The sequence below is a fragment of the Urocitellus parryii genome, chromosome 9 (genome assembly GCF_045843805.1).
Source record: "Urocitellus parryii isolate mUroPar1 chromosome 9, mUroPar1.hap1, whole genome shotgun sequence".
NCBI lineage: Eukaryota > Metazoa > Chordata > Mammalia > Rodentia > Sciuridae > Urocitellus > Urocitellus parryii.
The window spans coordinates 131,872,572-131,986,455 of NC_135539.1; the positions used below are offsets into that span (position 1 = coordinate 131,872,572).

General features: G+C 41.2%; 1 protein-coding gene and 1 pseudogene across 1 annotated transcript; one reads left to right on the top strand and one right to left on the bottom strand.

Annotated features, from left to right (window-relative positions):
* Positions 1 to 735: 735 nt before the first annotated feature.
* Positions 736 to 111,556, bottom strand: Lamc1 (laminin subunit gamma 1). Its single transcript, XM_026392892.2, has 28 exons — positions 110,657 to 111,556; positions 43,437 to 43,741; positions 39,543 to 39,673; positions 36,431 to 36,597; positions 33,307 to 33,495; positions 32,450 to 32,567; positions 31,836 to 31,934; positions 31,604 to 31,740; positions 30,740 to 30,862; positions 30,459 to 30,648; positions 30,046 to 30,158; positions 27,822 to 28,043; positions 27,515 to 27,703; positions 22,833 to 23,078; positions 22,037 to 22,190; positions 21,345 to 21,487; positions 20,154 to 20,332; positions 18,959 to 19,115; positions 13,028 to 13,233; positions 12,561 to 12,640; positions 11,772 to 11,909; positions 10,757 to 10,901; positions 9,762 to 9,911; positions 9,394 to 9,508; positions 8,239 to 8,438; positions 7,054 to 7,212; positions 4,734 to 4,833; positions 736 to 3,022 (listed from the first exon to the last, which is right to left on the bottom strand). The coding sequence occupies exons 1-28, from the start codon at positions 111,069 to 111,071 to the stop codon at positions 2,766 to 2,768; spliced, it is 4,827 nt and encodes a 1,608-aa protein (XP_026248677.2). The 5' UTR covers positions 111,072 to 111,556; the 3' UTR covers positions 736 to 2,765.
* Positions 88,004 to 89,420, top strand: LOC144256886 (large ribosomal subunit protein eL19 pseudogene; annotated as a pseudogene).
* Positions 111,557 to 113,884: the final 2,328 nt, after the last annotated feature.

The following is a 113,884-nucleotide window of genomic DNA, read 5'->3' on the forward strand; positions in this document are numbered from 1 at the left end:
AGGTATATACAAAAAAAAAGTCTTAGATTGTTCTCAAGAAAAGAGTTCACCCAAAGACACAACGAATAGTTTTTCATTCATCATATCTTTAAGAACATCTATATATCCCCAGTACCACACTCAGGCCACACCAAATTGAGGGTTACAAATATTCAGATTTTATTATAAATAAAATACTGTTCTTTTTTTTTTTAAACATAAAAAATGCCAAGTGTTGCGTTTTTATTAACCACCCTGGAGAGCATGACTGTAGAGATTAAGGCAAACAGCTAAAGTGAAGGCACATACAAAAGGCCACAGTTGGAATCAAAAGGGAAAATTCCAGGGAAAAATAACAGTTTCTATCCCCTGTGACACCCAGCAATCTGCAGCAGCCATCTGTCTGTTTCATAAGACAAAGACAACTGCAGCGATACAATAAAATAATGGCTATATTGCAGGAGTGGAATTAAGGTATTGTCTTGTAAAGAACTTTCATTTTAAAAATAAAATTCTGTTTAAAAATATACCACACAGATGGAGGAGAAAACCTCTCAAACAAACCAAAACAACAACAACAAAACCCCACCATGGCCTAAGACTTGCTGGAGTGAACCTGTCCCAATTGTCCTTTCAGTCCTTTCCCTGCAACTGTGACCAAGATGCACAGGTGAAGTTGTGGCCACTTAATAAGAGGAACCAGCCGGGAACCACTGATAGGAAAACCTGGCAAGAAGGGGCCATCCCTCTGTGGTAACAGAACGGGCAGAGGAGAGCAAGAGTGAAAGCGTGGGCAGGCCCAGTCAGGACCTTATGGGGGAGTCTGGTACACCCCAAGGAGACGGAAACAGGAAATGGGACCAAGAAGTGTGCACACTACCCCTCCCGCCTCCCCATCAGCAGCACGGCCCCAGATGCCCTCCAAAGCCCGTCATAACGCACTCCCTTATCAATGCCTTCTAGCTCATCCCTGGCTACCTAGATCCCCCTTGGCAAACTTTCCTGATCCCATGCATACTGGAACGGGCATTAAGAACAGTGCGGGGTCCTGGGGATGCCGTGGAGGAGGCCCGACTCCCTCTATGGAGGAAAGCGTGCTGATGTCGATGTTAGACAACGGACAAGCTGCAAACACGAGGAGGAGAGCAGCGTCTGGGACACAAATACAACCCAAGGAAGTCTAGATGGAAGGAGAGGCGGCAAGGCAGGAATGACAGGCCGGTGAAGAGGAAAACTGAGCCAAGATGTGAACAGACAGTGCTGTTCTAGAAACAGGACCAAGCATATTTACATAAACTCCTTACTCTATAATCATGATAAACGAAAAAAATTCACACAAAAATATAAATTTGAAATAATTAATAGCACCAGTGTGTCAGATAATAGTTTCTTTCCCCCCGCTACACAAAGTACAAAGTTGCATAGTGTTAAAGGCTATATGTGAATCTCAAAGGCAGGTTGGTAGGAGGGAGGGGGGGCGTGGTAGGGAACTGTCACACTGTGGTCTTAGAAAACCACAAAGCTGAGGACCGAAGGCTGAGAAGCCCACTAGGAAACTCCACACAAGGTTCTTCCCTCTACACCCAGAGGGGAGGTCTACAGTGGGTGAATCACAAAGTGCAGGAACTAGGGTGTTGGCTGCTGCATGAAACAGTGCAAGCATTTGCCACCAGGATTTGGCAGACAACAATGTGTTCTGAGGAATTCCAGAAGGCGGAAAAAGAAGACTGGAGCTAAGGGTCAAATGTTCCATCTCTCTCCAAAAGAAGGAAAAACCATGCACACGTGAGGTCCTGACACTACAGGTTCCACCTACGTTTCATCCCTCTGCTAGAAAAGACTAGGACGAGGAGGTTGTTCTTGTGTTTGTCAAGATCTTAGGGACCAAGTGCTGTCTGACAGGTATTTTAACACTAGTTCCAAGAGTAACATACTAAAATAGCTCTGGGATGTTTGATTTTGAAAGAAACTTTAGTGGTTATCATCTCCCTGTTTCTTCAGAGTAAGGTCCATTTATAAGAATATCAGAAGAGGTCTACTGGTCTAGTGGTGAGTGCAAGCTGCCCATCCAGATTTAAATTATCAGCTGCCCAAAGATCTGAAAAAAAGCTTATCTTCCTAGTCAATTATTAACATAAGAGAAAATCTTCAGCCTTGTCAGCCACGTTCTCCTGGAGACTCTCATAAATAACTATACCCTGACCCATGGATGGCTCAGTTCCTAAACTTAAACAGTGAGCAGGACTGATGGATGGCTACCCACATTCTAAATGACCAGTCCCTTTGGCACAGGATATTTATTTCCTTTTGCTTACAAGGAGGAGGTCAGAAGATGCAGACGCACTTTCTTCATCCGTGGACTGGGTATACTGGCCATCACAATGCTACAACTAGTAGCCAGACTTCTCCTTCATAGAAACAAGAGTACTGAGACTGAGGAGCTCTGCTGGTGTCGATGCAAGAGGGGAGGGATGCTGCCCTGGCATTCGAGCATTCACAGGACACCAGTGCAGGATGTCACATCCTCCTGCAAACTGGAAGGGAAAATGTGGGTAAGGTAGCAACAGGAGTGGAAGAGAGACTTTATTAGATAGAACCCTTTGTTCCCAGTTCAGGATGTTTTAATTGCTTCTCTTTAAACTCTGTGACTTTTCCTGGTTCAAAAGGACAGTGATGAAGAGCAGCAGAGAAGTGGGGGTCTGAAAATGTAATCTTTGTGTCAAGGCACTCTGTGGCCTCACAAATGGTCCCCCAGCAGGGGATGCTGTCTTCTAGCCCTCTCGATGCTAGGGCTTCTCGATGGACGGGGTGTTGAAGCAGCCGGACGGTAAGGTCTTCTTGATATCCTCCAGGTTGTGGATGTCCTTCAAGATCTCCTCGATATCGCGGGTGTAGTCCATGATGGCAGCCTCCTGCTTCCTGGCTTCATTCTCCAGGTCGGACACTTTCCTGTCAAGGTCACTGGCCTTCATTTCGTCTTTGGCTTTGTTCAGGGTACCTTCAATCTCATTGAGCTTGTTCAGGTCCACTGTGTCCAGCTGACCTATAGGGCCAGAAAGCATAGAGAAGAGTACAGACACCTTCAGCAAGACCTAGAACCTCACTCAGGTACCTCCGGGAGCCTTTCTCAGCATTAACCCAGCAGCTGCCACCACACCATGGTGGCCCTGACCTGCGGGTCATCATTGTGTACAAGGGCACAGACACTGCAAGCCAAGCACAAACACTGACCCGGCCCAGCAGAGGTGGGTCAGAACTTATATAAGATATTGGGCCAGAAGCTTTTTTCTGAGAAGACAGTTCTTTGCAGAACATTTTCTCAATGCACAGCTACAGTGTTCTGTACCCTACACTCCAAGTGTGGTTCAGAAGGTCACCTGGTAACATTTAATGCCCTTTCCAGGTTTCTACAGGTAGTCTGTGTGTCATTTTAGTGCCATCTGAAGAATGCAAAAATTCCAAGGCAGGGAGAGCCTGAGCCCTCAAACTCCTAGATTCCAGGGAGGATGGGCTGGCTGGCTGGGGCACTGTCTGCTTCGGGGAACTGGACACTGTTGGGAACCTTCCTATGGAAAATGGCCAAGGCTGAAATGCTGACATAATTTCACCAAAGCCTCACTTTGAATGAAGCAAGAAAAAGAAGGCTCTGTAACAAATGAAAGCAGATACAAGTGACAGCACTTCAGGCATATTCCAGCCGATCAAGTTCTCATAAGACCATTTACCTCAGTGATTCTCAGATATTAAATAATTTGCCCAAGTATGTATAACCACAAAGATTCTGACCCAAGTCTGACTAATTTTAAAGTCCAGTTCTTTCTTCCACGAACATCTCTCTCTTCTAGCTAACTTTCATTTTAAACCCACCAGCTGGCACATTGTTTATTATTCTTGACATTTGAGACATTAAAAAAAAATTCCCCCTCAAAGGGGGAAAAAAAAAAAAAACCAAAACGAAACAAACAGCACCAAACAAAACACACCAATCTGTAAAGGCTAGCAAATTAAAATACAATGCCTCACTCTAAAGAGTCCAGGCTAGAGTACTGCCACCTTGTAATAGAATTTGGTGACAAAAGTACATCTGTCCAAAATGAAGGATGCTCCCTACCAAGATGGGAACAAGGTTTCCATATGCTTATCTTTCCTTAACAAATCAAGTTTTTTTCTCTCTTTCGGCATAAAATAATTGTGCTTTAGTCGGCAAATGAACAGAATTCCAGGCAATGAAGTCATGCCCAGTTTAAAGTATTCTTTTATTTTATCACTGAAATTCTTTTAAAATTCCTCAAAGACATTCTGCTAATGGAATGAGCTAAGAAAAAAAAAATATTGATTAATTGCCCCATGAACCTGGACCAAAAATGAACCCTATAAGCTGGCAGTGTCTCTTCAAAATTTAGACAGTCCCCAGACTGTACTGTTTTCTTTGGATTAGGGTCCACAGAATGCACCTGGTAAGCACTAGTGGATTAATACATCTGAGTCATAATTCATTTTGCTCTTTAAAGTTGATGAACATGTGAATATTATAATTAATAATTCAGGTTGCTCTTAAAGGTTCCCTTATGTAAGACACATACTTATTTTATATGGCACTTTTAAATAAGCAAGAACTAGAAGAAGTATTAATAATTCAATGGGTTATTTTAAAGGGATTCATATATTAGTCTGCCTTTGAGTGAATGATATCCAATCCCAGGTACAGTGTGACTTATTCACACAGAAGAAAAGGACTGCGCGTGGTCACTTACCCAGTTGCTCCAAGAGGTCGTTGATCATGTTGAGGAGGCTGTTCACTGAGTTTTTGGCCTTTCTGGCGTTGATCTCAGCTTCCTGAGCAGCCTGGGAAGCCTGCAGGGGAAAAGGATAAGCCATACAAACAGCTCTGACGCTATGTTTTCATCTTCTCTGGGTATATTCTGTTGGCCCAGTGAGCCAATAAATCGAATTTTCAGATGCTTTCCCCTTCTCTGATCATGAAATAATGACCTCTCACTGTAGGTTTTTGCTTTCCTGGGGCCACATCTTCAGGTTGAGGGTACTGCTAATTCTACCCCATGGAACCATCACCAAGAGGCAGTCAGCATGCCTACACTCGTATTTGTATTAAAAAACAACAACAACAAAAAAATCACTATTATCTTCTCTTCTCAGGTTCTCGCTTGAGAACACAGGAAGGTGTATTCATTATAAAACCCATCACACAGAACAAGTTATTTTTTTAAGGGTGAGTATAAAAACTCCATTTTAGAACCAAAACATGTCCTTCAGGGCACTCTTAGGGACTTGATTATTAGAAACTACCTATTCTTAGAACATTTTCATTAGCAACTGAAGCTTTTCTGTAAATTCCCCCTCAACCTGCAGCCACCCAGCCACAGCCACACACTCCCACGCTCATTTACTGGGACAATACAATTTACATCTTCAAAACCAACCAAACGTTGATATTTGGGAAAATTCCATGAAACCTGAACAAATACACTGAGCATGAGTCACAGGAAATAACAGTGGAAGAGGAAGTGTCTCAATATCAGAAAACAGATGCTCTCACAAATAAATCCAGTCAAGATAGAAATGAGTGGCTCAGAGCTCCCTGGTTCACTTTTCATAGTTTTCAGGGTCGAAGTATTAAAACACTTTGGGATCCATACATACAACGTAAAAATTTTAAACAGAAAAAGAAAGCAAGGCAAAAACCCTCCACAAACACATGATTAATCTCTGCTCCGAGGGCAGCTGTTCTCACTGAGCCGCACAGGCTTTTCTGAATGTGCTTGCAGGAGACAGGACCCTGCTGTGGCCGCCAAGAGCAATCGCACTGCATCTGTCCCATGGGCTGCAGCCTCCTCTCTCAGGAGCCACCCCAACCTTCAAGCTTCTGCTTTACAAAATATGGTTACAGACCCAAACAATACTGGCTAAGTGCTGGCCTTTCAGACTTGATAGGAACACAGCGGGATAGTGTATGTGAGGGTTGTTTATGTTACTCAGAAGTTATTTACCAAAAGTAACAAAAGATGGATCTTCTTTCTATTCTTTAAACTAAATCCATACCCTTTTCTGAAAATGTAGTGTCTCTACGACCAGATTAAAAATGAAATCACTGACTCTCAGCACATTATGAGAAATCCCTATTTTTACCACATGGGAATTTCCACTTGAGCCACTCTGTCTGTCTCACAGAAAATTAAAACAATCCAAACAAAAAAGGAAAAAGTACAATAAAATCAGGTGTTTTCACAGAGATGCTTCCTGTTATCAATTCTTCAGGCCTTGTGTTCCTCCTTCCTATCCCAAGGTGAAAATGACCCACAGTGAGAGGCCCTGTTTTTCTTTAGCATCAGTGAAAGAAAGAGTTCCTTCCTTACACTGAAAGTATATAAGTCAACAAGTTCCTGAATATCATTACTGTGACTGCTACAGTCAACTGGGCAGGAATATTCCCACTCTGTGTCTTAAAGTCTTCCTGAAGCAAAATACAGCACAGAACAGAAAAATGGACCCTAATTCTTCCTTGTTCCTTGGGCCATGTGTTCATAAATCAGTTTTGTTGCCAATGGTCTTATGTACACACGTCCTTACAAAAAATAAAAAAGTTAAACTGAACATGAAGCTGGTGTGTTTTGGTGGGGTGATGGTAAATGCTACCTTCAAATTTTCTTATACGAAAGAAATCGATCTTTGCCTCCAGGGAGCCAGCCATGGGAAGGACTAGGAAGGGAACTGACTTTTCATAGCATTCCCTTTTATCCCTTTTGATTTTATACCACTTATGCATTACTCAATCAAAAATATAGACATTTTAAATGTCCTAAAACCCCAAGTTGTAAAACAAAGTTTTGTTTTTAATTAAGAGCAGTTTTGGGACAGGACCATTGTGCAACAGAAGTCCTGGCAGAAGATCCAAATTCTTTGTCTTCTATGTAAGCTACTAACCCAATTCTTGACCAGCAGATGCAATGAAAAACAGACTCCGTATCAAAGACACTCTTCCCCTCGGGATGGGGATCTTTACTATTGAACACCCTTCAACTCTCTACCCACTCACAAGCGTGCCAAGCCTCTTACCATCCCTGCCATCATCATGTCCTGGTCGGCATCGTCTTGTTTTCTCTTCAGCTCTCTCTCTGCTTCCTGTAGCTGCCTCAACATACCGTTCACCTCGTTATCCAGATCTGTAACTTCTGCAAAAGTCCTTTCAGCTTCTGCCTTGGTGCTAGTAGCATTCTAGGCACAAGATAAGCAAATTGCTAATTTTTAAAAGCCTTCCCTTATCCGGAGTATGGCCCTACTCCTTTTATAATTTGTAAAATGTTTCAAAAATATAATTCAGAAAGAATAGCACAGTGATTTCTACCAAGGCTTCTACTGTATCACCTAATAACAGTTATTAAGAAAAACATGAATACCTAACAAAACAGCATTTTACATTTTATAAAGTGCCTTTCTTTGCATTCTCTTTTTCAGTTTCTGAAGTTCCCTGTTACTGCTATTTTTAGTGGAGGTCACAGAGCTAGCAAATGATAAACATTTTATAGAGTACATTTCCAACCACACCAGGTCAATTAGACTCTTTCCCTTGGATACATTTTAAATTCAAAGCTAGCCTGATTCTTCTGGGCAGTTGATCATAATGTACAAAAAGGCCTCCATCCTGAAATATGAGTATATTATAAACATACTTAATTAAAAATCTTCTAACTGTTCTAGAGAAACTAAGACATTTATGTGACCTGAGTTTTAGAACCAGCTCCAATCTTGCCTTTAGAGAGGATAAAGCCAGCAGAGAGAAATCACTGTTATGAATATAAAGGATCCCAGTGCAGCAGCTATGGAAAGTCTATACGGGGGGACTTGGGAATGGCGATGTGCTCGAAAGGGGCAGGAAAGCTGTGTTCATACAGCATTCTATGGAACAGTGAGAAAGATGTTACCTGTCCAGGTTCAGGAAGTATGTATGTCTGGGAAGTGCGGAATTTTTTGTAGAAGGGCTCCAAAGCCCTCAGCAGCTGTCCCACTTGGACAATTTGTATTCCACACTGATTTACTATAGAAATGTATAAAGGGACCTTTTTACTGATTCTTCCTTTTCAAACAACATGGTTACCTACTCTAAAGCCTAGTTAAAAAATAAAATAGGGATGGGTCAGGACAGATTTGCTGGAGCTGAGAAAAGACTCTGCACAGGCCTGAGGGCCTGGACAGTGGCTGGAGAAGGTGTGAGGGCTATTCTGGCAAGGAGGAGGTGCACACCTGCTGGACGGCGCTGGCGATCCTCTCAGCCTCGTGGGCCTTGTTCTTGGCCTCGGTGGCATCTGCTGCTGCATTGCCCAACGCCAGCTGTGCTTCCCTCGTCTTCTCATTGGCTTCCGCGATGGTCTGGTTGATGGCGGGAATCCTCCTCAGTGCCTCCTCTGCAGCTGTCTTGTTATCGTTCACGCGTCTATCAAAATCTAAAAGGAGTTCAGGGAAAACATCAAAACGCAACTCCCAACAAGCAAAAAGGAATTTTTCAGGGACCTGCAATTATTTCACAAACAATAAAAATCAGGAAAAAAAAATGAAAGAATGGCTTGAGTTGAAATCTTACAAAGCCAAGTACATGCACATCTCTACATAGGTTTCCCAAGAAAAGTTGTAAGGATGTGCACCTGTTTCTGGAAAGAGAATTCTCACTTGAAAATCTGTTTTGATGCAGAGTGTTTAGCATACCATTGCTACCACCCTGGTGATTTTACTATCAGGACAACTGAGCTAAGAGTTCTGAGTTCTGTGACGCAGGTGCACCACTTTTAAAAATAAGAAAAAAGGATGACTAAAGAGGTTAATGTGTGGAGCAGGACTCGAACCCAGGCCTTCAGATGCCACACCAAAGCCCATACTTACAACTATTATCCTATAAATCTTCCTTTTGGAACCTATAATTTTTATCAGTAGAGAATCCATTGCTATGCAGTAAATTGGGCATATTTCTTTTCTATCCAGGGTGAAGAATGAGATGTCAGAGAAAATGAAAGATGACAACCTTCATTTACCAACATGGGTCAGCTAAAAAGGTAGAACTTGGTTATCAAATGAGTCATTCTCATGAAAATGAGAATTTTCATTCTCAAGAAAATGCTTTTTGTTTGTTTGTTTGTTTCTGAAGTGTGCAGGGGTAAAATGACATGAGCATTGGGATTTTTCTTGGAAACACTTCAGCATAAAAAAGTAGTGTGTCAGTGATGAACTAAGTGTGGTGACAACTTTGGTGACTGCTGAATCTAGGTGATGAGTAGATGGGACTCACTATGCTACTGTCTTTCATTCTGCATGTTTCCAGAGATTATCATTCTAAGAACTGAAGGAATGAAATGGCCCAAGTGGAAGAAATGTCCCAAGAGCCCCATCATGCATGACCTCTCATACCTTTCAGGTTGTTGAGAATGTCATTGGCTTCTTGTAAGGTATTTCGTCCTTTTTTAGCAGCTTCTTCAGCAAGAGCCTTGGCAGCATCCGCTCGGGCCAGGAGTTGATCGGCAGTCTGCAAATGCAAGGCATATCAGAGGACAACCTGCCAAAGCCACCACTTCCCTCTACTAGCAGACAAGGCGCCTCAAAGCTTCTGTCCTGAGACGCTGCAGCATAGGGCATGCTAGCCGCCAGCTGGGACCAAGAAGGTGGTCCTGCACTGAACACTTTATGGTTTGCTACCTCTGCTGCTGTTGGACTCAGATGACACCTGGAATATTACAATGTTGCCTCCAGAAATGAAGCAACCTACAAATCAAACTGACCTGCTGTTCAATTTTTCCATTCTCCAGAAGGTTCTTTACTTCAAGCTCCTTCCCTCTCATGTCTTCTCTGAGGTCTTCATAATCCTTTAACTTCTGGTTAATCAGATGTTCCAGGTCCGCAGCTTCTTTCTTTATTTTATTTGCTTCACTCTGTGAAAAGCAAGGAAGATGACATAGTGATATTTTTAGAAGAACAGCCCAAGTCAAGATTTTGTCAACCTTTTTAAAATGAGACACACTTTTCACCTAGTGAAATTCACAGTGCTTACATAGTTTCATGAGTTTTGACAGATGTAGTTACCTGTGTAGCACCACCTCAATAAAGATACAAAATGTTTCCATCACCCAAAGAAGTTCCTTTGCACCCCTTCCCAGCCCCTCCACCTGTCCCTCCCTATTATGGCCACTGTTCCAATATCCTCACACATTCATCAAATTTTTGGGTGCACAGACAAGAGAGTACATGTATGGCTGCAGAGATCTAAACCTTCAGCTGTCAAGTCAACACCTCATATACAGAAAGAGAAACAGTGAATTTCAAGTTCAATGTAAAACACATGTTTATCTAGGACTTTGCATGAGAAAGCATGATTAGAACACAGATATAAAATAAATACTGTCAATTCCCAAATACCTTTCATGCCCAGAGCATCCTGACACAGTGCTTTCATTAAACCATTACCTTTTGTTGCTCCTCATATCTCCATTAGACAGTGCCTGGGAGGAAGGGTCTAGGCATATGATGCTTTAAGTAACTGAAATGTGCTATAATTTATATTTATATGAAAGATATAAGATGATTATTCATATCACTAAAGTAGTCTGCTATTAAACATTTATAATCAGAAGACTCTTCACCTTGATAAGATCTATTAGTGTACTTAAAATAGAACTTAGCTGTACTGGTGAGTCAGGGCTGAGAAGGGAGGAGTAGGGCAGTCACAGGCTCTTCTACAGACTAGAGGGGACAGCACTGGCAACCACGTCATGCGTACCTCCAGAGCCTCTGAGTCCACGGGAGCTAGCTGAGCCACACTGGCGTAGATCTCCACAGCTTTGTCTCCAGCTCGCTTGGCCTCCTCGTGGACTCGGGCTGCTTGCTTTTCTAGATCCTGTGAGATGTTCTTTGCTTGTTCATACCTAAGGAACAAATTATGAAATTTAATAAAAACAGCTCCTTTTAGCATTTTAATGTTAACCAGATTCAACCCAGTTTACACCACCAGGATATCATTCCCAAAACCTCAAAGGAAATGCTACATTAAAAATGCTCTCATTTTAATGCCAACGTTTAGCTAAAATTTAATTTTGTCATTACTTTCTATTTATAACATAGTTCCTATAAACAGTTTGAGTATTCCTAATCCCCAAATCCATAATTCTCCAAAATCAAACCTTCAGAGCACCAACATAACCTAATAACATAACAAATGAAAAGCTTCACACCTGACTTAATGTGATGGGTGACAGTCAAAATGCAGGCACACTGAAAATATGTATGACATTTCAGGCTATGTGTATGAAGTGTATATGAACATAAATGAATTCTGTGTTTAGGTTTGGGTCCCAGTCACAAGTATGTCATTATGTAACTGCAAATATTCCACAATATAAAATAATCCAAAATTCAAAACACTCTGGTCCCAAGCATTTCAGATGTGATTCTCAAACTTGTACTTTCTTATTTAAGACCCCTTTAAAGATCTACAAGTATACTCTGTTTGCTCTATTACATTTTCTCCCTTCTTTTTCCAGTTAGTATGTAGAATTTTAAGTATCATGACTAGTCTTATTATCATTCTGTACAGTTACAGTAATTGGATCAAACAAAATCTCTGTGGCTGCACATCCCCTGCTTTAATTACTCTGCCATTTCAAAAGCTCAATTAACAAAAGAAATCTTACTGCATGAATGCACATCCTGAATCCAAAGCATTTAATTCCTCATTGAATTGGTGTTATTTACAAGAATATTTGAGGGTCTGAAAGCCACTGTTAAATTATACTCACTTCCTATTAAGCTCTTCAATCTCGACTGCTGTCTGATTTTCTCCTGCCAGTGTTCTCAAAAGCAGATTATATGCCTCAGTTGATGTATCATTGGCTGTTTTTGCTACTCGTACAATGTCATCAGCTTCTTGTTTATGGCTAGACACATAAGAGAGAGAAAAAAAAATCAACCACAGAAGAGACCATCTGACAGGAAAAGAAGTAAAATTTGGGTAATGCTTATTTGATTATATATGCGTACACTAATGAGGGTTGAGATCTCCAAATATTGGAAAATCCCATTCATTTGGAATTTTACAATCATTTCAGTGGGGCTAAGTTTACAAAAAGTGTTCTATAAATTGAAAAAATGCAGGGGGGGAGAGTATTTCCCAAGATGAATTAATGATATAAAATTTATAGGGACAGTAAAGGGAGGTACGGGGAGCAAATATTTTCTACTGAGATATGAAAGTAAAGCATTTTTGTTGTAAAGTTAACATGAAAAGAATTTAAAAATTGAATTCTACTGAGCTGCTTAGACTCTATCAACTTTAAGACTCTGAAGTTAAAAATCTAAAAAAGTATGTTTTTTTTTGAGATATGCAAATATAATCTTGCTACAAACCGTTGTATTCTAACTCTTCAAGTGACCACTCTAATTTCAAAGTAGAAAGAAGAAGATGGTACACAGAGCTGCTGACATCTCAGAAGGGAAAGTAAGTCTTTCAGAGCGACCCATCTGAGGGGTGGTTCAGAACACCCAGCTACACCCTGGGAAGCTACACCTTAACCACTAAACAGAATTACCGTTCAGCCAGCTTTCGGGCCTCTTCTGCCAGAAGAGTCATGTTGTTTGGATCTCCTGTAGACTCCGGCTGAATGATTGACTGAAGAGGAAAAAAAGCATTTATTCTCAAAGGACTGAAGTGCTTAAATTTCAGAAAGCAAGTGTCAAAACTAAATTTTTGTTAGTGTTAGAGAGAAAAAAGACTACTTCTTATTTTCAGAGATCTTTATTAAATGATTTTACAAATGATTTCTATTTTCAGCAAAGGAAGATTAAACTGCCAGTTACAGAGAAAGAATAAAGTGAGAGGAAACACAGGTGTCCCTCGTTTTTACCCCATGGGTACTGTCTCACGACAAGGAGGGACATGGCTTTCTGGTTCGGGGGAGCAGCAGGGGAGGAGCTGAAGAACGCATCACCGCCCCTAACACACTTGCCACAGTTTTCCAAAGGGCTCCCCGCCACCCCTACCTTCCCACACACTCACCACATTGGCAGCTGCGATTTTTGCTTTCTCAAGTTCTCTGGAGGCAATTTCAATCAGCCGTTCTGTGCTCTCCACTCGGGCCCGTGCTTGTTCAGCCAAATTTCCAGTCTCCTGGATGGTGTTCCAGATGTTCTGCAAACGGCCGATTTGGCTATGCAGAGTGTTATTCACCCTCTGAAGGCGATCCATCAAGTTCTGGTCCACATCTGTAATGGTATTGCAGAAGAGACGCCATCAATGATCTGAAATGGGCATGATGTCTAGCGAGAAAACTGAGGCACTGTGTATATTGACCCTTCCAAATCCAGCCTCTTCCAGACAAGCTTCCCCACAGCAGAGCTGAGCAGTCTGTACCGCTGCCATCAATGGGTCTCCAACTGCCTGCCCCTGAGTCCCACCTGACTTCGAGGCCCTCTTTCCCACTCACCACTATATCCCCAGCCTTACAGAGAGGTTGGAAAAGAGAAAGCAACAAAGGATTTTTTTTTAATATTTATTTTTTAGTTATAGGTGGACACAATATCTTTATTTTATTTTTACGTGGTGCTGAGGATCGAACCCAGTGCCTCACGCATGGTAGGCAAGTGCTCTACTTCTGAGCCACAACCCCAGCCCACCAAGGATTGTTTGATGAAGGAAAGAAAAATTGATTTTGATATTCCAGCACAGGCCAAATTTAATCATAAATACACAATGTTGTTAAAAATGCTGCTAGTCTTGGAAGCTAAATGTACTTCAAAACTTGGGGAAAAAAACTGTGTTTAAAACCATATCGACATACGGCATATTCAACTCACTTTGTATTTTGAATTAAATAGACTGTTGCTGCAACCCTTTCCCCCTTGTACATATGTAATTCTTTTAATTGGTCTCTGCTTTTAAATAGCTCTTTAAGTTGCTCTTTATTAATAATACTCAACTTAATACCTGGATCCTAATAAACCAAAAGATATATATAAGCCCATGCAAACATAAGCCTGCCAGTATTTGAGGTTATATTAATACACAAAAACCATTGAGTAGCTGGGTGCAGTGGTGTATGCCTGTAATCCCAGCTGCAAGGGAGGCTGAGGCAAGAGGATTGTGAGTTCAAAATCAGCCTCAGCAATGGTGAGGCACTAAGCAACCCAGTAATACCTGACTCTAAATAAAATACAAAATAGGGCTGGGGATGGGGCTCAGTGATTGAGTGCCCCTGACTTTAATCCCTGGTACCCCCCTTAAAAAAATCATTAAGTCATACTCAAAACTGACCAGTGAGGGGAACAGAATAGAAAGCAAGAAATAAACTCCACAACTACAGCCAACTGCTTTTCGGTGAAGTTGCTAAGAACACATGTTGGAGAAGGGACAGTCTTTAATAATGGTGCTGGGGAAACTGAATATCCACATGCAGAAGAATGAAACTAGAACCCTACCTCTCATCAGTTACAAAAGCAACTCAAATGGATTAAAGACTTAGAGGTAAGACCTGAACAATGAGACTCCTAGAAGAAAACACAGGGGAAATGCTTCAGGACATTGGAATGGGGAAGAATTTTTTGGACAAGACCCCAAAAGCAGAGGAAACAAAAACAAAAATAAACCAATGGGATCAGAGCAAATTCAAAAAGCATGGCAAAGGAAACCATCAACAGATTGCACAGAAAACCTCCAGAATGGGAGGAAATATGTGCAAACTATCCATCTGACAATGGCTTGGTATCTACAGTATATAAAAACTCCAAAAATTCAACAGCAAAAAAAACCAAATAACCTGATTTAACAATGGGCACTTGACCTGAATAGACATTTTCAAAAGAGACATACAAATGACTAACAGGTATATGAGAAAAAATTTAACTTCACTAATCATGAGGGAAATGCAAATTAAAACCACAGTGAGGGGCTAGGGCTGTGGCTCAGCGGTAGAGCGCTTGTCTAGCATGTGCAAGGCCCTGGGTTCGATCCTCAGCACCACATAAAAATAAATAAATAAAATAAAGGTACTATGTCCAACTACAAATAAAAAATAAGATATTAAAAAAAACATAGTGAGACAGCATTTCATCCCAGTTAGAATGGTTATAACCAAAAGACCAAAGATAATAAATGCTGATGAGGATGTGGAGAAAAGGGATCCATTACACACTGTTGGTAAGAATGTAAATGAGTACAGTCATTATGGAAAACAGTATAGAGGTTCTCCCCCAAAATTAATAACAGGCCTAGCATGGTGGTGCATGCTGTAATCCCAGCTATTCAGGAAGGCTGAGGCAGGAGGATCTCAAGTTCAAGGCCAGCCTAGGAAACTTAGTGAGGCCCTAAGCAACTTAGCAAGACTCTATCTCAAAAGAAAAAAACAAAAAGGGCTGGGGATGTGACTCAGTAGTAAAGAGCCCCTGGGTTCAAAATATAAATAAATATAAATAAAACCAGATACATAGTGCAGCAATGTTTATCTCTCTAGCAAAATAGAAACCAGTATGTGTAAGAGCTGTCTGTGTTCACCATGAGTAAGAGATGGAAACAAGCAAAATGTCTGTCAACCAATGAATGGACAAGAAAATATGGTATGCATAATGGAATATTATTTGGCCATAAAAAGAATGAAATCTTGTCATTTCAACATGGATGGAGCTAGAGATAATTATGTGAAGTGAAGTAAGCCATGCACAGAAAAACAATTACCACGCAATCTCACTCATATGTGGAATGCAAAACAGTTGATCTTGCCAGGCATGCTGGTGCACACCTGTAATCCCAGCAACTCAGGAGGATGACAAGTTTGAGCATCTCAGTGAGACTCTGTCTCAAAATAAAATAAAAAGAGCTGGGGGTATAGCTCAGTCATGGAACACTTGCCTAGTATATGCAAGGCCCAGGGTACAGTCCCCCAGCACTACAAAAAACAAGAACAACGTTAATCTCATAGAATGGTAGTTATCAGAGGATGGAGAGAGTAGTGGGTGGGGGGAATAATGAAAAGTTGATAATGGGTACTAAGACATAGTTGCCTGGGAGCAGGAAGTTCTGGTGGGTATAACAAAACAGGGTGGCTATAGACAACACAGTAAGTACAGTTCAAAAAGCCAGAAGAAAGGATTTTGAAAGACTTTACCCTAAAAAATAACAACATGTTTGAGGAGACAGAGAAGTTTAACTTGATTTAAATACCACATCATCTACACATATATCAAATAACTACATTAACCCATAGTATGTACAATTTATATGGTTTTAATAAATAAATTTAACTTTAAAAAATGAACCAGTTCTTACTTCAGCATGATGCTCAATGTAAAAAAGAGGTCAAAGTTAAAAACAAATGAGATTAATAGTTTCAGAAAACAGCATTTGAAGCAGGGCCACCAAATACATGTGCAAAGGTGATCCATTGCACAACCTTGGCCTAACTACACACAGGGGTCCTGCCTGGAATGTCACTTAGGCAATTCCTGAATAATCTTAAGAAAATACTAAGAACACAAGCTTAGATCAGGGAAAATCATTTAGATTTAGGAGGGAGATGCAGCCAGTAACATCTGAGAAGCCCCCTCCCTTTAGACCTTCAAGAATGCAATAGTTCTTGATCTTTTTGTCCAGTTCTTTACAGAAACAATAATATCTGAAAAAGGAACAGATAACCTAACTGGTAGGTTTGCTTCAAATGCCTTCCAATTTCAAGTGTCTACTTGCCAGACTTAATGCATCGTATAATCTCCTTTTAAATTTGTACAATAAACACTAGTTTCAACTACAAATGAATACTAGGGGATAAAAAAGATAAATAATTACAAAGACACTTTCATTCTTGGCTAGTTTGAACCTCGGCAGGCAAGGGCAGCCAGGAACTCTGTTCATAACTGAGATCTTAGGGAAGGTGACACTAGCCCCACCTGACTAGGATGCTTCTAGAGCTTTCAGATGCAGCAGCCCACTGTACTCTGGCTCAAAGAGGTATGATGGCTCCCATCAGAGTTTCCATCCAACTTAATCCCCTTCCAGGGCAGAGGAAAAAAGGTAGCAATTGGAGCCAAAGAGAGTTATGGATAGCTGGGCTGCATCAAGATGCTTGGAATGTAGGTGCCCAAGCTGGGTCCCTTCCTTTCTTGCTCTTTGACCTACTCCCGTGGTTGCCAGTACTGCACCAGAGCTGAGTACTAGACCCCTGCTCTTTGCTGGACTGATCAGCACTTTGGATATAACCCCATATTCAATTTCTCATATATATGACAAGATAGATGTGAATCAGCTGTCCTATCTAAAACCAATACAAACATATAAACAATTTATGTTAAAATAAGCTATTGACCTCTCATTATATTTTCAATCTCTAAAAACTGACCTATGGAACAAAGTCTGGACTCTCATATTAAAATCAAACTGGCCCAAACGAGATACACTCAATTACTTCCTCCTCTTATCCAATAATCACATAAAGTAAAATTTCTATACATTTGAAATATTTAAAAGAAGAAAGGAGAAACGTATTGTTTGTGTTGACCTATGACAGGAAGGCCTCTTCATACAACTCCAAATGGACAGATTTATAAGCTCAATGGTGAAGTCAATCATTGCCGTCTCAAGTATACTTTTAATGTACATTTATTTTGTTCATCTGTGAACTCTTGCATATCAGCTATGGGAAGCCCCATAACATAGCTGGCCTGATGGAGCTGGGTCTTTCTATCTTTTCACTACTGGTGTGTTGAGCAAGTGCCTGGATTACTATGGTACTCAAAGAGTGCAAAAAGGACTTGCCTGAGTTTGAAAATGCTTAATTCAGGGCTGGAGTGGTGGCTCAGCGCTAGAGTGCTCATCTAGCATGCATGAGGCACTGGGTTCCATGCTCACCACCACATAAAAATAAAAAAGATACTGTGTTTACCTAAAACTAAAAAATAAATATTTAAAAAATGCTTAATTCACAGAGTCAGAAATAAGAACAAGACTTTGAAGTGATTTTTTTAAAGCCAACAATCAATTATTCAAAATACTTTAATGTTTAAAAACTAAGTTGTCTCTTAAAGTATATAAAATATTTTAAATTGTTTCCTACATCTTAAGCCCATCTCTTCTTTGTTATCAATCTCATCAGATAATGTGCAAATGACTAATTTAATTGCAAAGGACCTTAATGATAACATAAGATGAAAGCCTATGCTTTTCTATAATGTTACTAGTACATCTGTTTGCTAATCAAATGAAAAATTTCCTAAGTAGGCACTAGTTTGTAATGTTTACTAACTGTTGCATAGTCAGTAGCTAGATATTCAGTCAATGCTTAAAGATCATGATTTTTTTTTTTATGAGCGTCCTTACTAAGGAAGCAGTACATAAAAAAATAATTAATAATTAACTTACAGGAGTACTTTAAACATTGAGCTTCATCTCCAGTCCTTTTTTATTTTGTTTTGAGACAGGGTCTTGCTAAGTTGTTGAGGGTCTGGCTAAGATGCTGAGACTGGTGTCAAACTTGTGATCCTCCTGCTTCAGCCTCCCAAGCAGCTGGGATTACAAGTATGCACCACTGTATCCAATTCAAACTACATTTAAAGCCATGGTGTAATGGAACAAATCTATGAAACATTTAAATCTGAATAGCAAATATTTTTGATACATTGGAAAATTACCTTCTATTATATATTTTTTTAACATTTATTTTTTAATTGTAGATGGACACAATACCTTTATTTTATTTCTTATGTGGTGCTGAGTATGGAACTCAGTGCCTCAAACGTGCTAGGCGAGGGCTTTACAGCTGAGCCACAACCCCAGCCCCCTTCTATTATATCTTAAAGCATTAAATTGATGATTGTTTTTTGAAATACTATTCTGTAAAAATACATATTGTACAAGTAGTTTAAAAATTGAGAAAGAATTTTATAGAACCTTACTAATTAAATGAATTAGGAACTACATCACAAATTTACATTTAATTATGTGTACCTTTGACATCCTGGGCCTCACGAAGGAGGTCCATAACCTCTCTCTCTGCTTCCTTTAGCCTATCCTCAAAGGCTTGATCTGTCACCATCTCATCCCCAGTTCCAAGGTTTGCTATGAGACTCTCTAATTCCTGGAGTTTCACTCGATGATCAGCAACCTGAACATGATGGAAGAGAAAAGGGAATGAGCTCCACTGTACTTACTGCGGGAATTTCAGAGGCACTCTGTGAGTATGTGTTAAATAGATGTGATGGGTACTTTTCCTTTTGTTTCTCTGGCTTCAAAAAGAAGCCTTCCGGAGTGTCACTTCCTGACTTTAAACATCACCTGCAGACAGTTCTTCAGTTCTGTCCTTTCCCGAGTGGTAGATGATCTTCTTGCTTTTTCCACTTACCTCTGACAGTATCTCGAATTTAACATCCAAAACCAGACCTCTAAATTCTGTTCTCCCTGAGCATCTCAGTGTATAGCATATCTAGCTACCCTAAGCAGAAGACTCAGGATCCATCCTTGATTCTCCTCTCCCCCAGTCATGCCCTTAACGCAGGCATTTATGCAACAGGATGGTGGTTCCTATTCTGCCCCCCACCTATCACCATCCTAATCATAGTAGTCAGAGTGCTCCTCTTCAAATGCAAACTGGATTCCCAAGCTTGGAAGAGTTTTCCAGTGCCTTCCCACTTGATTTGGAATAAGGTGTGAACTCTATTCTAGGGTCACCATGGTCTTACATAACCTGTCCCTACCAAACACTCCAGGCTTGTCCCAAGCTACTCTCCCTTCAATCAGGAGGCGCCAGCCGCCCTGGCTTCCAGGCCCTCCCACGCCAGGTTCCTTTTGTTGGGAACAACCTGTGGTTACTTGGCTTATTCCTTTTCACTTATTCCTTCTTACTTGGCTCATTCCTTCTCATTCTGAAGCTCTCACTTCACAGGAATTTCCTGAAAGAGGTCTTATACAAAGTAGTTTCCAACAGTTATTCTGTTTATATTCTTTCTGGCACTTATCTCAATATGTCTTGCTTATTTTTTAATTTTTTATTATTTCCCTCCTGACTAGAACATAAGCATCTGAGAAGAGGGATTATGTCTATGTTGTTTACCACTTTTTCTCTGGAACTGTGTGTGTGCTAAGTTTTCATCCAACATCTGCTGAATGAATGAACGAACGAATGAACACACTATTGACAGCTTACCTTATCCTTTACCAGCCGGTAACAAGCTGGACATTCCTGGCAGCCAGGCCAGGAACGATTGTAGAAATAGTTCTCTTCGCACTGGTCACAGCGGTTTCCCACAAAGCCTTCTCTGCATTCACAGCGACCATCATCTTTGCACTGGAGTGAACGAGACCCCTCAGGATGACAGTCACAAGCTGCAGTAGGGGAAACAGTACATAATAAGCAAAAGGAGGACAGGAACATTTCCTTAACTCAGACTGGTAACAATAAGCTAATTCTATTACGATTATAAGTCGACTTTGTTTTACAGACCTATTTATGAGAAACTAAATGGTTAAGTCCACTTATCAGAGAAGACAGATAATTTTATTTTAAAGTAAAAATAAGCCTTAAAGTAAAAAAGAGGTCAAAGTTAAGAACAAATGAGATTAATTTGTAAACATGCATCCTTTAGGACATGCTTCATGTTATTTAATAGTTACAGAAATTATTAAACTAATAAGTGCACCTTTCATGCACTTCAAGAATTCATCTATCTTCACCTCTCCACTGCCTAACATTTCTCTGAAGAATGAGAAAACCCAAATGCTAATGCTTCTCTTGCATTATTTTATAGTTTGTTTACTCACTTTGTTCTCTGAACTTAGTCAGTGACTTATGCTACATTCCACAGGAGAAATGAAGGAATTCAGAAAGCAAAAACACCAAATTGTTCCAAGGCCTAATTCTAGGCAAGTGTTTATGCCAAAGAGAAGCAGATGTTTATATGCAACCGTCCCAGAAGGGGCCCCAGGATGGGAAGCAACCACGGCCAGTAAGTCAATGAGCACACTGCGAACAGGATCCTTCACTGTTTCATTGTCGGCACTAAGAATGGGACCAATAAAAAAAGCTCCACTAAACATAGTGAGCAAGCTCAGGAATCCAAGGGGGAGCTTTCTTTGGAAAAAAAAATAGAAGATTGAAAAGAATAAAAAACATTTAAAAAGAAATATGAATAAGGTAGTTGCAAAGAAATCAGGGACGTCCTTAATTTCTAGAGTTTTAGACAAGGAATATTCATGGAATAAAGCATCTATGATGCTTTAGGAATGGCCCTGACCATAAACCAGGGGGCTGAACAGAGGCTTGTCAAAGTCCTTTCTTCTCTCAGTTGCTACTGGAATCAGGGGAGACTTGGCATTACATGCCACCAACATGTCTTACGTTTACAGCCTTCAGGTCCAAACCCAAAGTGGTTGACCTCACAGCGCTCACAGTGCTGACCAGTGATGCCCGGCTGGCACTCACACTGGCCGGTGCGGATGTCACACTGCCCGTTGGTGGAACCCAAAGCATGGCAATTGCACCTGAAAATGAACACAGGACACTCCTAAGGTAGGAAAAGCAGACTTTAGACAAAACTTTGTGGCTTTGTTTCAGGATAATATTAATTCAATCTGTATGTTTAAAGGTTGTTAAGACAGAATGTTAAGGGTTACTAAGCCCCCAAGGTTCAAGTTATTTTTATGAGAGCTACTTAGAACCTCTTTTTCTAGCTTAACCAATACCAGTGTCTCTCCACACTGGTACTGCATCAGCCCTGCCCAGGAGCTTTGAAAATAGGAATTCCCAGGTTGCAACCCTGGAGGGTCAGATTCTAAGTTTCACAGAAAGAACCTGGTAATTTATAACTTTATTAAGACATTGCTCAGTTGATTCTGACACAGCTGGGGCCACTTCTTTGTCCCATTAGCCTATTGACAACTGTTCAGTATTACCCTTAAGGGTGATTTTCTGTATCAGGCACTCAAATCATTCCTGAACAAAATCAAGCCATTATTAATTATAACATAAAAATTCACTTCTTAAAATACAAAAATAGCAAAGATGACTTCCACCTATCACCAATGCCTCACCTCTCACAGCCTTGTCCACTCTGTAGGTTGTAGAAGCCAGGGTCACAAGTACCACAGTCCCGGCCGGACACATGAGGCAGACACTCACACTGACCGGTCACAGGATTACAGCTGCTCTGCTGCCTCACAGTGCCATATGGATTGCAACTGCAAGCTAGGGAAGGAAGAGAGAGAGCAAAGGATGGAAATCACCTGAGAGAAATACCAAATACAAAGCCACTCACCCGGCTTCCAATATGGAAGCTGCTGGGCACATGTGGCTGTTGAGCACCTGTAACGTGGGTGGCCAGTCTGAATGGAGAGGTGCTGTAAATGTGAAAACATGCTGGATTTTGAAGACTTAGTGTGAAAAAGAACATGTATCTCACTGATGATTTTTTATTAATTATTTGTTGAAATTATAATTGTTGGCTACATTAGTTTAAATAAAATATATTAAAACTGCTTTCTCCTGTTTTAGTTTTAAAAATTAAAAAAAAATGTGATGGCTAGGGGCTGGGGCTGTAGTCAGCAGCAGGGCACTTGCCTACCACATGTGAGGCACTGGGTTCGATTCTCGGCACCACATTTTAAAAAACAAAAACAAATAAAATAAAGGCATGTTGTCCATCTACAATTATAAATTTTTTAAAAAAAATATGGCAGAAATTTTTAAATTATGCAAGCGGTTTACACTGTATTTTTATTGGACATGGCTGCGTTAAACCAAACAACTATGTGTATTTAAAGAGACACACAACGAATCTGCAGAACAAAGGTGTATACCTGTGACAGGATTTGACCAATGGCTGATTACCTTTGCATTTGTCTGCTGGATTGGGAGCCAGGGGATTTCCAAAGAATCCATCTTTGCACCGGTCACAATAGAAGCCCGCAGTGTTATAGATGCATTTCAGGCACTCTCCTGTCGAGCGGTTGCAATTTCCCACAGCATTGGGATCAATGTTGTCATTACATTGGCAGAGGCGGCAAAGCCTCACAGGGCCATTTCTACCCAAGGGGTCTCCAAAGTAGCCATCATCACAGAGCTCACATCTCTTACCTGGGGATAAGACAATCTGATGTTATGATAGAAAGGTCTGGTGCTCAGTTACCTGGTCACAAACAGTGTAGTCTAGCTATCAGATGCAAGATGATATAGTTCAGTGGGGGGTAGGAGCCCTGGGTTGCAGCCCCAGCACTGGGCCAGATCAGTGGAGTGACCCTGTGCACATCTCCACTTCCCCATGAGAAACACAGGCTCTGGTTTGCCTGCCTCACTACAAATGTTCTGATAATTAACCAAAATCATGTATTAAAAAGTGCTCTGTAAATGAGTCAGGCCCAAGGATTATGAACCTCTCCAGTCCCAAGGGATGGCAATGCATATATGTCAGTCTTGGCTGACACTACTAAAAAAGATGGAGTGCCTCTCTCAATACCCTGGGTGTCCCAGATGACAGGTTGAGGAGGATCATCCTCTCAACATATAACAGGCCCTTGCTGTCTCTAGTTGAGCAGTGTCAACTAATAAAGAATCAGAGATTTCTTGAAGTGAACTTAGAAATCATACACTGCCACCTGTTCCTATCAGAGCTAAGGGCACACACGGGTTAAATAACTTGCCCACAACCAAATAAATGACAGAAAGAGAAGCAAAGCCAGAAATGGGCTCTTTCCCCTGATACTAAACTCCCAGCTCCTCATCCTTCCTTTTCTAGTTTCTGACCATCATTACTCAGGTATTAAAAGTGCAAAGGCTCTTTCTATCTTTGTATTCAAAAGGGCCTAAATGAGCCTAGAGGTTTTGGAGAACTGCATGTTCATTTATTCAACAAATATTTACAGAGCATCTGCTGTAGGCCAGCATTGTTCTAGGTTGTCAGGACGATGCGAATGAGGCGGTCCTTGCTCTCCTGAAACCTGCTGCAGCTGGGGGAACCAACACCCAGACATCCAAATAAACAAGACTATTTCAGATAGGGATAAGCATAAAAAAAGTTAAAAGAGCGCAAACAAGATAAGGTGATACAGTAAGAGTGACAGTGACTTTATATTGGATAAGAGAAAGTCTCTTTGTGAGGAAACACAGGGATGAAGATGGAAAGTCAGAGGGAATAGTGTTTCAGAAAAACCAGTCAAAGCAGAAGCAGTTAAGAACCAACCCATGCAGGAGACTCTGCAATCTGGATTTCAATTTAAGTGCAGGGAAAAGCTCCTGGGGTTTTAAAAGTGCTGTGATCTGATTTATACTTAAAAAGGATTATTTGGGCCTCCACATGGAGAATGGTTCTTAGGGGAGCAGGTGAAGCAGGGGAGGCAATTCCAGGTGAGAGATGACAGCAACTGGAACCAGGATGGTGGCAGGGGAGGTGGTGAAAGTGATCAGATCTGAGACAGTTAAGACCTGCGGGCTTTTTCTGGGAAATGAAAGACAAAGGATCAAGGACAAGCCCTAGGATTTTAACTTGAACAACTAGGTAGATGGTAGTATATTTAATGAAATGAAGAAGATTAGGAAAAGAACAGGGTTGGGATTGGAGGAAAAAAGAGACAAAGATTTACCTTTAATTTGTTTACTTTGGGGATTCCTTTAGCTATATGAATCAAGATCACAGCAGAAAATAGTTGGCACATTCAAATTAGCAAGACTTGGGCAGAGTATAATAAAGGTGCCATTACAGAGTCTGGGGAGTGTTGGAAGCCACAAGGATAGTGCAGCACCTCGAACAGGCTCCAGAACCTGCCTCTCAGGTGCAGATAGACCAACCAGGTACCAGAGCCTAAAGATAGAGCTGTTTGGAGAAGGCCAGCTGCCAAGAGCTAAAAAATTAAATTTTGAGTCACCAACACAGAGGACCCCACAGAAAGGGGGCTCAGAATGAATACCCTGCCCTCACTCTCCTCCTTCTCTTTGATTACCTGTATGTGCTTTCTGCCGTTTCTGAACGCTGGTGGAAACTGGCTCTGATGTAGCACATACAGGTCTCATCCATAGGGGACAGAGAGTGGATATGAAGGGACAAACAGATGCATCCACCCCATCAATCACCCAGGCAGGGATGGGCAACAGGTAGCTGGTGTTCAGGGCTAGAGATACAGAATTTGCAGTCATAGGCTTTTGAATCCCAAAGAGGAGCTCTGACCACCTCCAGGTCAAGCTAACATGAAAGCCCCTGTTGAGAAACAGGGGGGAAACAAAGGATACACAGAGGAAAGGAAGGAAGGAAAAAAAGCAGTGATGTGGCATGGAAGGCAGGAGGGGACAATGTCTGAAGCAGAGGGTGGTCAATGGTGTCCAGCACTGCTGGGAGACCAGGTAGGATGAGGACTGAAAACTGACCCCTGGATTTGACAAACACCAACTGATAAGCTGAACAAAAAAATGTGGGTGGAGGTGGGGCAAAAGGGGAAGCCATGTGGCCCTGAAGTAAACAGCCACCACACTCCTACCCAGATCCATCTCCAGATCAGCACCAGGCAGCAGGCATTCCAGTTATGCTTCTCATCAGATAATTTCGCTATTTCAGATATGACCCGTATTTTAAAAGTTTTGAAACTAGATTTGAATAAAACTTAAACTAAGATTATGTAGAAAAGCTAAAATAGAAATGTCTAGTAGTCTGTGAAAACTCCAAAATACTCTCTGGCAGCTACAACTAGACAACCTTTTTTTTAAAGTTAGCATCCAGGTTCAAGTTCTAACTGTATGACTTAAATCTGGGCAAGTGATTCACTTTTCTGAACCTTGATTTTCTTATCTTCCCTCCCCTAGAGAGGAGAGGTGTCCTTTCTTCCCCCACCACTCTGGTGTACGCTCTTTTATCTGAACTAACCGTGCTGTATTCAATTATCTGTTTTCCTCCATAAATTTAGCCTCTGAGGAATAGGAACCATCCTTTCCTCATCTTTGTATTTCTAAAGACATGTACTCAAGTTTGCAGGAAAAGAGATCATTGCCATTTCTTTACCTCCGAAAACCATGTTAAATACTAAGGCACATGTAGAAGGATGCCACGTGTGATTTTAGCAGCCAGCACACTTGAGGCACTAAAAGAAGCCCAAGGGGTCTGGGGCCTAGAGTGCAGGTTCAAGAGTGGGTGCTGGGGACTGAAGCTAAAGAAATCTGTTGGGTCATTCGCTTAAAAAAAAAAAAAAGTAAGACACTGATGCATGTGTGTGCACTCACACAAACACACTGAAACTCACATGGTACCCTATTAACATATACAATTTTAAGTGTGCATTATCAGTTTGAAATAAAATTATAAAGAAACACAAGAAAGTCAGAAATATGAAATTTGACACTCATTTCCCTCATTTGCTCAATTGCCTTAAGCAAATGAGTAATCATTCTGTGTGGCCGTTCCCATGGTGCAGAGTGAGTGTAGCACGGAAAGGTGCCGTGTTGTGATGTTTCCTGGTGATACAGTGGCAGTATTTTCTAGAGGAAAAGCCTTTAACAGGGTCAAAGGCTGTGCCAGAAGGCTGGCCAGAACCTCTCCATTACGGTGCTGGTGGAGTGGCAGGGCAAGGAGAAGGCCTGAAGTGAGCCTCAGTCTGCCCAGCTGGTCAGCATGGGCAGTTGTCTGAGTAGCTCTGTAAGATAAACTTTTATAATACTTTGAAAACAACAATAAAAACTAAACACATAGACCAGCAGAGGGACCTATTCAAAGTTATAAAATGCAAATGTATTTTCTACCAAACGTGGTGGCACACGCCTGTACTCCCAGCCACTTGGGAGGCTTGAGGAAAGGAAGATGAGAAGTTGGAGGTGAGCCTTGATGACTCAATGAGACCCTGTCTCAAAATAAAAAATAAAAAGAGCTGTGGATGTGGCTCAGTGGTAGAGTACCACAGGTTCCATCCCTAGTACAAAAAAACAAGCAAACAAACAAAAAAAACTAAAAAACTAAAAAAAAACTAAATGTAAAGGACTCTGATGTATTAATATAAACTATTTTAAGGAAGAATTTTAAAATCATCTCTTTATATCAAGAATTCCAGGACAATCAAGCAAACTAAAAGTCAAGTCTGACTTCTCATCTTATAAGAGCGAGTATGCTATAGTGATCGTTATCTCTGGAGCAGGACTGCCTGGGATGGAATCCCAGCTCAACCACAACTGGCCACGCAGCCATGGACATGGGACTCCATGCCTCCGTGCCTCAGTGCTCTTGTCATATCATGGGAGGAATGGTAAAGCAACCTTACAGTTATGGGGTTTAATGAGGAGGTGTGTGTACGGTGCTTAGAGCAGCTCTTGGCCACAAATACTCAGCAGATGTTAGCCGTAATTAGTAATCTGATGTGCATTTTATGAATCCACAATCAACCTGATTCCTACAAAACCTTTTCCTATGAGGAAAACTACAATCACCGAACTAAACAAAATACTCCAAAAACGGGGGGGGGGGCATCCCCCACCCCTCAGAAGCCCTTTCCCCCAAGTCTTCTAAGATGGAACACTGAACAAGACAAAAAGCACAGACTTACCAGTGGTACCAGTCGGACAGTTGGTGCACACTACCTCCTTTGTCTTGGGAACAACAGCACAACTTGAGCCCCCAGGACATGGACAAGGTTGGCAGTCAGAAGACGTGCCCACAGTCGAATCTCCGTAGTACCCATCACTACACTTCTCACAGTGGGGGCCAGCAGTATTGTCTCTGCAGTTACAGACACCTATTCAAACAGCAAGTGTGAGAGGACAGGCAAGAGTCCAAGAACATAAGACAATGAGCATTTCCTACCCAACCACCAAAGAAAAGTCAGGCCCAGCAACTGTCAATCATTCTCTCACCTGTCTCAGGGTCACAGGTCTCACTGTGTCCATTGCAGGTACAAAGCACACAGGGACTGTATGGTCCGAGACTCGGAGTTTCTCTTCTGTAACCCGGGAGACACATCTCACAGAACTGCCCTCCATAACCCACTGGACAGGTGCAGGTCTCCACCCAAGTTGCAGGGACCCCAGGCCCAGGACGAGCACTTGCCAGGGTGACATCATCCAGATATCCAGCACCTGTGTATACGGTGTGGAAGAGAGAATCACTGAAGTGCTTTCCATTTCCCAAAAGATTGTGAAAAGTCAGTCACTCAAGAGTAGCCAAATTCCAAAGAAAATTGGTCACTGGCTTAATTTATCTGCTGAAGAAGATAATTAGAAAATAGCATTCAGGACAACCATGTGGTACTGGGTGCTAAATTTAGTTCAACATTTTTTAAACACACACACACACACACACACACACCCACCCCACAAATTTGTCAGATTTTTGAGTTCTCCCAATTACCAATGTGAAAAATAAAAGCACTGAATAATCATTTGTGGCAAAAAGAGATTCAAGCAAGAGTGTAGAAGGAAAGAACAGTACAAGCCTATAGCAATTAAGTAGTGTTTTGCTCTTTTGCCATAAAAACAGGCAGAAACTACAAATTCAAGGATAAGAAAGAAGGGAAGCAACTGTACAGGTACACTTAGGTTGTATTTTTCGCCCTACACAGAATAGTAAAGATCAAGTAAATTAGGTCTAATGTGCACAATCATTCCAAAGCCAACATGCCATATGCTGCAATGCCTTCCCATTTTCAGAATGAAAACAGAAGAAGCCTTAAATCAACTGAGACCAATGTTCACGCCATCTGGCAGTGTCTCTGGCAGCAATGCTCTTTGGGCAAAGTGGGCCTTGGTGATCGCCACTCAGGTCACTCCACCTTAGCCTTCAGCAGTCTCTGCTCTAAGTAGGTTTTTTTATTTCCCCCATCCAAGTTACAAAAGGTGGCTTGCTATTTATATAATTCACTTGGAAACTGACCACCTAAGGTTAAAGCACACCTCTTATATTACTGGCTTAATTTAACCTTTCATACATTTATGGCTTTTTTGCCCAGTTAGATCATGAGATAAGCCTCCTCAGGCTAACATGCCTCCAACTCTAAACATTCTTAAGTCTCCCTATTCTAAAAATACTCTCTTCAGTCTTGTTCCTACTCCCAAGTTACAGTGCGGCTCTTTCCCTTCCCTTACAGCCAAACTTCTCTAAAGAATAGTCTTTATTTTTCTTCTTCCCTTCAGTTACTTTTCAAAGCACTGCAATCTAAATTTAGTTTCAACACTTCTGAAAAAAAAAATCAAAACTACAATCGACAAAAAGTCCCTTGCCAATGATTCCTTAATCAGCCAATCTAAAACCCAGTGGTGCTATCATCTAACCTGTTTATCCTCTGTAAAATTCCTTTCTCCTCTGGGTCTCAGAGCATGGACCTTAATTAACAGTGTTTCCAGGACTCCATCCTCTTTCTCTTTCTATATTTTGTATCACATTTCCAAATTTAAAAATTTAAATTTATGTTGACAGACTTCTAAATCTAGATCTATTGTTCTAACCTCTTCCTGGGGCCTAGGTTCATATTTCTAATTACTCCCAAGTGATTTTCATCTGGATATTCACACAAGCATCTCAAAAATCAATACGACTAAGCCACTGATGGCACTGTCAACGTCATCCCACCACACTGACTCAATCTCCTTCGAATAGCTTCACCTTCCTAGAGAAGTACCTCATTAAAAAAAAAAAAATTTAAAGGAAAATAATGTAAAACATTATTAAATTCTTATTTAAAATTACAGCAAATGATTACTGAATAATCTATAATTTTTCATAATTTAGCCAATGATTCAAAAGACTTGATAATTACAGAGCAGCAAAAAAAAGAAAATGAAGAGTAAGCATCTTGAACCAGTAGAATTATTAGGTTTTTAAAGAAAATCTATATTTACAATAACTTCAATTGACTTACTAGTGACAAAAGAATTGTACTTATTAATTTTAGTGAATTTTCTCTAGGTCCATGAAAGTAGGTTAAAACTATATTATTTTCTATATAATTCATGTGTAATAGGGTAGTTTATACTGTTTCTTTATAATCAGTGTTACAGTAGTAGAAGAGAGAAACTCTACATTATCAGGAATCCTTCTACCCAATTGTCTTAAACAATTCTTCTAAATGACATTACAACTCACTTCTCTCACTATATGTCCCACGAATCTTGATAGAAGTCAAGTTGTTTAGTAGCTTCTGAAATTCAAAAGGGGAAAGAGCAGGCCTCCAGGGGTAATCTGTTGCTTCATGGAGCCTGGGGAGATAGAAAGAGCTGCCTTAACCTTTGAAGGATAACCCTGGGTGCCGGGAAAGCATTTCTCATTCATCTTATCCTTTTATACCACCAACAATGCAATGCTCTGACAATCAGAAAGGAGATTTGTTGGTTTGACAATACAACTGGAGGAGGGAAAGATAAACAAAGGAAAGCTCCCTTCATCAAGGTCTCCTTGATCATCCAAAAGTTCTTTAACACACACTGGGGCGAGTATAGATAGAGAGACTGCTTTCACAATGCAGGTCACGCCCGACTTTACAAAGAAGGCAGCCTCACCTGAAGATGTACTTCACGGTGGTCTCGCTTGGGTAGGAATTGCCCTGTGCGATCAATGGCACGGACACTCTCAAGCCGGCTCCCTCCAGCACCAGGTCTTCTGCAGAGAGGCGAGTGTCTCGTCTGTCCACCCGGAAGGAGAAGGAGAGGTTCTGACCATAACTCAAGACCTGGTTGCCCAAGAACTTTGCTGGAAAGCAGACACAATGGTGGACAAGAACATGAGAATGAGGCGAAAGAGATGCACCCAGCAAGCCACACTGCTTCCCAGCCTCACTTACCAGGGGCAATGAAGTATCTAGGAAAGTAGCTATCTGAGATCACGGCGATATCTTGCCTCTCAGAGGACCACTCGAGAGATGCTTCAGAGCCATCCCTCTGCTCCACGCGCCACCCGTCCTCATCTGCAGACAGGATGAAAACACAAGCACTGTTACACGGCAAACATCCTGAACCAGTCATCAATAAAAATTTCCAATGAATGTTTCCTACAATAGTACCTATGTATGCTATGCCCCTTAAGCTATATACCACTATATTATTTATGTAACGTTTGAACTCACTGCTCACCACAGTAAACTCTACAACCATATATATATATATATATATTTTTTTTTTTTCTATTAAAGGACCAAAGAAGAAAAATCATGCATGTTAAGTAACATGGAATGTTTCCTCCATCAAAAACTCTCAAAGAGGAGGGTGAAGTGGCACATGCCTACAATCCCAAGCACCTGGGAGGCAAAGGCAAGAGTCTCTCAAGTTCAAGGTCAGCCTGGGTAACTTAGTGAGACCCTCTCTCAGAATCAAATATAAAAAGGGCTGGGGAGGGTCTGGGGCTATAGCTCAGTGGTAGAGTGCTTACCTAGCATATGCAAGGCCCTGGGTTCAAGCCTCAGCATCACATAAAAATAAATAAGTGGAATAAAGGTATTGTGTCCAACTACAACTCAAAAATAAATATTAAAAAAGGTGGGGGGGGCTGGGGATATAGCTCAGGAGTGGAATATTCCTGGGTTTAATCCCCAGTACTGCAAAACAAACAAATAAAAACCCTTAAAGACTTACTAATTCAAAAAACAAAAATATATTTTAAATTACAGTCTCAGAGTCCTAGGGGTACTGGGAGATAAAGTCTAAATTACCAATGTGAAAGGTAGAGGATATAGAATAAACACTGTAGCCGATTGCATTTGTACAGACAGAAGAGTGCCCAAAGCAGAAGCAGGGGGTGCAACCCTTAGGATTAGATGGTTCCAGATTAAAAAATCCAGGTTTGCATCTGAAAAAGATTAAAATGCAATCAGTTATTTTTTTTTTTACTTGAGATATGATAACACAATAAGAAAATGATACAGCTGGAGAAAGATGGGCTACCTCTCACAGTTGAAGCCTTCCACGTTGTCTTTGCAAACACACCTTCCTGTTTCCACGTTACATTCATCTATGCTGCCAGAAGGATTACAGGAGCACGGCCTATTCGATGGAAAATAGAATAAAATCATGAGAGAAGAGAAGGAAAGAGAGACTTCGCTCTTAAGTCAACCTTTGCTTTATATGTTAATCAATTCTACACATGGAACAATATAAACCTCTAAAGTCATCTTTCTGTTGGGTTTGGTTTCAGTCCAGGATTTTATCAACTTAGAATTGAAACTGCTCATTCTGTATGAACCAAACTCCGAGCAGCTAGCTCGTCACCACTTCTAGTCTTGAATCTTGTTGATGATTACCATGGGGAAAACGTTCACACTGCTGCCAACAAGTCACAGATCTACTGTTATGGACTGGCCATATATAGATTCTGCCCCGTCTCTGTTTTGTTTTGACATTTATTTTTTAGTCGTAGTTGGACACAATACCTTTGTTATTTATTTATTTTTTTATGTGATGCTGAGGATGGAACCCAGGGCCTCGCACACTCTAAGCAAGCACTCTACCACTGAGCCACTCACTCCGACTCCCCATCTCTACCTTTGAGAACATTTTACCTGCATCCTGCCTCCGTGAGAGAATGGAATCCAGGCTGGCATCGGTCACACTTGTCACCCATCACTCCTGGCTTACAGCTGCATCTGCCGTAACTATCACACTGTGTGCTGAGAGAACCTGAAGTTTAATGAGTTCACTGTCAACCACCAATCCAGATACGGAAGTAAAATCAATGTGTCAAAAGAAAGACAACTGGTAACTAAAAGAAATGCCTGACGACTGAAGTGTGATCTCCAGATGATCTCTCAAAATCCCACCCTTTTACTCCCTGACATTTAATCTTCCAGACATACCCGAAGTTGATTCTACTCAATTAAGAACCACTCTGCCTGCCACGGCACACCTGCGCAAGACCTGTCACTTCTCTGGAGGTGAGCACAGGCCCCTTAAGGCTGTGCCTAGAACTTAGATATGTACAGGAACATACAACAAAATGATTGTTAAACTCCTGAAAAGGTGCAGTGGACTGGATGCTGTGCACCTCTAGATACACACCAAATGCTGAAAACAGTCTGGCCCTTGAAGGAGATTAGACTAAAAAAAATCATTAACAAGAAAGATCCTTTTACAGTCAAAGTTCAAATGGTCTGCATGACCCTGTTGCTAATTATTTACAGAACCATTGCTTGGGCCACCATGCACTTTCCTACACATCACAAGAGCATGCGAAAGCTCAGCAAGGTTAACGACAGTGAAGGTAGGGGTAGAGGCAGATTCTGAGTTGTTACATGCTACAGTAATGTATGCACCTCCACTGATGTTCAAATGTGCAGGAAGCCAAGTTTTACTTCCTGGGCATTAGGGAACTCTTGTCTCTCAATCCATCAGGGTGAAATGGGTCCCTGCTGTCACCTACCAACAGGACTGCAGTGACATGGAGAGCAGGCTTCGTTGTTCCCCAGGCGGAAGAAGTTCTCCCGGCACCTCTCACAGTGGGCACCATCAGTGTTATCCCGGCAATTGGTACAATGGCCGCCATGGCCCGTGGAACGGTAGAGCTCAGGGTCAAAGTAGCATTCCTGCGATCGGCCACTGCAGTCACAGGCTGTCAAGCAAGACACATGAGTAGTGTCAGATCCATGTACTTTAAAGAATGGCATTTTAAAAGACGTCAATAAAATCAAAAGATAACTTCCCACATGTCTGTGAGAGATACGTGGTGACAGAATAAGAATGACCACCAGATGCATTGTTCCTTAGAAATAAAACAAAAAACCAGTATGTCAACAAAAAGTTTATATAGCCAGATTATCAGCTTATCAAGAAATATTCATCTTTATTTTTAAAAAATAGGGTTTCATAAAATATAAGGAATTCCCATGCTCAGAAAATAATTTGCCTCCAGGTAGCTATTCATATACAGGTAAAAGCCAACTCAAACTACAATTTTCCTGGCTCTTTATGCTTCATTTCCAATTCTAACTCCATGAACAAGGTGCCAATTTACATACAAGCACCAATTCTACCTTTTTATTTTTTTTTATTTATTTTTTTTTTTAGAGAGAGTGAGAGAGGAGAGAGAGAGTTTTTAATATTCATTTTCTAGTTCTCGGCGGACACAACATCTTTGTTGGTATGTGGTGCTGAGGATCGAACCCGGGCCGCATGCATGCCAGACGAGCGCGCTATGGCTTGAGCCACATCCCCAGCCCACCAATTCTACCTTTTTAGACCTCAGGCAATTTAAAGACATTGAGACATTAACTTTCCAAGTGCCAGATTACTTGCATATCCATTCTGGGAAACCTGAGGTGCATGGACCAAGATCATTTCCTCTGTGGATGGAGCAGAATTAAAGGGAATAGATGCTCCTGACACATCTACCTCCCAGGAGCCACAGTTCCAACAGGGTTGTCTGTTAAGCACAACCATATTTTAAGAATAAGTGTCTTTAGTCACAAAGTCTTTACGACATTTATGTTAAGGTGATTTTTCTCCCAATTATTGATTCTGCCCAGAGTATATAGTAGTATCTTGAGTGCTAAATAAAGTTTTGTTTGATTTCTAGATAGAGGAGGACCTGTTAACCTTTTAAAAATATTTTAATATTCTTTTTTCCTTCCCTTCCACATAATCAGTTCTTTTGTGAAAACATTTTTTTTTTCTTAAGAAACTTGAATCACGGCCCAAAACCTATAATTTGAGTTTTGTTGTTAGTCGTATAGTTCCCTTTCCATCTTCTATTGCTCCTTCTCTTCCCTCAAGCTGCCCAGTTACCCCTCAATCAGTCCACCCCACCTACGAAGTCTGCTGCTCTGAGACTATGAAGCAGAGCAATCTGTGTCCACACTGATCCAACCCAGAGCAAAAGCAGATTTGTGCCTCCCTCAACAATAGCTCATATGAGAGAAGGAAGCTATCATTTTCTCTTCCCTAGCCTCAGAATCCTGACAGGACTGAGTCCTATCCCAACTCCCCAAAACTTCACTCTTTGAAGCACCACGGTGTTGAAGAGACCAAGGAGGAAAGCAAATTGACTTATTTCTTCATTGAAAGTTCTTAACTAGAGCAGCCAGTTTGCTGGCTGTGGTAAGCTGGCTATATTTCATTTGCTTTTCTTATAATTTCCTGCGTGGACTAAAAATATAATACCATTAAGAAGAATACTTTCCAAAGCTATGAGGACTTCATTTTTGTCTTTTGCCAGCCTTTATTATATAGCTTCCAACACTGGGTACTTCAATACAGTGATGGAATTAAAGAAGCTCCACCAAGTGCACAGAAATGCTAGAGGAGGCTGTGAATTTTATCTGTAAGTCTGGAATTTGTTTGAGGGAAAGAAAAGATGAATAAGAAAATCTGCTCCAGGCACATCAATGAAAATACTCATGAGTCAAAATAAACCCTTCCCAAGGTTTCTGCCAATAATTTCTGCAAGTTCACAGTGTCTTCTTTCGTATTACATTTATTCCCAAGACAGTATGATGAAAAATATTTGTAAGGGCAAAAGAACATCATGGCTGTCTTAAAAGTTTGTTTGTGTTAATCCCTTGGCAAATGATGATTCCATGGTTTCTTTCCTGGGAGGTTTCTTTCTCTATCTGTTCAGAATAAATCATAACACTATAAAGAAATAAATAACATGTTATCTTTTTCATTTTGCCTTTTTCAAGACTACAGAACCTACTCTTCCTCCCAAAGCTACCAGTTCTCCACAGTGGCAACGGGAAAATTTTCCCCACTGTACTTGTTAGTGAGATAAAGGAAAAACAAGTTTTGAGAAATAACCTTTTGATTAGTCTAGAATTCACTGTACCTGACACATGCTAATCAAGTTGTCTTTTTTGAGTAAATTAAATTAGCATTGATAGGAAGAACAATGTAATAAGCCTTCTATATCTGTGGGTTCGAAACCCAGATATTCAAACAACTGCCAATCAAAAGTGTTTGGGGGAAAAAAAAAGTGTCTGTATTGAACACATACAGATCTTTTTCCTGTCATTATTACCTAAACGATCCATTATAAGAATTACCTATACAGCATTTACAATGTATGGGGTAACAGAAGTAATCTAGAGTTCATTTTAAAAGCATATGGGGGGTGTGCGTAGCTTACATGCAAATACTATGCCATTTTACACAAGGAAGTTAAGCATCTGCAGATTTCAGTATTTGAGGAGGGTTGTGGAACTGAATATTGAAGGAAGCTTGTATTTTAAAGGGCATTAAGGAAAAGAGTAGAATATTTTAGTGGGACTTGTATGTCTAGTATTTGAATCTAAGCAAATTTCCAAACCCTGATGCTGCTGCTTCTGTGCTGGTACTCATGAAGGAGACACAAATGAGCCCTGTTTATCTTCATAGCCAATTGCTTTTGTCTATGATTTTCCTCTGACACACATGCAATTTGCTACTCTCAGACTGCAAAAAGGATACGCCTTTCACAGTTTTCCTTTCTGGGAGGAATAAAGAACGGCTGGTTCCTCCTTCTACCTCTGGAAGTCCTTAAGACAACAGGCAGACAGCCCAGGGGCACTCACGCAGGCACTCGCTGGCACTTTCAGCAGTTGCCCTCCTCCACGGCCGGTCATTGAAGAAAGGCAGGCACTTTTCACAGTCCACTCCATACGTGTTATGTTTGCAGTTACACACCAGCTTGTCAAATTCATTCTTCACACACTCGCTGGCATGTCCGTTACATTTACACCTGGAAAGAGAGGAGATGTCCCCAAGAATGAACTCCTGCAAGTTCCCAGAAATGATGTAGAAAAACTATGTATACAGAGAACCAGAAACAACCAAAGAATGCTTTTGAATTTTACTGTTCAAAATGTAAACTAAGGAAATGAGCAAGACTAAGTTAAAAGAAAGAGCAGCTTTATTTAAAAGGGAAAAGGCCTTAACCAGGTGTGAGAGGAAAGCCCCTCACAGTTGCTGAGGACACCTGTAGGATCAATTCCTGAACTCAGGTGCGTGTTGAGAGGCAGCAGGGTACTGTGGTTAAGAAGGCTACAGTGGTTAAAAAGGGCAGGGAGCAATCCCAGCAACTGAGGAGGATTACAAGTTTCAGGCCAGCCTCAGCAACTTAGTCCCTAAATAAAAAATTTAAAAAGAACTGAGGATGTAGCTCATTGGTGAAGTGCCACTGGGTTTAATCCTAAGGACCACAGCAATGTTAAAAAAAAAAAAAAAAAAAAAAAAAAAAAGCTAGTGGAGTAGGAAGTCAGGCTGCCTAGGTCTGAAACCCCTGTCACTCACCAGAGTAACTGAACCTCACCTGTAAAGCAGGGATGACGACAATGTCTACCTTGCAGGATTATTGTGAGGATCAAGGAGTTGCCTCATTTATGTGCTCAGGATTGCACAGGCACATATATCATATATTGCCAATAATCTGGCATACTGATTTCAATGTGCAGGTGGTGAGACACCAAATTAGATATGTCGTCCTCCATGCGAGTATCTAGGAGTGAGAATATTCCCTCAGGCTGCATGGGACAAGACTCCTTGAAGGATTCCCGAGATGCAGGTATGGTCATAAACTAGCACCCAAGGACCCTCGTGAATACTAACTGCATGGTGGAGCAAGGACACTCCCTCACGAGTTTCCTTAAAGACTGTGGCCAGTTTCATAGCTCAACTATCATTTGAAAATACATGCAAACACTCTGGAATCATCTAAAGTGTGCCAGGATGAGTCCCAAATTCAGATTTCCTGCTCTCTTCCTTCCCCTGCGCTGTTCTCCTTGGCTGCTGCACAAGCTTAAATGTCTACTGTGACCTAAAGTTTTACTCGTCTACAGCTAAACTCATCATCTCCACCAAATTAGCCCATCTTCTTCACTCACTGTGTTAATGATAGTATTTTTCTCCTAGATCACTGAACCTTAAAATCATTTTAGACTAAGTCTTGACAATCAGTCCTACATAAGAAAATGGATCTGTATATTCTTTTCTATTCCATTGTCTCCAACACCTGATATCAGGTATGTGTCACCTAACACCTGACTATACAGCATCATAACAGAAATATGAATTCTCTAATTATATCCTACATTCACTCTGCTTGATACTAATCTCCATAATCCACTGTTTTGATATCACTGCCTATTCCAGAAAGTATGCCTGATATCTCATTGGTTACAGTCTTCATTACTTTCACTAAGCATCATTACCAGGAACACAATGTGCAAAAATGATGTTTCTGCTCTTGATATGTCATAGGCTCATACAAGGTAAAAAAGTACAAGATTCTTGACGTCCTATCTAAGGTCTTGGGCCACTAAATTATCATTCAGGTTAATAGTTCTACAAACTTATATAAGACATTGTTATGGTTTGGATGTGAGGTGGGTCCCAAAAGCTCATGATGAGCCTTAACATAGTTGATGAATTAATCCCCTGACCAGATTACTGAGTAGTAACTGAAGGCAGGTGGAGTGTGGCTGGAGGAAGTGGGTCCCCAGAGGCATGCTTTTGGAGTATATAATTTGTATTTGGCAAATGGATTCTCTCTCTGCTTCCTAATCCTCATATGAGCCGGTTCTCTCCATCATACTCTTCCACCATGATGTCCTGCCTCACCTCAAGCCCTGAGGAATGTCTATGGACTGAGACCTCTAAAACTATGAGCACCAAATAAATTTTTCCTCCTTAAAATTGTTCTTGACAGTTTTAGTCACAGCGGCAAAAGAGAGCTAAATGAACTAAAATGAACATTTTTCTTACTTCACGTAGGTTTATACTCTCCCATCTCGGTAACTTTTGCTCCTGGCCATGGCCATCCTCCTGCACCCAGTCCAGATGTCTTTCCTCCTTATCCAAATCCTACCCATTCTTCAAGGCCCAAATAAGATCCTCCTGCTCTTCTAGCCTGACAGTTCTGGGTCATTCTTGATATATGGAATTTTTCTATTGCTGCTTGATATTTTTATACTTAAAACATGTGACCATACTAGCACAGGTAGAACATTCTTATCCCTTGGGATGAGAAGAGTTTGGGATTTCAGGTTTCCACAGATTTCAGAATATCTGTATACACATAATGAGAAATCTTGAGGCTGGAACCCAAGTCTAAACATAAAATCCATTTAAGTTTCATATGCACCAGGGCTGAAGGTAGTTTTATGTCACATTTGAAGTGTGCCTGCATTTTGACAATGACCCATCACCTGGGATCAGGTGTAGAATTTTGCATCATGACAGCACTCAAACAGTTTTAGCTTTTGAAACATTTCTAATTTCTGGATTAGGGACTTTCAACCAGTATTTAAATTTCTATGCAATCATTCATGACCTGCCGCTTTTATTTGGAAACTTCTAGAAGGTGAGGCCTTCTCAGAAGGCCAGTCTTACTCTTCCTTAGCAGTCTTGCTTCCCTGTGCTGGGGCTCTGCATTTAAATGGTCAGTGTGTGCTAAGGTATTGGTTTGACAAGGTTTTGTTTTCTCTGGAAACTAATCATTTAGTTTCCAGAGAAATATTCTAGGTTGCTGCCTGTCCTTCCAGATATGTATTATCCCTAAGTCCTGACACTCTTGCTGTTAGTAAGGAAAAAAAAAATCTAGCAACAGCATGGATGCAGCTGTAAACAAGGCGCTACAGTCACTTCTACAGCAGAGCACGTCCAAGGCAGATTTAATAGTTTGCTTACCTGCCACCCACAGCGAAATCAGAGATTGCATAATAATAGGACTTGAGAACTTTGGGGTCATTAAACACTTCATCTCCAAAAGTGTTCAGGCGATTGAGAGTCACTCTGATGTCAGTAGCTGTTACCCACTCCTGTCAGGGAGCAAACACAGAAATATAAGAGAGTACAGGAACTCTGATGAGAGACATAAAAGTGATGACGTTTTCTAAGTAGTTCGTGTATAATCTAAGGTTTGTCCTTTTCTAGCACTAAATCTATTAAAATACTCAATGACTCCTTAATTTCCTGATGTTTTTCTCCTCCTAGATTCTTCCCTTCTTTGATTGACACTGTTACTTTAACATTCAGGCTAGAAGAAGCAAGACTAGTTTCTTCCACAAGACTGTTCAAAGGTTTAAGTGAAACACATATTTAAAAGACTGGTGTACGGGCTGGGGGTTGGCTCAGTGGGGAAGTACTTGCCTAGTGTGTACAAGGCCTTGAGTCCCACCCCTCGTACCACAAAAATAAATAAAAGGCTAGCATATATTAGGTGCTCAATACATGTGTCACTTCTCCCCATTCCACATCTACAACCCAAATGCAGAGACCAGCTCAGAGGTCACAGACCACCATACTGTTCTAGATATGCCTCCCTATTCCTGTTCTGTACCATCTATCCCTCCCCTCCTGGACCAATCCCTACTAACAGATCTGGGGGAAATACCCATGTGTGAACTTGGCATTGGTTTGGAACAATGAAATGTGGCCTTTTGTCTTGACCTTTCCCACAGCATCACCTTTTCCATGAGGTCTTCCCTGGCCACCCTATCCAAATGGCTATCCCTCCCCAGCTCCCTACTTTCCTTTCCTGTGCTATTTGTATCATCTGCTCCCACCATCTGACTATAAGCACCAGGTGGCAGGCAGTCAGTGTCTGTTTTGATTACTGTGTTCAGTGAACAGTAGGTATGCCAAACGAATAAATGAACCTGAAGAGCCCACGTCTGACCACGTTGGAACAAAGGTTCCACAGCTTTCCCCTAGGTTTCACCAGATCTGAGCCCTGACACCAAGTGCCCCTTCACTGAACTGACTTAATCAGACATTTATGTGTGTGGTAGACTGGTACAACAACGATCCCATGAATCCCACCTGCCAGAACCTCGCCCTGTGCTGACATTTTCCACACTGTGCTTGTGTGTCTGGCTGGTTTGGGGGAGGAGACATCAGCAAAGGTGACACCAACAGGCTTGTCTAGCAATTACACACAAGGACCTGCCCTCCCGGGACACTTCCTCCCCTGCATGGGAAGCCAGGTCCTGCCTTCTGAGGATGGAAAATGACCTGCTGTGTGAGTGAACCCAGGCCAACTAGAATCACGGAGAAAAATAAACCACAGATGTTCAGAAACATTAAGTTTTGGGATGGCAGATCATGTGTGACCACCCAAAGGTACCATTTCTGCTCTAAGTCCTGGGGACCTTCCTAGGCATTACAGGTTAGAGTCACCTTCAGAGGTGTAATGAGCAAGTGCAAAGGTGCAGGCATCTATGCTTCCAGAAGGCTCCACGAGAGTAGGGTGACACACCTCTGCTTAAGAACCACTGCCTTAAACTATGCCAAATTGGCACACAGAGCAACATGGAGAGCTCATAAAAGCTAATCTCTTTGACACTTTGAGTATAATTAGAAAGAAGAAGAGATGATGACTTCACTGCATCCAGTCTTGGAATTCCACAACAACTCCCACTTGTGGCCACAACCGTTGGAATTTGTTAGTTGTCTGTAATGTAAATAGCTAAACATACCCCTGCTTAATGCTTTTATAACTTCTACCACCTGCACCTTGATCACAGCTCTCCATGAAGGAGGGCTGACGCTTAGCCAGTGTTGTTTCATCATGAGCATCTTAAAAAGAGCAGACGCTAGAGCTGGACTTCACAGGGCCTGAATCTCAATTCTGCCACTTAAAACTGTGATCTAGGGCAAGTTATAAGCTTTCTCAGCCTCTGATTCCTCATCTATAAAATGGAAATAATGAAAGTAACTTACGGAGCTATTATGAGTTAAAAGAATCACTATCTCTTAAGAGCTTGGATTAGCACTTACCACATTGTAGCACAGGTGAGTAATAAATGCTGTTATTACAACGATGTATGCTTAGAAATGCTCCTATACAGTGAAAGCAGGAAGGGCTGCCTCCTCCATCTGGGAGCCTGCAGCTTCTGGAAGGAGAGGACATCTGTCTCTCTCCTCATTCAGACCAGCTGACAATCCAGCCCACTCTCCTTGGCCATGGGACATGCGGACCACAGCTCTTACATCCAGAAACACATAATTAAATGAAATGACCAAATTATGCAGATGCCTATAGCATTTTTACCACATGCATTCTCACTAGTTTCTATGGGCATAAATAGCAGCAGATGAATTTCCACAGCAGGGGAAGCTGCTCAAGACACGTGACACTAAGACACATAGTTAGCACAGGCACCAAGAACCACAGCCACAACTTCATTACACAGCTCTTGCCTGCTGACCATACTGTTGCCTGTCCAGGACAGGAAAACACAGCAATCTGCTGCAGGAGGAAATGAGGCTGGCAAATGCTTCCTGGTAAGGCCTCCCCCCAGCGTTTGATCTTCTGCTTTTCCATCTATCCGAATCAACTGTTCTTTCTGCCATTCATTTTGAACATGGCCTACTCCCATTCCAAGAAACATTTTTCTGAAAGGCCTCTGCAAACATATTCACTGTTCACCATAACTTCAGAATTTACCAAGTACTTTCACATTCGCCATCTCCCAGCAACCATCAAAGGAAGGAGGGAACTAACTGGACCCACCGAGACACATACTCTTTGATTTGGCACTGTTCAAAACCATACAACCAAATTAGTGAGAGACCTTGAACATAATAAATTTCAGAGAGGAAATAATGAGAGAACACTACAGTTTTCAGAAGACTCAGAAAAACAGCAGGATTTCCTATTTAGAAATCATAACAGGTTTTCATAAAATGTACACAGCATTTGCAAATCCACATCCAGTCTTCCTTGTCTCAGTCGATGAACACAGGCCACCCCAGCTAGATGATAACCTCAGCCACATGACAGTAGTGTCTCCAACTCTGTTTGTATGCTGAGACAGGCACAGGGCTCAGAACTCTTTCCCATTATCCAGCTAGATCATACAACAAGTTTACAGAAATCTAAGTAATAGAAGATTCCAAATCAGGGTACACAAGGAAAGCACATATAGAATTGGTTAAAAAAAAAAATCTTTAATTTCTTCTGCCATTAGACAGGGAAAGGTTTCTATCACAACACTTAAGTGCAATACCATGGATACCTAACTGGTACCTCCACTAACACCCATCCTTTTAGATGATGAAAAATTCTTATAGTGATTGGCAGAAGAGTTAGACAAGCCCAACCAAAATCTCCCTATGTAATAATGGAGGAAGGTGGCATTCTTAAGTATCTTGCTTCAACTGTTCCCCTTTGCTAACTTAAAAAAAAAAATACTTTTTATTTTTGTCAAATCAAAGAGGTAAGAAAAGATGCAAGAGTACTTGGATAGATTAGGTCCCATTATCTTCTTCCAAAGGTCAGAGGCAGAATATTTCTGCCTCAAGTGCACAGACTAAAATCAGACTTGTTCAACTTGTTAAAAACTTGTAGTGTCCATGCCAGGGTATCTTTGCAAGTACATAAGGACGTGAGAACAAACCAGGTGGTAGTAAGAAAATAATTTCCCTGGCACAAACAGCAGAAAACTCAGCTGTCCATCAGAAGTAGGTTCCACTCTGATCCCCTCCCTAGCAGTGGGGCTCCAGGCCCGCTGCCTGACCTTCTAGCACCTGGTACGTGGAAGAGCTACCTGGTCCCCCCGCCACGCTGAGGCTACCTACCTGCAGCACAGGACTATTGTCAAAGTTGTAGGCACTGGGCCTGCCCTCCAGGGTTGAGAAGGCCACGTTGCCTCCGGTGAGGGGAGAAATGTCACTGAACTCATCGGTACACAAGGCCTGCTGCTCATCCCCTCCTGTCCTGATAAAGCCACGGCTGGCCTTCAGGTAGGTGTTCTCGCAGGAGCCACTGTAGTACTGGTAGGGGATCCAGGGCCCATCCTCCCGCGTGCGCTTGTAGATGGCGAAACTCTCGGGGCGGCTGGTATGGAACTTGAGGCGCACGTAGGTGATATCAAAAGCTTTCCCTGTGGGACAAACACACGAGAGTTCATGAGCCCTAGGAGTGAAGGCCAGGAAACCCCTCCATTCCTAGTTTGGTCTGGAGGATACAAGTCTCCTGTGCACATTAGACCAAGACAACCCCAGAACACACCACATGCTGGCTATGTCAAGTAGGACATCCTAAAACTGCAAGCAGTGTACATTTTCCCACAGAATGACAAAGTACAGATAGGTTCAAACATCAGCTCGTAAAGACCTGTTCATGACATACATTGCTGAAACTCTGTCTGCAATGAAAACTGGTTGCATCAGTACTTTAAAAAAAAAAAAAAAAACTAAAACTAAATTAAAAACATTTATTCTTAAATCTGGTGCTTCAACAAAAGCTTAATTAACAGATACAAAAATATTTGCTGACTTTCTAAATGGTCTACTTGTAAGACTTTTAAAATCTCATTCTTTATTAAACATTAATGTCATTCTTGATGCAATACTATTTACTTATCCAAATTAAGAAACAGAGATTTTAGGAAGGGAGGTAGTGTCTGGGAGATGGAGCAGGAAGTAGAACAGGAAAGAAGAAAAAAAAAGTTTTCCTTCAGAAGTTCAACAAAGAGATGGGAAGAAAAGAGGCTTAAAGATTGTACTTGGATGTGTTCAAAAGAGAATACATGAATCGGAAACTCTGAGAAGGGCAGGAAAAGGGAGGAGTCGATGGGCTGCCACCCCTCTAGAAGAAGAGTCACTAGGTCAGACAGTTCCCTGCAATAACTAGTGCACAGTCTTATGGTCAGGATGGCTTGGCTGCCAGCCAACGTGTTCAGATGGGTAAAAGAAAGAATGTGCAACTGTGTTTAGTCACTATTCATTCACACACTGGGTCTTTTTGTTTGTATCAATTTTTTCTATCTATTTTGTTACTTTTATGTTATAGTACAGATCCCAATTTGGTCAATAAGTATAGTTGGGCAAAACTAACACATTCGGACCTGAGCCATATACTGGGGGACAGGAGAAGCTTATTAAACTTGGGACAGTCTTCTCACAAGTGAATTAGCTCCTCAGGAATAACCATCCCGACCTCTCTGGCAATGCCCTCTTATTGGTGATAAGGAGATTCATGGTGTCTGTTCAGGCCACACTCTAAAACTCAGCTTTATCCACAGCAAAACTGATATGATAAGCTAAATCTATTTTTCAACTGGATCATATTTCTGCTCTTGCCATTTTCTCTTCTGTAAAAATGAGGATGATGGTACTGGCCAAATTCTATTGTTATATTGTGTGCATGTGTGATAAGTAACAACAAATTCCTCCATCATGTACACCAGTTAAAAAAAAAAAAACAGGTAGGAAAAAAAATTAGGATGATATTCCCTGCTCCACCCACCTCAAAGGGTTGTAGGAAGGTCAAACTAAGACCTTGCATGTGCCTGATGAACTGAAAAACTTGATACAGATATAAAGCATTATTATGGTAAGATATATGGAAAAAATTATTAGACTAGGCCCTTGGATATGTTCACACATAAAGATTTTGCTGTAGCATGGACTACCAGGGTACAGGTGCCAAAGGATATATATGAATAAGGATCTGGCACTTAGGATGTAAGACAAGGCTTTGCCTGGACACAGACCACCTACACACAGTTAATGCACCTCATGTTAAAAGAATGCAAGTTTAACCTTTATTGTATCTATTGTGTCAAAAATGTCAAGCCCTCACCTCTGAATGAGACTCATTATCTCAGACATTCAAGAATGGTAAAACAGTCTAATTATATGCAGGAGCAGTTAGCTCAGGATGTTCAAAGGCTTCCTCACTAATCTGTGGATTACAGATTACCTTGCTTTTCTATTCTCTCTCTTCCTTGTGGACATCCTATTGTTCTTTAGCAAGCTGACTGCAGCTGACTGGGCCAAAGGAGAGAAGGTAGAAAGGACCAGGGGATCTGTGTTCCAGATCAACTTCTGCCTCTTCAGGGAGGGGCCAGCAGCCCAGCTGAAGTCCCCCTCCACTGCACCATTAAAAAGCCATATTCTGAAGTAAATGGGCACATGTGGCCACTCTCACCAAGACCACATCACACACCCAGGGATGGCAAAACATCCAGAAAGTAATTCCGCCTGCATCAAACTCTGGGGCGGCCTAGCTCACGGGCACTGGCCTGGCCTGGCCATCTCTGAGCATGTTTTGGAGCTGCAGTTTCCATTTTACCCTCTTGCACACGCTCTGTGGTGACCTCAGTGGAGGCTGCTTCCTCACTTCCCCCCAAGACAGCCACAGGCACTGCCCTCAGAGTCGCAGTCAATCCAGAGTGGACACAGACAAGTTCAATTCTGTGGTGATTCTAGAATAGGGGAAGGGAAGCACGCAGGGGGACCATGGAGGAAGGTCACCCAACCCAGTGCATGAGGTCAAGAAATGTTTCCTAGAGGAAGTGGCACCTAAATCCAAGACCTGAGGAATGCTTAGAGTTAGCTAAGCAAACAGGGGTCAGCTGTCCAGACAGATAAAATGCCCGTATGAAAGTCTAAAGAACACGAGGCGTGATCCGGGAAGAATAAGGGCTGCTCAACACATCAGAACAAGAGAGAGGCCGGAGGGAGTCAACAAGAAGCAGAGCACGGAACAAACTCGACGTAAGGGTAATGGCCAGCTTCTGAAGGGCAGACACCAGGACACAAGGCCACATTTCATGCTGTGGGCCCAGCGTGGAGATTAGAAGGGATGGAGCTGAAGACAGAGGTTAAGACAATGTGGTGGGGGGGCAGGGGCTCAGGGGTAGAGCGCTTGCCCACTATGTGTGAGGCACTGGGTTCCATCCTGAGCAGCACACAAATACATAAATAAATAAAATAAAGGTACTGTGTCCATCTATAATTTATTTATATATATATATATTTTTTTTTTTTTAAAAAGATGATGATGTGCTGGTACTCCAGGGGAGATGGCAGAGGCTAAATTTAAGGCAGGGACAGTGGAATGAAGAGAAGCAAAAGGATCTCAGGAGGGGTAGGAGGAAAGCCCAGCTGAAGGCGCCCTCCACTGCACCGTTATCTCTCTGCTTCCCTCAGCCACTCTATCCCAGTCCATGAGGTGGAAAGATTAAGAACAACATTCAGTTGTCTAGTTTTAAAACAACCAAATGGAGAGTAGCAGCATTCACTAAAACAGAGAACAGGGCAAGGTAAGCAGGCAGGGATGACGATTTGGGGTGACTTCAAGTCACCTAGACAAGAGGAGATGAGTAGAAGGGAACTGGTTGTGGGTGGTCTGAAGGCCCAAGAGACTTCTGAAACACACAGCTTTGGGGGCCATTAGCATGTCAATGGATACTAAAGATCTGGGCAAAGGGATGAACAGTGAGCCACCTCAGAGCTGATTTTCCCCATCACCCAAGAGCCAACAGAGCAAGCTACAGGAGCAACCGCGGGTAAGAGAAGCCAAGGAAACTGACCAAGGAGCATCCATTGGCTGAGCCAGAGAGGCCAGTGCTGCACCTGAAGCAGTTCCAAGCGCAGGAATCACAGACCCTGGAACGGAGGATGGACAACAGGAAGGTGCAAGATGCGTGGTCAGCCTGCTCTGGCACTGGGCCAAAGGGCAGCATCAAGAAGGGATGAAAATGGGGGGAGTCCAGAGCCAAGGCAAGTTTCCTTTTCCCTTTTTCAGTGCGCTTACTGCTGCTGTGCTGGGGTCCGCAGAGAAGGAAGTGCTGAAATACAGGCTGAGAAACAAGAATGGGATTCTTTGCTAGTTGAAGGATGGTACTCACAGAGTAAATGTGCCTCTTCACTTTCTGGGTCCAAATGCAAGCAACTTTGTAAGTTTTAATGGACAGAAGTTGAAAGAGTTCTGATAACTTTCTTTTTTTTTGGGGGGGGGGGGTAACTGGGGATTCCCAGGGGCACTTAACCACTGAGCTAGATCCCCAGCCCTTTTTTATATTTTATTTAGAAACAGTCTCACTACATTGTGTAGGGCCTTGCTAAGTTACAGAGGCTGGCTTCAAAACCTGTAATCCTCCTGCCTCAGCCTCTGGAGCCACTGAGATTACAGGTGTGCACCACCACACCAAGCTAACTTTTTCTTTTCTTGAAGTAAAAACAAAGGGCACCTGTACTAAGGGTTGAGGAAAATCTGGGGGGAGGGGAGGAATATTTAGAGAGTGTAAACTTTCTAATAGTCAGTAGAGATCAGCAAAGAAAACTCACTAGAGAAGAGGAGCCTTGTTGTGCAGGTAGACAACCAAGAAGAGGCCATCCCTGGGGCGGTGTGGTCCTCACAAGAGCATTTAGCACCCCTTGCCAGTGACACGGAAAGACAATAAGACAAGGGGGCTGAAGTCATGTCGAGGGACTTAGAATCTAATCTGAATTAATAAGACTACAGAAAAACAGGATGAGTTATCTGTGTTATCTGAGATGACCTGTAATGTAACCATGGATCATCAAGAACTGGAAAACTAACAGGTGCCACTGAGAGCTGCATGTCCTCTTTCTCTCCCACCCTACGTCCCTACTCTTCAAATGTCCCTCCTACTCTTTCCACGTGACAAAATAAAGAAGATCTGGTGTGAATCAGGTGAACAGAAAACAGGTCCCATCTTCCGAGAGTGACTCTAATTCTATCACTACACTTTGGGAACAAGTAGTCGACAGTGTGACTTTGAGGTAAAGCAACCAAGCCCAACAATGAAGGAAATCAGCAAGTACAATCCTGGGAGGAATTCCAGCAACTCTACGAGCAGAACATCTTCCACTCCTCACCTCATGTTCACGCACTTGAAGACTAACATGGATGTGTACAACTTGAGAAAATACTTAGCTTCTGAATGTTCTACTGTTCTCCCCTGTCCTGCCTCATTGCTTCCATAAATTAAGAAAAAAAAAAAAAACATCTCAAGTGCAGCTGTTTAGAATGAAACACACAAAATTAACTAATATCTTTTGCTCAGCGTCCCACTGTTCATGCTGGCTGAGGGAATGAGAAGGGCCTGACTGAACAATGAGAATCTAGCCATTGTTCAAGCAGGGCCAAGCCAAGAATTCCATGTAAACCTCCTACGTGGGGAAGTATTTCTAATCTCTTAGTAGGAGCAAGACTTCTGCAGGATTGGATTCAAGTCCTGACTGCCGGGGAACATAAATGCTTCTCTGTTATGTGCAACTCAGAAAAATTCCATGAGAATCTTGTGACACAGCCTCTTTTACATTTTAGTAATGAATGACAAGAGCCATGCAGAATTTTACAAAATGCCCTTCCATGGCTTGAATTAGAAGAAAATTAGCTCAATCTAAAATATCAAATTAGGAGTCACTGGTTCACCCTTGTTCTTCTATGCTAATTCTATAGAAATCTTTCATGCTGACTCTTTTAGAAAATGGAAGTTCTTCCCGCAGCCAGACTTAGGAATATAAAACTTAAATAAAGTTGTAGTACAAAGTCAACTGGAGATGGTGTATGTTTAGGCTACTAAATAGGATTCTCCAAACAGTTAACACAAACAGTAGACACAGAAAGCAACTATTTGAAAACGTTTTCAATTTTGTTAGCTTAACTGCTGGCCGAAACAAGAGTTCCCAGGACAACATGTCCAGCTGCATACCAGCTGTTATTGTTCCACCTCAGCAGACGGACTGCACAAATAGAGCCTCACCAGTCAAGATGACCCAGAGCCAAGTTAATGCTGCAACTGGGATCCTCAAGCAGACCCGGGCAATCAGAACACCAAGAGAACAACTGAGCAAACATGGGAAGGCCCGAGGTGATCTGAGTACAGTGCAGCCCTTCCAACCGCGGGAAAACTCACCTTAACTGCCAGTCGGAGAGCTGGTTTCTACTGCCCCAACCCATCCTCAAAACCGAATGCTCTAAAATCTCACCCTGTTCCTTTCCCCTAAATTTCAGTGCTTCTTGTTCAAGGTCTCTCCCTTGTCAATCAGCCAAATGACCACAGTGCAAGGGGCTAAAAGTACACAACCACACAAATGACCAATGAAGACAAGTTACCTTTATAGCTTATTTGAGTTAATTGTTATAATTATGATTACAGCAAATGTATTGGAACTTATAATTTAATAGTCTCTCTAGAATCAACAAAAAGCTGACAGCCATATTTTTAGTACAAGCAATAAATACTTCCATCAACGACACAAAGACATGCTGAGATGAGCAGAGCTGGAATATGGAGAGACTCAATTCTATGTGGCCTCAGTGATAAAAGAAAAGATAAGCACTTTAGAATTTTTTAAAGCTAATAAAATCCTATACACCAAAGGCTCTTTATAAAAATAATGGTATGGTTAAAACTAAGGCGTCACAAGGAAAACAAGTTTTGAAACAGACTATGATTTTGGAGAAGATAAATCCGTAATCTCTTATGGAAACTAGATTTTTCCATAAAGATCAAATTTAAAGTTTAAGTCCTTTAAAGAATACACTTCTAATCCCTCTCTACTGTTCCCAAAATACTACTTGATGCTATCCTTCAAAAGTACAATCTTTCTGCTTGCATTACCCAAATGCAACCTCCAAAAATGCCATATGCTCTTCAGCAAACTGAAGGGCCAGAATTAACTAAAGATGAGTTCACAGGACATGAGAACAGAGAGAATATGAACACAGTACATTCTTAACTGAATCCAGAATATCAAACATGCTTGGAAGGTAATGTAAAAATGGATGCAAATTAGTTAGAGGCTACAGACATTTTCTATTATCTAGACGTAAGGTAAATCTACCCTAACATACATGTTTTTGACATTTTATGTGATATTTTCACTGAAAGAGACAAGACTGCCAAGTGAAATTCTAAGCCAAGCACTGAGGAATAAGCCTTTTTAGCCCAAACCTCCCGCTCACAGGATTTAATACCAGCCCTAATTCAGGCCAGTAGGTCACAGACGCCTGCCATCCTCCAGCCAGGCAGGACTGAGGCTGCCTCCTCTCCCACTCACACTAGCTGAGCCGAAATCCCACACACCACCAAACACAGCCCTAGCTATGGTAACTGACAGACATGCAGGACTTGAGGTCACGCAGGACAAATACAGTAACACCAAGGAAACAAAACACAAAGGCAATGACACAGGAGCTACGTAAGTAAAACCTACATTTAAAAAAATGTATAACTGTTAAAATACAAAAGAAAACGACGCCGAGTTTTATAGAAGCTCTTTCATATTCTGCAACATTCACACACACAATTGATAATGGATTATAGTTTGGCTGGAGTCCATACAGAAAGGTGAAGAATGGTAAAAGAATGCTGAGAAAAGAATAACCTGATGAGAGAAAAAAAAGGTTTAACATCTGATCATAATAGTAAAGTAACAGACCAACTCTAATCACACGCAAAAAGCTGGTTAATAGTGTGCTTTTTTTTTTTTTTTTTTTTTTTGGTGCTACTGGGGATTGAACCCAGGGTGTTGTGCATGCTAGGCAAGCACTCTACCAATTGCGCTATATCCCCAACCTTAATGGCATGCTTTTAATCATACAACGATTATTTGCTAAGAGAATCTGCCTGAAAGTCCACTGTGGCAGTACCATGCTCCTCCAATCCCTCATTTTGTTCGAATGCCTTCTCCTCTCTAGATTCTTGAGCTCCTAATAAACTTGACCCTTCATCCCACTAGATCCATATACTATTTGCATCTTTCTTCAAAAGAAAAAATAGCTACAAACACCATTAGCTGTTTTAAATATACAAACGGCTCTCTCAGTTTTCACAGTGGCGTGTTGACTTCTCGAACGCCTCCCTCAAGCTCCAATGCCAACAGCCATGATTACCCTTGATGACTGCTCAGTCCAAATTCTTCCATTCATTCAACAAATATTTACTGAGCACTGCTATGCCAGTCTGTCACTGTTCTAGGCACTGGGGCCACAGCGGAGAATAAAACAGATAAGGTCCCCAACTTAGTAAGCTTACAGCCCAATATGGAGAAGGGTTGCATTAAGGGATGAACAAATTAGTAAAAATAAAAATTTTAGGTGTTAGATGATGGTGAATCACAAGTTGGGATAGACAGTATGGAGGAACAGTGCTATTCAACACTGCGTTATCAGAGATGGCCTCCTTGACATGGATAAGGTGACAGCTGAGCAGAGACCTGGAGAAGGGGAGCACTGCACCATCTCAGAGGGCATGTTCTAGGAAAGACAAGTACAAATGCCCTGGGGCATGAGCACGTGGGGAGGTCCCTGGAAGTAGTGAGGAGGTCAGCCTGGCTGCCTCAGAGTGAGAAAGGTGGAAAGCACCATGGGAAAAAATAAGAGGACCAGGGCGGGTGAGGGCCTGCCAATCATCTGGGGCTTTGCAGCCCACTGTAAGACCTAATTTTTACTCTGAATGAGGTGAAAATCCACTGAAGAACTTTGAACGAGGGGCTGTAGAGAAACAAGAGAACTGGTTTGGTTGCAATAATTCAGGCAAGAGAAAATGGTAGCTTGGCTAGAATAGAAGTGGTGAGAAGTGGTGAGAAGTGGTCACACTCTAGTCCTACTTTGAGAAAAGAACAGATCTGTTTTACTGATAGAGGGGACACAGGGTGTACACTGTGGCTTCTACAACTGGATAGACAAAGCTGCCACTTGCTGGTACAGGGATGGAGGGCGAGGAAAGCGGGAGTTCAGTTGTGGGTATAAGTTTGAAACATCTGAGTTGAAATGTCAAGTCAGCAATTAACACACGTAAGTCCACAGTTTAGGGACAGGTTCAGGCAGGAGAGAGAAATCTGGAAGTCATCAGGACAGAGTTAGTATTCAAAATCAGGGGTTAGATGACAACCATCCTTCCTCAGTTTAACAGACAAGAGGCAGGCCAGGCAGGTCTTAGGACATATCAATTTTTTGAGTGGGGAGATAAGGAGGATCCAGCAAAGGAGACTCAGGAGAAATGGCTACTGAAGCAAAAAAGAATATGAATGAATTAGGCTCTCCCGAGTGGTTACTTTGACTTTCCTGTGTCATGCATTTCAATGTAAAATGCATTGCAAGTGTCAAGTTTAGGTACCAACAGTAAACTAGAACAATAGTCCTCCATCTATCTTCTTCTTCTTTTCTCCTTTTTGGCAATAATGGGTATTGAACCCAAGGCCTCATTCATGCTAAGCAAACATACTATCACTGAGCTATACCCCCTGCCCTTTTTTATTTTATTTTTAGACTTGGTTTCAATAAGTTGCCAAGGAGAACTTGAAACTTGGACCCTCCTACCTCAACTTTAGAGTAGGTGGGATTACTGACGTGCACCATCATGCCTGACTGCAGTCTGTCTTAAGTCATATACAGATGTTAAACTCAACAGGGGTCCGGCATGACTGAACCCAAACTCCCCAATGTTTTTCTCCATGCCACTTTCCTCTTATTTAACTTAAATTCTCAAAGTCCTACTTCCCAGGCACTTAAAACTATACATTTGACTTTTAGAATACTATGCAGGTTTTCACAGTGGTATTCTTAAACCTGCAGATAGTGGTCAAGATTTCCCGAAAACCAAACCCCCATGCCCTCTGGCCCCTGTCCTCCCCACCCGCAATTCCTAATGTGTTACAAAATAATCAAGGACCACTAGCAATTCTCAATGGTAAGGGACAAATCTGAAAGCAAAGAGTTAACTTCTGCTTCAGCACACTCAAAAAGATAAGAAAACACTTTTTCTTCTTTGTCTAGAAGCCTAGACTTGTTTAATCCCAGTCTGTGTCGAGTAGTGTTGGCATTTTCAGGGAGGGAGTTACACTCTCTGGGTTAAATACCAGTATAGAAATATTTATTTTCTAGAGAAGAAATTGCAGATTTTTAAAATATTATATGTATATATGTTGTATATGTGTACGTGTGTAAACAGGGAAATTAAAGAACAAAGTACCTAATGTTCATATAGATGATAGAGGAGGGGGAGGAGAAGCAGAGATGGAAAGGAAGAAGGGTAGAGAATGAAGAATTAAGAACATTCTGGAATGTTCTAAGTTATCTCACAACATTCACACCTCATCTACAGGACATCCTCTCTTCCCCTTTTAGAAACACTTTGTGTCACTGATCCCACCTCCTTCTAGACTCAGGCCTCAGGATGCACCTTCAATAGCTGGGATCTAGGATGAAGGCATCCAACTTGTAGTCCGCCCATTTCTGTAAGTGGAATTGTACCGTACAGAGCCACATCTTTTCATCTACACACTGTCTAGGGTTGCTTTCTGGCTGTAGGGGCATGACTGAGCAACTGTGGGAGGAATGCATGGCCAAGAAGCCTAAAATACTTACGACGCAGCCTTTCCCAGAAAAAGCTGGCTGATCCCTGACCTAGGAAATCAAAGAACATAAGAACAAAGATCTCTACTCAAACGTCTTCTACCTCTCATCTGTGGGGCCCACTATTTTAAAAGTTGGCCCAAGAAAATCTGAATTTTTCTTCTATTATCACATACACCACTGAAGAAAGAAGTCTATTCAGAAATTTTACAAGATCAATGACAATTCAAATACATATGATACCCAGAATTACCTATTATTTCATAGAAGGGGAGGGGCCTGTTTTTTGCTGGCATATAAACAGGCAAAAAGATTAGCAGTTAAATGGAGAGGGGATAGAGATTTGCATCATTGTAAAAATCAAATCTGTAATAATATCCTTTAGCTCTTATACAGCTTATGAAAATAAACCACTCAAGCAGAAACCCAAGGAAAATAATACTGTTGGAAAAAATGGCCCCATCGTTCCAGTGATGCCCCCCTCCCAGGCCACCCAGAGAAGCAGCAGAGAAAGGAGGGAAACATTCGACCCAGCAATCATAGCTGGGAGAGTGGGAAAAATGACATGCTGAAAACTGCAAATAAAATGGAAAATGCAAGCAGATCTCATTTAGATCTCTAGAACCTCCCTCCCTTGTCCTCTGGGTAGGAATTCAGTCCTCCACACAAGGCCTTCTTGTCCTCTGCTCTTCTGAGCGGATGGACGATTTACATCACGAAAATACCCTGCCAGCTGGCACTCTCTCTACAAGCGACTGATTGTGAGCAGATGCCTTCATGAGATAAGTATAAACGAATACAACCCCTTCTTCATTTCTCATTCATCCACCCTCTCTGCAGAAGAATGGGAACGCACACTACACACACTCCTTCAGAAACCAAAGTCTGTGCTCTCACATCCCGTCGTCTCTCGTGAGCTGTGCTTGGACTTGCTGTTACATTCCTGATTAAATTATGCCCCAGTCAAATACCTATGATGTAGGCAAACTCCACAGACTAGAGGAAGAGAATCTGACATTCCTAGATGCAAGCGTCTGTTTACCATTTTTCTAATGGCTTGGTTTAAAAATTGAATAATTCCTATTATAACCTCAATTTAGAACATTTGATAATCTGCTACAACAAAGAATCGAGGCTTCCAACTGAAGGTTGATCAAAATTATTGATGCAGTTAGTGTTATGGGTTCTACAGTCTTTTAAAAATATTTTTTTCTAGTTAAATCAATCACCTTCCTGTTGATGTGTACTAGCATATCAGAAACTATTAAATTTCTCTTTAACTGGATAGTAGTAAAGAGTTTATCAGATATATATTAAATAGCCCTTTTCAAAGCAAGGAGAAACTTTCTGTGATCACTCCCCAAACTGCTTTATAAATTATGTATACCAGATTCAGTGAGGGTGTGTTGAGGGCAAAGAGAAGGTCACCTGACAAATTACTTACACAGCCTATTTCAGGTAGATTCCCAGTACTTCAAAAACATGAGCCCTTTTTATCTGCTTTTCCCTTGGCATGAAGAGCAAGCCCTCAGCAGTGCTATCAGAAGAAATGTTCTTCCAATCTTCCTTTGTGATATTTCAAACAGACAGCACTGCAGCTCCCCTCCCTGGGAGTATCGCACATGCACCAACAATGGGACCTGTTCTACCTTTCTATTTACATTCTGGAGAACAGCCAAAGTCCTCTCTAGCTCACTTTGATCAGATGCCAGAGACTTGGTATCCAAAAACCACCTAGAAGGAATTCCCTTAGCCCATGAGCACAGGGGAGTTAGGATAGAGATGGAAAATATTCTATAAATTCACCTTCTATGGTATCATGCCTCGGCATCAGAATCCTTGCAAGTTACCTGATCTAATACAAACTCTCAGGCATGTGAGTGCAAGGCATCCATAAGCCTTGGATTTTCTATCTCCAAACCATAATCTAAAACTCTCCAACATAAATCAAAACCTCTGCTGCGGTCTTGCTACCTTCATCATCACACACCAGTTCTCGATTACAAGCCATTCTCCAGCTCACTCCTTCCAAACCCTCACCCACCATGACTTCAAGTATCATTGATCTCCAAGGGCTTCTAATTTTATTATCTCACTTTGTTAAATACACAGCACTTATCCTTCAAGCCAGACATTTCAGTACTTTAGTATTCAAGAGTTGAACTTATTCAAGAGCAAAAAGCCTCTCTATAACTTTTGGTATCTTCTACAACAGTATTTGTCAATACTGTTCATCACACATAGTAAAAACCACACGTCATATTGCAGGCCTGAGAATGAACATACACACACAACAGAAACTCAAATTTGACAAAAAAAAAAATACTATTTATGATGCCATCTGATAGTCATTGTATTCTCTATTTCATGTGTTAGAAACTGTTGGTCACAGACCACTTAATTATTTGGTGGCATTAGGGAGTTGTAACCCACAATTTGAAAAACACCACTCTACGATTCCTGGGGCACTGCCTTTAGTACAACCAGGTGCTCAGTAAGTGTTGGGCAAGGCTGACTTGTGCACCACATGCAAGAGGTTGGAGTTTTACCATGAAATGCTTTCTGGATATCAAAATAAAGCTGGATGAGCATGCCTTTCGAGACCTTCTTCCATTGATTTTTAAAAATTTTTTTTTAGTTGTCAGTGAGCCTTTATTTTATTTATTTATATGTGGTGCTGAGGATCAAATCCAGTGCCTCACACATGCTAGGCAAGCGTTCTACCACTGAGCCACAACCCCAGCACCTCTTGCACTGATTTTTAAAACAGAACAACTAAAAAGAGAACTTTGATATATGACAACCTTTAACAAATCCAAAGATGATGTCCTTCCTAAAGCTAAACTGCAAAAATTCCATTTACTAACACAGCATCCCAAAGGGGGCCTGAAGCCTCCAACCCTGCATTAATTAATCTTTTCAAATAAGTTGTTTTTAGCAACTCTGGTTCCCACATCTGCTTCAGCCACGAGCATGTGGTAAGCCTCCACGGCAGTAGCAGGATTTCCTCTCTGTGGGATAGATGGACTGATGCCCGGTGCTTGGGGTTAGATTTCTACTGAAGTAGAGATATCTGGGTATTTATTGGGGAGTTCAATTCCCCATATCTTGTGTTCATGACACTTTTTTCAAGGGATTATGAATACATGTATTTTTGGATGTATTTATCCTTTGCATTTAGTGTATGTCATACATATACAACTATAAGATTTAGAGTTCCAATACTCTTGTCCTGTCTTCCTGCTATCCCTTTGAGATATATTTTTGTTGCCTTTTATAAGAAGAAAAGGTCTGACTTATAAAATAACCAGCAACCCAGTGGGAAAGTGAACCAAATTGAATCAGGTTTGTTGCTAGACACATTCATTTTATAAACATACCCTGGAGCTTACTGTGTGCCAGACAGTAAATTGAGCCCTGAAAACACATGAATAAAATACAAGTGGGTCCCTGCCTGAAAGAAATTCCAATCGATAGGTGAAGGGAAACACAAATAATGAAAATACAAATGAAAGAAGTACTATACCAGGAAGTAAGGAGCAACTATACCTCTGCTTTCTCATATGTAAAATTGTTTACACAAGTTGAATTTTAACGAATACATTAAAAATGTTGATCCTACAATCTTACTGTCAGGATCAATTCTGAGAATACCTCCTCCACCAGATTTTTTCAGTGTTTTCCTTTTTCATAGTAATGTTCTAAAGAAATGCCATAGGAACTGATTTGACAAAGATGAATGGCATCTAAGACAATGAATATCAGCAGGTTTGCAATGAAGATCAGTTCCGTAATGACTTAAATAATCTTAAGAACCTCCACAATGCTTTGCCAGTATTCTCTGCTCAATCAAGTGCTACAAAAGATAACAGAAGGTTCTATTTTAAAAGGTAAGATTTTCTAAGTGACTGAGCACAGAGTTTTCCAACAGTTGCTTCAGTATTTGAATGAGAAAAAGATAACTCTTTTCTTCCACATCCATAAAAAATCACTCTCCAGCCTCCCAACAAATAAATGTCTCTATTTACATTCAACCATGAGGGACAAGTGACATGCAATGCTTTGGAATAAGTTCTTCAAAAGCAAGAGAGAATGGATTTTCTGCTCTTGCTTCTATTGCTTAAAAAGTAAATAAATAAATAAAAATAAAAATAAATTCACCCAATCTACAAAACAGGGGACCTAAACTGAACTTCCTCTACTACTTGGCTCACACATCCTTCCACAAATTTGGAGCAAAGACCCCACTGACTTTCGCATGTAGGTGGATTAGAACTGCAACGCGGCCTGTAGCACATCACTGCAGTGATTCCACCCTGACAGGTCAAGGGAGCTTTCTCCAGCTATGCCTCCCACTCTCCTTCTTTCCACAGAAGTTTAGTTTAAGGCGAACACTTAATATAGTTGTGCAATTTAGCACAGAACAGGCCTACCTATGTATGTTTTAAAATAGACCCAGCATTCTGGTTTTCATCTGCCCGCTCATACTCACTGCTCTTCCCAATCCATCTTAGAGCGCTCCTAAAAGGCCAGACTAAGTGGACACAAATACATGTTAAGAGCCACATACTCCAAGTTCTTAAATGCCCAGTGAGAACCTAAAAAGAAAAATATGACTGAAATGAAAGGCATAGGAGAAGGGGAAACAGGGCCAAGTGGCAGCAGAGCACCACTTACAGTTTGATAAGGTATGGAGGTAGACTAATTACCAACAATTTTCTGTATCTTTAGAATTTCTAAAGCACATATTTTTTTTTTAGTAGCACTTACTTCTGAGTTTAATTCCCAAGCATGCACTGAATGCCTACAGTAATGGAAATTGTAAGAAGGACAAATGCACTCTCTGCCATCAAAAAGCTCACAACCCACCAAAAAAAACAAACAAACAAACAAACAGTATCTTAGCTTGTATTACTATGGGGCCACCATATATAAACAGTGTCTTAGCTTGTATTACTTTGGGGCCACCAGCCCATCACTACAAATGACTTCATATCACTTTCTCTATTATTATGATGATGCCCTTTGAGATCTATATGCACAAAAGAAATCATGTACAGTAAAAAATAAAGAAGTAAGGATTTTAAAAAAAAATTCATAACCCACCAGGCACAGTGGCCCACGCCTGTAATCCCAGTGGCTTGGGAGACTGAGACAGGAGGATAAAAAGTTCAAAGTCAGTCTCAGCAACTTAGCAAGACACACTCTCTAAATAAATAAACAGGGATAGGGATTTGGCTCAGTGGTTAATTACCCCTAGGTTCAATCCTCAGCACACACAAAAAAGTTTACAACCCAGGGAAAACACCAACTAAGGTGCAACTGAGAGCAGGGGTGCTGAGGGTTAGGAAGGGTACAACAGGGTGAGCTGCACACAAATGGATTTCACAAACTTTTAAAAAGTAGTTGCCATCAAATTTAGATTTCTTCTTCCGAGTAGGTAATGAAGTATGAGTGGGTGGTTTTGACACAATGGAACAATACAACACACACCCTCAATGGCATTTTCTTACAGTGCTTCTCCTGATGTTTTAGTATATGAATTTCTTCAGAATATTTGCATTGAGCAAAATGCCTGGTATTGTCACTCTTAATGCCAGAATTAAAAAAGGCAGCATTGTAAGAAACCCACAAAGAAATTATAAGAACAAATGTACAGATAAGAACAGAGACCAACACTAAACACCATATGTTACATGAATATAATGAAATACTTTCTCTCTTAAATTATCCTTTAAGAGAAGAGAGAGCTGCTCTGCTCTGTCTTCCAGTTCTTATAAAACTCCCCAATTACTTCATTTTAAACCACATGTTACCGTGGAAATCAAGTTAGCTTGAAATGACCTCAAATAAATAGAGGTTTTGGAAGTTTATATGGCTTGCGTCGTAGAAGGGTTTTGGTTTTGTTATCTTTTAAGCGCAAAGAAATGAATTCATTTATGGAATTACTCCTGGGTAATATGGCTTTTAAATTTAAAAGCGCTGAAAATTATAAATAATAAGCCTTTTTAGAATATAAGGCAGGGCAGTAAGTGGTTACATTGTGAAGGCCCCACATATAAGTTTACAGGGATTCCATGTGAAAACTAACCAACATTTAACTAGCAGCACCTACTCCAAAGTTCTAATCTCAGAAGACACAGGCATTGTGGGTAGCAGGCCAGCCACTCGCCCAGGAATGCTCTTACTGTTCTCAGATAGAAGTTGCAAGTCACCCAGGGGAAGGATGCCTTGCTCAAGATGCTTCTATCCCTTCCCACTTTATTCTTTCTTTACAAAAGGAAAGTCATCTTTAAAGACAGATCAATCATCATTGACACTAACACAATCAAAGAGCATCTCTACAGAGCAGCAGTGCAGAATCCATCCTGAAAGTCTCTCGGTCTCTCCCTCCCTCCCTCCCTCTCTCTCTCTCACTCACACACACACACACACACACACACACACACACACACACATGCACATCAATTTTTTTTTTCTTTATCTGCCCTGTACCAATTCAAAGAATGACTTAATAACTTTCTTCAAGTCCTCCCACCTGCACAAGTCATGGTGAAGGCCAAAAATGTTGAAAAAGTTATCACAGATAGCAGGAACAAGACCATTTGCCAACATAAAGCCGTGTTACCAAGGCCAGAGAGCCCTTTGCACTGCATCATTAAGAGTACAAATAAACTTCACAGGCATTTGTGTCCAGAGTCACAGTTTTCACTCCAACTCCCAGCACTGGGATGTGGCTGCCACATAGTTAACAATGATCCTAAAAACCCTAAATTAAGCCATCTTTTACCAGGGATTGAACTCAAGGGCACTTGACCACTGATCAACATTCCCAGCCCTATTTTGTATTTTTATTTAAAGATAGGGTCTCACTGAATTGCTTAGTGTCTCCTCTGTTGCTGAGGCTGGCTTTGAACTTGTGATCCTCCTGCGTCAACCTCCTGAGCTGCTGGGATTCAAGCATGTATGCGCCATGGCACAGACAAGTTAAGCCAGCTTTAAAGGCCCAGACATATACCAAAAATAATAGAGGTTTTACATCATCAACACTAGTAAACAAATAACTTCAATGATATAATAACATTGACGTGATTCCATTTCTAACAATGACTGAAACATAAAACAGTTTCTGGATGAGCTGCAGTAATTTTCAGAATAGAAAATCTTTGGTAAATCCTTACCCTTCAATCCCCCTTTACTAGGTCCCCTCTATCATCCCTCATATGCACACATACATACACATACTACAGTCATATATCACAGGCATGCACTTTACCCTGATCCTTTGAACTTCATGTTTCCTTGCCATGTTGATATCCCTATAAGGAAGTAATCAAAACACATTTAACATACCAACTTCTTTAGGATTCAAAAGCATTACTACTCTTTCATTACTAGTGGGATACAAAATGGTATAGCCACTTTGGAAACCAATTTTACAATTCCTTACTGTGTGAATATGAGGTGCCCCAAAGCTCCTATTAATGCAGGAATATCCAAGGCATATCCTCATATGAATGAGCCAGTGGTAACTGTAGGCACGAGGGGTACAGACAGAGGAGGTGGGTCATTGGGGGGCATACCCTGGAAGGGTACATCTTCCCTGTGGCCTCTTCCCTACACACACACACACACACATTCTCTCCCTCTCAGCTTCCTGACCCTTCCCCCATGCTGTGCTGCCTCACCTTGGGCCCAGAGCAATGGAGTCTGTCATCTATGGACTAAGACCTCTGAAACTGTGAACCCCCAATAAACTTTCCCTCCTCTAAGCTATTCTTGTCAGGTATTCTGCTCACAGTGACACAAAAGCTGACTAAAACAGAAATTGGTACCGGGAGTGGGGTTGCTGCTGTGACTAACTTGATCATGGGGTTCAGAAATCTTTCAAAATGGTTTGCAGAGGAATTTGGAAGAGTGTGAAAACAGACTGGAAAAGCCTTAGAATGTAGTAAGTAGAGATTAATGGGCAATTCTGGTAGAAACTCAAAAGACCAGGATGCCCATAGGAGTGTATACTGTTTATAAAGTTTCAGAGGGAATTGAGACCTCTACTGGGAATTGGACTAGAGACCACTGATGTATGCTTTGCCCCTGTCCCACAACTTTGTCTGAGGTTGAATTTAAAAGTGATGGACAAATTAATTTGGCAGAGGCCATTTCAAGGCACCACAGCATTTAGTCAGTGGCACAGATATTACTGGCAGCTTCTATCCAGGCTTACTATGAGAAATAGGAGCAGAGAAAAGAGCTAAAAAAATTTTAAAAACATGGAGTTTGGTCAGAAAAGTTCATATAAAGCTGGATCCAAGGAAGGGATGCTTGTTACAGAGATTACAGTTGCTAAAGAGATGCTAAGTACATTGCACAGAAACAAAAGGAAAGATGCTTCAATAGCATCTAGGAATTTGCAAGACCACACCCATTACAAGCTCCAGGGTACAGGAAGAGAAAATTCCTTTGAGAAGGGATCATGGAGGTGCCTTGTTTGAAAAGGGTTGGGGGGGGGTGCTAGAAGTTGTTTCACCATGCTGAGCCATGCAACCACTCAGAGGCCACTGCAGTCATGATGCCAGTAAGCCCAGGTATTGTGTAAGCTGGCAACAGACCCTGGTATCATCCATATGGTACTATTTCTGCAGAAACACAGGATATTAGAATTAGGTAGTCATGGAATCTTCCACCAAGATTTCAGAGGAAGGCCTGGGAAGTCAGGCAAAGTACAGCAGGGTTGGAGTCCCTGAAGGCAGCCTCTGAGCATGCAATATATGAAGTTGTGAAGGTGATACCAAAGCTGGAATAGAGACCCCAGGAATTAAGAGATGCCAGTAATGTGGATGGTGGACATCCCCTCCCCCCCCAAAAAAAAAAAGAAAAGTTGCTGGCTGCAAAGAGAGCCAGGCTAAAAGAGAGCTCCTGGGCACAGCAACCAGCAAGACCAAATGGGCAGGGCTGCCCAAGCCTCTTGGAGAGCACATCACCCAGCCGTGTGACATAGATGTTGTACATGGAGTTTCAGGACCCATTTGCCCAGCTAGGTTTCAGTCTTACTTTGGACCCATCCCTCCTTTCTATACCACTTTTCCTTCCTTTTTGAATGGGAATGTTTATTCTATGCCACTGTATGTTGGTTATATGCAACTTGCTTTTGATTTTTACAGGGGCTCACAGCCAAGAGTTTGCCTTGAGTTTCACAGGAGACTTTGGACTTGGGCAATGCGTAAGGGACTCTTGGGGATGGACTAAATGCATTTTGCAGTTTGTGATATGGACATGAATTCTGGGAGGCCAAGGGCAGAGATGGATATGAGGTGTCTCCAAAAAGCTACTTTTAATGCAGGAATATTCAGAGCTGAAATTATTGACTTATGAGAACTATAACCAAATCAGTCCATCCTAGTTTGAATAGGTGGTAACTATAGGCAGATGGGGCATGGCAGTAGATCACTGGGGCACACCCTGGGAGGGTGGGACTTCCTGGTGGCCCCTTCCCTACTCTCTCTTTGTTTCTTAACTGCATCATAAGCTGAGCAGCTTTCTTCTGCTGGGCCCTTCCCACATGATGTGCTGCCTCACCTTGGGCCCAGAGCAATGGAGTCAGCAGTCTAGGCACTGAGCCACTGAAACCAAGCCTAAATAAACTTATCCTCCTGTAAGTCATTCTTGTCGTGTATTTTGGTCACAGCAACACAAATGCTGACCCTTCTGACTCAGCAATCACGCTCTTTGGATTTGCCAAAACTTATATCACCACATGAACTTATACATGGAAGTTTTTAGAGAAGCTTCATTCACAACTGCCAAAACTTGGAAGCAACTTGTCCTTCAGTAACTGAATGGATCAATAAACTGTGGTGCACCTCCATACAATAGAACATTAGTCAGTAACAAAAACAAAGAGGTCATGGCAAAGGAAACAATCAGTAGTGAAGAGACAGCCTAAGGAACGGGATAACATCTTTGACAGCTATTCATCTGACAGACAACTATATCCAGAATATATCAAGAACTCAAAACATTAAACAACCAAAAAACAAGTAAGTCAATGAATAAATGGGTAAAAAAACTGACCAGATACTTCTCAAAATAAATTCAAATGATCAATAAAACTATGAATACTCAATACCTTTAGACATCAAGGAAATGCAAACCAAAAAAAAAAAAAAAAAGAAGTGAGATTCCATCTCACCCCAGTCAGAAAACAAAAATAACAAATGCTAGTGAGGATGCAGGGGGAAGGAACCCTCATACACTGTTGGTGGCAATGCAGATTAGTACAACCACTATGAAAAACAGTATGAAGGCTCCTCAAAAAACTAAAAATAGAACTACCACATGATCCAACTGAACATTCCTGCGATCACCGAAAGGAATCAAAGTCAACATAAAGATAACTGCATACCCATGATTACTATAGCACTATTCACAAAGATCTACTTTAAGAACCAGCCTAGATGACCATCAACAAATAAATGGTTAAAGAAAATGTGGCATATATACATAATGGAGTATAACTCAGTTATAAAGAACAAAAAAATCATGTCATTTACAAGAAAATGGGTGAAAGTGAAAATCATCATGCTAAGCAAAATAAGCCAAACTAAGAAAGATAAGTACTTCATGTTTCCTCTCATATGTGGACTCTAGGACATTAAAGACACTAATTAAATGACAATAATGATAATAGAATGGGAAATTAGTAGAGAAGAGCAAGCAGATCAGAGGAAAGAAAGTAGGGAAGGAAAGTCAAGTCACTAGAGAATAAGGTTGATCAAATTGTGTGCATGTACAAATATGGCATAATAAATCCAGTATAATTATTAACTATAATCAAGTACAATTATTAAGCATAATTATACTGTACTAATGAAAATGTATAAAATGTTATATGCACGTGTGAAATTGTCAAAATGAGCCCCATTATTATGCACAATTAATATGTGCTAATAATTATAATTCTAAAGGATTCACCAAGTCAAAAATAATTAATATGGTATGTTCAGTAAGAAATTTTTAAAAATAAATAAGCCATTAAGCACAAAAATATGTGGAAGAACCTTCAATGCATATTACTAAGTGAAAGAAACCCATCTGAAAAAATGACATACTGTATAATTCCAACTACATGATGATCTAAAAAAGCAAAACCATGCAGAGAATAAAAAGATCACTGATTGATAGAAGTTTGGGAGGACAGAAGAATAAACAGGTGGAGCTCAGTGGATTTTTAGGAAAGTAAAAACTCACTACTGTGAATGACATCAGACTGGTAGATATTCGTCATTATACACTTGCCCAAATTCACAGAATGTACACCACCAAGAACAAATCCAAACCAAGGGCTTTGGGGATAACAATGTGTCCATGGTTTATCAATGTTAACTGCAACAAACAGCCCTCTCTGGTGAGGGACGGTGATCACAGGGGAGGCTGTGGGTGGGAGCCGAGGAGAGCTGTCAGCACTTTCAGCTCCATTTGGCTGCACATCTAAAAAGGCTCTCAAGTCCATTAGTTTATAAAAAGAGCATAACTAGGTTTTATTTAAGACTTGTTTTAGGGGGCTGGGGTTGTGGCTCAGTGGTGGAGCGCTTGCCTAGCTTGTGTGAGACACTGGGTTCGATTCTCAACACCACATTAAAAAAATAAAGACATCGTGTCCATCTACAGTTAAAAATATTTTTTTTTTAAAAAAGAGTCTTGCTTTAGAAGTCAAATGAATTTTGTTATAGCCTTATAAAGGCAGTTTGCCTTCAAAAATATTAAAATCAGAGAACATTAGTACTGTCAAAATGTTGCCCTAAGGCCAGCTTTTAAGTCCAAATAGCAAAAGCTAAGAACTGTGCAGAAAAAGACAACTAAAAAATAAAATCTTACCACACATTCTAACAACCTAAATTTCTCCATTTAACACAGTATGAAAATCTCTAGCATTGGGCTAAGGGTGCACCTCCAAGGCAGAGAAGGCGCTAAGCATATGCAAAGCCTGGGTTCAATCCCCAGCACCAAAAATATCAAAGGAAGAACCACTAGCATCACACTATAATGGTTAAGATTCAGCTAGCTACCATATATTAAAAAAAATAAACAAACAGGAAGAAACAAAACACCTGACCTCCAAAAGGCAGGACTCAACCCACAGACTATGAAGTCCAGGGGTGTTACCAAAAGTCCTAAGGCTCAAGACTGCAGTCCCAGGAGGTGAGAGGGATCCAGGAGGCCTTAGCTTCCTTTGGGAGGACGAGGGCAAAGTCGTGAAGGTGAAGGCAGTGGTGCTGAGCTTCTGTGGACTCCAGGTATCCCAATCTGCAGCCCACCCCATCTCACCTCTTTAGCAGCAAATCAAAAACAGGTATCAACATCTCCACTGTCCCCTTCTCTGGAAGTGGATCATGGATGAAGCCTAGAAATTGTATCTTGATACCTTAAATATCATTGGTGGGAGGAAAAAGCAAGTAAAATTTTTTAAAAACACACATTTTCATGGCATTATCATTAGTGAGATATCCTGTCATTACAAACTGACTACAGAAATAAAAATCTTTTTCTTTCTGTTTGGCAGATTCTGTGACATCTATTGTAAAGACTGGTAACACTGGTTATTCATTTTAAGTAAAACTACCTGATCAACAGCTTTGAAAATTCAGAAATTCACTTTTATCAATGTCTCAAATGCTGATTACTCTACAGAACTGACTTGTGCTAACTAAACTCAACCAAGCTGATTGTTATGACATAAACAACTCCATGTAAGTTTCCAGCGAAAGCTATTTTTGTCAAAATAATGGGAGCAGATATCTGCCCAGGGCAAGTCCTCACTGAAGACCAAACTGCAGATCAGAAAGCTGCTTGTCTTTAGAGAACTGAAGCAAGTGAGATTCCAGCATTCTTAGGCAACAGTTCTACCAAATAATGGCAAAATGCCCTCCTCTGCTCTAGCAATAGTTCTCTAAAAATAATCGACTAAAATTAGAGCAGCCTCTCTCCCAGAGAGTGGGACAGAAATGAAAATTTTTATTCTTCATTCTCCATCTTTAATACTCCTTACATATCTCTAAAGCTCATTTTTACAGTTCCTTACATTAATTACATGCCATGATCCCCTTCATCTCACAAGGCTGCCTTGAAACATTTAACAGTATAAGAATGAGTTAAAATTACTCCATCTATTAAAGGTTTAATTTTCCCATCTTGGCACCAGACTTTGGGATTTGAGGGTCCTATCTCATTAATTTAGCTTTGTGGCTTAAGTGTATTTTAAAAAACACAACCAACATTCCAATGTGATATACACCTTTCTAGTTAACACCTTATCTCCAGATGTAGAAAATCAGAGAATCTATAAGGAATAGCAAATTCCTATTATAAATAACCTTTCTGAACCAATATCTTTTATAATTTCAATGTGTATAAGACACCAAGGAAAAAAGTACACTAAAGCACACACACACACACAAGCAAACAAAAAGCAAAAAACAACTCTTAAAGATTAACAAAATGACCCTAAGTACATGTATAAAAAAATTTAAAAAAAAAAAGTTACACAAAACACATTAACTCCAGAGAGAAGACTGGTAAGCGCCAGTCAACAAAAGAACAGTGCTGAGAAGCAACTTGACTTTCAGGGAAGAGGCTACAGGAAAAAGGCATTCTTACAAAGTTGCTACCACAGCCTCCCAGCTCCAAAACAACCCTCGATTTTCCTCTGGGGTCACAGTGTAAAAAGAAAATGCTATTGAAGTATTCTGCCAAGTACTTTAAAGAAATCCCTACTTCTATAAGATTTAAAGCAAATGTACATACTTTTCAAAAATCTAAGAGATGCACAGGAGCAGTCTGGGTTTGAGACTATTTTCATTACCTTGTTCTTTCTTCTGCTTTCTCTAATTAGGTAACCATAACCCCCACTATGCTTCAAAATGTTTTTTTTTTTTTTTCGTTTTGATACTGGGGATTGAACTCAGGGGCACTCAACCACTGAGTCACATTCCCAGCCCTATTTTGTATTTTATTTAGAGTCAGGGTCTCACTGAGTTGCTTAGCACCTTGCTTTTGCTGAGGCTGGCTTTGAACTCACCATCTTCCTGCCTTAGAATCCGGAGTTACTGGGATTACAGGTGTGCACCACTGCGCCTGGCTCAGAGTAGCTCTTAATTATGACAGTTCCCAAACGAACTCACAAAGCACCCTCTGGGTTACTTCTAAAGACCTTAATGAAAAGGACGAGTCACCAGGTAACAACTAAAGTCAACAGGACCTTCCTCATCTAGTTGAGTATGAAGTTAAAATATTTTTCTGTGTTTAAATATTTAGGGCAAGGTATTAGAGGATGAGGGGCACACCGAGGAGTCTAAGAGAAAAGGTGAACTTTTTTGCACATGTACAAGTGATTTTTGCAAATGCCAAATGATTTTCCATGAAATTTTTTTTTAATCAAAGCTTCAACAATTAGTGGTAAAACCCACAATATTACCGAGTATCCATACACATGATAAACTGACAACTGAGACACTGTCTAATCTACTGATTCCAGATGTCCCCAGTGCCAAGAGGCTCAGAAACTGTTACTGAGCTGTCAGAAGTAATACAGCACAAAGAGGAGCGTTCCCTCACATCTCTCATTCTTCATAAAAAATTAACAATTAAAAAATGTTAAAAATCCCATGACAGCACTCTTTATTTTTTAGCAACAAGGAATAGAAAACAACAAAGTTCAATAAGGTAAAATATCCCTCTTCCCTGGTCAGGGGCAAAGGCTAATCAATGAAAGGGAGCTGAAAGCCTTAATTAATATGAAGAGTGCCTACAAGCAATGCAGCAAAGGCTTCCAAAGGTGGATGGATTCCTCACTTCCATCCGGATCTTCCACTAGGAAGGCATATTTATAGGTGCACCCACGGAAAGGAGCTGCTCAAGAGAGAAATTAAAGTTTCCTCTTTACTCGCTACTGTAAGATCTGGTAAAATGACAGAATGAGGCTTTATGATACATTGCTTATGACAGCTGAACAAACTTTTATAGAAATTGGCCAGACAACATGATGTCAAATCTACCAATTCCAGATGTCCCCATGTGCCAAGAGGCTCAGAAACTGTTACTGTGTTATCTGTAACTCTTCCTCTCCATACGGGAGGCGCTGGAATTCACAACCCAAATGTCTCAAGCACCCAGAATTTGAGGATTTGTTTGAAAGGGAATGAAATTTTTGAAAACTCTCCCAGGATATGAGAGCACTTTCCTCCATCAAGTGCTTGTAGCTATTCCTTCCAATCCACTGTACCACACAATTAACCACATGCCTGAAAAGGCTAACTCTGGAAGACACAAACTCCCTGTCCCTCAGGGGAAAGAGAAGGGAGGAGTCCAGATCACTGGTATTCACAATGAAAAAAATTCCACCAAGCAAATCATGGTTGAACATTTGGACCATGTCCAACTCAGGCAAAAGTTGAGGACTTGTAGATATCTGATTTAAATAGAGCATGTGTATCTCCTCCATGCTCCTCTACCACACAAGAATCTAGATTAAACGCCACAATCAGTATTTTTAGTTTGACACCATCTAATCCTTTTTTAAAGTTTTCACATATATTTGATTCTTAAATCTAGTATAGAAAAAATGTGTTTCGGATAACAGTAAATGAGACAGAGAAAGCACAGATGAAAAGTGAATTTAAAAGAGCAAAACTCCAGTTGTAATGCTATTATAAGAAAATTCTGCACAATGATGTCACAAAGACGTCAAGCTCACTCTGTCCTCTCATCTGCATCACTCCAAAGATATTCATTCCCCCACACATACTGTCCCACACCTCCTAGTTCTAACAGTAACATGGAAAGATTCTCTCCCACCATTTCTCAGCTTCAAGTGAGACATTCCCTCTGGAAATGACCATCCCCATAAGGGTCTCTGCAAAAGGAATACAATGTCAAAAGCAAGTGGAAGAAGGGACTCCTTACTGTCCACTCAGGACCTCTAAGTGAAGCAGAGATGTACACAACAGTCAGCCAGGACTTCTGAAGTCCAGGGTATTCAAAGAGCTCCCTGGAAATCTTGCAAGGCCTACTTGAATCAAATGTCCCCAGACCCCACAGTCTTTGGAATGTGCTGTAACAAGATTTCATCAAGGTCAGTTTGCTATGGTCAGTCACATTATCACAAATGGTGCCCCTAGAAAACAGACTTAAGAAGAGTTCAGAAAGTCTAAACTTTACATTAAAAAAATCAAACTAACTATGTGCTATTATTTGTTTTAACCTACAAGCTAAATTGTTCCTTTAATTTTCAAGAGCCAATTTTTAAAAATATACTTTAAAAAGCATAAAATCATCCATGTTCACCACACCTCTTAACTATGACTAAGAATTCTATGACTAAGAATCTTTCTCTCCCCCGCCCACCCCTGAACTTCCAATAGAGAGCCCTGAGACAGGTTTCCTGGATCAGCCTTTTGTGAAACAAAATAACCAAAACCAGCTTCCTGACATATAAAACACATTTCCTAAACAGCCATCTTTACATGTACTGTTACTTTGTATAGTGACACAGCAGGTGGCAGGCTGGGATGCAACAGGAAATGAAAATGAGTGTCTCCCACGCACTTGCAGACCACCAAGGGGACATAGGAGCGCAGGATTCCACATCTCCCCCATCCCACGGCCATCATCTGTAGGACTTCTCTTCCTTTAACTCACCCCTGCCCACTCTCAGTTACCCTTCCACCTGTCCAGCAATTCTTTATATATTAATCAAAGAAACTTGACAAGAGTGACATTACAGTGGGGGAATGGAGAACTATTGTGAGAACGACCCCATTGAATGCAAGTACAAAAAAAAAAAAAACTAAAAACTAAAAACTTTATCTCCTTCAGCCTTAAATAAAAAATATCAATAGTTCAAGGGATGGTTAAACTCTCCTTTCCTAACCACTTCCAAGTAAGATATAGATATAATACTTATTCTACTTTTTAAAATGCAAATCTGGTCATTTCATTTCCTTGTTCAATAATCTCACAAAGCACTTTGGGAAAAAAAAAAAAAAAAGATGGCTAAGTCTAAGAGCCTCTTACCTAATTCTCTACACACCCCACCATCCAGAACCTCCGTTTATCTGTCTGCTCACCACTACTTGAACAATTGTTGATGGAGGGTCCTTGTGCCTGGGCACTGTGCCACCCCACCAGGCCATTCTCTTCTGGGGCTCGGTACCTTTGCCATACTGTCTACCTGGAATGGCCCCATGACTTTTCTCCTCTTCCAGTTTGATTTTCCACTGGTGGTAGCTACCTGGAGAAGTGCTCTACAAAGCAAGCTATCCCAGGAAGCAATACTGAGATTGGCAAAGACCTGACATGGGCTGGGGTGGTGCCAGGAGCATTCGCCTCTCCCCTCAAACTCAGAGTGGCTGCTGCAGCTGGACTTACCCAGACTCTCTGGGATCTATTTCTATAAGCTGGGACATTCAAACTCTCAAGGCAGCTGGATTATATACTCACCTTCAGAAGGAAGCCGTCCCCAACACATGGGACCCCAGATCTCTCCCCAGGCTTCCTAAGTAACCTGTCTTCCTCTCCTCCTCCAAACCCCACTGGAACAACACAATAAACAGAAGAGTATGCACCTCCAAAGGAACTGCAATCTGCTTGAGGACAACGACTGGAACCTCCCGCTCCACAAGTACAGTGGGACATTAAACTACATTTTTAAGTGATGAGGTTTCTAAACCTTGACGAATAGCCACCATCTGTCTTGCTTTGAACATGCATTAGCACAAGAGATAACAAAACACCATGTTTTTGGTTTCCACACACATACAAAAAGATTTTGTAAATATGACAAAAAACACTAGTTAAAATGCCCATATGTTAGTATACAGAAGTACCTGGAGTCCTGACAATGAGCCTAAAACCACTCACTGAGCTGTTTAGAAGTTGCTGTAATATGCATTACACTAGGCATAGGCCAGTTTGTGATAGGAAGATACATACAAGTTTTAAAAATACATAAGCTAGGGTCCATGATGTTCAAAATTAAAAAAAAAAAAAACTTATCAGTTCAGTCCCTAAATTAAATCTTCCTAAAATGGGAATAATTTTAACCTTACTGGTTCAAGTAAACTTTATTTTTCCTAAAATTCAACCAGTAAGTGGTAAGGTTTCTAGCAATTTGATCACCAAAGAGTAGCCTACCACCTGGGTATCATCTCAAATACTCCAAGCACCACAAGGCTGACTACCACATTTACAGCAAGTTACTCCTGGAGAGGGCTTTGCTTTTTGGGTTGCAAGATAGTAATGTCTAAAATGAATAATAGCTCAAGATTAAGGTTACCCCATTCTTGAGTGACACAGAAGACATCCGAGTCCCTAACACCCTAGAGTCCCCTTTTCCCTCTCAATAAGCTAAACCTGAAGCTTCCAGGTTTTTCCGATTACAGAAACCCACACTTCTGGCTGGAGGGCTGGGTAACCAGGGATTGAACTCAGGAGCACTCAACCACTGAGACACATCCCCAGCCTTTTTTTTGTATTTTATTTAGAGACAGGATCTCACTGAGTTGCTTAGCACCTCATTGTTGCTGAGACTGGCTTTGAACCCGAGATCCTCCTGCCTCAGCCTCCCAAGCTACTGGGATTACAGGCATATGCCACCATGCAGGGGTTCATGCTTTACATTTTGACAAACCCTTGAAATATAATTTTGAAAGCCTTTTAGGCCCAGCATAGGCATTATCAAAGTAGAACTAGCATAGTGTTGGATTCATTATTTCTCTCAAACATTTTCAGTCAGCACAATGGCTCTGAGACAGTATTTTCCAATTGTTGTCTTCAAGGGAATCTTTCATTCTCTTCAATATTTTATAAGGGTCCTCCAGAGGTACAGAACTAATAGGATACATACACAAAAATAATAAGGGATTGGTTTCATGAGATTATGGAGACAGGCAAGTTCAAAATCCACACAATGGGGCTGGAGTTGTGGTGGCGCACTTGTGGGTTCGATTCTCAGCACCAAATAAAAATAAGTAAATAAAGATACTGTGTCCACCTACAACTAAAAATATCCACAGGGTAGTCCCTTAATTGGAGACTCAGGAAAAAGACAATACTACAGTTCAAGTCTGAATGTCATCTGCTAGCAGAATTCTTTCTTGCTGGGCGTGGGTGGGGAGTCTTGGTAAGACCTTCAATGAAGGGATGAGGCTCATCTATACTATAGAGGGCCTCTGATTTAAAAAAAATACCCTCACAAAAAAATCCAGCGTAGGGCCGGGGATGTGACTCAAGCGGTAGCGCGCTCGCATGGCATGCACGCAGTCCGGGTTCGATCCTCAGCACCACATACAAAGATGGTGTGTCCGCCGAAAACTAAAAAAAAATATATATTAAAAAAAATTCTCTCTCAAAAAAAAAAAAAAAAGGATCCAGCATAATGTTTGATCAAATATCTGGGTACCAGGACCCAGGCAAGGTGACACATAAAACCAACATACCTAAGAGTAGGACTGCTGGGTCATACAGTAACTGTTTAACTTGTCTGCCATCCTATCTAAGAAAACACTGTTTTCCAAAGCAGGTGCAGTATTTTACATTGCTGCCAACAGTGAAGAGGGCTGCACTTTCCCCACACCCTCATCAGTGTCATCTTTTTGATCACAGCAATCTTATTGGGGGTAGTGTGAGCCTCAGTGTGGTTTGGACTTGTGTTTTCCTAACGACGGAAGCTGAGCATCATTTCATGACCTTGCTGGCCATGTGCATATCCTCCCTGAAGTAATGTCTACAAAAATCCTTTACCCATTTTTAAATTGGGTAAAGGATTTTTAAATTTTTTAATTACCCATTTTTCTTAAGTCTGTATATTCAAGGTTCAAACATACCTGTTAGTGTTGTCATATATTCTGGATACTAGGGATCCTTCTTGTATATATGATTTACAATTCTTTTCCAATCTGTGAGCTATCTTTTCACTTTTTTTAAAATTTTCTTTTAGTTGTAGAAGGACACAATATCTTCATTTTATTTATTTATGTGGTGCTAAGAATCAAACCCAGTGCCTCACGCAGGCAAGGCAAGCACTCAACCACTGAACTACAACCCCAGCCCCTCTTTTCACTTTCTTAATGGTGTCCTTTGAAGCAGGATAGTTTTTAATGTTGATGTAGTCCAATTTATCTGTTTTTTCACTGGCTTTAGACATCTTACCTAAGAAAACACTGCCTGATCCAAGGTTAGGAAGATTTACTCTTTTGCTGTCTTCTAGGAGTTTTATAATGTTGCCTCTAACTCTTAGGCCTTTGTGGTGTAAGGAGTCCATCTTCAGTCCTTATCACACGCACGAGGATATCTACTTGTCTAGCACTCTTGTTGAAAACACTATTCTTTGCCCATTGGAGAGAACATTATTCTTACTACAGTGACCATGGTGACCTGGCGGTTTTGAAACCACTGGTCCGGGAAATCGGGATAGATATAGGACACAATGGTGATGTTACTGATGAGAATTCTTATCATTTTTAAATCAATGGGTCATTTAAACATTAATCTTCTTAGCAAACTCCTACATATCCCTCAAGAAGTTAAACCTTTTCTAATACCCCTTGGTATCTAGAGGTGTACTCTGAACATTCTTCTCATTGAACTTATCCAACAGCGTAAGAGTTCCCCATACGGGAGCTTTCTGGGCTTAATCCCTGGAAGGCATATATATTCAGAGCTTCCTGTAGTACCTGGCACATACCTAGCTTTCAGCAAGTATCTACTCTATCAATGAATATTCAAAACTCATGTTGAGAATAAAGTTTAAGATCTAGGAATACAGGACTGGGGATGTGGCTCAAGCAGTAGCGCGCTCGCCTGGCATGCGTGCAGCCCGGGTTCGATCCTCAGCACCACATACAAACAAAGATGTTGTGTCCACTGAAAACTAAAAAATAAATGTTAAAATTCTCTTTGTCTGTCTGTCTCTCTCTCTCCTCTTTCTTTATAAAAGAAAAAAAAAGATCTAGGAATACAAATACTTTTTTTCACCTTTGTTAATTCCTACTCTCCCTCTAGGAATTGTTTTTTTAAAAAACTTGGAAGTTACCTTTTGCCAGTTATTCTTTCCATTATCTGAAACACAAATATTCAAATGTATCATGATTGGTAACAGTAACAAGAGCTAACACTGGGTCTGCATGATGTGTCAGGGACAGTTCTAAACCCACTGCAAGTATCTCTTCATTTAATCCCTCCTAAGAACCTTCCAAAACAGGAAGTATTACATTTTAAACATAAATATTGAGAGGAAAGCTGGACATGAACCCAAGAAACTGGGCTGTAAAGCCCTCAAAGATTTTTCCCCTAAGAATCTACTCCGAGTTCTGTCAAATTTTCCCATTCAAATCCAATCAAGAAAGCAAATTCTAATTACATTTAAATATGGTCCAGTCTATTCCCAAGGAAAACACTATCAGATATGTTTTAAACCTTGAAAAACAAAGTAACATGTTAAAAACTATATTGTTTCCATATACAATCTAATAAACATGTACCAGTTTACTGTCAACGAAACTATGTAGGCATTTTGTGAAAAAGAGACAAAGAGATCATTAACAGGAACTAACAGTGGAAATTTTCTAATTAAATACTCTCATGGGCTGAGACCCTAAGTTATAAAGAACTTTTGAAAGTATGTGGAGTAGGAACAATATATGTAGAAAACAACAAATGTAAATTTTATCCACAGTACTGAAATTTCTCAATATTGCACTAAGACTGGGTCAAGATGCACATTAATATAGACGGAAAATGATGAGGTGGGAAAGCCAGTACTGTTCTGTCCCAGAAATTCAATGACATATGGGAAAATCAGACACTGAGGTAATGACAAAAGGTAGAAAGAGAATGAAATAACTTGTATGTATCTCCTTATTCCAGAAATACCATGTCTTGTGCACATGCATGGCAAATATGTTCAGAAAATTATTTTTCAATGTTGTTACTTTCATAACTGTAAAAATAGAAACACTGACCCATAATCCCTTATCCTCAAATCTGAAATCTGAAAAGTTCTATAAATCAGGCGATGCTGGGTTCTATTTTATTTTTTTTTTCTTTTAAATTAGCAGCAAACTCCTTTGGCAGGAAACTCATTTGTGGCCAAACCTGACCTGAAACAACATGGAGCTATTTATAGCCATTATCTCACCTAAGTGTGGATTTTTCTATACCTCACTGTGGAATGAGTCATGTGTTCAATTATGGGTGCTTGGCTAAACACTGCTGGGGGGTGGAGAACACAATACAAAGTAAACACCTTCCATCACTGTTCTAAAAATCTAAGAACCTATGAATTTTGAGATGCATTTTGCTCCAAGAGTGTTGGCTACATGACTACAGACCTGCAATAATTAAATACCCACTTTATTTAGCGGTTGTGAGGATAACGAACATTCAGTACTAGCACAGTATTTGCACACAGTAGATCTGCATGAGGCATGAGTGGCTGCTGCTAACCCTCCCAGACAGATCTGAGGAACACTAATATCCCTAAACCTTTCTAGGTTTGATTTCCTTATTCCCACCTCAACGGAGGTAGTTAACCTACTTCTTTGCTTATATACTATAAGTAAGTGCTGGCTTATTATTTTTTTTAAAGAATGAATTTATGGTATGTGAATTATATTTCTTTTTACCTTATTTTTATTTATTCATTTTTTTATGTGGTGCTGGGGACTGAACCCAGGGCCTCATGCATGCAAGGCAAGCGCTCTACCACTGAACTACAACCCCAGCCCAGCTTATTATTTCTTACCTTTGTAATATCCTAGGTGCTACTTCAATTTACCTTTACACTTCAAAGTCATTTAAGTGGATGAAACTAGCACAACAGTACTCAGTGTCATTACACACACACAAAAAAAAAAACCTTGGAATGGGTTACCCAGGAAACTGTAACATCATCTTAGGCAAAAAGGTGTAGCAAAGCCTTTTTTGGAAAAAATATATCCCATTTTCAATTTGGTACTAAGAAACTCAGTACCACCAAATACTCTTGATCCAGCTCCTAAGCCTCTTGTAGGTTTCTAGGAAATAATTCCCATATGCCTTGGGAGCTCAGGTTAGCAGCCTCCAATCCACTCACTTTTTTGGGAGATTCATCTGAAGCAACAGTGACAGTGAAATCTCTGCTGCCATTCATCTTATCATATCACCCAAAAATGGATTTTCCAAAGTCCTATCATGATACTACCAACACTGTAAATATTAAGGTCAATTTTCAAAAAAGATAATTTCAGACAAAATTGAAATATGTTATAGATCAAAGATTTTTTTCTTTTTGATTTCTGAGCAAAATCCCATAGCAAACCAGAAACTCATCAATAATTAGGCAAGGTCCTAGTTGTGAAATCCCTAAGAGTATGATCTGCCTTAAAGCTTTTCTAGGAAATACTGTTCCATTTCTAGAAAATACTGTTCCATTTCAACAAACAATGGTATCAAAACAAGAAAGGAAACTCACCATGCCCTCTTAGAATAACCCATGACTTCAGAAAAATTACCTGCCAGTGACTAAAGCACAATAAACCAAACACTGTTCCAAGCTATGCTTTTTCAGGACACTTCAGTTAACCTTCACGCAGCCCCCTGAGGTCATAATATCATTCATATTGTTGAGTTGTTCAATTACAATATTCCTTTAAAAAGGGAAGGACAAATTAAAAGATGCTAGACTTTTATACCATTTTCCCCAATAAACAATGCCAAGTATATTCAATAGTACACTTGTACACAAGGCCATTAAATGAAAATGACTGAAAAGAAATAAGAAACTAAAACATCGTATAAATATAAATCTATAACAATCAATATGATAATGATAGGTTACCATGTAAATGCCACAATATTCCAGCCACTACAAAGGAGTTCTGCAAGCATTCTGTCATTTAATTATTAAAGTAGCCTAATGAAATAAAACTTCCCTTTATTAACATGGAAACTGAGACTCAGGTGTAAGAAATATGACCAAAGTCACACAAATTATAAATGGCAGAGCTGGAATTTGAGCCCAAATCGCCCAGCTCCAAATCCTTGGCTCTTTAAATAGCATCTGTCATAGTAAGTAAAAACTTTGTATTCTTCAAAGAGCTCTGACCTTTCACAGACATCCACTGAACGAAATTTAATTTTTAAAATATTTGCTTAAAATCTTATAATTAAAAATACACTCCGTAATAGCTAATCCTATGGATCATCTTGGCTAGGATATGGTGGTGTCCAGCTGTTTGGTCAAACAGTAGTTTAGATGTTGCTGTGGATGTCTTTTTAGATGTAATGAGCACTAAAATCAGTAGACTCTGCATAAAGCAGATTAACCTCCATAATGTAGATGGAACTCGTGTAATCAACCAGGGGCCACATGAGCAAAGATGGAGGTTCTGGAAGAAGGAATTCTGCGTAGCCATAGTTGGGGTCCTCTGTGTTCCCTAAAGGTCCATGCGTTAAGCACCTGGTCCCCAGCTTGGCACTATTGGCGGGGGGTGGAATTTTAAGAAGTGCGACCTAGTGGGAAGTCTTCAGGTCACTGGAGAAGTGTCCTTGAAGGGGACTGAGGGACTCTGGTACTCACCTTTCTCTTGCTTCCCAGCCATGAGGCAAATGGTTTTGGCCCACCAGGCATTCCTGCCACCATGCACTACCACAGGCTCAAAGCAACAGGGCCAAATGATGATGGGCTGAAACCTCTGACACTGTGAGCCAAAATAAACCTTTTCTAAGTTGATTATCTCAGCTATTTGTTGCAGTGAATGCAAGCTGACTGGCACTTGCCTCCAAGTGCAAAACAAATACTGGCCAAGTTTTCAGACTCAAAATGGCAACATCCCTAAAGATTTGCCAGCCCCCGGTCTTAAGATTTATCTCAATTCCTTAAGATAAATATGTATTACATACACACACACACAGAGAGTTTCTCTAGGGAACACTGACTAATACACACACTTAATACATTACATATAAAAAATTAACCACCAAATACATTCACTTGCACAGACAAGTCTGCTTTTATGTAGACCTTGGAAAACCTCTTCATCTCTGCAGTATATCTGAACTTATTTAATTAGGTAGGTCTTAGTTCTGCCTTGTCTTCATGCGAATTCAGTTTGGAGCATGTTCTCTTGTTTAAATTTTATTTTTACTTTTTTATAGTTGTAGATGGACAGCATGTTTTGTTTATTTTTATGTGGTGCTGAGGATCGAACCCAGTGCCTCTCATGTACAAAGCAAGTGCTATGCCACAGAGCTACAGCCCCAGCCCACTTGTGTAAAATTTTATAAGCACATCATGATTACTACACTTATATGCCACACTCAAATGCCAAGGAAGGCTCAAACACACCTGCTCACCTGAAACATGCACCTACCACAGTTAAAGAGTCGATTCTACAATAATAAAGTTTACCCATTTTGCTTTACGATAATTGAATACAGATTTCAAGTTTCAGGCTTCACTGTCTTTTTGTGCTTAAAACTTGACAATAAAAATTTAAGTACTTTTAAGTACTTTTTCATTCAAAGTAAACTGCCATATCACAGAATGAGCTACAGGAGAGGCAAACATTATTCAAAGAAAGAAAAAACTGCATTGAACATGATGAATGAGCAAACTATTATGGAAATAAAATTAATAGCATTATCTCATTATACCACCCAGGGAAGATTCCAAGAGAACCCTGCGCATTTGATAAGTTCGTTTGATGTCTGAAATTGACTGAACTCTTTATAATGATTTGATTGCCCTGATGAAACAGATGTGCCTCTATCTTGCTTGTTTTTTTACCATGTTTCTGTGGAAACAATATAAGGGAGATTTATAGGTTATTACAGCAGACTATCTAAAGCAATGCTAGGAAAGATCACAGGGGTAGCACAGGCCCCATCAGAGCATCTGCTGTCAGCATCTTCCAAATAGTAACAGAAGATGCCAGAGAGCTGTCGGTTTCACTGAGGCATCTCTGAAGGGCTTGCCTTCCCTAGTATCTACACCCATAAACACTCCTACATTTTTTTTAATATCTAAGTTTACTTGTTCTGTGGCAATGTGCTCATCTGAATATTTATAAGGAGGTTTTGGTTTAATTACTATTAACTATCTCTGAAATAAAATACATAGGCACTAAGTTACCTATCTTGCTGAATAAACTCCAATCTCACAAGGCTAAGGACTGCAGAAAAGCGTCCATTGGACTCAACAGTCAAAACAAATTTGACTATTCCAAAACTTTGAAGAGCTGACAAACTTTTGATATTAAATAACCAAGAACATCTTAAAATATTGTAAAGTATATTCAAGAACTGTTTTGTGCCAAACAATACTGAAACTGGATACGGAGGCACTCACCAATCCCTTGCCTACTTCTCAAAAAGAACTTCACTAAATAACATACACATCAGTAGATACAAGAAACTTTAGAACAGAATTTCCTCCTAATTATCTTTCAAGTTTTCTGGATCAGGGTAATCAAACACTGCCCTGAAATTTCAAAACAAGCTACTCAAAAACTTATTATTGAAAATTTTAGCATGTTCTGACAAGAATAATAATACTGAAGCAGCAAAGAAATCCTATTAGAATTCTGGTAACTGTGTGACTTTGAACTGTGTGACTTTGAAATTTTGCAAATCAAATATACAGAAATAGGTCATAAGATGACACTTGACTACAGGCTGAAATGTGACTCTTGGCCTCGACTTCATGTGCCAAAAGCACACAACTGAACACCATCCTCGTCTGTTGTATGTGATGGAAGCCTGATTTCATGGGATGAAGGATTCTGTTCCCAAGAAAGTGTGGGAAATATTGTGTGCAAATGTGCAGCCAACTGGCACCACCATCAGAAAAAGACAAAGAATTCCTTCTCTGCCATTTCCTAGTTATGCACATAGAGACAAATTAACTGCCCAAAGCCTTCATTTCCTCAGTAAAGTAGATTACTAATTTACTTTACCTGCTGGTGTGAGCATTCAAAATAAATAATTTGTGCAAGGCCCAAAGCTGGGAGAAAAGCCACTTATTAGCTTTCCTTCCTTTTCGTTCATGGTTTGTATGTTTTTTACCTCAATACTAAATACTAAAGAACTCATTAAATCATTTATTTTTCAATGTGGAAACTTACAGAGCAAAACAGATTTCTGATGAGAATCTGACATTTTTCGTAATCCATGGAAAAAGACCCTTCAGGAAAATCTCAAAGGAAACATAAAACTTTAAAAATGTAGGCACTTTAAAAAAAAAAAAAAAAAACTAGGAAAAAAGACAGAGGTGCTATTTTCTAATAAGCACCGTCCACAAGAGCCATGTCAGGAAGCCATGTTGTAACAAGACTATAGGAACATCTTGTAAATGCCAAAGAGAACTGACAGACTATTACCTGAGTTTCCTTCTGGGCCCACAGCCCAGGAGAGGAGCCTGGGGCAGGGTGCTGGGGAAAGGAACCACCACCAAAACAAATTTCAAAAGACAAAAGTTATTCTGGAAAGAACTTTTATTCTTTAAAAATTAGAGTAGACAGTTTAGGATTTAATGGGCAGGACATGACCTTTGAAGGGGAAGAGAGGTAAAATTCTTGGCAAACCAAAATGTGAGAAACCTGAACAAGAACTAGTTTGCCAGAGCTTGGCAGCAGCTGTCCAAAATACATTTCTTCTTGCCTTTCTGATTGACATTACCCAAGTCCCAATCCCCGTTAACCCATATCTGGTATTACAATACTGTACCCAGTATTCTGGGATCCAAACATTCCAGGATCCTCATTCCAGGTCCCCCAGACCCTAGACTGAACTCTTGTAATTCTACTATCAAACCATGTGACTTCTCTGACAAAGACTCTAAAATGGTTTCCCATTGAGGTACATCTCAATCTTCTACTTCATTCAAAGCCTGCCAGGAAGTGATCACCTCTCCCTAGTCGATCTTACGCAACTCTCCCTCTCAACATGAACCTTCTTTCCAAACTGTCTCATTCCTCCCATCAAAGTAACTAAGTGTGTACCCTCATCTTTGCTCCTGCTGTACACCGACTCAGGATAACCTCTATTCTGCTGCTTTTCCCGCAATCAGACAATCATCCACTGAGCACCTACTATATGCTTGGCACCAACCTCTAGTAGCAATACAAAGGTGACTAAGGCCTAGCCCTTGTCCCCAGGGAATGCAATGGTAATTAAATGAGTCAGACATGTAAACAATTTGTTAGGACACAGCTTGGTAACTGCCCTACACTGTGTACAGGGTGCTATGGAAACACAACAGGAGTGGTGATTCACAGGAGGTAAGAGACGGCAAAGCCTGCTCCAAGAGACTTCATAGAAAAAAATGAGATCTGAGTAAGTCTTGAAGGGAGACAAATGGCAGGTGAGCATAAAAGGGGCAATTGCCATGTAAGACAAAAATGCACATTCCAGAAACTGCAGGAGATTCAGCATAACTGGAGTACAGTATGCAAAGTGGGAAAGGTATATCCCAAAGACTTAAACTTTTGGAGAAGCCAAGGGTGACTTTCAAGCAGTGACATGAGGGCATGTGAGGTTCCTAAGGGCTTATTCTAAAAGGACGCACCTCTCTAAGTCAATGGCACCCTCCCTGCTGTTTCAGGCTTGTCTTCCCTCCTCACATCCCTCCCTGCGCTGGGGCTCAGAACAGTAATGGCTGTATTATCCATACTTGCTGTAACGTGGGCACAGTGACACACACTTCAGACATGTCATCTCATTTAGTCTTTACAACATCTCTAAGATAAAGGAATTCATTCAGAGAAATTGATCATCTTGCTACAATGTCACACATTTTCAAAGTGATGGATGGCATCAAAACCAACTCCGGATTCCAAGAGCTCTCTCCATGATGCCACACACAATCCTACCCTGCACTACAACCCTCCCTGTCCTCTCTCTGGTCCACCTTTGCGTCCCCCTCCATTTTACCTATCTTGTAAACTGATGACGAGTCTCTAAGCCCAGGGCTGCCCTTAATAAGCTGCTCACTTACACTGGCCAAGACTTAACCTGGCTATTACCTAAGATGAGATGAAGAATGAGATCAAGTGGCCTCTCAGATCACTTCTGTTATCTCCTGCTAAACATTCAGGGTCACTAATACAAACCACAAATGCTGGTGCAGAACTGGGCAAGAGGGCTGCTCCAGCCCGGGATGTCTGGTCCACCGTGACATAACTTATTAACAGCCCATCCACTGGCATGTATTTAGGACCTCTCTCAAACCAGGAAGCCAAGCCTGAACTAACGAAATAATGCACCACGGAAGCCTCCCCTCTCACGTCTGGTTGGCTTCTTGCTCTGCTAGCACAGCCTCCTTGAAGCAAGCATATTTGGCTTGTGAAGACTTGAACTAGAGGCCGATTCACTACCAGGTGAGTCTAAGAAAAGACACAGGTGAGGCTGCAAGGAACGCAGTGAAAGCAGTTACCCAGGTTACATTCATGGTAAACTGAGACACAAAACCTCAATAAACCCTGCCATAGTATAGCTATTTTTCAAGAAAAATTTTGGGAGTATTTTTTTCCAATGAAATTATATGTTGCAGAACAGTTTGAAGCTGATGGATTTTACCCTTTGAAAACAAAAGCATGTAAACATGAAGGTATCTTCTTGTTGGTAGCTTTTTGCAAGATTTTTTTTTTCTCCTCTATTAATCATCTTCTCTCACCTGCCAGGGAAACCAAGTAGGTGGGCAAAAATTCCTGGATGCTTTCTGGAAGGTACTTAGAACACCCACACCCTCAGACATAAGGATCACTTCCAGTCTACATAAACAGTCTCAGGAGGGAATCTGGTCAACAAAGAACATCAGCATGAGTGAAGATAAAATATTTACCCAAGTCGGCGTTACAGGAGAACTGGAAGAACATATCTGAACTAGAAAACCCTAACCTGAATCCTTTACGATGTATCTGCTAATAATTCTTCACATGCCAGATTCTGAAACCACCAAATCCATCATTCAACACTAGTATTTTCTGGGGACAAAAAAATCACTATGGGTTTCTATTATGAAGTAACTGCAGAGAAGAAACAAGACGAGACTCAAATATAGACCTGATAAGCAAATTAACATAGCCACAGAGAAATCTTCATCACAAAAAAAATGATGTGTTTATTTCAAGAAGCAGACAGACATAAAGATGTAAAAAACTGCAAAGCATCATAAAACTAAATTGCCCCAATATGCCATGCCATGGGCATGGAATAAGATGGACCAAAAACTCCTATCCCTTCACACACATGATCAGCAGGCCGGAGATAAAATCCCTACACTGCCTCTTTCAGTACATTTCCAAGAAATCACATTTAGAACAGAAATGAAGCAGCCAATAGAGGCTTTTGGAAAACTACATCATAGACAAAAAATAAATGTACTCCCGTGTTAAAAGAATGGGAGACAGGCTCTTTTTAGACGGCTCAGATATATTCAATGACATAAACTGATGGTTTATTTTCAGAAAGCAATGAAGCCTGCTATCATTTGCCAAACAAAAGCAAATCCTTCTAAGGATGACTTTTGATTATGATTCAGTTTCTTATGTGTTGAACTGCATATAAAAAAACATGAAATGTTTAATTAAGACATAATATTTACATAAGAAACAAAACAGAAAAACTTCAATACAGAGAAGGTAACACACATAATGGACATTTTTAATTCCCAACCCTGCCAGCTTGGGCTACAGTTTAGCAGCTGGTAAAATTTTTAAAGAAACTTCTATATGGTTTGGAAGTGGTTCAGGAAGCTTCCAGAGAGACAGGCTGCCCAAACTGGAGCCTTGACTGCATCACAAACAAAACCTGTTCACCTATAAAGATGGCTCAGTAAGGGGTAAGGAATGAGGATTGACCAAGTAAAGTCCCTTGCCACATCCAGAAACTAGAAGGTGGGCATCATTGTGGCTCTGATGTATCAGTAAACACATCTGCTACTAGCAAACACCTTTTCTTGGCATGACGGAGAGAACAAGGTAAGAAAAACCAGCCTGTGTTTCTCTGAATGTCTCCTTTCCATTTCTATGAGAAACATGAGAAACAAGGGTGACAAACTCAAGAACTCAACCCTGCTCCAGTCTCTGTATCCGTGGGTTTTTTGTTGTTGTTGTTTGGTTGGTTTTTTGGTACCAGAGATTAAACCATAGGCACTTAACCACTGAGCCACATCCCTAGCCCTTTTATTATTTTGAGACAAAGCCTCGCTGAGTTGCTGAAGCTGGCTTTGAACCTGCAATCCTCCAGCCTCAGCCTCCCGAGCTGGTGGGATTACAGGTGTGCCCATGGTGCCTGACTCCCCAGAGCTGTCAAGTGTTCCAGCCAGCTGTGGGCTCCCTGAAGGTACAGACTCTCTTATGAAGTTCACAGCAGATGCTCAGTAAATTATGATTATTAATCTTGTGTTGTGGATTATAAACAAAATATTATACTTACCAACTGAAGTAAAACAGGTATATAGCTTGTGAGCAGGATGCAGGATGCAAACCCAGAAGAGGATCTCTGTGCCATAAGGCACAGGTCTCTGTATATAATCTCCTGTTTCTGGGATTTGAGGCGTGTATCCATGTGTATGTGTGTGTGCATATGTGTGTGCATGTGTGTGTGCATGTGCACATGCAAATGCACACTCACATGTGTTCTTACCGGCTCAAAATGAGCCTGGTACACAGGGTGGTAGATAGAACACTAATTCAGAAGCAAGAAATCTGACCTTAGGCAATCACACCTCCCTGGAAATCTGTTTCCCAAAAGAGACAAAATTAAAGTGGTGGGTTAGATGACTCCAGAGGTTTCTGGGGACCCTTTATGCTGCCTCACAGGGCTGCTATGTGCCAAAATAGCAGGGGTGCTACAGAAATTCAGGCAGAAGGTCAAGGTCAATGAGGAAGATGGGGGAACAGGAACTGAAGGATGGAGATGGCCCGAATCAGGCCTTTGAAGTTGTCCAGCATACAAAAAATACACCATATTTTGTATGATTTTCCAAGGGAAAAGGATCTGTATATGAACCATAGGTACCAGGGGAGTGTGAAAGGAAACCGAGAGTAGGTCAATAGTGGGGCAAGTCCTATCAGACTGTTCTGTGTTCATATCTCATTTAATCCTTACAATTCTATAAGGGAAATACTGTACTATGGCTCACTTTTAATACCAAGGAAATTAAGGAACTCGATACCCAAAGAGACCGGTCAAAGATCACATGGCGGCAAGCAGCTAAAGCAAGACTGGCATGAGGTCCATTTGCAGATATAGCCCGTGCTCTTGCCACCACATGACATTGCTCTTTCACAACACTGGGCAGCCATACGAATGACTAGAATATAAAAATATGACAGTACCTAATGTAGTATATTTTTAAATTGTTCCCAACTAGACAACCAATTGTATTAAGATCATTTAAAATAATCAGAGATGTTTGTTTTGTACCAAACACTATTAATGTATTTATTACATTTAGTCCTCCCATCAAACCTATGTACTGGGTGCTATTATTGCCTCATTTTTGCAATGGGAAAACCAAGTGTTAAAGAGACTAAGTCACCCTCAGCAAGTGTCCAGAGCTTAGCTCAGTAATTACTAGTAAATGGCTGGACAGATCTGCCACCTCACTTCACAAACTAGTGAAAGGAAGGTTTGAGACAGAACCCACGAGGCCCTCAATAAGCAAAGGAATGAGATGGCAGAGGAGGCAGCCAAAGCGGAGCACAAGGAAGCAGGGTCTGGAACCTGGGGGAGCCACTCATGGCCCGCTCATGTCCCAATCAGTAAAAGGGAGGCTACACATGAATTTCTGTAGTTTCAGAGCCAGTTATGGTATCTAGCACAAATAAATAAAATGTTCAATGTCTTTCAACCAAGAAAACTTCAAGCTCTGAGAAACTTCAGCAAGACATTATATATGATAATACAAAGTAGAATAACCTTGAACCCCTAAGCAACACCATCTACTAAAATATCAAGAGACGTATTTATCTTCGATTTATTCCCAATATAATCCTAGAATATCAACATCAAGTTGTGGTTTAGCATCTCTGTCATTAGAATGCTGGAAATGACCCCAGATTTTAGGAATAAATAATAAGTAGCATCAGTCCCCAAAGCCAAGAAGAGCATAAATGCATTTCACAGGAAGCCTTTTATTCTAAGAGAATCACAGCCTGCTACAGAGAATGGCTCTGTGTCCAAACCCTAAGGTGCACATCCTATCTCCCTCCAGACAGATGTGTGACCTCTTTGTGCCTCAGCTTCCTCCTCTGTAAACTGGGAACATTCACCATCCTGGATGGGTCATTCTAAGTATTAACGTAAGAAAAGCAACTTGGCGCCACATATGACACATAACTACTACTCAATAAATGTTAGCTCTTAAGTGCTGGTGCTAACAATGCTAGTGCTTTGAATGCACCTAAAAATCAGTGACTTGGAAATGAAAACTGGAGGTAATAAAATTATTTAGGAGAAAACAAACCTAAAAAATAAATAAATAAGTCTGCCTTGGGGGCAGTGCTTTGACTTTGTTAGTGGTCATGATGAGAAACAAAAAGCTGTCCCTGAACAAAGACGAAAGAGTCCACCCACTTTATATTCCTTCTTAACAAGAAAATCTATGGTTTTCGTATGACAATTTTGACTTACATGATGTCTTCATAAAATGTGACTGTTCTGACCAGAATCACACACCAATGCAATCTTTAAAAGCACTCATTCTCCCCAAGCTGATTAGTCTCAGAATCAAATCTTTAGCCTATCAAACATCTACCTCAGTCAATTACTTTAACCTAAAAAAGAAAAGAAGGTCAAAACTGCATTTAAAAAAAAAAAAAAAACTAGGCCGCCGCGGCCGCCCAGGGGCCGGCCGCTCTCCAGCGCAGCCCGGGGGCCGCGCCGCCGCCGCCCCCAGCGTCGCCCCTCGCCCGCCCGCCCGCCTTAAATGTGACACCGGCGCCTGGGAGTGCGACCCGAAGCCGCCGCCTGGTAGGGGACGAGCACCATGTCGAATCTGAGCAAAGGCACGGGCAGCCGGAAGGACACCAAGATGCGGATCCGGGCCTTTCCGAGAGAACCCCAGGCTTCTAGGCAATCATGAGCTCAGAGTCCTAATGAGGCTGAAGTAGTGAAGAGAAGAAGCACCTCAGGTGATGCACATCTGTAGTCCCAGCTATTCAAGAGGCTGTGGATGGAGAATCGAGTTCAAGGGCAGCCTGGGCAACTTAGCAAGACCCCAATATTAAAAAAAAAGTCAGGCATGGTGGGACCAGTAGTCTCAGCTTCTTGGAGCCTGAAAATGGAAGATTGTTTGAGCCCACAAGTTCAAGACTAGCCTGGCTACAGGAGCAGCCAGGAGGATGCTCGGGCTTCAGTAGAGGTGCCTCCAGTTTCCCTTGCTGTGGCCAAAGAAGCTTTGGTTGGATCCCAATGAAACCAATGAAATCTTCAATGCCAACTCTCATCATCAGATTTGGAAGCTGATCAAAGATAGCTGATCATCCACAAAACCAGTGACTATTCATTCTGAGGCTCCATGCCAGAAAAATTCCTTGGCTCCCCAGAGACACAGGCATGTGGGCATAGGTAAGCAGAACAGTATAGTTAATGCTCCAATGCAGGAGAAGGTCACCTGGGTGAAGAGGATGTGAATTCTGTGTAGGCTACTCAGAGATACCATGAATCTAAGATTAACCACCACATGTATCACAGCCTGTACCTGAAGGTAAAGGGCAATGTCTGCAAAAACAAGTGGATTGTCATGGAACATATTCTAAAACTGAAGGCAGATAATGCCAAGAAGAAGCTTCTGGCTGACCAGGCTGAGACCAAAGAGGAATACAAGCTCTGTGAGGAGCATTCCAGGGCAAAGAGGAGAACGTCAAGACTCTGTCCAAGGAGAAAGAGACCAAGAAATTAGGCTCCCCTCTTGTGTCTGTACATAGTTGCCTTGATGATTACATAGATACTCCTTGAAATTAAAAAAAGCTTTATCTGTTAAAAAACTATATTGTACCACAATTTTAGAAATTCACAGTTTTATAAATTATCATTTTTACAATAAAAGAAATACAGTTAGTCTGCTCTTTGAATTGTGAGGCTTGAAGAAGCCATGTTACTTGTTTTAAAACCAGAAATAGTTCATCACTCTTTAAATATGTTTGCTCTGTTTTACATACTTTATTTTTTTAATCTTCAACACTGTTCTGAACTTCTTTTACAGTTACATACAATGTTCAAATGGTCAGCATTGAATTTTATTGGAAATGTATAATTTTCTTGTTGAAGCCACTGTGCTGAAAGACTATGGACATATTTAAAAAACTAAAAACTGAAATGTAACAAAACCATATTATTCAGAAAGAACTTTGGCTGATACAGAAAATATTAGAAAATAAAGCTGTCAATTGTCATTTGGAAAATAAAAACTATGCTTAACATAAAAAAAAAAAAAAAAAAAAAACTAAAAATTAGAACAGAATAAAGAATAACAGGTAAAATAACAACAAGTCTTGACTTGAGAAACTTGTTTGTTTACATGTATTGACCAGGTGGCAACGTAAAACGTATGTCATGGTGGGCCACAGTAAAAAATATCTGGAGCAAACTCATCTATTTCGGAAACCAACTTTTCCAAGTTTTTACATCTAATGTGCTATAAAAGCTTAACAAAAGATTTGATTTACAGCATTTTTGTCCCATAAATTTAAACAAATAAATTCAGAAGTGACCGATCTTCCCCTTCCTGGACAGGAAGCAGGATTACAGAGAACCCCAGCCAACACTAGGAAGAACAGAGCAGCCATTGTGTGAGTCCCCTGCTCTTCTACCTGTGTTTGCATAAGGAAACCCACAAACTCTCAAGGCAATTGTTCCTTAAGTTCCCTGCCTCTGTGCACATCCTCCCAGAGAATATTTATGTAGTTTTTTTTTTCTTTTTTGAAAGAAGAAAACGCACATATAGAAAAGGTTTCTACTTAATCCAAATAAGTTAATGAACACTCTTACCCATTATTAATGAATAAGACCTTTTGTGTCAAGCTGTTTATAATCTACTAAGGGATATAATATATGATACACACCCCAAAAGCCAAGCAGACTGTGCTCAATATGAGGAAGGACAAGGGACAAAGAAATGAAAGATTTTTTTTAAGAAAGAAAGAAACTGAAATGAACCTTTCAGTATGAGAATAACATTAGTACAGTTTGGCAGAGACTGGAGGAGTGGAAGGTGCAATGCTTTGGAAGGAGGAAAGAAGAGTAAGGAAAAGGCATGGACGTGACACACCCATGGACAGGGGACCAGTTCACAGGTGGAGCACAAGAGAGCTCAGGCCCTGGTGGCCACAGTGCAGAGTCTTAGGCAGCCACCTGGACACCAGCATTCTTGTTGACAGGTAATGAAAAAAAGGTTTTTGATTAGGGAGAATGGCAGGAACCCATGGACACCAAGAATCTGAACACAGCTTGTTTCCTTGGTTACTCTACTCCCGGCTCTGTTTGAGATCATCTTGCAGATGGGTACCTGTCTCCCATTCAGAAGAAACAAGGTATTAGCCAGAAGAATCAGATTCTTATGATAGTAAGAATAGATTCCTATGATAGTAACTCAGTTTGAAATCTCTGCCAAGCTCCAGTCTCACACAAAAATGCATAGCCTCAGGATACCTCTCCTCTCCTACGGCTCTCTAGCTGAAGCCAAAGGGAAGTGCACCTTCCGCTGGAAGACCACAGGTTCTTTTCCAGCAAGCACACCTGGAAGGAATAAAGGCCACTGCCCTGGGGGGGGGGGGGGAGCGTATAACCCAAGCCTCCAACTCAGTAACCCAGAGACTCCAGCGCTGGTTTAATTTTCAATCACTGCATACCAAGCTACTCCAAAGTTAAGTGACTTAAAGCAAACACCATTTTAATATCTCATGATTTTGAGTCAGGAATTTGGGGAAGGCTCAATTGGGTGACTGCTGCACTCGCACAGCACAGACTGATATCATCTGGTGGTATCCGGCTGGCAGCTAGGCTGGTCACGCCTAGTGCCTACGTGGGGATGGATGGAAGACTGGACACAGCTGGGAACACTCTTGAGCATGCCCACCCGTGTCCTCTCAAGCATGGTGGCCATAGAAAGTCAAACTCCAGGAGACAGACAGAAGCTTCCAATCCTCTAAAGGCTCAGCATGGAACTGTCCCACCCTCACAGCTGCTATACCAGGTCCACGAAAGAGCTGCAGGCCAGAGAGTCCACAGACACAGGGAGGAGTGCCCAGAAGCATTCCTAGCCATCTTCAATGCATCACAAACACCAAAACCAGAGCCGCATCCCGGGCAGCCACGACTTGCCAACTACTGAGTAACTTGAAAACTCAGATGAAGAAAAATTAATTTGACTAACCCACATTATAAGGAGAAGAAAGAAACTTTCAGAGCAAAAGATATTCTCATATCCTGCTACTCAAAGTTTAAGACTGTAACACCCAAAGGCCTTAAAAATATTCATCCTTTTAATTCAGTAACTCCATCTTTCAGAATTCAATTTAAGAAAGCAACAAGAAAGATACATAAAAGTTAGGTAAGTATATTAAAGAATTATTTACAATAGTCATAATGTAAAAGGAATTTACATTTCTAATAAGGGATGGATTAAATGTATAAATACAGATTATAAGACTAAACAACATAGTAAAGTTTACATGGAGATGAGCAGGTAGTAAAACCCTATACAATGCAACTCTGAAGCCTGACTTTTGATAAAAATCAGATGGTAGGTAACACCGCCTGGAGTGGGGAGTTGTATATGTAGCACTTAAGATGCTACAAGCAGTAGGCAAGGAGACGGAATTTAAAAGAATGATGTGCAGAAACACATAAAATGCCTCTCACTATAGATCCAATTTACTGTTGATACTTCCCAAACTGTCCCTGTTACACCCAGGCAACTGACACAGTTTAATAGATGGTCCAGAATAATGTCTTTTTAATTTAGTGAGGATGGGAAAGTCTGGTACTTAAGGAGATAAGAAACAAATTCCCTCACCAGGAAACAAAAGCAAAAACAGACACAATTAACCATATTTTAAGTTAGAGAAAACAGACATGTGCGCACGCACGCACACACAAAAAAAAACCTCAAGAATATAGTGCTAACATAACCTTTTTACATAAACTTAAAATTCAAGACTTCTTTTACCTCCATTAAACAGATTTTTGAAGAAGAAGACTTCTTCCACAATTTATTCTAATACAACAACTTCAATCTGACTGGTATAAGGCCTTTCCATTTCTAGGTATCTTCTCTAACTGGAGGGGATATAAATGTTATTCCAACAAGACTAATATTAAGATGATATCCACTGAGGAGATCCATTTAAAAAGCAGTTGTAGGGGCTGGGGCTCAGTGGTAGCACACTTGCCTGGCACGTGTGAGGCACTGGGTTTGATTCTCAGCACCACATATAATCAAATTAATAAAATAAAGGTCCATCAACAACTAGGGGAAAAAAAAAAAAAAAAAGAGCAGTTGTAGGCCGCCTTTTCCTCTGGAGACAGCCTCCATTCTCCCCTGAAAGCTATTTCTCACTTTTCCCTAAAGGCATCTCTCGAGATGGCCCCCATTCTCCCTTAAATTTGTATCCACTTCAAAAACAAACCTGTCTGTGCCTTTGTCTGGCTCCTGCTGAAATTATTTTCCATACCAAGAACCCTCCCTGGTCCTGATAGAGCTCCCCCTCCCTTCTGGGAACTCCTTGGCCCCTTCTCCAGAAACATCTTTTCTGTAGCAATTCTTGGTGGCCAAAAGGGGATTTTCAGAGGCATCAACTTTGGTTAACAATACAGAACATGAAGACTTTTTTGCCACTTTTCCCACACAAAAAAATTGCAACCATTCCAGGTTAAGAGGGTGGCAACTCAAGAATTCCAATCCATCGCCACTAATGAGACCAGTGTCTGTCTCCTTTAGATCAATCAGGATGAGACTTGTGATCCCAGACTAGGGAGGGTAATCACCACTTGCCAGCCTGAAGCAGCCACAGAAGATGGATCTTTATTCTTCACCAACCCTTAAGATTAAGGGATCGAATTCTCAGAGGGGGCAGCAGGGATATGAGACAAGGATTTAGGATAGAGAGAAAGAGATACTGACTTAAAGGAAATGCCCACAAGCCATTGAGTTGCAGAAAGCACAGCTGTAAATCTTGAGTGACATGGCCTTGACCCATGCCCCTATAAAATGAGGGAAATGCGCAAGCAAAGGGAAGAGGACTCAAAATTGTATAACCCCACCCTCCACCTCCAGGCCAGGCCTTTAACACTGGCCCTCTATAAATATTAACACCCCACACCAACAGGTTGCCATCTCCCCCTTAGAGACAGCCAATCTGCTCCCTTGAATGCGTGCGTATTCCTTACTTTACCAAAGGTGTCTCTCTTTTAAGACCTTCTGCATTCTCCCTTGAATGTGTATCCACTTCCTAAATACACCTCTGTCTATGCTTTTGGAGGGGGACAGTTATATACAACAAACACAGTATTTAGTAAAAAAAAAACAGATTTTTCTCCAAATTTAGTTTCTACTCTAAGGGCAGGCAGGTAGATTCTTAAGAATATACTGGATACAAAAAACTATGTTATAACGGAAATACAAAGAAATCCTGGATACAGTCCCCACCTACCATGTCTCCTGCTGGCCCAAAAACACATACATCAAAAAGTTAATCTGAGATAACACATTGTTGTTTAGGGACAATAAAAGCAATCTAAAGCAAGACTAACATAAGATCCAGGATTGTGGATTCCTGGGTGAGAAGGGTGTGAAGAAACACTCCCGAAGTCACTTGTCTACTTTGTAGGGAAGCTTTTATTCCATAATTCTGTTCCATCAACTTGTGCGATATAACAGAATGCATGCAGAACACTTTACCTTTACCTTGTATTCACCTGCAAGTACAAGTCAACAATTAATACTAATCAAGTTTATCACCTATATTAAAAAACAGAAACAAACTCCTGAGACAATTCTACTTGTTACTGGTAAGTGCCAGAGAACCATCAGCATAGGTAACTAAGATTTCCCCCTGAGGAACCATCCTTGGGTTCACTAGCAACTAGCATTAAGAATTTACTGGGAAGTGGGCTGGGGATGTGGCTCAAGCGGTAGGGCGCTCACCTGGCATGCATGCGGCCCGGGTTCGATCCTCAGCACCACATACAAACAAAAACGTTGTGTCCGCCGAAAGCTAAAAATATATATATATATTAAAATTCTCTCTCTCAAAAAAAAATATTAAAAAAAAAAGAATTTACAGGGAAGTATTACGTTGTCATTACCTTCCGATGAATGAAGAAAAAGGTTTTAGTGTTCCTTATTTAAAAAAAAAAAAAAAAGTATTTGAACACCAACTTCATAGGGCCCTTGTGTGCATGCACTGGGGACTGATCCCAGGGCCCCACACTTGCTAAGCACACACTCCACCACCAAGCCACACTCCCAGCTCCTGAGAATTTCTAGTTGGTGAAACAGAAGCTGTTCAAGTCTCAGACTGAGAAACTACTAAGCTAAAAAAAGAAAGATATTTAACTTGGCATTGTGGGTCTTGGAAAGAGACTTCTTTTTAAAAAAGAAAAAAAAATATGGTTGGTTTCAGCTATTTTCTTGTTCTCAAAAGAAAGTCCATCAGGACAACAGGCAGGTCTTCTATTATAACTGTCCACAACAAGGAGGATGGCTTCAAACAGCTCTGTGGACTTCCTCCAAAGCTCAGAGAATGCAGCTCTTTCACACACTTCCAAAGCCATGCTTGGGTCATATTTAATTGTTGAATTATTAGCCCTGTGCTTCTCTGTCAAGTTTGCAATCAATTCTGATTCATAAAGACAACCAAAGAATATTCAAACGCCTGTCACTTCACAGGTCAAGTACCTAGCTCTCAATTACTGAACTCTTGGTTTAAAATATGGCTCCTACCTCCAATGAGCTCAAATTTAAAAAGATAAATACACATTTAAAAGATTCCAAAAGAAAAGAGAATGCTCAAGTGACTAACAAGTGGTACAGTAAGTACTGCTCTATCACTGTCTAGAATGTGTGGAGGAGTTTATGGAGAAGGAAATTTCCTTACGAGAGAAACCAGAATGCTAAAGCCCAGAGGACACCGCAAAATATTCTGAGCAAAGGATGATAGCAAAGGACTCTGAGAAAATAGAAAATGAGACTGACCAAGAAAGAAAACAGAAGTCAATTCAAGATCACAGTCATTTAGAAAGAATCCTCAATTTAGGGGGGGGGGGTTGGGGTTGTGACTCAGTGGTAGAGCACTAGCTCTTCTGAACACCCAGGGGCCCTGAGAGTTCACAGAGGGCACATTTGCTATTGCCTCAGATCCAGTTCCTAAAAAACTGTTAGCCACAGAATGGGATCCTCTGAAGAAGACTCTCCACACAAGACCAAAACAGGAGAAACAGGACTTGATGGCACAGGAGTGAGCACTCACAACGCCAGGGTGGAAGTGTTAGTGGGGCAGAGCCGTGTGCCCAAATCTGTTCTTCCGTCACTGTAACAGACAGACAATACAAATGAGGTCTGACACTTCAGGTCTGCCATAACGTTTGGGCACACATTGCTCAACAGTATGCTCCTATATGGAACATGGAGAGCTATGCCCTGGTGGCTGTCAGAGCCGTCACAAGCTCCGGAGCCCCAGCCTTTCTATATGGAGAAGAGTTACCTACTGCCCTGAACGGCTTCCCTCAGGACTAACTCATGAAAGAAAAGCAAATGCCAATGCTTTCTGAACTAGTTTACTGTTGGGGCTTTTTGGTGCAGTGGCTCAGTCTTTACCCAACAAAACTAGTTCCCATTCCACCCATCCAATTCCAACAACCCTATGTAAAATGTTTTCCATCTTGGGAAAACCTAAGCAAAACTGCTGTTTCTTATACTTACTTATACTTACTTCATAGCAGTAGAAATTCATTCACTCAGCAAATTCTGTGAGCTTCTACCACCACATAAACAGTACTATGCTATACACCAGAAGCATAAAAGACAGTGGGAGGGGAAAGCCAACACAACCCCACCTGCTCAGGTCCTCTGCACTGTATGCCTTTTACCCAGAATGTGAGCTATGGTCTTCTCTACCTGTCCCCAGCACTTTGCAATGCCTTTTGCATAACAGGCACTCAATAAATACCTGTTAGATGGATTAAGAAATCAGTGAACCTGTCTTGTCCTCAGTGAATCCTGTAAAATGGGGGAAATGGAGAAAACAATCCAATGAAGCACCTCCTCACACACAGGCACACAGTGTGTCCACTGAAATTCAAAAGTGGATGGGTGAGGGCTGGGGTTGTGGCTCAGTGGTAGAGCACGTGCCTAGTAGGTGTGAGGTACTGGGTTCAATTCTCAGCACCACATATAAATTAATTAATTAAAGATCCACTGACAACTGCTGTTTCTTATACTTACCTAAACAGAAATCTAGAGCAGAGGAAGGCACCCGCAGAACTCCTTGGAACTGAACACTGCTGTTTCCATGAATTAGGCCCAGCACCCTTATCCCCAGCATTTCTATCACCCCTCATGCTTCATGTGAGCTTGGACATCTCCCTTCTTTACCTTCCAGATTTAATCTTCATTTTTAGATCTACTAGTTTCAGGAAGCCCTCTGCCATACAAAGAATCTCAAGATGGGTGGGAATCCTAAAGGTCACCAGATGAAAGTGGCGGGAGGTGCTTATCTTGACGGATCAGCTACAGTCCTTTCTCTTCTGCAGGCATGGGCTTTCGCCCTTCCATCCCAGCTCCCTGCACAGTGCCTCGGAGCTCTGAGGACCCACAGTCCTGCTCTCCCACTAGACCCTGGGCTCTTTCAAATGCAACCTACACAGTCTTACATTTCTCCAGTGCTCAATAATGGAAGACTCTGCATCTTTTGATCCACCCCTCCGCTCTGGCAGTCTCTGTAGACTCCACAGTCAGGACGAGGTGCTAGGGCTCCCTCCCAGACTGCAGCACAGCCTCTGCCCCATTTTTAACCCCAGTGCCTCATTCTTTCTTTTTTTTTCCACCTCCATTTTTGTCTATGGATTCGGGGTTAATAGTTCAAACATTTCTTCACTGTTTAAACTTTCAATAAAGTTTTTTTAAAAAATCTTTGGGACAAGTTTCAAATAAACTGTGTCCCCTTTGTGAGCCACAGAACGTCTGCATCTCTGAAGCCATCAGACATTTCCCTGCAGATGTTGTCGGTCTCGAATCATCAATGGCCTTTCCTGTCCCATCTGTTGTTCTTCTGACAAGGTTACTGTGTTTCCTCAAGACTTCCTGTTTGAATAACCACCCACTTGGGTGTTCAAACTCCCATGTGTCCATTATTCACCATAAAAGGGACCCGAGGAAGGAACCAGCCAGTTGAACACAAAACGACGTATGAACAGAACAGCTGTGTGCGAGCAGGACAAAAAGACAGCGGGAGCTAAGCAAGGCTGCAGGTTTCAAAACAAGCTCTATTTAGTCAGGCTCGGTTAAAAGGCTGCTGATCCAGAGCATTAGAGGCCCGTTTTGTAACTGGAAATCACTGGAGATGTGAATAAGTCCCTTTTTAGTTACTTCAGAGGTCACGCCCAATGCCACCCCTACCAACAGCCTCTCTCAAGGAAACAAAGCGGCCTCTCCTTCCTCTCACAGAAATGTCAATACCAACTCCAAAGGCTTCTCCCCAAACTTAATTATCTATTTTATTTCCCAGCACAAAAAGCAGGTTCCTCCCCACTTCCCCAAGGGAGCCATGAGAGTAAAAACAGAGGAAAGCACAAATCGACACACAAGAACACACAGAAAGCAGCGCAGAAAGCAAAGGAACATTCTCCAGACATCTGGAAGGTGTGCTCATTTCCAGAATCATTCCTCTGGGGATGGCCAGGATTCACCACTGACTCTGTGCCAGGACATAACAGCTTTAAAGTGAACATAAGTTTAAAACCAAAACCTTATTAAAATAACCACAAAACTAAATGACTCCCAAGTCCACCAGGAGTTGATGCTAACTTACTCCTTGCCATGTGACAAAAATGCTGAAAACAGCAATAAACAAAAAGGCGAGAGCCTTTAAAGCAATCCTGATAAAGTAAACAAATTTATTACAGCTGCATTACAGATGTTCCCACCAACTTTCATAATCTGTAGAATTCTAGGAATTTGTAGTCTCTAGCAGACTTTCTATCCCATGAATTTATCTAAAATATTCACTATAAATTCAAAATTATATACAGAGTTCTTCTGAAGGTTAATCCCAGACACACAAGCCCACCAAACACAATCCTTTTCCCAAGCAGAGGCAAGCACGACCTCAAAGCAATTAAAGACACTGCTGTTCTTCTGGTTTCCAAGTCCCCTCCTTCCCTGAGCTCCTTGCTTCTCATCTCCAAAAAGAACATTTTCAATGAAAATTCCAGAGCGCTCACCTGTAGCAAATTGTGACCTGGCAAGAAATAATAGTCCAAGGACTTAGCAAAGGTGGTATCACCAGTCCTATCAGAATAGTGTCCCCAACTCGCAGGAACCACAGGGAGAAGCAGCACAACTGCTAGCCTAAGCAACTACGCCTACCTGAACTTCTTGGTAAGAGATTAAATCGTTTAAACCAGGACCCATCCCGGAAACATTTTTTTCTTTTACATTTTAAAATTTACCCTAAGTTTCTTTCAAACTCCAAAATTTCATGATTTTATTATGCTAGTTAGCCGCTGTGCTAGTCCATTTTACACTGCTATCACCAAATACTACAGACCAGGTAATTTACAATGAACAAAAACTGATGAGCTCACAGTTTGGAAGGCTGCAAAGCCCACGAGCCCAGTGCTGGCCTCTGGGAGGGCCTTCTTGGTGTGTCCTACCACAGGGAGGGCATCACATGGGAAAGAGTACCCAAGCAATCAAGAGGGGGCCAAACTCACCTTCACAACAAACCCACTCCCCCTAACAGCGAGAGCAGACCTAACCCCCTCTTCAAGGTCCCACCCTCAACACTACCTCTGGGGATCAAGTTCCAGCACCTGAACTTGGGGGGGACACAATCAAATCATAGCAGCCTCATGTTTTAAAATGTCCACTGAATGCCAATATTCCCAAACACTAAGGGTCTCGATGTTGTAAGGGATAGGGGCAGACAGCCTGAACCCCAATCTTGATCCAGTCTTTGTATGTTACCAAATTAATCCAATTTAGTCCTTAAGAGCTTCTAAAGACAAGGAGGACATGGGCTTGAAGAACATGTGGGTCAATCACTCCTGCCTCTAATTAGGACTTGTGCTGCCAGAGCAGGAAAGCACTGCTTCCCAATTCCTGCCAGTGAACAGAAAACTCAGAGAAAAAGAAGCTCAATTCACTTCATCAAGCTGTCCCTACCCGCTTTCTGAAAGCTGTAAAGTTCTCCTCTTAGAAATAGTGAGGATCTTCTCATGTTGTCTTAAGAAAATTGATGGAATCACTTGAGAAAATAGTACATTTATGTTTCTATATTTTATCAATGTGGGGGGCAGAACCAGGGGTGGGTTAAACCTGACCTCCTCCCTCCAATAGAGCAGCAGGGTGCATCCCACTCAACTTCCTCACAAGCTGGGAAGCCCAGCACAAGCATTTAAAAATCCTCAGGTCTCCCTAGGCAATGTGTAACCACATTCATCACAGAAATGCATAAAACGCATATTAAGCAGGTCTTAAAGTGTGAAAGGCAGAAGGACAGTGACAGTGATACCATAATCAAGCAGCAAACTCACACCTGTATAGGTCTAGGGAGTTTTGCTTTATTTTATTATTTTTTTTTTAATGTTAGGTCCTAGAAGTAGAGGTAGAATTGGTGGGGAGAAGCACAAAATAGTAAATACACTTCCTAAATGGGGACTCCTTTGACAGATAAATAAAAAGGGAGGGAAAATGCATGGGAAAGACTCAAGGAGTGGGTGTTGACTAATTGATCGATCTGTATACACAGGAATCAAAGTGAATGGCGCCACTTCTGGGTCTGAAAGTTGGAAATGGTGACAAAAAATAGTTCTTGGGGCCACAGCAGTTATCTAGCCATCAATTGATAAAAGGTAGGTTAGACCTATTCAGTTAGCAAATTGACTAAGAGCATAAAAAAAAAAAAAAAAAAAAAAACCAACACTATGTAAGGGTTTACTCAGAGCAGAGAGGAGGAAACAAAATAGAATCTGGAGATCCACTCTTATCTTTGACGATGTCAGATTAAGTAAGCAACTGCATTGAACCCAGCAATCCTCAACAACCAGAAAGCAGTCATGGATAAAGCAGAAAGGAGATAAGGAGGGAGAGTCCCCTGTGTGGCGTAAGCACTGACCACCCTTCAAGACATGGGGTATGGTAGTTTTCCTATCAGTACACACTGACAAAACCCAGGGCTTCAATCTGAAATTCAATAAATTCCTTAGAGATTTCCAGAGGCATTAATGCTGAATAATACACAACTAGAAGAAGTACCCAGAACCTAAAGTTCTTCCCTTGAAAATAGCCCTCTGTCTTTCACAAATATGTGCGAAGCCCTTTTTAACAGAAGTGACCCAAATCCAGAGCTCCTCAAGCAGAGGTCTGGCAGAGAAACCAGGCTGAGCTCTTTGGTTTGAGATTCTCAAATCATTTTCAGTCCCCAATTTAAGGTCTCCACAGGTGGCTAACACCAGGTTGGACCTCACAGGCAGAGTGGCGGCCCCGCACCACAGCAGGTCTGGACTCCTACCCAAACACACCTGTGTGACCTGAGAGGCCACCGTCCTCTTACCTTATTATTCCACAGGGGATATTTTTCAAGACTGAAGAGTCAGAGGTAAGTAATCAGGAGGTCCCCAAAGGGAGGTACACTCTCTTTTGTCACCCAGTTTTTGAGTTCCTATTCTCTCCGGAACCTATCCAGCATATGCCCACTACTCGAAAGGCCACCAATGCCTTCCCCAACATCTGGCCACTTTCAAACCTTCTGCAGGCAACTCACCCTATGGCAAAGTCCTCCACCCATGTCCTTTACATCTCATCAAGACCCAGGGACCTTCGGCAGGCTATGCTCAGTCCACACTCTACAAGGTGCTCTGTGAGAATTCCCTGCGCACTTTAAAAAGTTCCAACAGTATTATTTTTCCTATATGTGAATGTTTTTATCTTGTCTCCTCAAATACATTACAAATCACCACAGGATAAAGAAAATGTCTTCAATAACCACTGATTCTCACACATCCTATGTTACAATGCCCCAAAATGAAGAATTTTCTCCCCAGCTACCTTATTTATATGACATCTTTGTCCACTAATTAGAAGCCCAATGCAATATGCTCGTCTCCTCTCCAGAGGGCAGGTCTTTTCACACAGGTACAGAAGGCACCATAAGCTTCCCCAAGAAAGCCACACTATTCAAGCTTCAGACTTATTTTTTTTTCCAAAAGGCTCAGCGAGAAGTAGCCACTACCTGGTACCTGTTAAAGGAACGAAGAACTTAGACTGAATCTGTGGAACACTTAGGTTTTATTTCACCAAATAGCAAGTTATAAGACAGTTAGACACTGTGACCATAGCACAAGCCACATTCTTAAAGAATTCTCTATGCCTGCAGCAACAACCACAGCCTTGCCATTCTGCCACATCAAACCATGAAGCACTGATCCAAACCACTACCTGCTCTGAGTAGGTGAGAAGAGCCAAGATGACTGCGCCTCCCGCAGGCTCCCCTGGCTGCCTCTGCAAACTCCGCTGCTACTTCCACTCAAACAGCGGACAGCTCAATTAGACTCAGCGGGCTTACTTGTTGGCTCACTCAACAAATATTTGCTAATGCCTATTAACACCAGAGACTTCTGGTAACGAGGAAAAAGATGGTTTTAAAAAAAAAAAAAAAAACTTGTCTGAGATGTGTAAGCCTCAGGTTCTGTGCTCTCCTACATTCGGCCAAAAATCATACAATAAATAATCAGATCCCTTACATATTATTTTTTACTAAAGTGTCTTAATTCCCTTTTGAGGAATAATTTACATGCAACGAGATGCATGCAAATACATATAGCTCTGAATTTCTCCAGATCAAGATGCAGAGCACAAAATCAGAACCAAGAACAACAACAAAAAAAAGACTAGCCCCTAACCATGTCTCTGGCAGCACTGACAGACTGTTCATCACTGCCATGGATAATCATCTGGTCAGCAGAGAGCTTCATGTACACTGTGATTTATCATCATGAAACAAAAGGTACCGAGTCCCTAACTCTATGCAGGAAGGACCATGTGCCAAACTCAAAAAATTCAAATTAAGAAAAAGAAACATGAAGGCTGATTTTATATAAAATAAAAATCCAAAGAATAAAACAGTTCAGTCTTTCCTTTAATATAACAGGAAAGAGCCACCAAGATGGAAACAGAAGGTAAAGGAAGAGAGCTGAGGAGCTATCATCCCTAAAGTTTTAAAAGGAAGTAAGGCAAGGCCCTAATTCATCCCTCAGACTCTCCACAAGGTCCTCCTCCCACAAGAGATCTGAGCGCCATTGTCCAAGACAGAGATAAGTTGCTTTATTTCATGAATATGTAGCTGCAGAAGGCACCAGACTGACGGGGGCCCAGTTATTTTCAGCTGGCCCTCTGGAAGGGTACATGGAAAGAAAGTCAGACACTCTTATTTAGTGTCGCCAAAGTCTGGAGCCATACTCTAAAACCTCAGGGACATTTCCATAAATGAGTTCTCTAATAGCCTCCATTAGCAAGCCAACAATTGAAGGCCCAAATGAACAAACACCTAATTTTATTATAAGAAAGATGCTTACAAATGCCAGCAGGGCCCTCTTACAAATCTTAGGGCAAGAAACCCCAGTGCACAATCATCTTGAAGTTTTACCCTCTGAAACTGTTTAACAGACAAATTAATCCCCAATTTTTAACTCTTCCCAGGAATCTGAGTAGTAAAAAATAAACAAACAGCTCTGCTCTAAACTTTGACACATTTCCATAAAACCCAAACAGGACAGCAATGGAGCTGTCAATCAGGAACAGCTGGCGAGGAAAAGCAACTAAAGAAGCATGTTGGGCATGAGTCTGTTAAAGCTGGACAAACAAGATGACACCCGGCTCCCTGCTCACCTGAGTGTGGGCCACAGTGGCAACCTGTAACCCATGCTTACCCTCACGTCCTGAAGACAGGGCATGCTCCAGTATGCAAGTCTTCTAATTCTACCCCTAATAGACTAAAGAAACTAAGAAAAGATGCAAATAAGACATTATACAAAAATCTTCCTCCCCAACTGCTTAACAATCCCCTTAAAGAGTCTTTTCCAACAATGAACATATACATTTCAAAAAAACTTCCTTACGACCATTTCTAAAGAAAAAGGCAAATTAACATTAATATTTCAGTCATACATATTTACAAGTGTGAACTTGTGAGTTTTCTCATAAAATTGATCTAAAATGACTTTAATCACATTAACAGTCTAATTTTTACTCAAAATAGTCACGGATCTTTCAATTTCATATCACTTTCACAACTTACTCAGTACTTTTCTAAAAGCTATAGAAAGAAAACCACCACATACCACACTTAATATTAGCTCCTACAGTGGTGCACACCTCATGAAATGGAGAGATGACACCGATAAAAATAAACTCAAGTCAAAGGTATGGCTTCAAAGAATTTCAGTTAATGGACAATGTGCTGGGACATTTATAATTCAGCTATTGGCTTATTCACTCACACTACACCGATTTAAGAACACTCCACCAGACGGACTGCTAAGCACTAGAAATACAGCACCTCCCACCTCCATCCAAGTGGTAAATTTAGTGAATCTTCTCTGTCTGCATTTCTCACTTAGAAATTATATGAGCATTCTAGTCAAGAGCAGAGGTCACCAAACTTGTGCACTGAGGGATACATAGTAAGTAGTTTAGCCTTTATGAGCTGGGACATAAGGAGTCTGTCACAATTACTCAATTCTACATTTGTAGTACAAAAACAATCATAAACAACATGTTATTCTATGGGCTTAACTGTGTTTCAGTAAAGCTTTAAGATTTTTGTTTTTTTGTTTTGGTACTAGGGATTGAACTCAGGGTCATTTTATCACTGAGCTGCATCCCAGCCCTTTTTATCTTTTATTTTGAAAAAAAGGTCTCACTAAGTTACTGAAGCTGGCCTTGAAGTTTGATTCTCCTGTCTCAGCCTCCCAAGTCACTGGGATTACAGGCCATTCATTCAATTTTCAAGTGTCACACAATATTACTCACCTTTTGACTTTTTTTCAATTAAAAAAAAAATACTACCATACCTAGCTCCCAGCCCACACAAACAGGTGGCAGGGCTAGGCTGAATTTGGCCAGGGGGCCATGATTTGCTACCCCCAAATCTAGAGGCTTAAATTTCATTTGACCTTATCTGTTATGGTTTGAATATGAGATATGCCCCCAAAGGTTCATATGTTCAGCAATGAGTGTTCAAAGATGAGATTATACTAGATTATAAGAGCTGTAATATCATGATTGGGTGAATCCATTTGATGGATTAATAATTTGAATAGACACCTGGGTGGTAACGTAGGCAGGTAGGGCATAGTTGGAGGAAGTAGGTCACCAGGGCATGGCCTTGGAGATGAGAACTTGTCCCTAGCTCCCCTACCTGCTCTTTTCCTGCCTCACAGCTACTATGAGCTGAGCAGCTTTCTACCAACCATGCGCTTCTGCCATGATATTCTGCCTCATTTTAGGCCCAGAGGAATAGAGTTCGCTGTCCACAGACTAAACCTCTAAAACTGTGAGCCCAAAATAAACTTTTCCTCCTCTAAGTTGATCTTGTCAGGTATTTTGGTCACAGCAAAGAAATGCTGACTAAAACATCATCTAAGCCCAAGGTCAGGGCAGCATTCTATAAATCACTATCCATCCAAGAATCCACTTGGTGCCAAGGCACAGAAAGCAACAAATTAAGTGTTAATCATGTTATACTGAACTCAAAGTTGACTAAGTCCCCATCCTGTCTTTAACCCAGGTTAGCTGAGTACAGTGGTGTGCCACTCAGCATACTGAGGCAGAAAGACCCCTTGACTTAGGATTTACTAGCTTTACAATAATGTGAAAGTGATACACATTCAGTAGAAACTGGACTTTGAATTTTGAATCTTGATCTTTTCCTAAGCTACCCAGACACAGTACTACAGATTCAAGTGATGCTGGGGTACTATAAAGAACCACAGCTCCCTCTCATTCACAAGAGTTAACGGATACACTAACTGTGTTGCTAAGCTATGATGTTGGAGAGACTGGGGATATAATATTACAATGTTTTCAACTTAAAACAGATTTATTGAGACATAACCCACAAGTTGAGAAGCATCTTTATAAGGAGCAAAACAGGAGGAAGAAGACTACCAGACAGGAGGCCACTGCAGTAAGCTAAGGCTGGAACAAAGAAGATGGAAAGATAAGCATTTAAGAGCCACGGTGATAGGAATAGGAAGCAAAGTATATTAAAGATGGGTGGGAAATAAAGGAATGGAGATACAGCCGACCAGCCTCACAGCAGTCACCCTATAAGCTCACCAGAGTAATCTTTCCTGGTGAAAGCCTGTCAAGCATGGTTCTATTTCAGAGGTGACTTGGGAAGAACTGGTTGAGAGCCTCAATGTTAGACAGTAATGCATTCCCTGATACAGAAAATCCAAAACAGCTTCAAGTTAGGTGAGACAATAAGGAGTGAATTTAGTTTCGATATGTCCTGTGGATAAACCCCAATTAATCATATACAACAAGTCTTTAGGTCTGGAGAAAAAAAACTAGAAATACAAAGTACAAATTGAAAATCTATAAACAGTACATAAACCTTGAGATTAAAATTAATTCATTCAGGGACCGGGGCAATAAGAAAACACGACCATAGGTACAAAGGAACAGGCTGAGGAATGTCAAGGAAGATAACCAAAGGAGCCTGGTGTCACTGAATCAGGGTGTACATAAACTTTTATTTTAAAGTTGCCACGGAATAAACTACACATTCTTTTGAGAGATGAAGCTACAAGCTGCAGGAGCTACTGTACTCAACTACAGAGCAAGACCTACCTCCACTATGACTTTTGGCAAATCCCAACCACAGGATCCTCATCTTTGCCTTCACTGAGTTATAAAAAATCTAGTCAGTGATAAACTAGAGGCTTTATAAACTTCAAAATATTATAAAGATACCCTTGGTTTATTATTGCAATAACATTACAACTGAGTGTGTAAATTCCATGTAGCAGAGAATAAGCTCCTGAAAACAGGGCCTTCAATCTTCTACATCTTTCTATCAGGCATAGTGCTATGTATTTCATAGATATTTTTAAAACATTTGCGGGGTATCAGGCAGAGTAACATGAGAATGTATGTAGGGAACAAGGAGTGCATAGCAAAAGGCATAACCAACTTCCTAAAAGGGTTTAGAATTGATCAAATTTTATTCCTTCCACAAATGCAATTAATGACAAACTGATGGGGTAAAGGGGATGCCTGATAGTTCGGACTCCTCCTCTAATGTGTGACTTTTTTTTTTTTTTTTGAGTGCCTTAGAATGGGAAAGGAATTTGCAGAAAAAGCAGTGAACTATAGGATAGGAAAAATAGCCAGCAGCAACTTTTATAAAACTGTTCAACAACTACTGGTCATTAAAGAACATCTCTTTAACTTCTCAAGTTGAAACCTGCAAAATGTAAATCAGGCCTTTGTGAGACAAACTAAAATAGAGTCCCCTCAGGGTGCACAAATACCACAGTGAAGTCACCAGAGCTAGCCACTCCCTGACACAGTCAGAGCGTACCTTGTAAAGATTTTCCTGAAGAAAAAAACTGCTATTCATTTCAGGTTAAATACACTCATCAGAGGACCAAACAGAATAAAATGCTATAACCTTATGTGTCAATCTTCCTAATTTATACACACAAAAGGAAATTCACATATGAAGAATTTTGTTTAATCGAAATTCATTCCTAAAGTTTATAAGGAACTTGGAAACTAATCTGGTCTCTGTTAATTTTGAGAGTTCCAAAAACTTTGATTTGAATTGATTTTATAAGCACTCTTTCCTTAACCTAATTGTTTCAAGAAAGAGGGAAAGCTACCTTCCTCCAAGTTCAAGAACCTGTCTGCCAACTTTGTATCCATAATGTTTATCAAATTAATAAAAGGGACTGTTTAATAAAAGACAAATCCTCAGCTACACTCTTACAAACTTACCCTTGCATACTGATAAAACTTATAACTTATTAATATAAGACATAAATGTCAAACTTCCGAAGAGCAATTGAATGATCCATACAGAATTTAGAAGATTTAGAAGGAAAACAAAATAAGAAAAAGTTATTTTTAGAAAAGGATACCTGGCTGAGCAACTTAACTATATCTGAAGATAGTCTGCACCCTGGATTACTGTATATGGAGCTTAAGACCTGACAGCATTCAGAATCAAGGCTGATTTTCCTGGCTTTTGTAACAGCAAGTGATGATACTAGTACAATGATCTAATTTGTTCCTGCCAGACATTAAAATACGTCTCTGCCTCTTCCCAAAGAGGTACCAGTTAAAATGATCATATAATCTGATATGTGTATGCATAAAAAATTTTTCTGAAGGGTTACATAAGAAATCATAAACGGTGGTCTCTGGTTGCTAAGCAACTGGAGACAGACCACATACTGTATTCACTGTTTGAGTATATCATGTCATGTTTCATTTTTATAACAAAAGGTGACTTACGACCAATGCCAAAACATGTGTTTCTTAAAACTACTTAAGTGTGATATAACTAGGCTTATTTTACAGCTTACTGTGTTTAAAGTTCAACATTAAAAGGAGGCTAGCACAGTGGTGGCAAGACCTAGTTCTTTTACACTGCTCACTTGGAGTTTCACATGCTCTGTAAGGGCAGAGCACAATATGCATCACTTGTTGAAGGGTATGTGAAATTTGAACTGGGTGGGAGATTTAATAGATGCACAAAACAGTCATGGTACTTGAATTCATGGGAAATAATTAGTTAGCTAGAGCCCAAGGAGTAACTGAAGTTAGGTAGTGAATATGCTGAATACCAAAACACACACTGATAAATAAAGCCTTGCCCACGTACCACAAATTGTTGATCATAACATTCATGCATACATATGTCCTTGTCATCAAAAAGAAAGTGGGGAGAGAAATGAACATCAACCCCACTACGTACAAATCTCCCCCCCCCTTCCACCTCCTCCATCACACACAATTTCCTCTAGGACATCGCTTCTGGTCCAAGAACAAGCACAGTAAGTTCCAGTCAACTTTTATATAAACCAATTAAAAAGCTTAAAGTACAAATGATAAAAAATTATATCAAATATTTCAAATAACTTAAGATTTTAAATCTATAGTTTTATGAATGCCACTTAGCAAAGATATTACCAACAACTTAAGAATATTACAGCAAAAACAAGTCAAAGCACAAAACATTTTTAGAGTTAAAAAAAAAAAAGAGTCCTAACTAAATGTACTCTGAAGATCTCTTTTGAACTGGTTATCATCATGATCCAAAGTTAGTATCTATCTGCCCCCCAGCATTAGCAAATTAACTTGAATGATACTCTCTTACTCTACCACATTGTCTCTGCAACAAAGAAGTGAGCATTGAGTACTCCATCTACCTCTGCAATCACCTGAAATAAATGTTAAGCTGAAGCCTACAACAGATTGACAACCTATTGTTCAGGACTGAACAACTGAATCTCAGGCATTCAGAAACATCAAGGTAAATGCCTTTTCTTTGAAATTTTTTAAATTTGAAAATGGATAATGTAAGAATTCAAGAGTATTCAAAGGTGAACACAGGAACTTTAACAAGCCAAAATTCAAACAAAAGTAATTGGATATAGGGCTTGGGTTGTGGCTCAGCGGTAGAGCATTCACCTAGCATATTCGAGGTCCTGGGTTTGATCCTCAGCAGAGGTCCTGGGTTTGATCCTCAGCACCACATAAAAATAAATAAAATAAAGGTATTGTGTTCAACTACAAGTAAAAAAATAGATATTTTTTAAAAAGTAATTGGATATAAATTACAAAACTAATGTTGGCCAACTTTAAAAACATAACACTTGGGAGAGACAGTTAAGACAGCATCCCTTCAAGATCTTGGGAAACCCTGAGTCTCTTGCAATGCCTTTAGATAGGTACTTTTCCAAGACACCACTGCTTCTATAAATTTCCAATACCTTTTAAAAAATGAACTCAAAGCAGTTTATTTCTTCAACAAGTTGAAAAGCAGGTGCCACATGGATTCATTCATGAACTTAATTCCAAAAAGTTTCATCTTCCCAATGACTCATCTACAAACAAAAACTTAATTACTATAAAGGTGTTAAATACTGCTTTTCTAAAACTTATTCCACTCATAGTAATTTAATTACACTTCTCAAGCACTTTCCCTGTAAGTATTCCTTCTCTGGAATCTTGGTAACTTATGCAAAGTTTAGTGTGCTAGAGATCAGTACAAAGGAAAATACAAAACCATGATCAAAAGAACTATTTGCCTACAAAATGTCCCTTTCAAACATCTCCCAATGATGTTATGAGTCCTATAGAATTACCCTGCTTTGACAGAAGAATGGCTTGGGGCAGTCTGTTCTCAGGAACTTCATTAGTACCAGCTACTGGTAAAATCAAGTCTCGAAATGCAATGAAAAATTGAAGCACTATAAATCAAATGTCAGTTTCACATACATGTTACTCTGTTAAACACAATGAAATTTTTTTCTGCTTGTTTCTATATCTCCATAATGAAGGAAAAAATTACCAAAATCAAACAGAATTTCTGATACTTTCAAATGAATGTCCTTTCTCATCCACAGCCCTGCCATGCAATTTTCTAAACATCCCTTTCCCAATGTCTAAAAAGGTCACTTAGGTGTGTTTCGGCACTTGCTCTGACTCAAAGCAAGAGGAAGACAATGTGGAGAACCTTTATACAAGGGGACAAAACTGTTCCCAGCAATTAGTGAGTAGGTCACTTACTTTTGTTTTCTCTCTACCAGGATTAGCAGTGAAATAGCTTCGTGGCTCTTAATTAAGGCTGAACAATAACTTTTAAAAGTGAATTTCTATTTTAATTACACCTAGGCAATATAGGCAGTAAAGGTATTTGCTCCTCTCTAGTTCCCTTAACAAACAGCAGTCATCTTCAATTCTGGGGAAAAAGCCACATTTAAACTTTTTAAAGGCAAAAGGTGGATCTTCCTTTCTCTGATCCAAGCATTCAACCATGCCTTCAGAGATGGCCCCGCTAGTACAGCTAAAAGGAGAATGGGTGTTTTTGATTAAAGCTTCAGAAAAAAAGGGATCACAATCCTAACTGCTGAAATGGCAAAGAATTCCTTGAAGAAGCAAGAATCCCTTTAAGTTAGAAATCATAGGAAAGCAAAGAGACGCAGCTGAGAGCATCTCGGCCCTCACCGGATGTTAAGGGATAGATCAATTATAGAAGTGGAAGAAAGGAATTTGTGTGGTCCCCGCTGGGGAGCAGAGAGCCAGCACGCGGCGTTTGGGCCCCTCAAGCTGGACCAGGGAGTGGAGACGGCCCGGGTGCAGAGTTGTTAGCGAGCAGTAGTAAGGGACAGGGCTGTCACCGCTTACCCAGGTGCAGCGTGAGGTTGATGGAGTTGGGGTACTGGACCCCGGCCAGCATGGTCTGGCTTTGCCACCAGGTGGTGTCGGCCTGGTTGTTGTAGTCGGTCAGGAAGGCTGCCCCGTGCTGCAGGTGGGGCTGCCCGGCGTCGCACAGGTGACAGGACTTGGTGACCCCGGTCACCCCGGTCTGCACACAGTACTCCTCGGGCGGAGTCCCACACGTGTTGGTGGCCACCACGGTCACGTTGAAGGCGGCGTTGACGAACTCGGGCATGCAGCGCTGCGGCCGCCCGCCCTCGTCCGTGCACTCGTCCATGGCTGCCCCGGCACAGCCCGCCGCGGCTGCCGCCAGCACAGCCAACACCGTCCAGAGCCGCCCCCGGCGCCGCCAGGCCAGCGCGGCCCGCTCGCTGCCCCTCATCCCACCGCCCGCGCGCTGGGCCACTGCAAAGGCCAGGGCCGGCGCGTTCCCCTCGCCCAACGGCGTCCCCGGGAGGCCGCTCCGCGGGCTGAGCCTGGGGGCCCCGGAGCCGGACTCTCGCGCGGGCGGAGGCTCGCACGGGAGAGACTGGCGGGTGGGCGCCCCTAGCGAGGACTGTGCGGCTCCCTGGCCACTGCCCCCGCGCACCGCCTCTGCGCCTCCCTCACCCACCCTGGGAGCAGCTCGCACTCTGAGCCGACCCCCGACTTCCGAGCGCGCACCCGAGCGCGCGCTCCGGGAAGGAAGGAGCAGGGGGTGGGATCGGCCGGGTGGGGTGGGGTCTGGCTGAGGAGAAAGCCCAACCCCGGCCTCCTCTCAGCACCGCGGCCCCCGCAGCTGCTCCCCCGCCCTCAGCGCGCCAGGGACTGCGCGTCCGCCCGGGCGACTAGCGGCGGCGGCGGGGGCGGTGGCGTCTCGCGCTCAGGCCCGCAGCGCGCGGTCGGCGGGAGGGGCGCGAGGGTGGGCGGGGAGCGGGGAGCGGGGAGGAGGAGGGAGGAAGAGGAGGGAGGGGCGGCGGGGCGGTGCATGCCGGGAGGCAGGGGAGGCCGTGAAGACCCGGCAGCCGGCACCGGTAGGGCGCGGGGTCCGCGGCTCGGCGTCCTGGGGGGACGCTCGGTTGGGTAGGGAGCGCCTAGGAGGAGCCCTTAAAGGGGTGACGCGGGTCCGTGAGGTCGCTCGGGGTGGGCCTACCGGCCTTAAGGCAACGTGGGCCGCGAGCGGCTGGCGATTCCCCGCCCTGCCAGGTGTCAGTCCTCGAGTCCACCGCCCCGAGGCCATGTCCGGAGGGACGCCGCAGTGGGGCTGTCTGCGTGCCCCAGCTCTCGGGTGCGGTCCCGGGGAGTGTCCCCTGCTGCGCGGGACCCGGCTCTAACCCCCTACGAGGAGAGAGAGGTCCCGGGTGTCGAGGGGCCTGACACGGTCCCTGGAGAGTAAAGGGCCTGGTCGCAGCATCAAAATGAGTTTTGTGAAGCGATTTCCTGCCGCTAAATTAAAGTATAACCAGTCGTTTAACCCGAACGAGGAAGGAAGCGAAAAGGCTGGGAATGGAATGACATTTTTCCCCTGGGTGCGCAGACCTACTGCGAAATTCTTCCACTGTGTTGTTTGTGTTCCCCAGCTTGCCTTTAAAAGACTTGAAATTGTCTGGATTCTGACATCCTCCTTTTCGGGCCTGCTGAGTCACGGAATATTCTCAGTGCCAGAATGACTCAGTTCGCAGAACCTGAGCCAGAAGATCATGAGTTTTAGTCCCAGATCGGAACCCAGGCACTTACCCCAGTGCTGATAGGGCAGGCAAAGAACGGACAGGGCGGGTACCTTGGTTGGACCAGCCGAAGACAGCGGATTTTAAACCCCAAGTGGATGCACCAAATAAAACTTTCCAGGTCCTTAATGACAAAATGACAGTAATACACAATTTTAGACTCAGCTATCCCCTTAAAATAGGGACACAGGATTTCTGAAACAATAAAATGTTAGGTGGTTAGGTGATTATGATTAGGGTCAGTGCTAGCCCCACACCGTTCCTAATTAGGAGGGTCCTAAGGATAATGATCTATGGGGATGGGGATGAGAGCCAGTTTACATCCAACGCACAATGTTCCTTTTTTTGATGAGACAAATGGAGTTTTGCATGGTTAAATGTCTCTAACTCCTCACTCCTGGCACCTTCTCTTTGGAAGAAAAAGGGGGGCTAAAAATAATGTTTTAATCTTTCATATTTGAGTTGAAGCAAAATAAATATATTCGTTTCTACCTAGAGGATGATATTCTCTCAACGTTCTAAATTTGAGAACTAACAAGGGCAATATAGGTCACAGATAAGGATGTAAGTTGTCAATAAAGCTACGGATTTTAAGAAGTACGTTAATAAATATATTAATGCATTTGCCTTATTATAAATTTTCAGTACTTTATTAGATATTGATAGACAATGGATGGATCTCATCTGGTTTTCTAATAATAATCAAAACAGATGAAAGAAGACCCTAAAGGCTGCAAAATCAACCTAAATGTGTTTCCTTGTCACTGCTCTCAAAGTTAATTTCAAGCCATTATTTATGCCTGCATGCTCCATAATTTTTTTTTTACCAGAACCTCATCTGATATTTGCAAAGCACATAAAGAGACCTTGAGTGACTCTAAATTTTATTGTTCATGGGAATGTGTTACAGCAACAAGGAAGTACCTATTTGAAAAAAGGTAAAGTGTAACCAACCAGTATGCTGGATGATAAAAATTCTATTCCATTGCCTGGCCCTGGATTCAAACAAACCAAAGATTTTGTTAATAGAATTGTAAAGACAATTCAGAAAATCTTTACACCAGGTATTTGATGCTATCAACAAATAAAATATTTGTTGGAACCTGGGGATACCATAGTTAACTAAACACACCTGGTATTTGGGGGGAAAAAAAAGCAATGACGAAGTGTGAGGGTTTTGTTGTTTGTTTGTTTACTGTAGTTACCCTGATTTTTAGAAAATCCCAGAGCCTTTTAAACACATCTTCTTAACTGCTTGAAAACTTTTATCTACTATATAGATGTGGTGTTCAGAAGAAAAATATGAAGGTGTGGGGAAAATTGGGTTCAGATCTCTCAAAAGATGGTCTTAGTGGCCAATCATCAATGCCTCCGTGCCACAGACAGACAGGATGAGGTTATCTGGTTGTTTACAAACAGGAGAGCCCCAGTTTTGTTTTGTTTTGGAATCAAAATTTTTTTTAATTTTTAAAAATTTGTTCTTTTTAGT

Bases quoted from the DNA above. Each gene is read 5' to 3' on its own strand.
- Lamc1 (XM_026392892.2), bottom strand. From the start codon at position 111,071: ATGAGGGGCAGCGAGCGGGCCGCGCTGGCCTGGCGGCGCCGGGGGCGG. The intron at 36,598-39,542 runs GTAAGCAAACTA...CTCTCTTTCCAG, and splicing joins GATTTCGCTGTGGGTGGCAG to GTGTAAATGTAACGGACATG. The intron at 31,935-32,449 runs GTAAAATGTTCT...TCCATCGAATAG, and splicing joins CTCACGGAGGCAGGATGCAG to GCCGTGCTCCTGTAATCCTT.